Below are 139,908 nucleotides of genomic sequence, written 5' to 3'. Positions count from 1 at the left end.
GATGTGTTCAAGAAACAGGAAGAAGAGGGGCATGTGTATGCTTTAAACCACTTATCTAATAAAATCTTCTGCTGATTTTGGAGTGGGAAGATTGAGAAATAAACAAGTTATTTTTCTCTCCCAAACACGTACTGTTAACTTGTCTTCTGGTATACATTTTCCCTCTTCCCCTAGCCCATCCTACCGTCACCTCAGCATAAGCTTCTTTTCCATGGGTGCGTAAGTCATGATAGGGCATATTGTCTTGCCATGATGAGGAAGTCCAGTTTGGCCAGATATTGGTCTATGCATTATCTGCTCTGTGAAATCAGCCTCTAGCAGAAAAACAACAGCCAAAGCTCAACAGTGGCCTTGCTGTCCAGGCTGTGAATATAAAAATTCCAAGCCATGGCTCAGATATGGAAGTGGAGATCTGCAGCCAACTTGCTGCAGAGCAAATAGCATAAGGCCTGAGAAGGCAGAGTTTTTATTCTGGATGGTTTCTTCTAGTTTTCCTCACTCAAACCACTCTGATTCTTCTGCTGTCCTGACAAACAACAGCTATGCGGACACAGCAGATTTAAAACTGGTGGATTATTCCAGACCTTTGCCAACATACTGCTCCTCACCAACCTCTGCTGCCTTTCTACAGACTTCTGCAATCACTTAGCTCAGTTTAAAGGTCCAAACTGGAGGCCACACTTCCTTGTTGAGGGCTGCTGGGCTGCTCCCCCAGAGCCCTCTGGTGGCAATGAGGTAGATCCAAGTGAAAGCCTTTACCTCCCTGAAAGATGAGGATGTGGGGAGGTGCTCGGGGTAGGTTTTGCCATCCCACAACAGCACAGTAAGGGCTGAACTCGGAGCTGTCCTCACAGCAGACACATCTCTGCTTGGCCAAAGCAGAAATGTTTACAACACAGGTTAGCTGATGCGAAGACTTCGAACAATCTTCTGTTCTATTTGTTGCTGTCCTTTGCTTGGTTTGCCAAGGAAGAAGTTCTAGCAGATGCTGCCAATGTCTTTTCATGCTTCACATCAGACAAAAGGGGAGCAATACAGTAACTTTGAATGGGTTGGGAGCTGAAAAAGGCTCATAAATTTTAACAGAAACGCATTTCTGTTCAGTTAGCATGAAGGTTTGCACAGGATAGAAATTCCTGCGGGAAGACCAGAATCTTAGTTGGTGCTGAACGTAAGGACTGTTTGGTCTTGACTTGTCTGCTGGACAAAGTGCCCTTCGAACTGTATCGGTATGCTGTTCCCGTGACTAATTAATTATCTGTGCTGCCGAAGATGCAGGTTTACATTTATTTGTACTGTGCAAACTATTTACTTCATAAGAGTTCTTGGGATTTTATTTCCCAGGATTGCGGAGATGTGAGGACACCTTTAGTTTACTTAGTCTGACCTCCATTAGCCAAAGAAAATCCATCATCCTCTGATCTTGGGAGGAGGGAAACTTCATATTCAATGGAGATGAGAGGATGAATTTTCCAGACAGCATATTACATTTTTCCTCCTGAATCCCAGGTTCTTTGTCTTTTTCCTCCTCAGGAACACTAATTAGAAGACAGGCAACAATGCTTTTAGTGCATCTCTGAGCACACGGACAGCTCACATTTGGTCTGTGTTCTTCTACATCCCCAGATGCTTTCCTGAAGAGCTGCTCAGACAGTTACTTTCCATTCATAAAAAAAACATAGCTCACACGCTCACAAGGCCTTTCATTCCATCCAGCTGGTGTGGCGTTGGGAATTTAACTTCTCCTGAAGTGCGAAGTGCTACACCTGTCTTTTATCAAATTTTACCTCATGGATTTCAGAGCTTCTCTCCAATTCAACAGATCATGCTGCGCTTCTAATCCCTGCTGTCAAAGTTCCTGTGATCTGGCCCCACAAATTAAATAGCAAGTCCCTCGGTCCTTTGTCCAACTTATTAACAGAAATCTGAAATGTCAACTAGACTGTGATTTATCCCTTATATCCTGTAAAGCCCTTCCAGTTTGACGGTTAACAGCAAACTGCAGGAAACTACTCTTTTCCTTCTTTCTTTAGTAAGGGTGATTATGGAAGGCACGTCCAATGGTGAGCAGCTGAGGACTTTGGGTTTGCCTAGTTCGGAGAAAAGGAGGCTGAGGGGTGACTCCATTGTTCTCTGCAGCTTCCTGAGGAGGGGAAGTGGAGAGAGAGGTGCTGGTCTCTTCTCCTTGGTATCCAGTGACAGGATGCATGGCAATGGCTCAAAGCTGCATCAGGGGATTTTTAAACTTGATATTGGGAAGTGTTTCTTTACCAAGAAGGTGGTCAAACACTGAAACAGGCTTCCTCAAGTGGTGGTCAATGCGGCAAGCCTGTCAGCTGTAGAATCGTTTAAGTTGGAACAAACCCTTAAGATCACCGAGTCCAAGCATTAACCTGGCCCTGCCAAGTCCACCACTAAACTGTGTTCCTAAGTGTCACATCTACATGTCTCCAGGCTAGGCAAACACAGTTCCCCCAGCTGTTCCTCACGAGACTTGTGCTCTAGACACTTCACCATCTTTGTTGCTCTTCTTTGGACAGACTCCAGCACCTCAATGTCTTTCTTGTAGTGAGGGGCCCAGAACTGAGCACAGTATGCAAGGTACGGCCTCACCAGTGCCAAATACAGGGGGACAATCACTCCCCTAGTTCTGCTGGCCACACTGTTTCTGATACAGGCCAGGATGCTGTTGGCCTTCTTGGCCACCTGGGCACACTGCTGGCTCACATTCAGTTGGCTGTTGATCGACACCCTCAGGTCCTTTTCCACTGAGAAGCTTCCCAGCCACTATTCCCCAGGCCTGCAGTGTTGCATGGAGTTGTTGTGGCCCAAATGCAGGACACAGAACTTCACCTTGTTGAATCTCATACAATTGTCTTTGGTTCGTTGGTCCAGCCTATCCGAGCCCTCAGTAAAGCCTTTATTCCCTCTAGCAGATCACACCAACCCAACTTGGTGTTGTCTGCAGACTTATCGAGAGTGCACCCAATCACCTCATCCAGATGGTAAATAAAGATGTTAAACAGAACTGGCCCCAGTACGGAACCCTGGGGAGTACCACTTGTGACCAGCCACTAACTCCAGTTTAAAAGGCATTCGGACAATGCCTCTTAACATGCTTTAACTTATGGTCAACCCCAAATTGGCCAGGCATTTTGACTAGATGACCATTGCTGGTCCCTTCAAACTGACGTATTCTGTTTTGATCTGTTCTGTTCTATGCCATTCTATATTTTTAACAAAAGTCTAACTTGTGCTATAATTCCTGACTTGATCTTGAGACTGTCACCTGGGGCAATCTCAAAACATCTTCTGTCAAGGTATATCGTGCTTATGACCTGCCCTGATTTCAAGGCTAACTGTCTTACCATATCAGAAAATTAGGTTAACTTGATATAATCTACCCTACCAGCCACAAATGTATTGGCGGCACTGAAGTGTTTCCACAGAGTTTTGTTTTTGTGCAACATCTGCTGTTAATGGCTCTTGGTAATCAGGCTGCTTTTCAGTAACTGCTTTGGTTACTGAACCAAAATCAAGCACAGGTCTTGCTTATGACCATGTCCAGTTTATAGGTGCATTAAATGGTAGAACAGAGCCAGAGGAAATCCAATTATGCATTTTGGTCGCCAACATGGAGTCCACTGCTTCTTGCTTTCCATCCCAGAAGCCATCAAAAACGATGTCCCTTCAGCAAAGTGCACGGCTCTCCTTTACAACATCTATGGTTCCTACAGGCCAGCAATAAGCATAAGGCTTTCTATCACAGCATTCTTTAACTTCACATCAAAACCCACAAGAAAATATGCCTGAAAAAAAATACAAGCTTGGGTATTTTCTTTCCCATTACAAGTGGAGATAATTCGTATGTTTCCATCTGTCAGTGAGTGATACTGCCCCAGTAATGCACAAACCCACTCAAAGACAGAGGAATCAATCACACTGAGAAGAACTTATCAAGAAATAAAATCTAAAAGTGTTTTCTATGCTTTATTTTAATTAATTCATGGGCTGAAGTGGTATCTAGACCTGTTCTGTGAACTAGCTTTTCACATTTTCTGCTATATTCGGGCAGGTTTGGGAAGCTGTTAGCATGCAGATAACTAAAAGGGAAGTAATTCCAACTTGACTCAATCTAATGCCCGTGTCTCAATGAGAAGGAAGAAGTCATAAAGCACAGGGAGCTACCTGAACAATTCCTTTGTCTTTTGCTGCTTAGACTTTGGGTTGCCATTTTTCCTGCCAGCTACCCACCTACACTGAAATCTTCATGGCAACTGACTCAGCTGTTTGCAAGAGCAAAGCCAAGGACAAATCAAGCCATTGGCCCTTGTTACAGCACTCTAGTCTCTTCTTTGAAACTTTCAGCTACCCACAAGATTATACTTTCATCCACCACATAATGTGCATCTGCCCCAGCTCATGGCAGTGTTTGTTGACAGGGGAAGGTTTGCCCACCAAACCTGCACAGCAGCTAAGAGAAGAAAAGTTAATCTGGGCACTTGCATGCTGAGGTCTCCCAGCAGTTTGTACATCCACTGAGTTTTGGGGTTTTTTTCACCAACTCCCAGAGCGACTGCAAATTGCAGCAAAAACCTTGGAAGCTTTGAATTTTTGCATTTGGGGCAATTTTTTCCCCAGCTTTCAGAAGCCACTGAACTTCTTTTGACTGAAAAAAATCAGCCCAAAGCAGAGGGTGACACTGAGAATTTCACTTCTGACATTCTAAGTTAGATGCAACCAAAATAGGTTCTTAGGAGAAGCATCAGGCAATCATAACAAGAGGCATTGCAACCAGTGCAGCCTATGACACAACCCTAACACAATCAGTTCCCATACAGTTTGCTCTTGCAGAGTGATTGCTCAGCCATTATCTTATCAGCTCACTAGTAAGTCAGAGCCACAGCCCACATCTAGCTAGAACCACTTTTAGCATTTAAACAAAAGAAATCAGCATAGGGTTGTGCTGCACCATCTGATCTAAAGAACAACTACAACATACAAAATACAGACAGGAATGATTTCCTACGCTCCAAAAGCAGTCCTGTCTCTCCATGGAGATGTAGGAGTTCTTCTCCAACCAGCACCTTTCTGTGAAAGAAGGAGGTCTGCTCCACCTTTGTGGCCTTCAGCTGGTCTCTAAAGCACTTTGCCACTGTTATTTGATGCTCTGATTCAAATCCCTTGCATGCCTAACATGGGACATGGCCTTGAGTAGTAGTCTTCTGCTTCTCAGCAGTCTCATGTTTCTCTCGAGTCATTTCCATTAGCAGTAATGCTGGGCTGGGTTTGGTGAAACCCAAATTCAGCCAGAACGCCAGTGCACAGAACCTTTTAGGCAACAACTCAGGCTAGGGTTCAGTTATTGGAATTTCTTTTTAAACAAAGTGAGACCTCACCTGGAGTATTGTGTGCAGTTCTGGTGTCCTCAACATAAAAAGGACATGGAACTGCTGGAACAAGTCCAGAGGAGGGCCACGAGGATGATCAGGGGGCTGGAGCACCTCCCGTATGAAGACAGGCTGAGGAAGTTGGGGCTGTTCAGCCTGGAGAAGAGAAGGCTGCGTGGGGACCTCATAGCAGCCTTCCAGTACCTGAAGGGGGGCTATAGGGATGCTGGGGAGGGACTCTTCATCAGGGACTGTAGTGACAGGACAAGGGGTAATGGGTTAAAACTTAAACAGGGGAAGTTTAGATTGGATATAAGGAGGAAATCCTTTCCTGTTAGGGTGGTGAGGCACTGGAATGGGTTGCCCAGGGAGGCTGTGAGTGCTCCATCCCTGGCAGTGTTCAAGGCCAGGTTGGATGAAGCCTTGTGTTGGATGGTTTAGTGTGAGGTGTCCCTGCCCATGGCAGGGGGGTTGGAACTGGATGATCTTGAGGTCCTTTCCAACCCTAACTATTCTATGATTCTATGACTTCCAGAAATACCCTTTAGTTGTGTTGGAACTAAAATACCTCCCTCACAATCTCTCCTGAACATACATGTATCAGAAAGCTGAGCACTCGTTGGACTAGCTGGTGTCTTTTCAGCTTAGCCACTAACGCCTTCCTTCCCCTGTGTGCTGACACAGCTCTCAGTGGGAAGATTTCTCCCCACACAGGCAGTCAGGAGGGATGAGAAGATCTCAAGCAGAGGTCAGGAAGGAAGGGGTTTGCAGCACACAAAGATGTTCATAAGCAGATTAGAGCAGGTTTTACATAGAGGCCAAGTCACAGGGACAGTAACTGATCACACCTTGGCTACAGAAGGCTGCATGGCTGGAGGAGGACCTGTGCTCACAGGAAGCTCTGCATTCGGAGTGAACCCTGGGGGTAGCAGACACTGAAAGGGTCTCTGGTGCTGCTACCTAAAGATCACTTTATCCTGATGTCAGAGTTCCTAAGGCAATGGGAAAACTGAGTCATCACAATGGTAAAAGGAGTGGGGCTGGTATTGAATGCATCTCCATATAAGCTTATATGAAGTATCCAGCTCATACTGATGCCTTCCATACCCTTGCCATGCACTTCAGGTGATCAGAAGGATTTCAGCTCTTGCCACCAACTTTTAGGGGGTTTTGTATTTCATATTTTAGCAAGAACTCTCTCTGGGGGTATTGGTCATAAAGTATTTTTCCAGTCATTTGTTCTCACTTTTTCCAAAGTTTAGTGAGTTTAGTAAGAAGGAATTCAAGAAGCAGTCCAACTCCCAGTGACCAAGGATGGCTGCATGACCCCCACACTGCATTTGAATTTCATGGCCGCCACTGCTCTCCTCAAAGGACCACAGAGCTTGTAGAACACCATAGGGACGTTCCCTGTTTACTCCTGTTTACTCTGCACAATGTCAGCAAGATCTAATCCACTTGATTTGGGAAAGAGTTGCCAAAAGTCTGTCTTCAGTCACAGCCAGCAGGTGCCCAGTGTCCCATCTGCTCGTGGGGCTCAGTCTGCCTTCAGATGCACTACTTTTTCATCACCTGCTCTTTCAACGTTGTCATTTCCATCAGCAATTTTCAGCCTTCCTGGGGGAGCTATTGGGTCTGTTTGCCATCTGTCTTTCTCCTTCCCCAGAGAACATTTGGACATCTGTCATCCTCCTTCCCCTGAGAACATTTGGACAACATTTCATTTAGTAGTGGTGGTTTTTTAAGTAAGTTCAACATATTTTGATAATAAATTGCTCTTGATATCCCTTAGAGGCACTTCCATCTCCTTTGGTGACATCTTGCTCTTTCTGTGCATTACTATGGCTTAATGTTCATCTGCACTCTTGCCATTTCATTGGTTTGCATTTGACGACAGAACAACCCCTGAGTCATGATCCTATTACTCTTCTGGAGAGTGCTTACTATTACCCGAGATTACTTTTCCCCTTAGCACCTTAGCATTACTCTTCTCTGATTTGCATTCTAATTTTTGTGTGTTCTCCATTTTATTCCTTGATTTTCACTTCAGATCTTTACTTCTGGCAATCCCCCTTCTTTTGCCCTTGAGAAATGAAGTTAATAAAACCTACCACAGCCTTTTAGAGAAGGGTTTTTTTCTAACTAACTTGTTATTGGTTTTCTTTGAGCGAATAAAAAGGATTTGTGTATACCGAACACAGAAATGGACAAATACAAATAAAACCAAAGGTTCATCTAGGTTAAATAATTGGAAGAGGTGAACAAGATTATATTGAAGGTGATGCACAGAGAAGGACAGAAGGACAGCAAATGAGAGCAAACTATGGGAGCGTTTTCACTTAGCCAACTTCTACAGACAAAATAGTTAAATTCTTCTAATCTGATAAAAGTATAGAATTGGACAAACATATTACTTCATCTAAGACTCAGTTTGGCCTCTCCATCTTTTCCATGTTGGGATTGGCAGGATTTTTCAAATTTACTTTAAAATATTATTTAACAACAACAACAAGAAGACAGCTGAGATTTCCTCCATCACATGCCTGCGAAAGCTGAAGCTTGACATAAGAATGTCTGAGCTGTCTGCTCAGCTTCCATGGTTTCTTTGAATGACACCAAAGAGAGATGCCTCTTCCTTCTATGTCTTATCTCTTTTTATTGTTTCTTCTTCTGTCACCAGTCCTTCTTAGAGCAGTGAGGGGCCCTCCATAGACAGATACTGCCAGAGCATGGAGCCTTATACACCATGGTCCTCTGCTATCAGCTCTTCTCTTCCAGGCAATTTATTCCCCATACCAGGACACGGTGTGGGGTCCGCTTGATGTTTCAGTGCTTTGAAGCAAGAAGTCACAACAGACTCATAAAAATATTTAGGTGGCTGGATGTGAAAATCATCCCTTGGACACTGTTACTTCAGTTACAGGAGGGCTGTTGGGCTTCCATTGCCTAAATGTGCTGATTCAATGCATCAAAGAAGTCAGACCAGTGGCACTGCAGGAGACAGCTTTCTCTGATGATCCAGGGGCTCTAAATCAGTGTTTGATACCCTGTGGCTCTTCTGTGCTTCAGATACTTAAGATGTATGGTGTGGTCTAGCCATGGTATGTGTTATAGCTTTTGTTGAAGTGTGGGTGCTGTACCTGCCCAAGAACTTGCAGGTTCTTTCTGCAGTCCTGTCCTTTCTAGCAGGCAGTCTGGGAGAGAAATGCATTGCTAGTAGAGGAACTCCTGAAAATGGGATGGTCTCCACTCTGCTACATCTTACAGAGAAGCCCTGCGAAGAACACATCTCTTACCCTCCCAGCGCTGCTGTCACAGTACACAAACACGAACTGTTCTCCTGAGAATCCTAAAGTCATCCACACCAACAGAGCCAAAACTGTTCCCCAGCTACCACATTTCAGTAGAGAATCACAATTGTACCTTACATTTTTTGTTTGGGATTGTGAGGGATTTTTTTCCAGGGAGAGAGAATACATCCTCTAATCGTGTATTAGTGTTCAAGCACCAAACTGGTGAACTCCTTTTGGCTCAGGTGAGTGACAGAGAGAAATTCTGACTCATTTGCAACAAGGAAGGAAGCAGAGTATACTGTGTGCTCAGATTTAGGGGCAGCAGGCAAGATTACAGCTGGAAAGGCTGCCTGCTGAGAGCACAGTGTATTTAGAAGCATCTAAAATTATTTGTGTGACTCAATACTGTTTTCCTAACACAGAGAGCAGCATACGGTAACTCTCCCCCTTAGGATGCTCTTTTTATCCTCCTTGATTTCTTTACTTGTAGATATGGAGGAAGAAAAACAAAGAAGAGGGGGATTTTCTCTGCTGTTTACTCTAAAACAAACACCACTTTGCACTTCTGCAGCAATTCAAGGTGTTTTGCAGATGGGCTTGGCGGTGTTGGACTTGGACATGGGCTGGTACCACATGGTCTCTGCACTGTGTGGTTATCTCTAAGCAGTTCCGACTGAGCTGAAGAGTTTGTTTGTCCTGGAGCAAAACGTTTTCTTTCTGTGAAAGACAATTTTACACAGCCAAAGCCATGGCAACATGTGGGCACCATTATCAGACCTGGAGTGTCTAATGCAGCAATTTTGGGAGCCAGGAGGACCCAATAGCAGCAGCACTACAAAATATTATGGTCAGAGGGTAAGGACTCTACTACCATTTATTCGCCTTCATATTACAGAGACCTTTGGTGATCCAGGATTATCAAATAGTGTTTCATTTTCTTCCACTTTCTGTCAGCTGCCGAAACCCCGTTCTCCCCTCACTCGGAACAGTGTGCCCCTTCTGACAAATCTCATCTGACGGGATCATCTAGAAAGTGACACCTGCTCTCAGTGCATAGAATTCAGGCAAACTACTGGATGAGCTGCCCCAGGATTTAATCTTTCCCAGGTAATAAGGGTAGGTACATCCTGTCTGTTCTTAACCTGCTTCACATCTGGTTCCAGCCGTTGCATTAGCTTCTGTCTACTGAATGAAGCAGGGGTTGTCAGGAATGCTCTGAGGGTTCCCAGTGGTTGGAGCTACCTCTTTGCCAGCTCTTTGGAGCCCAGAGCTTGCTGAGAAGCTTAAAGGAAAGACAGTTTTGTAGAATCATGGAACGGTTTGGGTTGGAAAGGACCTTAAAGCTCATCCAGTTCCAACCCCCCTGCCATGGGCAGGGACACCTTCCACTAGACCAGGTTGCTCAAATCCCTGTGCAACGTGGCCTTGAACACTGTGAGTGGGCACCGACACTGCTGTGCAGTCATGATGATAACATGGCAGTGCCTGAGCCAGCTCTTCCCTTCAGTGATTCATTATTTCCCCTTTTATCTCCTTCTTTAACCAGCTTGGCTGACAAAATTAGCTGCTACCTGCTGTATGCTTAGTGCTACCATTCACCGCACAGAAGAAAATATTAATTCATCATAAATGGAAGCAAATGGACTCACATTAAGCAGGAAGCAGCTTATACTGCATTATTGCATCAAAGTGGGTGGTATGCTTTGACTCATCTAATAGAGGCCATCACAGAGAAGATCCTGCTAGGAAGAACAGAGGAAGTCCAGATCTGGATGAGAAAGTATCTAGTGACACCAGGAACCATCTCTAAATCTGTATGAGTATCAACCACAGTGTGTTTCTTTCTTCAGATCACCTTGCACATCATGTAGCTATCTGTAGCGGAGCTCCTCCTGATCCACCCAAGCCACAGAAAAAGGCAAATGGGCCCACAGCAAGAGGCATCGTAGCCTTCCCCATCTCCACAACCACCTGCAGTGCCCCGCACTGGTACTCTGAAAACTAAAACTGCAGAGAGGAGGAAAATCCAACTGAGGAGGAGCATGGATGAATGTAAAACTCATGTAGCTGGATAGCCTCCCTGAGTTTTGGATTTTGCCTGGGTACTTATCATCTACCCAGGATCTAGTGGTGGAAAGTATCTACTTTCCATTCATGGAAATGACTCACTAGCCCTAAAGGAAAGGCATCAAAATGAGAGCTATCTGCAAGCAAAGGATTGGAGGCTGTTAATGTGTGCATCTGACTGCTACCTGCCTGCAGCCCAAACATTTGCACAGAGATCATCACACCAATTAGTGAGGCTTTCATCAGGTTCTTTTCCAGGTGTCTTTCAGTCATACTGAGGAGGATACAAGGAGTCACAGAAATGCTCTTCTTTAGGGGCAGTCAGTACATTGACAAAACAATTGTTCCACCTCCCAGACATTGCTTCGACCCTGCCTTCTTCCCCTAAGTTGCTTTCCCCATAATTAGAACCCCAACAGAATCATATTTCAGCCCACAGAGTAAAAGCTCCAGATGTGGCTTTTCCTTCTTGCTCATTCAAGGTCAGCCCTCGTCCTCAGGCACCAGCTTACTTTTTCCAGCAGCGTTACAAAACCATGGTAATGGGATCGACCTTTGCCTGCAAGCTGCTAATGACTTCCTGGGAGAGCACCCAGGGAATGGATCCACTCTGGTCTGCGTGCCGCTGGGGGAATTCATTCACTGGAAGAGCATTGCTTCACTGACTTACAGCACTTCCATGGAAAAAAGGACTCAGCAATGGCTGGGTGAAACCCACAGCTTGCCACGGGGGCCGGCTCTTGTCAGATGTTGTTATATCTCACAGCCTGCACAGCCACTGCTTGCCCCTAGCAGACAGGGTGTTTTCATTCAATAGTTATTTGGGAGCAAATTACCTTAGGCAAGCATTATTATTAACTCTGGTTATTCACCACTGGTTTTGCTATTACTCTGCACCTAAGAGAGGGCACAGTGACTCAGATCCCAGGAGGCCAGTGAAGGAATGCACAGACCACAATACAAACAGGCAGGAGCTCACAGGCAGGAGCAGCAAGGTAGGTATGGTCCAAAGACCTTGCATGCTGCCTGCAGTCCAGAGCTGGCCATAGAACCTTCCTAGGACATATGGCATGCAGGAGGAGGCTGCATTCCTCATTTTGTGTGATCCAGATGAGGAAAAGAAAAGGAAGGGAAGAGGTTTTCCTGAGAACATCAGTCACAAATTAGACTAAGCCAGACTTGGGTGTTAAGCTGCATTATGAGTAAGGTCTAGCAATTGAATTGGCTCTTTTGAAAAATAAATAAACCAAAAGCATGCTGAAATCAGCCTGTTCCTGTTGACGTCTCGGACCCAGCTCCTTTCTGAGCTCTGACTTTCAGAGCTATTCCATAAGTCCAGAGGATGGAAGAGATGGACTTCTCTACTTTGAATTGTTCTGATCAACCTGATCTAGCAATTAGGGTGACCCTGCAAAGGGCAGAGTTTAGAGACAACTCTCCAGAGGTTCCTTCCCACCTAAACCTCTTTATGATGCTATGGTATTTCCTACTGAAAACTGTATGAAGGGAAAAGAACAATGCTTTTAGTTTCGGCAGGTTTCCTCTTTGTGTGCAAGTCTTTTTACCCTCTAACAGCTAGCACAGGCCTCTCAGGAAGTGTACTCTCCTCTCCAAAGGAACAGGCATATTCACCAACTCTTCCAGTACTGCTCATTAGCACCTTTTCAGTGTCCTGTATTCTGTGCAATTACTGGGTAAGCAAAACGTCAATAACAGTTTCTCTTGTCCTTCCGCTGAACCTGCAGAAGGACCAGTTTACCCTGGAATGACTCAACTGGATTGCAGCCATCCAACTGACTGTGGATGCACAGGGACCTACAAAGAAGGTGCAACTTGAATAGTGCAAGTCCATAAACATGGGAAATCAGTGCACTTGTTTTTCAAGTTGCCTGGTTTATTAACTCAACAGTATGGTCCAGTTGCCCAAGAAGAGGGCTGCAGGCCAAGTCTCCTGACTTGTCAGGGCCCTGAGTGCACATAAACATACTCCATATGCATAGAAACATACTCCTCCATAAACCGTGGCTCCATTTAAGCCCAGCCCTGGTCTTCAGTTCCTGTTAGAGCTGTGCTCTGGTTTTGCTCAGCCACTGCCATGCCTGAGCCTCATCACAGACCCTATTGGTTGGGGCTTTCATCTGCAGGCTGGCTTCCTGACTTGCCCTAGGACATGTCTTGACACCGTGAACTTGCCTGATGATCTTCATTCTTGGCTGGACCTGGCTGCCATCTAAGCCTGACTAACTGGGTACTGTGAATTGGGCCCCGGTTTGCAAAGCCTTGCTGCCTGTGTCCATGCTTGGCTCCTGTCCTTTAGGGATGACCTAAGGCTGGCCCATGCAGCTCCTGGACACTAACTCTGCTATTGAGATCCTTGATGCCCTTGGGGAAATTGTTCCCATCCTGCTTGCTTTAGCACTGGGGCTTTTCAATGCAGCAGTTGATGGATGGGGACTGCAGCTGAAGCCAAGTCCAAGTCACCAGAGAAGCCACCCTAGTATGTGGTTTTCCTCCCCCATGTGGCTGCCTTCAATTTAGCATTAGTTTAGATTCTTACTCAGGATTAGCCCTAGACATAGCTATTGTTCACGTAGCGCAGAAAATGGTCTTGTGGCATCTTGTCTCATCAGTAGAGGGGAGAACTGGGGGCATCAGAATAAGGCTGAGCATTGTGAGCTGAGCACACAGCACCAGGAGCATGTCAGGAGCTGAGAGGTCCTTCATGGTGGCACAAAGGTGGGCACGGGCTGAAGTGAGACTTTGATTTTACTGTCTATCTTTCTCCGTGGTTTGAAGGTAAACAAGCAATTATTTTAGCTTTGTGAATGTGCACCAAATATGTGTCTTTCTCTTAAGAAAAAGGATCACCTTTATCAAGATCACAAACCTGGTTCTAATACTGCTTCAGCTTTCAAGCTCACTTACAACCCCTTTTCTCTATGGTGCTATTCTTGCTACTTGTCCTTTCATTGAGGTCTCCCTGTGCTGGCAGACTTCTACCTGGGCTAAGAGCTCCTTTCATATTTCCCCCATCTATGAAACTCACATTTACAGCTAGTGGAGTCTTCAAAGCCAGAAACAAAATAGGAAAACCAAAGCCTAGACTACTATGCCAGTGTGACAACTATAAGCCTGTAACATTAGATTTGCTTATGAACCCTTTCCCTTGTGTCTGATGGATCACCTGACGTGCAGACATCCAAACTGAGTGAGCTGGTGCAGTTATTTGCAGATGGGCTTCATCTCATCCTAGGGTAGGTGTATAAGCTGAGCAGATGATTCACTCTCTGCACTTATTAGTCTTTACAGTCCTACCATAGACTTCAGAAATGATGCTTTGTTTTTTATCAGCACCTGCTTAAAAGAAGCAAGCGTGAAAACAGTAAAATTGATGACATTGCAGCAAACCTCATGAAATTTGGAGCTGAGCATCTAACGGCAGAGAACTGTCGGTGTGCTACACTGCCTTCCTTCTGCCACTCAGAAAGTGGGTGAACAAATGAAATTTTAATGCTATTGTAAATGGGATAAAACCTGCACTGGCAGGAAGGGGTTAAGTTCCAGTGGAGTCACCCAAAAAGCAAGACCATGGGAGCTTTTCAAACCTTTGTTTTTCTTTCCATCTTCTTTCCCCAAATCTTTCTCGGAGTGGCAGTCTCTTTTTCTTCACTCCCACAATAATCTTTTTACTTGACCAAGGAAATAATAGGTGCTTACAAAAGCAAAGAACTACCTTAAATTGCTTGGGCAGCAGGAGTGGTTCAATTAATTGCCTTAATTTAGCAGAAACATCAGACATGCTGTTTACATCCTGTGAGATGCAGGCTTCCATTAGGAATGGAGTAAAGAAGAAGAATGAAAATCTGCAAAGGCTCAGCTGCAGACTTCAGCAAGAGTAAGATCTTCAGCCTGTCGCGATTGAAACCACTCTGCCAAATGCATCTGCTCAGTCAGAATTTCAGATTAACACGGCTTTCAGGTGCTTACAGGAGCTTTGATCTTAGGAATGGCAGCAAATGGGGATGATAAAAAGAATTTAATTATCGTCATTATTATTATTGCTTCAGGTAGACTTAGATTGCCTGAAACTCGAAAGTGTTCCTGGACTTCATCCAGATATGTTTCAGCAAGGACACAAGGACCAGAGATAACATGGTGCAAACTGAAGCAGAGGCTGGAGCATTCATCCAAACTCTGATTGATGGAATGCTCCAGTGAAGGTGGCTGGGTGGCTCAGAGACCCCATCCTGACTCACAGCACATAAGCTGGCTCTCCTTTCTTGGAGTCAGTTGTAAAACACTCGTTTTCCCCAAGGCTCTGGCTGGTGAAGACCTGGGCCAGAATAAAGAAAGTGAATCCAAAAGTGGTACAGACACAGTGGGAGCCATTCCCAAACCTCCTGATGGGTTAAAATTCTTCACGCTCAATACATCAAGAGGGCAAGTTGTGGGGTCCAGGAAATCTTTCCCATGTTTAACAAACACGAAGTGGCAGGGAGGGAGCAGATCTAAAAAAAATAACTTATTTACCAGTGCAGGGACCAGTTCCTTCTGTCTTTCTCTCTGTGTCTAGCTTTGCTATTCTCTCGAGCAGCCCACCAGCACAGAGCAAGAGCTGTGCAGAGTGGGTGGGTTGGTATGGGTCACCTCATACATCATCTGCAGCTAACTGCTGTGGCTGTATGGAGCTTACAGGCTGCAGGAGGTTTAATTAAGAGATGTATGTTGCACTGGGGACAAGGCCCTTGCCTTGGCATGCTGTGTTTCTATTGCATGCTTTTGACACTGAACATAAATGAATTTCTTTCTTCCTACCATCAATTCTTGTTCCAATAAAACCAACGCCTGATGGGCCCTGTGAGAGCACAAGTCCCTTAGTACGGTGGGGAAGCCACTTTGAGACCTTCAGCTCCACTTGTCCCTTCTTGCTTGACAGCAAGGATGTTTTTTAGCCCACACCATTCTGGAGCCTGCTTCAGGACAAAGCAGCAGGGACACGGCAAAGCTTCCTGAGGCGTGGAGCCCTGATGGGATGCCCAGAACAGCTCCAGCTTACTGGGTCACAGCCGCCACTTGAAAGCTACCCTTCTGGGAAGCATCTGCTTCCCCAAGTTTCAACGTGCTGCCACACAGGAACATTCATCATGTGCAGGCAGCAATGCTGAGCTACCATTAGAAAGAATAATTTCCGATAGACTAATAAATTGAGGGTGTCTTTTGCAGGACCTTCCCCTGTGCAGGTCAGGAGGTCTTTTGGCTTTAATTTAGGCATGACATACCAGTCATCTCATCTTGTGCCTTCCCTGATGTTTTCCAGCTCTGCCTTCTCTATCTTTCAGACACTTCAGCCTCCTTCTTTCATTGTTGTTAAAGCCTAATTAACAACAATTTCAGTCCTCTTTCTCGAGGAGGCAGCTCATGTACACAGCTACCTGATCCAGCTGCTGTAAATGGATATGCAGAAAAAAGGGTTGTTCTGCAGTGAATCAGGGGTAATGATACACTGGGAGGACTGCGCTGACACTGAACACTGAGGCCACGGCATACACTGCTGGAGAGCATTAGCAGAGCGCGTTCAGAGGTTTGCCTCTCTCACTGTTTATTGATGGTATGCTGTTTTCCAAGCTCCCCTCTGAACTGAGGAGAGATCTCTTAATTTTGAAATGACGGATCGCTTCAATGCCTCTCACTTCTGACCTTCCGAAGGAGCAGAGAGGAAGCCACAGTGAGTGCCGCTTTGAAGGCTGCATTGGCCACCACATTAAGGTATATCTTTCTCAGGAGTGACCTCTCATTCCCTGAGTGGACAGAGATCTTCCACTGCCTGGAGTTTATTCTCAATGCCATTTTTAATGCATTCTGTGCTAAGCTAGGGTATGACAGCCATCAGCCTGAATTCAGACACTGTGAGTAATGCTTCACATCACCACAATTAGAGATCTCTCAACAATCTTGGTCCTGTCATGTTCCCATGGCCATCATGTTCCTCACTCGTAGCTTTAACTTCTCAGCTCCCACAGAGCAGCCGTCTGGAAAGCAGTCAGTACTGCCAGCTCCTGCATTTAATAGCAGCCAAGAGGAAAACCTCAAGTAAGACTTGAGACCTCTGACAGTTCTTTCTGACTGTTTAGCCCTATGCTGCCTCAGTGCCAGAGACTGTAACGGGTCTGTAGCCTGCTCTCCAAAAGGCCAGATCCCAGAAACCTGTCCTCTTCATGTGCAGGACCTTTGCTGCAGACAGGCTGCAGTGTTGAGTCTCACAGCCGCCGCCTCATACGCCAGGGTGGCAGGGACTTTTCTCACCTGATTTCAGCCATCTCCTTCAAGCTCAGTATTGAGAAGTCCCTGGAAAGAGACAGGCACCTCCAGCTGTGGAATCTTGTCCCCTACCCGATAGGTAGGAGGAAAGAACTAAACACATCTAAGAGATGAGGTAATTGGATTAAAAAGTCTGTCCACATGCTTCTCTTCTAAGATACAGACTCCATCTCCTCTGGAAGTGACCCGGCTGTAGTCAGTCCCCCCTTTCCACAGTCATCTTCTGGCAGTAGCATAATAGATGAACTTTTCTTGGGTTCCCTCAGGTTTTCTCCAGGATAAGGCTGGGCTCTGGGACTATGTCAGGCACCAGCTCCTCACAGACAGGACACTAGGGGACCAGACAAAGCTCCACCACTGGTGGCAGTCCCAACCCCATCCCAACTCTTTGGCCTCAGTGACCCCAGGCAGTGCTGAACTTTTGCCTCAGCCTACTTCCCAGTGGTGTATACACATCCCCACGTGTATCCCAATTGGACTAATCTAGTTACGGAAAACATCTTGGTAGGCACCCCTCGGCACCAGCTATGACCTCTTTAACACATTCTCGTCAACCTAAAAGCACAAGCCAGAAATAGACTGTGTCAGTGACTCAGAAAGGGAAAGAAAAAGAGAAGAGTCATTCTGACTCAAATACCGAGGTGGGCCTCCGGAGGATGGCACATGGGACTCTGCACCAGCGCTCACAGCTCTCCATGTCTCAGCTGCCAAAGCTCCCTCCCCCAAATCTGCAGCATGCTGGCAATGTTGCTGCTTCTCTCTAGCTGGAGGTGACGCTGTGCTGACTCTGCAGTGTGACTCAATGGCATCACTTCTCCAATAGGTCTTGACCACGAGCTGAAGTCTCAGTAGCCTCAGGCTGGTAAATAATGTGGGCCAAGGCCCACTGTCTGTCCTAGAGAACAAGCAGCTCAACAGAGCTCACATCTCTACAACTAAACTATCTTCTATACACATCCTGGGAGGATTCCCTGTCCTCTTGTTTAACCTGAACTATGTCTAGGTACTGCTGCAAGATGGGACAGTTGGAGCTACAACAGAGCCTTGGATGGTCTCACAATTGAGCTTGCAACCCAGATCTAATTAGGAAAGCCAAGGTAAAGGACACTCATGTTTAACTGCTTTTCTAAGTAGGTCTGACTCTTGTTAGCACCCATCTGACAGCTAACAAGCACCTTCTCCCCACAGACGTGTGTGGATGACCCCACTGCTCCACTTGCTGAAGGCGCAACTGAATGGGAGGCTTTTCCATGGGAAAGAGGAGATAATTTACAAAAAGATAAACAGACACAGAGACAGCAGGTCCACAGGGGATGCAAACACATCCCCACCTCTTACACAAACACGGTCCACTTTCCATGCTTCCCTCACCATCTGAAGGGGAAGTCCACGGGAGTGTTAGTTCATCTGGCTGGTTATGAAAGATCAACAGAGCTCAGTCCAGGGGTGGCTCACCTCATCTATTTAAATGTCCTTCTTTTTACCATCTGGGGACCACGGCCGAGGAAGCATCTGCCTCAGCCATCACCTACCTTCAGCAGAAGTCAGGAGAAAATTGCTCCTTTGAACTAGTTAGGGATATTCTGAGACCAGTTTCATGTCCGTGACCACAGCCCCTTCCACATTCAAAATCAAGACATGCGGTTGTCTGTGACTGTGTCTGAGCTGAGCAGAGGATTTACCTGTTTTCAGACTCCATCCCAGTGCTTGATGTTTTACAGCCAGAGGTTTTGACTCAAAACAACTATAACTTTGATCAATGCAACCTCTAGCTAGAGATAGGGAAGCCTGGAATGGAACTGGAATCCTTCTACCAAATACCACATTCTGCTTCAAAGCAGGAAGGGTCTGGAAGATGTCCGAGTATTTTTAATGCATCATTTTCCCTTATCACCTTCTGGGAAACTGACAACACACCTCAGCTGCACCTTTCCTAAAAAGTTAAGCCTGGGCCAGGCAGGCACCAAGAGCATTGTTGCTTGAGCAAGTAAGGTTTTGCCTAGAGATCAACCCCATCTTTTAAACGAAAACATCAAGGAGATCTCTATGCACCCTTCTGTACCTGGACCAGTACAGCTCATTCAGGGAAGGAAGCCAAACTGCTGCCCATCTCATTAGTGCTGCGCAGAACCACAGTATAAAACTTCCCCAGCTGGCAGTTCACATCCATGCAGGCAGTGTGCAGCCACTGTAATTGCTCTCTCATGCTTGCTTTTCCTGGCTTTTCAGAAGTGAGCAGCATCTAATGTATCTCAAGGGTCAGGTCCTCTGAGTTAAAAAAAACCCGACTAGTACCGCTGCTTCTTAATTTAAACAGCCATTTAGTGTCTGATCATAACAAATGGGGCCATATTTTCAAGGTCCTGCTGAGTAACAGCTGAAACAATGATACTTGAAATAGAGGCATATCACTTTTCTCAGGAAATCAGAGAGATTCTTGGAATTTGTTTAATGCAGCAATTTTGGAGCTTCTGGCAGTATTCCTGGTCATACAGGTGATAGGTATGTGCGTGCAAAGGTGCATTCCTCTGACCTGTTTCTGACCTTGATTATGCTGCAGCTATCCAAGTGAGCCCATTGCTAGCCAGGAGGTGCTTCAAACTGATGCTGAGATGGCAAGTGTTTCCTCTGAGAAGCTTATCATCATGTAAGCAGCACAGAGCAAAACCAAGCACATCAACTTACTGCAGTGTGCATCTGTCGCCCCTTCTTGTGACATCCCAGTTGTTGGTATGAGCCCTCATCATGAGCAGTTCCTTGAGATGGACATATAATTGCTTTTGTTATTGCCATCTGCGGCTTAACCACAGCTGACTCTTAACGTTCTTCACTGTCCACAAAGGAACTATAGCTTCTGCAGTCTGAAAGTGTGTCACAAAGGTTTGTTGCTAAATGGAAACTAAGCTGGTCACAAGGCTCTCAGTGCCAGAGCACGCATGTCGCTCCTTCTCCTTACTCTCCCACTGGGGTGGCTTATAATTAGCACAACCCAACCAACAAAGCAGCGTCAGACTGGAATCACGCTTCCAGAAGTTATTTACTGGCAGGAGCAAGCACATTTTGTGTAAACTTGCATTGTGGTCTGGCAGGTTACCCCTGCTTGCATCTGCTTTGGGATGGACAAATTGTGTCCTTTGGTGAGTACTTTTTCCCATCTCAGTGCAGAACTGCAGCCTTCCTACCTTCCTACTATTCCCTTCACATTTTGGCCAGGCAAGAGAGTGAAGAACAGAGAGGATTGTCTAACTAACTGCTCTTCCTTCACTCAGACTGATGTGAACTTCACTTACCCCATGCCATTTTGCATTTCAGCAGACGGGTGCAAAGACATGTTTGTTACCTTAGCAAGATGCTAGAAAGAGAGGGAGATAGAAAGAAATACACCTATTTTTGCTGGGTGTCCAGAGACACAACAGCAAGAGCTGTCACTTAAGCCAGCATGGGAGGGAGGGCTGAAGACCCTCTGTATCACCTCTCACAATCTGGTGTAGGACTTACATGAGGATGGTCATTTTACCTGGGAAAGCACATCTTCCCCAGTCATCGCTCAAGCCTGACCCGGAAAGCAAAGGAACAGAAGTTCCACGTTAACATCAGGAAGAACTTCTTTACTGTAAGAGTGACAGAGCACTGGAACAGGTTGCCCAGGGGGGTTGTGGAGTCTCCTACACTGGAGATATTCAAGGCCCGCCTGGACAAGTTCCTGTGTGATGTACTGTAGGTTACCCTGCTCTTGCAGGGGGGTTGGACTAGATGATCTTTTTAGGTCCCTTCCAACCCTTGGGATTCTGTGATTCTGTGATTCTGTGACTCCAGGGCAGCACGTTGGCTAGGGGAAGAACCAACCCTTTGGCTATTTTTGATCTCTTCCAAGGTTTAGGCAGCAGCTGACCACGATGGTTGAAGGTCTGCCTTATGGCATTTTTTTGGTGTCCAGGGAGATCACATTGCCTGTGTCCTAACCTCCCTCTTTAGGCCCCTGCCAGGTAGGAAACACTATAAGGAGAGGCAGGGGAAGGACATTAAGGTGCTGAGCTCCTACAGTAAGTGGGGCCATGCCCATAACTCAGGAAAGCAACCTCCAAACCTCTCATGTCTGAGGAACATCCCTGAGACCTATTTATTTGCTCCTCACCCCATCCGTTTCTGGCTGAGGCCCATGCAGCTTGACCCATCATGTGGAAAACATGTCCCAGGGCAGGAGAGAGATGGTGGCACTGAAATATGTCCTGGCTGAGACCCTGGCATTTCATCCCTTTTCCTGACATGGAAGTGGATATACATGTGGTGTTGAACCATCATGAACCACCAGCCTGACCTGATACGTTCATGTCCCTGCGCATCCCAGACACCTGACAGAAGATTGCACCTGCAAGGACCACAGGTCTTACTTGCTCTGGAAAAGCTGGCTAATTCAGTTTGTTTGGTTTGAAATAACATTTCCGACTCTTTACTAAAGGAAAGACCTAAAACAAATTATCTAAAAGAAATCAAAGGCTGAAATGTCTTCTATCTCACTGCCCATATTGCAAGCTGGAAGATGTGTTTAATAGGGTTTTAATATATCAGAAAAGGAAAAGCCATAGGGCTTGTATTATTAAAGGCAGCAAATCCATCCTAATAAAGACAACAGATTTAATCTGGTTCTAACATTTCTGATTAGCTTTTCTCCTTATGAACACTCTGATGGTTTGAACCTTGCTCTTTTACTTACTGATTTTTAATGCAATTAATACCCATTTCAACATTGCCACAGAGAGCATCTTTTCATTTGCTTTTACAAACAGAAAGCTGAGGTCTGCACTCAAGACATGTAAAATACAGTACCACAATGTGCATTACAATGATCAATTGATAAATTACATCAGCTAATCTTTCCCAGGAAGGATTTATTACTGATGTAAGAGGAGCAAATGGTTACAGCAAGGAATGATTTGTTTTTCTTGCTGATCTATGCAAAAGCTCTGCTCCACCACTCACTTAAATGAAAACATTAAGGGAAGACTACACTGTCATATGAATTCGTATAGAGAAAAGATGTGCAGCTTATAGACAAAGAGAAGCTCACAATGCTCTCTTCATCATTTGGTCCAGTTAGTTGTTTGCACCAGAAACAGAAGTTGGATTGTTAAATGTGTAGGGATATGAAAGGAATAAAATCTAATTATAATTATAATAATAATAAAAAAAGAAATATGAAAGATGTTTTAAAAGCAAAGGAAAAAAGAGCAGATTTAAAGTTACTGTAACAAACTTCCATCACGTCAAGACATTTTTCACTTTGTTGTCTCAGGAGATTCTTCAAGACCTTTTAACTTTCATTCTGATCAAGCTGCAAGAAAACACCAAAACCTGGAGACTCTTCGCCTGATTTCCTCCCCTGCCATTGCCATTCTCAACAAAGGCTTGAACAAGAGCACCGATAGATTTTGTTTACAGCCTTTAATCCAACTATGGACTCCCAGAAGAAATCCAGTCTCTCCATCAGCTGCTTTGCATATGCAGATAGTACTTTAAGGCAGTACCTGTTGTTAGATGTGTCTGCATGGACTACAACATACAGACTGTCATACACAGTAGCTAGGACGTCATGACCACAAATGTGGCAGGAAATTAACATCTTGAAGGGATCACACCTACCCATAACTTCGGCTGGGGAGCAGCAAAAATCCATTCTTATTAGGCTCAATAGGAGAACTGCCACATGCGGAAGGGAAAACTAGCATATAACTCCTGCTCCATCTTGAGTCTTTCTGTGCCTTTCCAAGCCAACCTGGCTATATTTTTGTAGTGTATATAACTCATCATTTTCTAAATACCGGGCTGGGCATTTGCCTAGGAAGCAGTTCCTGGCTCCCTGCCATTATTTTGCAGTAATGAGCTCTTGCACAGGAAGTCAGCTCACCCCCAGGCTGGGGTCTCTCCTGGCGCAGCTTCTGCCTGTCTCTTTGATGGCATCAATCATTCATAGCCTTGTCCTGCTCAGAGCATCTGCTTCCCATTCTCTTCCTTAGTTTCCTCCTGACTAATTGATGAAATAGTTGAGTGCGGTTGCCTGAGACACTGCCCTTTCCTTAAGTAGTTTTGGCCCCCTTTGTGGGAGAAAGCAGGAAATCTTCACAGAACCCCTGAAGGGACAGAGAGGTTGAACAGGACCCACCTTTCACCAGGACAACAGAGGCTAAGACAACAAAATAAAGCCAGACTGTTCCCAGGCTGTCACGGTGTCTAAGGGCAGAGGTGAGAGCACAGGGAAAGGAAAGACTGTGTTTTTCCTATCATACTCAGCATTCAAGTGACAAATAAGCCACTCTCCAGGCAGTTTTCCCTCAGGCAACTTCTACAATGGCTTTCAAACTCCTACTATCATATGGCTAACATGGACCTTGGAGCAAGGCAGAAGTGGGCCACCTTTCACTACCACTGCCTGCCCTCTCCCATCTCTGCTGTTCAGCAACTAAAACCCCTGGGTGCATGATCATGATGGTCCTGGACAGCTTGAGGTGACCAGCACCTCAGCCAGGGAAAGGCACCACCAGGAAACATGCAGCTGATGTGAACACAAAAACACAGCAACTTCTCTAGAAGCCTATGGCAACCCTTCCTCAACCAAACTAGCCCCAGGGCCAGCACAGTAATGGTTTGCAAAGAGGAGCTGAGGGCAGGGACAACAGTGATATTAAAGGTCATTTTTTAGCTGCAAAGCTAGGAAAGAGGCCCTGAGAGCCTGAGCCTCCGGTCTGCGGTGGTTTACTCCCTCTCTATTGCCCACACATCGTGCCTGCTGCTAGGTCCACAGAGGCTGCAGTGTGAGTCAAATCCTGCCTCCCAGGGCTGCCAAGGGAATAGTCACAAACATCCTTTGCAAAGGCACCAGTCATGCCTACCCTGTGCTGAAGAATGAGTGCATGATGAGATAAGGGACAACACTGCAGCGCTATCATAAGACTTGATTTACGGGAAAGACTCAATAAGAGACAGCAATTGAGACGTGGTGAAGACAGCTGCCTTGTGGCATGATTTTGCAACTCATGAGAAGCCTCTGGTGGACCAAACTATCTTTCCTGGGTGCACTCTGGCTTCACTCCTACATGGAATGGTAAACAGTGTTGGGAACACCTTAGGGTGGGTGCAAGATGAGGGCTACCTTCTTTAGCACAAGAGGGAGGAGCTTTGATTTCAGTCTGTTCATCTCACTACCACTATTGAAAGCTATTAATACTGGTGCTTTTTTGCCATCATTCTAGTTCAGATAGCTGAAAGTGCTCATGGTTCTGCTTTTCTTAGGCCGACTCTCTCTGCTTTTATTTGGCTGAAGTAGAGAGCAATCTGCTGTAAGCACAGAGATGCTTACAGTCCCACCAGTTGTCACTCACAGCAGCAGAATAATCCCGTAAAATGGGACTTGCATTCTACTTAAAAAGGAAGTAGTACAACCACTGGAGGCTGATGAGAGATGATGCAAGACAGCAAAAACACTGAATTTGGTATTATCCAGCAGAGATGTTGCAAATGTCCCTCAGTAACTTTTCTTTCTCAAACATGCACACAAAGTGCTGCATGCACTGGTCCAACCATGGGAGACCAATGAATGGATCCCAACAGGCACAAACACCAATAAGTGAGATGCTTTCTGACCTGCCATGGCTGTGGTTGGGAGATGGCTCATATCTGGGGCAAATTCAGCTATTAGAGCTCCCAATAGCTTTGAGTATTCCATGCTCTAGGCTGGATCCCAGAACAGATGAAATCAGTGTGTGGGATGGTTTATGCCCCTTTCAAGGGAAGTTAAATCCAGCTGCCTGGTTTACGCAGAAGGAGTCCTGGATTGAGAACCAGGAGTTCAGATTTCTAGCTTTGCCATTCACCTTGGTAGTCTTGGTGTCTTCTCCCAGTCTCTCCCCTGACCACACAACCTTTGGGCAGGGAATGCTTCCCACTCTGAGTATTCACAATCCCTAGTGTTCTGAACACTGAGCCACTAGAGCACACCGTGGACTAAAAACAAATAGGAAAACCCAAGTCTTTGACTTTGTCTCTCCAGAGCTTTTGGATTATATTCACCATTTTTCTGAGACAAACAAGCTTTCGCATCCAGTTACATCAATAAAAGAAGAAAGGACCAGCCCATCACTGTCCCCTCATTCCCAGAGGCTGTCACCTCTGCTTTCCCATTTATATCCCAGCTTCCACCACTACATAAACAGGGGCTTGCAAGCAGAGCACTGCACTGGCATTCCAAAAGGAACGAAAAGGGGGAGAAAAACAGGGCTGGTGTGTATAGGCTGGAGCTTCCCTAACGCCCACAGAGGCAGTGGGTGCCCAGCATAGGGGACAGAGGCGTGCTTTGGGAAAGAAGAACCTGTTTGGTACAGGCAGAAAACTATAAGAAAGTTTCAATGAGGATTTCAGTGGGTACAAATTGTTTCCTGAGCAATGCCTAATGACAGCTAATAGGGATCCCAGAAACAGCACGGCAGCACCTTCTTATTTTCTGTTGCCTGTAATCACAGTGTCCAGCTGTTATTTTCATCCTCCCAGTAGTATAATGAACAGTTGCATTCACATTTCTATCCCTTTACTTTGCCAGAGATGTCACCATTCCTCTTTTTTCTATAAACACAGAAATGCAATTCTTACCCTTCCCTCTGATTCAGTTCTCAACTAATGTAAGGAGGCAGAAGCCAGTAAAAAGTTTATTAGCAGACCTCTCCAGAGAATCAGTTTAACATAGTTATGTGTAATACAGCTTTATTTCTTTTATTTTTTCCTTAAATTAAAGGAAAAGATAAAAAAGAGAGTTGTTTAAATTTATGAGCTGATGAGACAGTGAGTAATGGTGAATCACTCTTTAATATTTCAGTCAACCATCTGCAAGGTGAGCTGTACTCCCTTTCATATTGCTCCTGCTAAGAAGTCACCTCAAGTTTCATGAATAGAATTAGTCTTGCATCAACCTGAAAGGCTGTATTCAGCACAAAAAGCAATCATCGTCCACCCGGAGATCTCAAACACACAACCTTTGAATGCAGGAGAAAACAAGCACAACTGTAAGCTGGGGTGGGGGGTGAATAACAAAAGCTGCAAGGATGAAGGTGGCTTTTTTGTTAGCTCTCAGTGATTCTGCAGGCAGTTACAGGAGAGAGCAGGCTTCTGGCTGTGCATGGAGGACGGTGCTTACAGTTGTCTATGTGCTGGCTTGTGATCACCTCATCTTCCTGTGCTTCCAAGACAGTTACTAGCACTCCAGTGGCACTAAACCTCAGGCCAGCCTGGGATTTTCCAGCCAGTTTCCCAGAGGAAGGAGACACAAGCTTCTCTCTCCTGTTTGTTTTTCCTCCAGACCAGTGATATGTGCGGAATACCTCTGTGTCTCAGTGTCACAGCTACCCAGAGGAAAGGACAGCAGTGCTGGCAAGGGAGGAGGATGCAGCAAAGGAGGTTTGTCCTGTGCAAAGGGGGTTTGTCGGCAGTCTGGCACCTACAGATCCACAATGCCAGGGGACACACACACTGTGCAGACTGGTCACCCGCCCCACCTGCAGGGACAGCGTCCGAGCAGAGAAGGTGCAGAGCCAGCTGTATCCCTTCCAGTCTTCATGTGGTACCTCTCCCACTGGGAACAACCAAAGACTAAAACCCCAGGTGGCTCAGGAAAGCCTCCATTAGACCTCTTGTTTCCATATTTCCCCTTCCTCCTCTTCCCAGTGCTGAAATCCTCATCAGCCTCGTGGTCTTAGCTGCTTTCATGAGAGCATAGTTTCTTCCAGACTGGCTATCTAACCATCTCTTGCCCACCGCTCATACCCACCTCCTCTGCTGCCATTGACAAGAGCTGTCTTTAAGATGTGTTACCAGCAAAACACAGGCTCTAGGCTCAGCCTCTCTGTCTTTCTTCAAGGGTATTTTTGAGTTCCTTTCCTTGATTAATGTGTGTTAAAAGTGACTAATTTCATACCTTCCTTCTCTTTAGCTGCTTTACAACGGGGAAAAATGTAATTTCCTCTCGCTTGTCAGGTGTCACAAGAGTTTTGTGAACCATGACAATATACATTGCTTACTGCTGCACACATCCCATCACCCCCCTGAAATCTAATGGGATATGAATAGCAGTTTTGCAATAAATGTGAGTTATGAAATTACTATAGAGAGCCAGTGCTACAGAGAAGGGTACCGAGACTGTGTGACACAGCAGAAATATGGCTTTCTGTGCAGCACAGGCTACACCAAAGGAAACTACATCAGTTGCTCTGGGGCTGACTTTAATGGAGTGAGGAAAACCTTCATGACTTTTTATGCATCTTTTAAGTCTGGAGGACGACCCCGCACATCCATTATCTTTACACTGCTACAAATGACAGAAAAACTCCTGGTGCATCCAGTTCCTTCCCAGTGTTTGATTTATACACACACGAACAAGCAGCTTAGTCTCCACGTTGGTTTGCAGACACTTCTTCCGTGGCAAGTGCTTCAGCCATGATGCAGTGAACTCTAATGTCAGCACTAAGTCAACAATCGTTCCTTGTCTCCCTGAAAATAACCTGTTTCAAACTGTGTAATAGGAATTTCGTGAAGCTCAGGTGAGCTGATTTGGACCAGGAACATGCCTCCCTCTCTTTTCACACTCACCAGTTAAATAGCACACAAACTTTATTTGCCATAGCTATTTCTCAATATCCTTTTTTTATGGGACCCTACGAAGTGAAGGAGCCTTCTGGCATGTGGTGTCCTATCTCTATCGAAATATGGAGGCACGGTGTTCAGGTCACCTCCTGGACTTCTCACTTAATTGAACAGATTTGGCACTAATTTAGTGGTAAAGAAGTTCCTGATATTATCAAGTATTCCTGCTGTGGAGATATTATCTGGCATACAGAAAAGTGTAGATTTGTTTTCTGAATGCTCTGTGTTCCTCCGTAAAAACTCACAAAGGTTGCTCACAGCTTGAAGGACGTACCTTGAGGGACAGCGACAGAACAAAACCGAACGTTCAAAGCAGTACTTCCTTTTGTCTTTTCCAGGTCTTCCAAGTGAAGCAAAATAAGGAACAAGAGATCTTTTCACCCTCTCAATTTCTCTGACATCAGAAGAGATCTCCAAGAAAATATTCCCTGGGTTTTGAGGGGAAAGAAGCAAGAGAAGAAGTTGGAAGAGAAAGAGAAAAATCTTCCTATCTCCATAATATTTAAAGAAGGAAAATTTTCTGTGTTTTTAAAAATCAACATGAAGTTCTGTCATTTTGATCCCTCCCCCAAGCTCTATGTGCCTTGATGTACTCAGGAACTCCTTTTCAGAGTCCTCTCTTGAGCCACCCTTTATTCTCCACGCATTCACCCACTCTGTGGTGCAGTAAGCATGACCTGGGTGACAGTGACCATGTGGTGAGATGAGGGCCTCCATCTTCCTGCCACACCAGCCCCCTTTTCTCCCTGGATCCACCACAAGAGAGGGTGAATGCACTACCATAGTGCTGCAGTTCTGGCAGGGGAGACCAGTGTGAGAGTGGGAAAAGACACCCTCCTACCAGCACGTACGGTCGTTTTGCTTTCCTGCATTTGTCTGAATCTCTTATTGTTCCCCTTTCTGCACTCACGCCTCGTACCACACAGAGCTGTGATCTGACAGCCTTGTGTGTATTCATCAGTGCTTCAGAGCAGATGATTCACCTACTCCTCTTTATGATTTTATCTCCCATCAGCTGAGAAGTCAAAGTCTGCATAATGCACCATTGTTGTGCTCAGGAGCGGGCCTGTCACTGTGGTACAAATGATACCATGAAAAAGGTGCGATTTTAATTGAAACAGAAGGTTGGCAGGTAGCATCCGAACGCTCCGGAGCTCGCAGATTAAAAATAACTACAATGAAATCATGTCTTCTAACAAGAGAGCGAAAATAGCAATAATAAATACAATAGCCCTGGCAGGGGCACTGCGTGGGAAGGCGAAGGTGAGAAGGTGTATTGTCCACCCTGGGCAGAAAGTAAACAGTGCCGCTTGTTTTACATCCTTTACAACTCACTGTATCTACATCCAAGCTCTGACTCCTGCCTGGCTCCCACCCTGTGTCTGGGAAAGCTGTACTGAGCTCCAAGAGAGGAGCTCTGAAGGAATCATCTGCCAGTGGGCCAGCAGCTGCCCAGCTGCAGTAGCCACCCTTGGCTGGCACGCAGGTATTGAGGAGAACAGGGACAGAGAGTGCATCTACAGCAGATCCAGCTCAGGCGCTACCATGGATAGAGCCATGGTAGAAGGGCGTCAGGTAGCCATGCAGAAGAACGGATTAGCCCTTCCAGCAGGGAAATCTGACATAGCTCTGTGAGACACCCTAGGGACTGATGCTTCCTGCATAATCAGCAAATGACAGGGAGGTTTGCTCCACAGCAAAGTGCTTTCATGCCATAGATGGATCAGAAGCAGCCTGGGTCACGTATCAACACCACCTTAATAGCTCTTTCAAGCTGAGCCATGCTCTCCCAAGCATCACTGTTCTTTCTATGAACACATATGCCACCTTCCATAGAAATGTCACGTTCTGGGAGCTCTAGGCTGGTCCTTGAAAGACACAGCCTCCAAGCTGTGCCCTCAGTTCTCTCAACATCCAAGCACCAGATCCCAGAACAGCTGTTGCCCTCTAACCCTCAATCTGTAAGCCTGCTTCTCCCACCAATTGCATTGGTATTATACCTAAAGCCAGTGAAGTTTCATTGATAAACCCACCCCAGGTACCCACTTCTGCCACATGTGAAAAGCCATGTTTCTCACCCATCCACTGGACAGCATCTGAGTTGCTTCCTCAGATAAACCACAGTAAATGTAATTTTAGCAGCAGAACTTTTCATGGAAGGCAAGTCAGTTCCAGTCCATTCCCAGTCCTCTGAGGATAATGTTGTTAATGAAGATGACACACAGATCCCTAGATGTTACTACACAAGGCCTGGAGAGGAGCCCCCCACTATTCAGGTCTTCCTGCTCAGAGAGCAGCTCTTTATAAGGATGCCCCTCTGCTGCCCCAGCCAACAGGCCGTGAAACACCCCAACACCATGAGGGACATCTTGTGATCCAGCTGGCTTAACATGGAGCTTATGGCTGTGCCAGTTGCAATGCCTGGGAAAAGATGGAGTGACAGAAACCAGTGGTTCTTGCCAGCTGCTGGGCTAGAGTGCCCTGACCTGAGAGTACATCCAACCATCCCAGAGTGTCCAGATGATGAAATGTGTGTTTGTTTCCCTGTTGAAAGTGTTGTCACTCTCCATTCTGCTGACTGAATGGTGGGGATGGAGTCCTGAAAGCAGATGAATATCCTCATCTCCACTAAATTCTGACAGAGACAGTTTCTTAGTTGAGACAGAGTTTATTCATTCTTGCAGAAGATGCATTCACTCATTGTGCTCATGCTATTGATGCTAGGTAGGTTGTAAAGCTGCATAAGACATGCCAGAACCTCAAGGGACTCACAACACCAGCTTTTAATGTGATGCCGGTGTACAGCAATTGCTACCCTTGGCTAAGCACAGACTGAGGATCCTCAAGTATGCCCATCTTTCACTATGACCCTTCTTCATTTTCATGGCAATGGTTGAGGCAGCATCTTTCCCTCCATCCATCCAACTCGTCTCATCATCTTGTAATGTTTCTAGATGCAAGGCCTGACTCAACTAATGGCTTCTTTGGACAATGATGGGCAGAGCCCTGAAACATCTGGTCCTGTGCACCATTTTCATTGAATCAACCCTCAAGTTTGCTGGATCAGGCACAGAGCAGGATCAGGGAAGTGATACTGCTGGTGAGGGAGGGAAATAGAAAAAAACATTTTGTTTTAAGGGGAATCAGCTCCCCAGACAAGGGTTTGATTCAGGGAGATGGAGGGAAACAGTAGGACATATTCATGGGAAGAAGAAATCTGTGACATTTCAGGTGGCAAGATTTATCAAACTATTCCCTAAGTTAGAAAGTGGACCCTCCGCTCCAGAAATGGTCCTCCTCCAGAAAGGAGGAGAAAAGAATGCATAACAGCTCCCAACCACCCTCTCTGGAGGCAACATATGATAAACATCTTAAAAAGACAGAGGTGGTTCAAATATCCTTCTACACTGGCAAGAGATCTTTCACTGCTTCAAGCTGTGGTTCCACTCAGGCTGGATTGATCCTTCAGTTGCATTACCACCACCACAGCTTTTAATCACCTCTAGTATACAGAAGCCTGCAGTGACTACAGATCCTCAGCAGCTCCTCTGGGCAGCTGCATCACATCCCCCCAGCCGCTCCATGGCATGGAAGAGATAGTAACCTGAAAAGCAGTGACTCAATAACCACCTGGTGTTCTTGGAAAAAGCAAGCTTCGGAACAGAAATTGGCGGAGAAACAAGCATCCCACAAGGACATCCAAGAATTGGCATGCTCCTACATGAGGCAGTCAGGATAATATAACAGCACGCTGTCCTTCTGAACACAGACCAAAATTCATCCCAAGAACTATTCAAATAAAACAAGCTCTCAAAGCAGTGTTGCTATATGGCATATATATGGTATAACTACGGCTGCAATACAACCTTCAGAACAGTTGTCTTCTGGTTTCCTGTGTCCATAAGGATCACATATTACCTACCCACTGATCAACAGAGCAATGCAGTGAGGTATGTGTCATGTAGACCTTGCCAAGAGAGATCTGAAACAGGCCGGGTGTATGTCCATCCACTGGAGAGTGATCATTGCTTGCTCTCCACAAAGACCGCACACCCAAGAAATCACATCCACGCCCATTTCCTAATGAAAGCCATCCTGAAAGGCAAATCAGAGCACAACACATCTTTTACTACAGTCCTTCCTCCTTAAAAAAATTGCTTCCTTTGCCTTGAAACCAGCAGCAGACTCCATCTTACTCTTTGGTTGGTAAAGCCACTATTCATTGGTCAGAAGACACTATGGCTAAAAGCCATCTTACACTTCATCACCAGAACAAAGCATCTCACACCACCACCATTCCAATGGGCAGCCCAGCATGGTCCCCAGTGTTCCCCTATCTTCTGGGAGGAGTCTTTGTGGCTTGGGAATCCTCCGGTATGGATGGATCTGATTCGGTCCTTGCGGTTGATGGATGTGGCACCAGCTGCAGCAGTTCAGCTGCAGCAAGAGTCTACACTATTTTTGGAAACACGGTCTGCTTGGAGAAGGTAAAGGGGTTAATTTTTCTGAAGAAGACCTCACCAGAAGCTGAGGACTTGCCTTGCTTCACTGTCCACTACTTCACTGCAGGTGCACAGGAAGCTCAGGTAAGAGCCAGCATGAGTAAGGGGTATATGCAGGGTTTCCAAATGATGCCACAGAGCCTCGTGATAACTACAGAGCTGGTCTGAAAACATAAGGATTTTGCAGTTACTGAGTGAGCAGGTCAAAGCAGACCCCATCTGTGCTCCATTTTCTGCAGAGAAGCACACGTACCTCTGAAACAGTGCTACTAGGTCTTAAACCTTCTCCATCTGCTGCCTGCAATGGTTGCCTGGACCGTAACGAACGTGTTGCCATTTTCAGCACCCAGCAGTGATTGATGCTGTGTAAGAGGACACCAGTGGTTCCGGTCTATTTACATTTCCAAGGAGCTTGGCTGGGTTTTGTGCTGTCATTTTCTTTTGGTATACCAGCTGTGGGAGACCAAAGGGTACAAAAATTACTGTGATGCTCAAGCGAGGAAATGCTACTGTTGAGAAAACATCCTATTTATGCCACATTTTAAAAGGAACCCATCTTTAAGAGTTCTAAAGAGCTGCTACTAGCAACAAATGAGGCTGCTAATTTGGCCTGGCAAGCCGCATTTGCTAAACACTATTTCAGGTTTTAATTCATCACATGTAGATTTGGAATTGGAATTCTACTAGCAAAACCGTCATCAGTGAGGTTTTGCAATCCCAGCTCCCTTCCTTTTCACATCAAGCCTGTCTCCCCCTCTCCCTCTGTCTTCCACAGCTGTCAGCTGTCATCAGCCAGGAAGGCAGATGAGCCAGTCCCAGCCTTGCAGATCTGACCCAATCTCCTGCAAAACAGATGCCCAGGCCCCAGGTCCTCTTTGCTGCCCAGCCCCTTGTTTGGCTGCAGGAACTGCAATGTGCTACTTGCCTCATGCAAAGGAAGGAAGAACAATTACTTCCTGGAAAGCAGACAACGAATAAAATGCTTTGTGCATTAGCTCACATTGAGAACTGACATCCAATAAGCCTGCTCGTGCCACTATGGGTAGCGAGGAACAACCGCTGTATCCCTTCTTCCACCTGAGTTGTCACTCAGCAGCTTCCACAGAGAGCTCTCCTCTTTCCTCTCAGTTCCACTGCTGCCATGAGGTTGCTCAGAGAAGGATGCTATTTATGGTAGCTTGACCCTGGCCATGCCAAAGTGATGGCAATTTGTGGGGAAAACCTTGAGGATCTGATCGCCCTGCTAGCTTTCCCTGATCTGCCCTCTTAGCACTCACAAGACAGATGCAGTGATGACCTCTGGCTAGGAACTAGGTAAAGGACTCTTAATTCACCTGAACAAAAAGGGCCATCCAACGTGCCATGCTGCCAGCACCCTGCTTCCATAGCAGCCAGGAGTGCATCTGTGTATACAGAGCCTGCAATGGGGCAAGCACAGAGCCACCTCTTCCCTGGCGTGTCTTGCTAGGTACCTTAGGGACATCCTGGGACAGAATTAGTATGTTTAAAGCAGGGAGCTCTATTTACAGAGCACCATTCTCCAATCTTCATATGCTGGAAACCAAACGTTCAACAGGAAAGAACTGAACCAGAAATCTCTTGCTTCATGTTTCTGGTATTTTGATATCTATTTATTAACTATTTCACATGTCTTGCTGCCATAGAGCACTGGAGATGGACATCACATTGGACTAACTTCCAAAAACCAGCCTCCAGCTTTTTTGCAATTGGGCTTTTGAGAATTAAGTGTAGACTAAGGGCTGGGGGTGCCTGTGTCAAGAGACCTAAGCTGGTGGCCAGGTAAGACAGCCAGGCAGGAGGAGGGCAGGCTTCCCCCCCGCCTTTGCTGGTCATTCCCAGGGAAAGGAGCTGTCTTGAAAACTGAATCAGCAGAGGCATCTCCCAAGGAACTGGAGCCTGCCAGAAGGAAGAGCAGACAGTTCTGTTGGTTTCATCCCTTCAGCTGTTGAGGTTGATTGATTATTCACCATCTTGAGGTACATCACCAGCCTTGGGAAGCCATTGTTTGAGCAGAACACATCTTGACTTTTCTCTTTCCGTGGAAGTTTTCCAGCCTGCCCTGATGCTGTTTTGTCAGAGCAGGGCTGTGACAGCAAGGTCTGGAGGAGAAAACAGAGCAGGCCAACACGTTGTCCTGTAGGCCTGGCCTACAGATGGTTTGCCCTTCCAAGCAGGCAAAGCTGCAGCCACTAATGTCATCTTCATCAAAAGGGCACAATGAACCCTCTCTTCCTTCTGAGATACCACACCCCACACCCCACACCCCCTCCTTCCACTTCTCTGGTCCCTCCTCTATTTCACAGCTACCAAATACTTTTTCTTTCAGAGGTGACCTCGCTGGTACACACCTAATTCAATACTTAGCAGCTCGGATTTACCTTCAAGTCTGCTGCTTCTATTTCAGACCTGAGGCAGGACGAAACCTGTGTCCTTTAGCCAGTGACAGACATCACTCTCTAAAGGATATGCTCTCTCTTGCCTTGAGAGAGGTACCCTAACTACGTCAAGGTGACTGACATAGTTAAAATTACTTCTGAGGGATACAGTAAATGCTTCAGCTCTTCAAGTTCAGACTCATTCAGGTTAAAAACGTTTTTGGAAGAGATGATAGAGCCAGAACATACTCTTCTCTGTGCTATTCCTTCATACTGGCTATGCAGAACTGACACCATCAAAGGGCTGGTATCTCTTATCTCCGCCATGGCACGGGGATACAAGGACTAACTTCCTAACCTCTGTCACATCCTGGCCTGGCTGTCATTCTCTGAGCAGTTTTGAGCCCATAGCTATGCCAAGCACAAAGCCACAGTGAAAGGCAGTTTATGAATAGCTGGGGCAGGATGTATTGTGTTTGCACAGGCCAGGGGTACACATAACAAATTTGGCTATGAGATCTATGAGATGATCCAAGCCTGACATTCTCCTGGCTCTTATGATAACAAAAGTGAGAAATAAAGCTCTGCTTTATACACTCATGAAAAAAAAATACCAAACCTATAAACTGGCTGGTCCCAGGATATAAACTGGATTTTCTCCCTCAGCCTGGGTACAGCGACTGGGTCTCCTGGAACACAAATACTTAGAAGCAACACTAATACTCCATGCATTCACCAGCATTAGCCTGGAGCAGGCAGCAGCCAGGAGAAACAGCATCTCCACAGTATATGTTACCACAAGGCAAAGTATAAGCTCTTGATGAGCCCAAAATCTAAAAATCATACCCCTCACCCAATATCTAAAGCCTTAGACACAGCCAGAGATTTTTATTTCAATCTTCCCCACCACCTCTTCTTCTCCCATTGCAAACCAAGTCAATTGCTAGCCTCTCTCTTTTCACAAAAAGGATGGATAATTCTTCATCCTGCATCCTTATCCCTCTAAATGCTTGATTGATTAGCATAATTATGTTGAACCTAGAGTAATTGCTCCTGACCTGCCTCTGCTTGGAAGGAGCAGCTTTCATTCCCAACCTGGGAATGGACTTGTGTGCTGGCAAAAATGCCTGCCCCCTCCCTGATGTATGTGTCAGCCTGGTAAATGCTATGAGCTCTTCCTCCAGACCATGTTCCACTGGCTTCCTAAGGCAGGACACTAGGCTGCTTTTCGTAACCCCTTTGCCATGAATAAGTATACATCACTAAGAAACAGCTTGATAGTCAAATGGTCAGAACAGCAATATATGAAAATCAGCATCTGGCTGCACTGGGCTAGGATTAGCTCCATCAGATGAAGCACAATTAATGCTAATTCGCTGCTGCTGCAGCCAGCTTTCCTGCTTGTGATGTCCTATGGGAGCAGGGATTACCATTGAGCTAGTAGGATTGTCCCAAAACAGTTGTGATACATTCCTGGAACCAAGTTTTACACCCAATTCTTTATAGTCCAGTGCCTTTTTTAGTGATTTCCTAAAGCCGAGCAGAATCACTGTGATCCCTTATTCTGAGCTACGTAACGCAAGGCCAGGTAATTTTCGCCAGCAATTTCTGCACTGGCTTTGCTTACAGTCACTTTGGAAAGCCATCCAGTACCACGTTATTCCCTGCAAATGACCCTTTTTCTACACAGATCAATTACCGGGGTGTCAAATGCTCTGTGCTATCACACTCGGGGGTTCTGAATTTGTATTCAGACCACTTTATTTTAGTGTGGAAAACCAGCTGAAGCTGTACTTTATCCACAAATCCCAGCTCCCGGGGCTCAAGGCACCTGCAGCAAACAAGCACCAGAAACAATAGATAGGCTAGAAATATCCAAATCCATTCAATCAGAAGGCTCCCGTGTGCCTTTTACAAGTTAGCATGCAGTAGGAGCTCAGAGGCAACGTCTCTAAAAACCCCAGCTAATGCATCCTGTGGGCCACAGAAGAGGGTTCAGGGTGCACTGGTGTCTCTCAGAGGTCTTTTGTGGGTGGGTTTTTTTTCAGTCTCTCCTTCCTGTGATAACCTTTCACCCCACGCTTTCTGCTCTTTGTGTGTTTATCAGCAAAGCACATCCAGATGCCCTTCAAGGGAGAAATGACTCATACCTGACTCACAATCCCTCAAGCAAAGCTGCAACCTTTAGTTCATTTCCTGGGAGAAGCATCTGTTAGATTCATCTTGGAAGATTAAGCATTTCTCACTGTCATTTTACAGATGGAGGCATTTGTGACTTGCTGAGGAAGGGTCAACAGATTCTCTGCAATGGATGGAAAACAAACTTCTTTGGGCAGCTGAAGCGAGGCACTGAGGACTGGGAAGATGCTCTTCAGCAAGTGCAGTCAGCCCCCTCCCTGCACACAGCTCTTTCCTTGTAGAAGGACCTCTAGTTTCACAGTAAGCTTTCAAAAAGAAATCACCCTTCCTATGAGAAGCAGGCAGCCAGCAAGCTCCCTGCCCACATTATCCCTGTGCTGCTGGGATGAACTGCCACGCAATGCAAATCACCCTCCAGTCCCTGCTCCCCTCACTGTAGTCACAGCCCTTCAGTTGCCTATCTGGCAAAAGACACACTGGGAAGCTGCTGCAGAAACCACCTTGTTTCACATAGATGGCAACTTTTCACCCCAAAAGGTTTCCCAGCTGGTTTTGCACAGCCAAGGGGCCTCTTCCTAATGTGACCTTTCATTCCCAGAGGACGAAAACAAACAGATCCACAAAGCACATCAAATAAGGGCAGTGCTGGAAATCCTGGCATTTTTTCTCCTATCTTCCCTCAAAGAAGCCTTAGCTCCTCTCAGGTTAACTCCCCATATACAGAATTTGCTTCACATAACTTTAGAACTCTAAAAGATCTACGCTGTATCCTTTCGGTTTGTTCTGGTTTTTAGAAATAGGCTTAGCAAGGCCAGTGCCCCATCCTTTGGATACCCAGAGAAAGATCACCTGTTCCTCTCCATGGGGACTTGATCACATAGATGTTTATATACAGACATCCCAATAAGACCAGCCCTGACATGGTGTATGGCTTTGCTTTCCTACTTATGCTTCCCAATAGTATGGAAATGCTAATAATGATGTGTAGCCCTTGGTGTGCACATTCCACTGCTTACCACAGTCTCCCTTCTTGGCTGAATAATCACAGATAATTCACTTGTCTGAATATGACTCAGAGCTACTTTATTTCACACAAAGCAATTTCTAATTGCATGTTGTATGTCTGTGTTACGAAACCCAGCGCTAACTGTTATTATAAAATTAGTGCAGACAACTCAAGGGGAAGGAAAACCACAGTGAGAAACCAAGTAAGAACCCACAGAGGCACAGGCTGAAACTGTGTCAGGTTTCCCATCTCCAGAACAAGAAGCCTTTCCACACAGAGCCAAGTATTTCCTAACTGCTCACACAGTGACTTAGAGGCAATGAGACAGCTGGGGTCACTCTTCCTTTACCCACAGATGGGCTGAAAGTATTTTGGGGCCAGAATACAATGGGTCTGGCTCTGCTTGTCCTTGTATCTGTGCTCAATAAGCTTTACAGCAACAGCAATGCAGAGCCCCGCATGGCAGCTGTGAGCTACCAGGGAGGCAGGTCCTGTTCCTTGCCATGTGTCCCATTTCCATGGCACTCTCACAGTTCCATGCACCTCCAAAAGGGCAGGCATCATGGCTGGAGAAAACACCGCTGATGCCATAGACCTGACAGTTTTTCACACTTCTGGGTAGGGACAATTGAGGAAGATGTAGCTTTTCAGTGTTACTCAGCTCCTGGCTCCCTCTGCTCCAGTGACCTCCTTCGGGGCATCACCACTGCCAGACACTTCAGACAAAGTTGGGTGAAGCCCAGTAGCAGGCAGACAAGGGATTATCCATTCCATGGGCTAAATTTTATCCCTACTTGCAATGTCCAGATTGTTAAATAAAACAGAGCCATGGAAAAAGAGGATCTTCAGAAGCTGATTGTGCAAACTACCTAACAACTCATACACAGAACGCTGCTCAAAGGACAGCACACATCAGTGACTACCCCCAGCAGGTCAGTCTGGGCTCTGTGACCCTGTGTGTTTCTCTGACACTGTCCCAGCAGGCTGTACTTCCTCTCAGTCCTGCATATCACACGCTCTCAATTTTGGGCTATGAAAACCTTGTTCTTGGGTACTGAAACACATCCATGTCGTTACTTTGACTACTTTGAACTTGAGAAACACTACAAAATGAATTCAGGCATGTCTTGCTATCCACTGAGGATGTATTTCTTCTCTGAATATCTACAGCGAGACGTGGGCAGAATGATGAGCTCAGGACAAATCATCAACCATCCATCTGCATCTATGGGGATTAGAAAGGATCCCAATTCCGTGTGAAGAAGGGAGCTGCTAGATGCAATGAGGAAGCACCCACAGGCAAAGACTATGAAAAGGAAAAGTAATGCCAAATAAGACTCACCATGCATGCTGGGGAGGCAGATTCTTAGCAGCGAGGGGTGCTTAAACACCTGGACAGATTGCCACAGGGCACAGTGTTTTCCATCACTACCAATATTTGTACAAAGATGAGACATCTTCTGACAAGGAAATCAGCTTAGCCAGAAGCTTTCACGCACAAAGCAGTAAGCATTGGGTGGGAGTCAGCGATCTGTGCTATGCAGGTGGCCAACCTAGAAGAGCTAATGGCCCTTTCTGGCTTCAGAGCCAGAGGAAATATTGTGATTTAATCAAGCACAGAAACCCCACATGGGCAAAGGCTCAGCTCTGGAAGACTGCCAGCCCTCCACAGTTGGGCTGCGAATGAAGTGCCCTGTCCTTCACTTGCACCGCTGGCAATCAGAGCAGCTGGTCCCAGGACCACAGAGTAACACAGGTGCTCGGGATCTGAGCTGTAAGCAACCAGTGAAAACAAATAGATGGATGTGAGGCAGACTTTGTGTACCTGAGGAAAGCAAACACAGGGACAGGGATGAGTGATCATTCACACCCACAAGCGGACAGGCATGGTGGGGAAACAGGCATCATCTTTCTTCAAGTGCTTCCTCGCCTAGCCCCGTGATCCCCTCTGGCTTCATTCATGTAAAACACAAGAATATGAATGAGAAACCCTGTGAAGCGGAGAGGAGGAGGGGGAGAGGAGAAGAAAGGATTTCATGCTACCAGGGCAACTGTCACCATGGCAACTATTTAATTAATGAGCTGCTGATGAGCCCTACCAATATGGTTCTAGTGAAGTCATGCTGTAGTAATTACCAGAGTTTCATTCATCCTGTCCTGGCAGGGGCTGCACAGGCAAGCTCCGACAGACGGCAGAAAACAGCTTGCTGAATCAATGGAAGGAGAGCGCGTGCCTGGGAGCGTGCTCCATTGCTCCTCCGAGCCAGCTCCCCAGGCACTCGAGCATGGAGACCGCATGCCGTCCAATCCATCTTACAGTCCCACACTGCCAAAGGGCAACCCAGCTGGCCTCCTGCCACCCACCGACACAGGCAGCATTCACAAGCAGCCTGCAGAGCCAGCTCTCTCCCTCCCTGCTATATGCCTTCAACCTCTCAGAAGATGAAATGGAAAGTAAGCAAATGAGCTGCCGATTTGCCTTCTCTGGCTGAAGGATTTCTCTTTTCACCCAGCAGCGTAACAGCTGCACGGGTATCCCACGTGGAAAAGGAGCTCCTAATAAACACAGTGAGGTATTGAGGGGTGTGTATGTATCAAGAACTCTGAGGAGATGAGGGCTATTAAGTAAGGAAAGAGGATAAATAAAACACCACAGATGAGCTACATAAAGCAAAAAAAATATTACTGAAGGGGAGCAGCAGGTCAGCTAATTTACCTGTTCTCATGAAATGAGAAGATGCTCCGTAATACTTCAAGTGCTGAAAACACATCACACCACTACCCTGCATCATTACTTGCTCCGCAAAAATCCTCAGGCTTTGTAGGACATGGACATGATTTACACCAATCACAAAGACAGGACATCTTACAGTTGTATTGGGTTGAAAGATGTGGAAGTGTACAAACTCAGAAGCTGCAGGACATACCCGGTTTTAGCGCTTCCTGTCAACAAGCCCATTTTAGAAAACACAAATTAGCCAGCCAAATGTTTTCATCACAACTGAGAGAAATCACAAGGATACACACCCAATTTACCTAAATCTCCGCCCACAGGATTAGCTTTGCACCCTGGAACCACCACCACAGTAAGAATAGCCATACATTGTAGAGAATTCACCGTACACCACTCTCACCATCCTGGAGATCAAAGATGAGGGGCAGAAGTGGTGGGGTTTATTTTTGTAGCCTTTAAACAAGCACACCTACATCTGAGTTGATCATCTAGACTCCCTTTATAATCAACAGAGACAAATAAGCCCCTATTATTAGTAGTTTCAGGTGTCTATCCATGGATAATTTCCTTCTAGAAGCACTCAGGTCTCCTCCCAAAGGACACAACATCTACCAAATCAGTGAGTATGGATGGAAACATGATGGACCTTTGTACCTGGAGGACCCTGTTCTTACACAGCACCCTCGTTCCTATTCTCCACATGAGCACTGGGTTGGCCTGAAACAGCAGTTAAATATAGGAGCATGGTTAAGTATATGCCAGGAAACAGTTCTTGTGCTCATACGAAATACCAGCATCATCCAGGCTGAGTTGTCTCTGAGATCATATTGGCTGATTTTCAGTTGTGTGGTACTTCAGGCGCACAGCGGTAGAGAGGAGGAGGAGTAGTCTAGATCACAACCACCTTCTGGAGTATCACATCCTGTCTGTACCCTGAAAGAACACATTTATATCATAGCCTGTCTGTGCGAGACCAGACGCACACCTGAAAACAAGGTGCTCTTCTAGACGATGTGCTGGAAGATGTGAGCAGAGAAGAGCCCTAGAAGTCTCTCTTCCAGGGTGCCTTTCTCCTGTTAATATTGCAAAGTGATGGTGCTTACACGAGATTCTGTTTGCAACGTTGTTCAAATCCCATAAAGTCTAAATTCAGTTTCCTTTACACTTCATTATGGGGCTCTAAATGCAAACAACTCGGTCACTCTGATCCTGTTCTGGCACCACAGAATCAGTCTTTATTTCTCTGAAGAAAAAAAATGAATCAGGAGAAACCTTTGTGCAGCTTCCAGCCTTATTCTTTACAACATTTAAAACTGAGAGCAGCAGCAGCCTCATCATTTTCTCTTAGAAGTAAACTTTATTTATTCATTTATTTACTTATTTTTTATAGACAAAGAAAACTTTCTCACCCATGCCAGTACTAAAATATCGATGGCAAATCAGTTCTAAAGCAAGAGCCACCAGGACCCCACAGCACGTACAGGGTCTGCAATGGAGGTCTGCCATTTTTTCCCCTAAAAGCTCTTCTATTTATACTCATCTTGGCAGGCTTAAAAGTACCTGCCAGATGGACAGATAACTGACATCCGGAAAAGGCACTCCACCAGCTGCTGCTAGCAGGGGTTGGGAAGCGTGGGGGCTGGTTAATAAGAAACCACTTACTTCCTCAGGGCTGCTAGCTGCCCGCTCCCTTCCTAGGGCTTAATGGAATTTGGAGAGAGTATTTCAAGTCAGACCATCTGTCAGCACACATATATATCAGAGCACCTTGTTTGCAAAGCACAAGTTTTGCTTCTTCACAGGAATCTTTGTTGGTGTACTCTCCCTCGTCTCTCTGACTTCCACAGTGACTCCCACAGGGGAGGGTTTGACCTGGATGGTGCTTAGTGCTGATGAGATGGTGAGCTGAAACCCACGCCAATGGACAGAGGGCTCCTTGGATAGCTGTTGGCTGCAAGTCAAGAGGTAGCCGTGCCCAGCAGAGGGGTAAGAGAAGAGAGCTAGCTTTCACACCATTTGGAAGCTGTCAGCCAACAGGCAGTCCTGGGTGGAAAGGCCCTGGGAGTGATGCTAGAAGCCAAGCTGAAGGACCTGGCAGAGCACTTGCTTTGAAAACAGGGCAAACCGCATCCCGGTCTACATTGGATGGGTGGTCAGCAGAGCAAGAGGAGTTGCTAAAAAATCATGTCATCTCTCACCCACTGCAAGAATCACAGGGGTTTTCTAAACGCACCCATATTTGGGACTATTCTAACAATATTCCTGATTTTATGCTCTTTATCACTTACTTCTTAGCTTTGCTAAGATTTTCCCACGAGGCAACGTACCAATGGTGTTTATTAACATCCTGAAAGAAGATTTCTTATACCTTTCTGTGTTTAGCTTTTCCTCTGTGATTTCAAAAACCAAACACACTCTTTTCCTTTCATTGCAAGCAGGGAGCCTGGCATAATCATGGGACTCCAGAAACAGGGGCTTTAAATTGACTGCAACTTGTGTGAGCCCTGAAATGCACAGGCATTTCCCCCACATTTCTCCGAAACAGTGTTGTGTTTTATTCTCCTTTTTAACATAAACCAATGAGTAGGCTCCCATGACAGGTAGCAGCTGAGCCCATGTGGGCAAAGCTGAACAACCGGGCAAAAAGCTATAAGCATTTTTGCAGTCTGTTGATCAAGAGAACCGCTGGAATAAAGCCACATACTCCTTTACACTGCATCAGTATCTGTAGTTGGCTAAATCCCCTCAGTTCTCCCTCTGCCTTCACAGCCCCATTTGTAATACAGCAGTGTGATGCCATCCTCCATTCATGAGCATGATTTATAAGAGCAAGGGACTCTTATCCTTCTGCTTAGAGGGAAAGACCACCGCCTGCACACTGAACATGAAGTGAGTTTGACTGAGAAGCATGATTTATAAGAGCAAGGGACTCTTATCCTTCTGCTTAGAGGGAAAGACCACCGCCTGCACACAGAACATTGAAGTGAGTTTGACTGATGGATTAGTTTGCAGCTGGTTTTGTTCTCAGAAAACCTAGACATAGGGGCAAGTACTCTACTCTGATGTGTTAATATGGCACATGTATTTCTACCTTATTAGAACATTTGCCTGCAGAAGAACAATAAATTGAAACAATTGTTTGGATCTTTCTTCTTCTGGGCCATGTTATGTCAGAGATCTGCCTCATACTAATAAGATATATGTGACAAACACTACAGCTCCTCTGTGTCTATGGTCTCATTTATAACTAGAATAATCTTCACTATGCTGAAATTAAAGGAGATACTTATAATTTAAGGGCTGGTGCTCAGATCAGCATCCACCTAATGCAATACCAGCTACAGATTCCACCTCTCCCCGACAGTTTTGCAGACACATGCAATTTCACCCAAGAGTGCCATTTTCCTTAAAACATCAGATCTTGGAGCCTTAACTCGCTTTTTTGTTCTCCTTTCTTTTTGTTTTCCTTTTTGGGGTTCGTTTTTATTTTAACCCTTTTCAGTATGTTGCTGTCCAACAATATGTTGCTGCCTGCTTCCTGGGGAAGTTGTAGTAATACGTGGGTGATCATCAGCAATGACTGCATGATGTTCTAGAGGTAGAAGTCAGGTGAATGAAATGGGAAAAGGCAAATCCTGCCTCCCACAGAGCTGCAGGGATGGTCTCAAATGGGGATGGTAGCACAAGCCTCAGTTGCACTGATGTCACAAGCAGAATCACAGAATCACAGAATCCCAAGGGTTGGAAGGGACCTAAAAAGATCATCTAGTCCAACCCCCCTGCAAGAGCAGGGTAACCTACAGTACATCACACAGGAACTTGTCCAGGCGGGCCTTGAATATCTCCAGTGTAGGAGACTCCACAACCCCCCTGGGCAACCTGTTCCAGTGCTCTGTCACTCTTACAGTAAAGAAGTTCTTCCTGATGTTAACGTGGAACTTCCTATGCTCCAGTTTACACCCATTGCCCCTTGTCCTATCACTGGATATCACTGAAAAAAGCCTAGCTCCATCATCCTGACACCTACCCTTTACATATTTGTAAACATTGATGAGGTCACCCCTCAGTCTCCTCTTCTCCAAGCTAAAGAGACCCAGCTCCCTCAGCCTCTCCTCATAAGGGAGATGTTCCACTCCCTTAATCATCTTTGTGGCTCTGCGCTGGACTCCTTCAAGCAATTCCCTGTCCTTCTTGAACAGAGGGGCCCAGAACTGGACGCAATATTCCAGATGCGGCCTCACCAAGGCTGAGTAGAGGGGGAGGAGAACCTCTCTTGACCTACTAACCACTCCCTTTCTAATGCACCCTAAGATGCCATTTGCCTTCTTGGCCACAAGAGCACATTGCTGGCTCATGGTCATCCTCCTATCCACCAGGACCCCCAGGTCCCTTTCCCCTTCACTACTTTCCAGCAGGTCAACCCCCAACCTGTACTGGTACATGGGGTTGTAGGATGAGGGGGTCATTAAGAACAGCCAACATGGTTTTATGAGGGGGAAGTCATGTATGACCAACCTTATAGCCTTCTATGAGGAAGTGACTAGGTGGAGGGATGATGGTAGAGCGGTAGATGTAGTTTTTCTTGATTTCAGTAAGGCATTTGATACTGTCTCCCACAGCATCCTCATAGATAAGCTAAGGAAGTGTGGGCTTGACGATCAAGTAGTGAGGTGGATCGAGAACTGGTTGAAAGGAAGAAGGCAGAGAGTTGTGGTCAATGGCGCAGAATCTAGCTGGAGGTCTGTGACTAGTGGAGTTCCTCAGGGGTCGGTGCTGGGACCGGTGCTGTTTAATATTTTCATCAATGACCTGGATGAGGGAACTGAGTGCACCCTCAGCAAGTTTGCTGATGACACAAAACTGGGAGGAGTGGCTGACACACCAGAGGACTGTGCTGCCATTCAGCAAGACCTGGACAGGCTGGAGAGTTGGGCGGGGAGAAACTTGATGAAATTTAACAAGGGCAAGTGTAGAGTCTTGCATCTGGGGAAGAACAACCCCATGTACCAGTACAGGTTGGGGGAGGAACTGTGTGAGGCAGACAGAAACAGCTCGGGAGGAGGTCAGGGCTTTTTCCATGACAGCATTCAGATATCTTAGCTGAAAAAGTCAGGAAATAGCTGCTTTTTTACTGGGACAATTTGGGGTTTTTAATGGGACAAAAATCATGGGTTTGTTTTTGCATTCTTCTCATGCTTCACAGCTGTCAGCACCACAAAGGCACGCTCCCAACCCCTCAGTCCTATTGCCAACAGCCAGGGCAGTGGCAGGCTTCCACTGTAGTGTCTGTCTGGGAATGATGAAGCAAGAGCAGTAGGTTGTCACTAGGAGTAGGACATAACTATTAAAAGTTGCCAGCTCATGTAAGTACTCCATTGTCACTCATTTCAGCATGAAATTTGCTGTAAGGGCACAACTCGAGTGTTCTGGAACAATAATCTATGGTATTGCAATTCTTGAAGACCTCTTAATGAAGAGAAACACTTAAAATTAATACTTGGCTACTAGAGGAATTGGCTGATTCATCAGGACTTTATTACTGTTAACATCTTTCCCATGTGAAGTTTAATTAATGCCATGGGAGAATACAGAGTGACACAAGAAGTAGAAAGCCCAGAAATGTCAGAAGGGGCAGCAAGTCACCCCAGACTGGTCCTGGACAGGGACAGCTCATAGAAGGCAATGCCACAGATAGAGTGAAATAGCTAAAGGTAATTTTAACCTATTTTTAAAATGATTGGAATCTCATAGACAATGTCCTTTACATCAAGAGTTAACGTTTCAAAATAGCCCGGTAGAAACTAGGCCACATTGAAGATATTGAGAGATTAGATACCAGTTCTGGAAGATCTGTTCGTTTTCAGTAGATGGATAGTGGATGGAGTGAAAAAAGATCTGGAAACCTCTGAGTTCAGGATTTGGGCATTCTGGTGAATTCCAGTCTTCTTGAACTCCCTAAACTTCTGGAATTCAAAGTGGAAGGATGTTCAACAGCCAAAATTTTTTGTAGCAGTTGCTAATTTATTTATTAAGGGATTTTTTGCATTATTCTATTTTTTTTTTTTTTGGCTAGTTTGGCAGTTTTGTTATATATTGTTGAACATTTTAATACTAGATCTGTATGTGTTCAATACACTTAATTTCATCACAGAGTACACAAGTTTCTTTAAAATTCTGCTCGTAATTATGTGTCCTGGGCTCAGCAGCAGCAGCCATTTTTCTCCCTCTTAGTAGCTGGTGCAGTACTGTGGCTTTGACTTTCAGCCTGAGAACAACGCTGATAACACCGATGGTTTTAGTTGCTGCTCACTAATGTTCACTCTGACCAAGGGCTTTCTGAGTCTCGTGCTCTGCCAGGGAGGAGGAGAAGCCGGGAGGAAGCAGAGACAGGACACCTGACCCAAACTAGCCAAAGAGGTATTCCATACCACAGCACGTCATGCCCACTATATAAACTGGGGGCAGTTACCTGGAAGGGCTAGATCACTGCTCTGGTCAGGCTGGGTATCAGTTGGTGGGTGGTGAGCGGTTGTGTTCTCTTCCCTTGTTATTTCCCTTGTTACTATTATAGGTGGTAGCAGAAGTGGTTTGTGTTATACCTTAGTTACTGGACTGCTCTTATCTCAACCTATGGGAGTTACATTCTTTCTATTCTCCTCCCCATTGTCGGGAGCAGGGGGGAAGAATGGGGGAGAGTGAGAGAGTGGCTGGATGGTTCTGAGTTATGGCTGAGCTCAAACCACGACATTGTGAAGCAAGCAACATTTCCTAACAGTCTCCCAGAAAGAGCTTCACATTCAAAATGATTTGTTTCTGCAGCAACACTTGAAGCTGCGAGGGAACCCCTCAATATTTCTTTACCTTTGTTTTGAGAAAAGGACCCTGGCAGGTCCAATTTCTTCTTCTTGAGTATGTTCTTCTCCCAGTTTGTCAGTAGATGTTGGTGATCAAAAGAGAACACTGCTTACAACTACCGTTCCATTTGATTTGGTTACTGCCCCTCTACTCTGCTCTTGTGAGACCTCACCTGGAGTATTGTGTGCAGTTCTGGTGTCCTCAACATAAAAAGGACATGGAACTGCTGGAACAAGTCCAGAGGAGGGCCACGAGGATGATCAGGGGACTGGAGCACCTCCCGTATGAAGACAGGCTGAGGAAGTTGGGGCTGTTCAGCCTGGAGAAGAGAAGGCTGCATAGAGACCTCATAGCAGCCTTCCAGTACCTGAAGGGGGCCTACAGGGATGCTGGGGAGGGACTCTTCGTCAGGGACTGTAGTGACAGGACAAGGGGTAACGGGTTAAAGCTTAAACAGGGGAAGTTTAGATTGGATATAAGGAGGAAATTCTTTCCTGTTAGGGTGGTGAGGCACTGGAATGGGTTGCCCAGGGAGGTTGTGAGTGCTCCATCCCTGGTGGTGTTCAAGGCCAGGTTGGATGAAGCCTTGTGTGGGATGGTTTAGTGTGAGGTGTCCCTGCCCATGGCAGGGGGGTTGGAACTGGATGATCTTATGGTCCTTTCCAACCCTAACTATTCTATGATTCTATGATTCTATGAAGAAAGTGAAAGGGCTCTTTCATATTTGCATAGAGCCATAAAAGGGAAATAAGGACCAAGATAAAACCATGTATGCACAGAGATATGGCAGGACAGCATGTTAAATGGAACTGCTCTGGACAGTTGTGTGCTTCCTTCCTGAGCACTGCACTGAGCAACAACACTTGGTGAGGGGTTATGAGCAGAGCTGATGCCTAGATCCTACAGAGACTTCAGCCTACGATGGATCAAGTTCTCAAGTTCTCCCAGTCAATGCACCAATCTACAAGGAAATGAGTTGTACGCTGTGTTCAAATAAAACCGAGTCTCCTTTATCTTCCCCTGAACAGGATTGACACAAAAAGTAATTCTTTCTGATGACAAACTCTTAATTTGGTTCAATTACTTGCTGTATTAAATTGCTGAATCCAGTGATTTATTGATTTAGTCTTAATTGTGACCTTATTTTCATCCTTGTCTTGTTCCTCTTTAATTAGTTTCATGAAACTGTAATAAATTAGCCTAATAATGTGCTTGATAAGCACATACTCGCTCACTTTTTTCTTTTAGTAAAATCCATAAAGAGCATATGGGGCTGGTCTATCCCTTCAAGTCATATGAACATTTGATTCTGCCTAAGATCTAAAGCCCAGGTTCACAGAGGCAAGTAGGAGCCTAAAGCCCATGTTACTAGAACCTGCTCTCATTTTGTTATTATTTATTTTAATGAATTGGTGCCTTTTGCAGCCTTCCCTGCACAATCGAGGGGCCTTTTCTTGCTGAAGGTCCAGTGAGCCCAGCATGAAAAAATCAGTGCTGCTTTATTCGACACAGGACTTGGGCTTGTAGGTTACTTGTGTTGGCACTTGGTTGGCTCCCAGGCACCGCACAGTGCCACCACACAGAAAATAATGTCCACGGCTATTGCGTGCTCTCCGCAATCACACGCTACTCTAGGAAAGGTGCAAGTTCTGTGGGGAAACAGTCTAAGCACTCATGCCAGAAACAAGTCTGAACTTTATAGATGGGCTCATTATCAGAGCAAACCAAACTGCTCAGTCTGAAAGGTCTCTAATCCCTAATCTGTAAGAGCCCATTCCTATGTCTATGCTGCATTTCTGCACCAAATCAGAATGACTCCCAGTAAGCAGGGTTCATGAATAGCTCGTCTTCTTTCCACTTTACCGCTATTCACCAAAAAGGTTGGCTCCACTGCCTCTTGCCTAATACCTTATCACTGTATTGCACAAGCACTACATACCAAGACTCTGCATACAAAAGGCTGGGGACTGACTAGGACTTGCACTGTGTACTCCCAGAAGGCACTGGGACCTTCAAAGACAGCCTGGAACAGCAAAGCCCTGAAAACATCCTGTGCCTCCTGCCACCTGAAACCCACACTTCCTATTCTGCACGAAGGAGAGAATGCAAACAGATGTCTGTGCAGACATGCAGCCTAAATCCAGGTGCACACAAAGAAATGCTAAGTGAAGAGCAGTGCCCATAAGCATCCTTTATTCTTTGACTGCGTTAGCCTCTGACATGGGCTGTTTTCTGTGTCCAGAACAAACAAACTAAATCCATTAAAAGAAAGAAGGGAAGAAGAAAAATAGGAGAGAATAAGGTTCTTAAAGAGCTTCTTGAAAGAGAAATCTATGAATTGCTGCCAGAAAAGCTGTGTTATCATAGCAATGTGTATCTAACTGTGGAGTTTCAGTCATATTTCAAAAAGGGAGGGTGTTCATTAGCTTTTGTTCCAATTTGTTGTTTTCTAGTCCCTGGAGGAACCTTGTGTCAGACATCAATGCCAGAAATAAAACCAGAGAGTCAATGTCCCATCTTTTTCTATTAGTGTAATTCCACCGCCATGTGCTCCTCAGGCTAAATTCCAGCAAGATCTTCCTCTTCCCCCACCCCAAATGAGCCCTTAGCCTCACTCAGTTCTCTCTCCGTCTGACTGCCCAGTGAAAGACCAATTACTAGCAGAATGACCCTCAAATGCGTACTGAACAGGAAACCTAGCCGATCAACCAAGGCAGAAAACTGTCCAAACTACAGCCAGGGTTTTCTGCTCACTTAGAATTCTGCCTGGCACTGCTGAGAGCAGCCCAAACACATTCACATCACCCTGGTGCAGGAAGCACCTCTGCTTAGCAGAAGACAGTAGAAGAGGGTCAAACAGTGGGAAGTTGATCCCTGATGCAGGCACAAAATAAGAGACATGTTTGTGACAGTCTGCAAATGCACAGGTGGATCCGTACAGCCTGAGAACCAGCACTTGGAGGTTTTAAATCCAGACTGAGCCAGCACACACCCCTTAGGAGAACACCAGATGAGGAAGTCTCATGGTCCAGACCACTGCAGTCGTCTCAGTCCTTCCAGTCTCTGTCTATACAGCCCTCACAAAGCACCATGGCCATTTTTCTTCTTTTGAAAACTCTGTTTCTCATCTACATGGTATTCCTTTGTGATGAGAGAACTCCTGAGGTCCCTGGGCAGTGGCCACAGCCAGCCCTGGGAACTGGATGCAAAGGCTCGGCCACAGTCAGGAGTTTTGCCTTCCAGGCAGACAGTCACGGACAATTTAGCCCTTTATTACCATAAGCAAATGGTCATCTCCAGCAACAGAATGATCATGCTAAACACCATATTCAATTTGTGAGCCTCCCCAACAAACAAATCAATTACCACTCCTAGCTGGGATCATTACACAGCCTCGTTCCCTTCTGCATTGTTTGCTCAGTAATATTGCTCTGTGTCTTCATTGAACAGCAGTGATTTGGAAAGAAACAACCATAATTCATATTTCGAAAGTCGTCCTCCCATGTACCCATTCATTCACCATTCCTAATTAAGTTCATGAAAGATTAATTCCTTAATGATTATGATTTGTAATGTTAATTAATTAGCTGCTTTTCCATTAAGCATTCAGAGGTTTCCAGCATTACACTGATTCCTTAATGGCCTGTGGCAAAAAAAAAAGTGAGTAGTGTGCTTCATTCTCTTTGTCCCTGAGGCAAATTATCTGCTGCTTGGTCTTCCAGTCCATCTCCTTTCTCATTCCATGCAGAAATCTTTTCCTCTACTGCTGCAAATGTACCTGCTTTGCTCACTCATCTTTGTAAGAGGATAACATAGCCCAGGAACAGGTGCGGTTGACTCACTAAGGAAGGTGAGTCAACTACTTCCCTGGGGAGAAAGTACTTTGATATGAACCCCGGCTCTCTTCATGCTCCCCAAAGTGAGTAGACCTGCAACTGAAGAGCTGCCTAGCATCCTGCTACGCCAGAATGTCCCTTTCTAACATCCAGCTTGAGATGAGAATCCCCATGAGGGCTGAGATCTGCCTGATGCCACTGTCAGGGATGGTATCTATATTGCAATTCCAGTTAGTCTGCCAGGAGCTCCCTGCGACTTCAGCATCCTCGCAGTATCCAAGGCAGCTTCTTTTGCTCCTGGTGTTGACAGGCTTTGGAGGGTGCCCACAGCTGGTTTGCAAGCTCAGCCCGTCCTCTCTGCCCTGATGGCAGTGATAGAAGCTCCATTAGACACGAGGTTGAGGCTGCACTTTAAAGTGAAAGTTTCAATTTCTCCAAAACTTCTGGGCAAAGCTCTAGTTCTCAGCAATGGTCTTGGTTGGGTGCATGCTCCAGATGCGGCACCAAATGAGCACAGAGCACTGGGATTCCCCTTCTAGCCCTTACTGCATTTTGGGAGACTGAAACCAATGCCTAAGCTGCTCTGAGCAGTAGTCCCAGGCCCGAATACCTGCTGCATTATCTGTTCCACATCTGGTCGCTAGCTGTCTGTGGAATAAGCTTGCTGATATCTCCTAGAGACTGCAGAGGTTTCCATGTGTCCTTGTCAAGGATGGTCACCATGTGAATGGGCATGCAGAACACAGACACAGAAGGGAGTGAAGAGACAACTGAAACAGAGCATCAGTTCACATTTGAGGACTGCTGCACATCCAGTTCACCCACAAAGATTACCCTGAGATGCACAGAGAAGAGACCTTCCTTTCCTACACCATCCTGGAAGTATAGCAGAGTTTGGGACTTCTGTCCAGCCCTTCTTGGCCCCCTTCATGTGGCATGTGAGACTTTGCAGGTACTGGTCACCATCTGACCAGACTCAGAGCTGGGAGTAACAAAAGAAAGTCAGAGTTGAGTGGTTCAGCTATATCCCTGATGCTTTTCAATTGTCACTTTTAGAGGTACCCCTAAGCCACATTTCTTTCATACCACCATTCCCAAAACACAACACTTGGAGGGAATATCAGTAACTTTGGCCACCCCAAATGCAGCACACCTGACCCAAGGTTGAAGGGCCTTTGAAGAGGTCAGAACATATAGCCATGGAAGGGTGCAGTCTAGAGACCTTGGCTTCATCTCCACACTACTGCACACCGCTACTCATCATTCACATGATGGATGTACCCAAGGGTGCTGCTGCACAGGCCAGTTCACTCCTTGTCTCTCTACAGGCAGTATAGCAGCAGCCCTCAGGGCAACCTCAGCATTAGCCACCAGTTTGCTTCCAGAGCCTGATATATAAACCTAATAATGTGCAAGGAGTTATTGGGAATCACAGTAAAACAGAGTCCTCCTGGACCAATGCAAGTGTGTGAGGAGCTTGCATAGTACCACTTACCAGCAGGAAAAGCTCCATGCTAAAATAGTAGCAAATACATTAGTAAGAAGACACAACTTCTTTGTCCTTTGTACATGGAACGACTGCCATCAGCAGTTGTAGCTCCTCCCAAAGCACCATACTGTTATTATCCCGTCATTAGTTACTGCACTACACTTGGTTCCTACAACAAATCCATCTGATAACTTCAAGCCCTCCACCTGAAGCGCAAAGCTATCTGTACCAAGCAAAGGGTCCCCCCTGTGCGATAAGCTAAAAAGGAAACTCACCAGCTCAGATTCAGTTCTCCAAATAATATAAATGCATGTTTAAGAAACATGCTGTGAGACCAACATCTATTTTCCCCCTGCCTGTCTTTTCTGCAGGTTTTTCCACCATGCTCATTATCACAGGGTTAGTGCCTGCAAGCAACAGTGTCCCTAAATGTAGGAGAACTGGGGTTTACAGGACCCTGGGGTAATGGTAATGTGCCCACAGGGTACCATTCCCCAGTGTGGCACATATCAGAAGCACAACAAACATAGAAGGAACAGAGCTCTCTCATTTAGGCCACCTGGCCAGCATTTATTGCAGAGGGAAAACACCAGCAGTAATCTTGCATTTGCCAAAATGCAGCTTATGAAATATTTCCTACCTAATTACTGTCCTATACATGCATCTCTGATCACAAACACCAGCGAAAGCCAAAATCAAGGGGATAAAACAATACCACAAACCACACACATTGTTTCTGATGGTGCTCAGTGAAGAGCAAACCAGTTGCAGCACACTGCAATCCCTATGCAGGCACTTTTATTACAGCAGTAAGTGCTTCCCAGTTTAAACATGAGGTGTTTGGATGATTCCTAGTAAAGCTAGCCTGTACTGAAGCATGCGTGCCTCAGGACAGCCACATCAGCCTGGTGAGATTCTTGGTGGCTAGGGAAGCTGACAGGCAGAAAGTTCTCCTGTCAACATCATATGCATCTGCCAGGAATTCTGCACATCGGCTGGTGGCAGGGACACACGAGGAGCTGAGCTGAGCCACCTCTCCAGATCACCTCAGGTGACCTTTCAGTTTAGATGCTCCCTGTCACTCCAAGTGAACCTTGCCCCTGTGCCTGGTTCCTATCAGGAAAAGCTGAACAACTCAAAGCATTTATGTTCTTCTCTTCCTACCGTCATTACTGCCTGGTGACTCACTCCCAAGTATGCCCACAACCTGCTAAGCCACTGCTGCTGGAAAGCCCTGCCAAACACAACACTGCAGCTCAATCAAAATAAATACCACCTGTCTCCTTCCTCCCCTCGAGCACCAGCACAGGCAAACCTGTGAGCAGGAGGGATCCCAGCCCTCCAAAACAGAGCTTAGAATGAGACGGAGCAGACAAATCCTGTATGAATCAGCAGGGGAAAAGAGAAGGGAGTCAGCTAGGAATGGCCCTTGCTGCCCGCTACCAGTCCTTGCTCACAGGGATCTGAAAGGCTGAGTGAGGTCTCGCATGCTCTTGACATCCTCACGTCCTCATTCCTGTGCAGCCCTGTCACTCAAGAGGCACTGACAATGTATGTTGGAGCGCCCAGCCCAGTGGAATGGGCAGATTCATACTGACTTATAGCTGTCTCCAGCATGGCAAGTAAAGGAAGCAGTTGTACGTTGCTGATGCTGCAGGGATGAACACACTACATTGCAGTACAGTATCATCCAGCTGACGGTATATATGGTCCATTCATCCTAATGGGTGAATGGTGTGAACACAAAATGTTGCAGACAAAACCAGTCATTCGAGCAGGGAACACAGAGCGCATACTGTGAGCAAGGCTGCCACCGCATGGTACAAGGACAAGCTTGTAGATTCCTTGAGCCAGAGCACCATCCTCACACCTCCAACCAGCCCTTACCTCATTAACCAGCTATGGCCAAATCTTGATGTCTTAGCTGGACCAATTCATTTGGGCAGGAACTGTCTCTCTTGCACCTTTGTCTCCCCCACAAGTCATTAAAATCTCTTGAGAAGAAACCACCAGAGCGTGCAAAGGAGGGATTCCCTAAGGCACTAATGAGATCTGGCCGTTCTCACTAAGGAATTAAGTGAACCAGGTCAAAAGTACCCCACAGATCAGAAAAGTCCAGGCTCAGCTGAGCCTGAGAGCACCAATAGACAAAAATATATCAGGCTCTTGCAGTTCCTGAACTCATATTTGCTTGTGAGCATGGAACTAACCCAAAAGTATGATACTTCCAATAACAGCTGGGGAGCCTCGGCTTCTCATGTTGAAGCTTAGAGCAGGTCATGTAACTGTGATTCTGCTCTGCAGTAACAGGACCATCTGCAAAAGGGAGAAAATAGTATTTCTTCATTCTTCAGCCCTTCAAAATATCCCCCAAACACACAGGGGAGAGAGGAGCTGAAAATCCAGAGGAAAACTGAGATTTTTCTATTACACATGAGAATTGCCTTTGTTGTTGGAAAAGAGATCATGCAGCTAAAAACCACTATTTCTAACACTACTTAAAAACAAGCTTTGTCTAGAATGCAGGCCTAACAACACAAATCCCGTATGTAGGATACTGCTCCAAACGTAGAGACAATAACAGCTAAAGAAATCACAGCTTTGTGATGGAGGAGTATGGGCCAGGTCAAGCTGTAAGAGGGTAAGGAGAAAACAAAGCTGAGATTTACCTGCATCACCCTCAAGTACAGGCAGCATTTTGGGCACTCCTGCCTTTTGCAGGTCTTCCATCCAGCAGCATCACTCAGAAATGCCTCCAACAAGTCCAAGGCTTTGCCACCTCCTCCTCCTCTTTTTGCTGTTCTCCCTTGACCAGTGGCAGGTTTCTAGTGAAAATACAGACCCCACAGCAGCAGCTGGCGGTGGTGCAGGCAGTAAGATGCACACACACACTGTGAGAGACAGGTGGACATTAAAGAAGATACCTCTGACTTTTCAAAGTGCCTTTCCATACAGAAATAAGACAAGTACCGCTAGTATTAGTATTGGACCAACTCAATTTGAAGCACTGTGACAATTAAGTAGCAGCTTTCCTTCCATCCCCGTGGACAATTTCACAGCTGAAAACAGTTCTTGCTACCCACCAGCCTGGCTGTTGCTCTATAGCTGCAGATCATCTACAGGGTTTAGCCTTAGCACGCAGAAAAAGGTGAGCAGCATTCTGGGCAGGTTCTCTTAACCCTGTCTCCTTCTGCAGCTTAAGCAGTTAAAAGACGTTTTCACAGCCTTGAGAGTCAGTCTTGAGAGTTTCTGCTCTTGACAAAGCTTCTGACACAAGAAATGCCCCTGGAACCAGCCACCTCCCACCAAAGTGGCTATGGTCCCAGGGCAAATCACTAAGACAAAGTAATCCTCTCTAGCAGGATGTGTGGCCCTGCTCTGCAATGCATCATTAGAACTAGCACACACAGACAGCAGAAGTCAAAGTCAGCACCTGCAAATCTGTCTACGACAGATTGAGTAGATAGATGTGCTTAACCGAGCTCAAAATTACAGCAGAAAATAAACACTTTGGGAGGAGGGAGAAAAGGAAAACTCTGTTGGCATCTGCCCATCAGGACACCCCTTCAGGAGTTTTCTGGAGGTTCCAGGGGCTACAAGAGCCCTTGTTCAAGACTCAGGTATCACAGCAAGCCACATACCTTTCTCTGCCAGGCAGAAGGCAGAGAGATGGAGAGACATGGATTTGATGGATGGACTAACCGGTGGATAAGGAATGGGCTGGATGGTCACACTCAGAGAGTTGTGATCAGCAGTGAGATGTCCAAATGGAAACCAGTGACAAGCGACGTTCCTCAGCGGTCAGTACTGGGACTGGTGCAGTTCCACATCTTTGACCTGGACAGTGGGATTGAGTGCACCCTCAGCAAGTTTGTCAGCCACACCAAGCTGTGTGGTGCAGTTGACACACTGGAGTGAAGGGATACCATCCAGAGGGGCTTTGACCAGGTGGAGAGATGGGCCCATGCAACCATCAGCTGCAACAAAATTCAACAAGGCCAAGTGCAAGGATCAGGGCAATCCCAAGCACAAATACAGGCTGGGCAGAGAATGGACTGAGAGCAAGACTGAGCTTTGAGCAACCTGGGCTAGTGGGAGGTGTCTCTGCCTGTAGCAGGGGGTTGGGACTGGATGAGCTTTAAGGTCCCTTCCAACACAAACCATTCTATGAAGGATGTTGCTTTGTTCTGTGATAATGACTGACAGCATGAGCAGATCCTCCAGAAGCATACAGGCAACTCACAACAGCCTTTTCCCCACTTTTAGGGGTTGCGCTCCCTAAAGGTCAGCAACACTCCTTAGGGCCATAGTATGCTGCAACACGTGCAGCCACTATGAGAAGCTCACCCTCCCCTCCAGAGAGCACCCCCCATGTTACACACAGATGGGAGGGAGCCAGGGGGATGTAAAGTGGGCAGTTGGCCAGCCAGTAAATTCATTTCAAAGGCAGGCAGGTGATAGATGGGGCTCATGTAGGAAACAGGCAAGGATAAATTGCCCATCTGTGACTGATACAGCAGAGAACAGCACAGGATGGAGCAAAATGAATGGATGCGGAGGGATCAAGGAAAGAAAGACCGAGCTGTGTGTACATAATTGAATCCCCGAGGCCTGGATCCTGTCTTTTGGGCTACGTGGGATTGCAAATGTATGAGCACAGCTCGGCTGAATGATTCATGGGCTGCGTGTGACAGATAGGACCCCCTGAGCAATCTCTTATTGCTGTGGGGGTGGGATTGCCACTGACAGGATGGCGAGGGAGTATGATGAGATGAGGAGCTTCCTCCACATCTTTCTGTGCACATTTGAACCCAGCCTTTACAAAAACAGCCTGGAGGAGTCTACCAAAATTAGAGGTGATGCCACAGCTCAGTGCCTGGGACTTGGCCAGGGCTGCAGCTTGCCGACGGGAAGCAAGCTCCCCTGCATAACAAACCCAGACTTAAACCAACAGCTTATTAACCTGCTTGGTGCTCACTTCTTCCCCCGTTGCTACAGAGACTAAAATGGTAGGAAACCCAGCTCTTTGCCCTCTGTTCTTCTCTGCCCTGCTGCTGTACCAGGTTCAAGTTGGCAGAAATGGCTAATTAGCAAGCGCCAGCCATTTCTAGGGCATTCCCAGTCTCACCAGAAGCAGGAGCCCTCCAGTGCCTTAGGAAAGAATCTCAGTGGTGGTGTACTGAAAAGCACCTCAGAAGCACTTTTGATTGTCCCCTGCTATGTTCCTTCAAGGGTGTTGCTTGCTTTTACCCCAGTAATTACTCAGGTGGAAAGACAAGCTCCAATACTTACGGCAAGAGATTCACACGTATGGCACGAGTACAGGTGGGATGTGCCAGTCACCATGCCCTGCCAGACAGCCTGAAGCAACACAGGCAAGCTACTGCTTCCTTCAGTGGATGCAAACATCCTCCCCATATGACTAGGGGACTGCAGGATGTGCATGCCTGTAGCATCCTTCTCACCGGCCTCTGCTCTCCAAGAGTTATGGCCAAGAGAAAACTAGAGCAAATGCATAACCAGACTTCTCCTGTGCCACCTTCCTGCCTGCAGCAGCCTGCAGGAACCTATTCAAGTGGGAATTTTCATGCTCTGAAACTCTATTTTTTTTTTCTTTTGCTTTAAAACTTTCAGCATCCATCACAACCTGCGGCAAAGTGGATCTTCCACTGCTGAATCCTCCAGTTTAAGGTAGCAAGCAATCCAGTCCCTTAGCCCCAACCTTCCTGGCACCTGGACCTTTCCCTATATCTGCTTTAAGCAGCTGAGGTGATAGATCAGCTTTCTTTTGAGGCTGTAAACTAAATTTATACCGAGAACTGATGTCTCTCTGCTTCTTCCCAACTTGCCTTGCCACCTAAGCCCCTGGTGCTCTTGTGCTTGAGCAAAGCTATCCGCAGCCTGACTCCCTCTTGGCAAAGAGACTCCATTTCACTTAATGGTGAAAAATAGCTCTCCCCTTGTCCCATCTTCATGAAATAATGCGGGTTTTTATTAGGCTCGGTGGCCTTACTCTCTGAGGTGCTGGGAGAGGCCCAAAGTAGATGTTAATCCACTACTGCAAATGTTTTCCATGAATCAGAGAATGACAGAGAATACTGCTAAGGTTTATAACGCACATCCCCACCCAATTTTTCCAGAAGGTAGAAGAGGAAGGAACATATTGAAGCCCTTCCTACTGCAATGTGGGCATTTCTGTGCTCCCAGAAATTGCCTCTTAGATGTTCCTGAGGACCCAGCAAATAACAAACTATTGTCCCTTCAGCTTTGGCATACCCATCCTGGCAGAGGTGTGCCAGCCAATCCCTTTTTCCCAACCTTTAATACCTGTGTTAAGGTGTTTTGTTGGTATTGACATGTTGCAAAATGATAGTAGCAAAAGCTCCTGGGCTGTCTTTCACTTGAAGCCTTCATCCTTCCAGTGCCTGATACCCACTGATTTCAGGAGGATAGGCAGCATAAGTAAATGTGATATGAATCAGCAGGTGAAAGCTCTTGAATGTATTTCATGGACATGGACACAGAGTTATAGCAGTGATGGCTGGAAGATAATTCTGTGTCTCCGGCCCAGGAAAAGGACCACAGCCAGCAGCAGATCACCCAAGTTGTAACGTTGTCTAGCTGAGTCTTGGAAATTCCCAAAGACAAAGATGTCAGAGTCCACATTTTCTTTCCAAGTCTTGGACACATTTTCTTTCCAAGAAACACCAAGAGTGGGGCAAATTCCGTTTTCACAAGGGGACTCAATCGCTTAAAATGAACATCAGAGGGGGATGAAGGGATTGAGAGCAGCCCTGAGGAGAAGGGGTACTGGTGAATGAAACGCCGAACATGAACCAGCAACATGTGCTCACAGCCCAGAAAGCCAACTGTATGCCAATTGCAGCTCTGGAGTCCTCAGCACAGGAAAGACATGGACCTGTTGGAGCAGGTCCAGAGGAGGGCCACAGAGATGATCAGAGGGCTGGAGCACCTCTCCTATGAGGAAAGGCTGAGAGAGTTGGGCTTGTTCAGCCTGGAGAAGGCTCCAGGAACACCTTATTGCAGCCTTTCAACCCTTACAGGGGGCTTATAAGAAAGATGGGGATAAGCTTTTTAATAGGGCCTCTTAGAATAGGACGAAGGGCAACAGTTTTAAACTAAAAGAGGGTAGATTCAGACTAGATATAAGGAAGGAATTTTTTACAGCGAGGGTGGTGAGACACTGGCACAGGCTCCCCAGAGACATGGTAAATATCCCATCCCTGGAAATATTCAAGGTCAGGTTGGATGGGGCTCTGAGCAATCTGGTCTCGCTGAAGATGCCCCTGCCCACTGCAGGGGGCTTGGACTAGATGACCTTTAAACGTCCCTTCCAACCCAAGCCATTCTATGACTATGCAATGGCATTTATCATTCTTTGCCTAAAAGCTTTTCATAGAACCATAGAATCATAAAATGGGGACTGCAGTTCCAACAAATTACAGCTTCCAAGCACAGAAGGTTATTCCACTAAGCACAAGGCAGAAACGGATCTTCTCTGTAGGGATGTAACCTCTAATTATATATTGCTCCCTGCAGCCTATACACCAGGATCATTATTATTTTCCATGTTTGTTAATCAACTACCTGATGTTAACAAGAAGATAACTTCTAGGAGATATGCAAATAATGCTGCAATTTTCCTTCCCAGTGACTCAGCATTCATATCAGAAATGTGTCAACAGGATACAAACGCTATTAAGAAGACCTCTGCGTAATTGTCTTCTTCCTCGCCTCCAGTTCTTAATAATTCATGGAAGAAAATGTGCATTTTCTAATAGCTATTCCATCTTGCCAGAAGAAAAGTTCTTTAAGTTATCTTTTAGTCTGTTTCAAATACCATTTCCTTCATTTTCCCCTCTCTAAAGACCTGTCTCTATTTTATTCAAATCAAATAAGGCAAAGTTAAACGCTCTCAGTGGAAAGAACTCAAACAAATGAAACTAAATGCTTTCAGCACTGAGGAGGTCGGACTGGCACCAAGATACGAGTGTCATGCTGAGAGTTAATAAAGCACCTGCAGATTACTTTTCCATATTTTCTCTGCAGTATCAAGGGGAAGCATCCAGGACAGAACACAGGGCTGAGAATGAGTTCCTGTTACTGCCATGGAGTAACAACTGAAGCGATGTTAAACCAAAGTGGTCCCATACACCCTGTTTGCCTGGGATCAAGTGCAACGAATCGAAAAGCATGTAATTAGCTCATTGGAAAATTCATCAGTGTGGAGAACGTTTTATTAGGGAGGCAGCCATTCTCAGGTGACATGGTGACAGTTCACATCCATCTTGTGCTTGCTGTGTTGGAGCTGCTCAGGAGAAAGCTTGTCCGGGCTACCAACAGCTGGGGCATTGAGCTTTTCCTTGGCTCGTTGTGGTTGGGTTTTTTTCTCCTGTGCAAACACAGCTTTAAGCAAGAGCTTTGCACTTAGCTGTTTAGTAAAATGAACTTAAGAAACAAACAACTTAAGAGATAACTCCTACCCTTGGTTTTGCTTTCCTCACCTTCAGCTGGCACCTTTTCCTTTGAACATCACACCTTCAAGAAGCAAGGAAATCCACCCATCTAATTCTCCAGTATTTAACCCCTGATGCTCCTTCCTGCTTGGAAAACTCCCTGGGAGATAAAGGTCTCCCAAGGATGGCAAACCCATCAAGCTCCCCACCAATAACAAGGTAACAGAAAAGTGGCCTTAACAGGCAAAGCTAGGGAAGGAGATCAAGCAGAGAGAAATGCCTCTCTACGTGCTTCACCAGCCACAACACATTCTGACTGGGCATCTTGTTTAAAACAGCCAAGCCAGAGGCTTTTGCTTGAAACATCTCTTGTGGTGGGTAGCAGTTTCAAAGGTGGGCTCTGAATGGGAATCTAGCACTGCAATCCATTCGCAGAGGTTACCTGGGGGAATAAGAACATATTCAGCAGATAACACAATAACCTCCCTATGATGCCGTGCAGGCAGGGCATGCTCAGAAACACACAGAAGAAGGACATGCCAGGTTGGATAGGACTTTGAGGAAGCTGGTCTGGCGGAAGTTGTCCCTGCCCATGGCAGGGGAGTTGAAACTGGATGATCTGTGAGGTCCCTTCCAACTCAAGCCATTCTGTGATTCTGTGATGACTTGGAGGCTGACACAGAGGCGAGAAGGATGTGTGATGCCTGCACAGGTACCTACACAGAACATATCAAAACACTTGATGGGTCCAAACCCCAGCCCACACGCACAAGCGTAAGCTATTTTACAAGAAACCCAGACCCTAGATTTTAGGAAACTGCATCAAAACAATTCCAAAACCAGTCTCTGTACAAAGCTAACCACTCTTATTAGGGACTAACCGATGAGATGCTCTGGAAAGGGCAGTGCAACCGAGACACCCAGCCATGCCGGCAGGACAGCATGCTGAGCCATTCCAGCCCCCACTGGCCTGGATTCCCATGACTCCGGATGAAGGCAGGTTGGCGTTATTACTGGGGCCATATCAACTCTTCTTCTTGATCAAAAGCACTCACAGCTCAGCACAAGCCATCCCATGTCACTTTACAAGACAGGGGCTATGACCTTAACAGCCACATGGCACTGCACAAGCATATCCAACTTCCCCATGTTGCCCATGACACCCTGCAATCAGCACTCAGCTCTAATGAGGTGAAGTCAACCAAGAAAGCCTAGGGAATGCTGGAATCCCAGCCTTTTCACCCAGTGAGCGTGGTCCCAGCAAGGTTTCTGCGCTGCTCTGTGCATCGCAGCAGCAGGGCTTGGTAAGTTGCTAACTACTGGTTATTTTGGGGGTTCGCCATGGAAATGACAGGGACAAGCAACGCCGTGGGGACCCACTAGCAGGGCAGGCACGGACTTCTTGCAGAGGACAGCATTCGGGCACCTTAACCCGCATCCCCAACCCAAAACAGAGGGTCCTCATCCCTTCTCCTCCCCGCTGGTGGCGCCTGTGCCCTCCACAGCCCCACCGCTGGGACCACGGCCCATCCCAGCCCCACGGTACCCGCTCTCCATCCTCAGCCCCAGCGCCCGGTGCTCCCGTGCTCCGCCGCGGCCGTTGCTCCCCGCGGCCCCGCCCACTGCCGTTAGTCCGTCCGCTGCCATGGAGGTGCCGGTGCCGCTCCTGGTGCTGCTGCCCACCCTCCTCGCCGGTACAGGGCGCACGGCGCCGGGCTGGGGTTGGCGGGGGGGAGCCGGTGCTGGGGAAGGGGGCTTGTTCTGTGCCCCGTCAAGGCGAAGGGGAAACTTAGTCCGGTACCGGGCACCAACCGGTGTGGGGGCGCAGCAACGGAACCTAAGCGGGTATCAGCCATCGGGGCAGGGCGGAGACCCGGCGCAGGACGGTGCTGGGCACTGGCCGGTCGGGGACGGGACCGCTGGCTGATACCGGCTGGCCCCGGGGGAGGTCGGGGGTAACGCGGGAGGGACCAGAAGCCGTTAACGCCGTTCTCTCCCCGCAGGGCTCCTGTTGTGTCCCGGCGCCGCCGCCAGCGTCCCGGTGAGTGCAGTCCCCGGGCAGGGCGGCCGTTGCCCAGAGCCCCGGGCTAGGACCGCGGAGCCGGCGCCCGCCTGCCCTAGAGAGCCCCATCCCCTATCAGCCCCACCTGCGGCTGCCGCCCGGGACGGTTCCTCGCCGCCCGTGTGTCCCGCTGCCTCCCGTGAAGCGCCGGTGTTTCTCAGAAGCCCTCAGATCAGGCGCGGACGGGTGACCTGTTTCAAATGGTGTTTCAAATGGTTTCTTAATCTTCTTACGTACCTGTCTTCCCTAGCCTGACTGCAAAAAGTACGGCGTGATTGGATGCCCAAGGCACTACAATCCTGTTTGTGGGACCGATGGAGAAACCTACTCAAACGAGTGTGTGCTCTGCTTTTCCAACAGGTAGCCACCTAATTGACACCCTAACCTGGCCTAACATAACCTTCCCTTCCCTCTATGTGAGCCACATGCTCACATTATCCACCTGACAGCCAGTTAACTGGTAGATTGCTGACATTAGCTGTGCCTCCTCAATGGCTGATCCCTTGCACCAGCTTTTACCCTGATACCTGTAAATGCCTTATATTGGATTCAGTTAGCTGGGAGTACTCAGCATTCACTTCTGTAGGTCCTAAGGAGGAGCATTTCGGAGGGTGTTTGTGGTGTTCGTACAGTGCCACTGTGTGAACCATTAAATATAAGGCCGGACTATTCCACACCCTCCACCAAAACCCATGAAAGATCCCACCCAAAAGGCAGCTTTTACCACAAAAATGTTTATGTTCCAATCTCCTGTACTTCCTTTCACATGTCAAATGTTAGGAGAAAATACTACTTTGCTACTCAGATTGCCTAAAAATGAAGAGAAATCATAGAATCATAGAATAGCTAGGGTTGGAAAGGACCTCCAGATCATCCAGTTCCAACCCCCCTGCCATGGGCAGGGACACCTCACACTAAACCAACCCACACAAGGCTTTATCCAACCTGGCCTTGAACACCGCCAGGGATGGAGCACTCACGATCTCCCTGGGCAAATCTCACCTGTTATTTGACAGAGGGTATTTTATTCTTTAATAATTCAATAATTTTTTAAAAAATTGAAAAAATGCAGCTTTGAAAGGGTGTTCATAGTTATAAGCAATGGTCATTTCATTTCAGGGATTCTAAGGTACATTCCATCACACTCCTTAGGAGGGGAGAACAAAGAGATCATGCTGCTCTTCTATACAGGCTGCATGACCAGTAGTTGCTGAGATAGTGTCATGTGGTGATGCAGGAACAGATGTAGGGACAGATAGTGAATTATAACACAGTCATTTCTAGTTAAACTTAGGTGATTCTTAACAGTCAACTTGCAGGTCACTTCCAGCCATGTTTAAACCCGTTAAAGGACTTTTTAGAAGGCATTATGGCCATCATTCAATGATGACCAAGAGAGGACTGTCCATGGGCTCTGTTAGCCTTGCAAGACCATGCGAGCACCTGGAGAGCCCCACATGCATCCACAGTACTGCAGGAGAGGTCACTGTGGCTGATCTGTGATAACATGAGACACCTGAAGCAAAGGTGCAGCACAAACCTTGCCCATCCTGGTTCTCAGTGCACCCTGTAAGACCAAAGCTGGTTTTCCTCTCTGCCTTTTGGGGTGGTTTTTTTTGAAGCTTAGATATAATCCATCCTGAAGTGAGTGCTCAATTGCAAATCCCAGGTCTCTTCCATACTTAGTGTCCAGTAGCAGTGAGAACAACTGACCTTAATTTAAGCCTAGCCTGGCAGCACCACAAGCTCATTGGAAACAGACACAGCAGCTTGAGCGCTGAACCTCTGCAGGGTTTAGTGCAAGGGCTGTCCTTCAGACAAGACTTTCCCTGACATCTTTAAGTGTGTTTTACATCTGCTGGGCTTGGTTTTTCCTTTCATATTCCCAATTCACTCCACTGCCTTCTGGTAAAAAGATTCCTGATACAACTATTAGTACAGCTTCTGGGTAATCATAAGCCTCTTGAATTTCATGAGGAATAAACCAGCTTGATCCTATTAAGACAGGGAAGTGAACTGGAGATCTAGGGCAGTTTGCATTCCATCGCTTTCTTTTTGTATCTGCACTTGCCTGGTAAACTGAGATTTGCAAATGGAGCACCCCAAAGTATCGTGTACAGAACTTCAAACATGAACAAAATCTAGCTAAAACTAAAGAAAGCTTGGCCAAAATTTCCTTAAGGACTCCAGCATTCAGAGAAACACACATTCAAATGTTAGTGAAGCCTGGGATTCCAGGGGGAAAATTTGCAAGCATTAGAACTGGTTCCTACTTCAGGGACTGGGAACTTTGACTTGCTTTAGTGCTTTGTAACAGAGACCTTACTCCTCATGGCGAGATTTGTCTTGTGGTTTGAACCTTCTGATTTGCAGATGGCTTTATCAGGTTTTTATAGGTAACAAAATCTGAAGTGAGTCTGTTTCTGGTAAGTTACTCACTCCGTGTGTGTGTGACGCATAGATCATTGCAATTCGGTTACTTTGTGGTGATGTTTGCAATACGTGATGCAATTAAATGCATCATTGCATTTAATTGAACACATAGAAAAACATAAGAGGTTTGCTCTATAAAATGCCTGTGGACATTCAAGTGTAGTCCTTCTCTTCTAAAATGTTTTTTCTTCTACTTGCAGAGAAAATAAAAAGGATGTCCACATTTCCAAGAAAGGAAATTGCTGATCTGGCAGGTGGCCACTCTTCAAGAAAATGAGGACACAGTCCTCAGTGCTTTGAGGAAACAATGCTTTAAATGTACTTTCCGTGTAGCCTGTCTGAATAAATAATCTTGCCTGTTAAAAGTACTGTTACTGTATTAAAACCAGTGTTGACAAGCACAGCCATAGTACACTAGTAACCTGAAGCCCAATTTATTTTCCCATGCAAGGCAGACCATAGGGTAAGAAAGAGACGTGCTGTCTGTATACCAGCAGCTCACTTGTCTGGAGAAGGAAATGGATGGGTACCCAGCGCCATTCCCACAGCACCACCAAGGAGGTCGCAGCACCTCTGTCACAGGCAGTGCTGGCAGCAGCCATTGCTCTTTGTTTCTGGGAGGCTCTGAGCGCTCAGGTGCCAGTGACCCCAGGGAAGCCACTGGAGGGGTTTCATGTGGTGGCTACCAAACTGGTGACAGCAACTCTGCCCCGGGCTCCCTACTGGCAGAGGGCAGTGATCAGGGCACCTTCTGCCACAAGTAAGGGCTGTTTCAGAGTGCCCAACCCTCTGGGCTCTGCTCCCTGGGGCACCGGTGTCACCACCCTGGGCTGGCATCCAAGAGCTACTTCCCATGGCAAACATTAGAGCAAAACCTGAAAAGACTCATGCAAAAGGGTGCACCCCAGAGCAGGTCTGGTGGGCCTTCTCCAAGGCGGGTGTGTGAGCACTGGGGTCTGGTTCTTTCTTAGCACTTGTGCACATGGGCACATAGCTTTCCTTATGTTTGTTCCCTTCTGTTCTGCTAAACATGTGTTTTCTGCATGTTGCTTGAAATGAATTTTATTTGGGTTGTCTTACCGTGTGTTAGTAATACACAGATGGCTTCTATCTTTGACTGAAGCCAAATGGCACCTGCTGTAGCCCTGACCACAGACAAATGCCTTTGTCAGGCTTTGCTGGGCAGCAGCAGCTCAGGCAGAGATGTACGGCACACTTCATAGCTGATCAACATTCACAGGTCAGTGACTTTGGGTCTGAAAAAAAAACAGTGCTTTTGGTTTCTAGATCCTCTAAGGGGTTGAAGCTATCCTTATGTTCCAGCACATGGCTGCTTTCATTTCCTTCATGCAAAGACTAATCATTGACAGAGAGATGTCCTGTGTGGCACAACTGGAGGGCTGGAAGTTTAGGGTAAAGCAGTAGCGTGAAGACATGAATATGAGGATGGAAAAGAAAGATGACCAGTGCCTCCCAACAAGGTATCAGTTGTGGATAGAAAACTCAACTTCTCTATTGGTGGCAAATCCATTGGAGAAAGTTGCTGTGTGCTCCCAGCTATCGTTTACACATCCAGATATGGAAATCTTTGCCTTTTCAAATAGCACCGGATGCCACAGCAGTTGTGTGCTATGCTATGAGTTAACAACTGGATGGAAACAATAAGCTGTTTCTTTTATTTCTATGTTGATAACTAATCGTGCTACAATGAAAATTAAACAACTCCAGTTGTAGAAATGTTCTTTCCGTATTTGACAAAAGCATGCATTTTACTTTCTTTCAAAACTCAGGAAAAAATATCTGGTTTTGTAAACACCACTATATGAAACAAAACCAAATCAAAAATAGCATGTAGGACAGTTATAATCACATTATTCCTAGCATATGAACGCTTAAGATATACCTTAGGGCTGGCTTTAAAATCTTTCTGGGTTTATGCATATTAGAAATGTGGTGAATTCAGTACCGTGTGTACTCACCAAAACTGCCCCAACATTTTTGGTTCATTTTCTATACATTAAAAAATTCAGGCAATTCCCACAGATAAATATTGACAGCAAGATTTGTGAAGAAATGCAGGTGTATGCGTGTCACAGACCCTACTTCTTTCTAGTCTTACCCCAAACAAGATACCTCTCAATCAGCAGAGTCACTGCGTTCTGGAGGTGTGCTGCTTGGAGGGAAAGGTGATCAGGCAGGCTCAGAGCCTGCCAAAGCACCCAAGCCATAGCCATAGCAAGCAATGCTGCTATGGCCACATTGCACTGGGTCTAACAACCCTCCCAGTCATGGTACCCAGAGCTCCTTGGGGCAGGTGGCGTTAACTTTTCCATTAAACCAAGGTAGAAGTATTTCTTTTCACTTGAGGTTATTTCTCTTTTAACCCTTTTACATTGCTCTTCTTACAACAATAAATAAAATCACCAAAAGCAGGACTTGCCCAGAATCTCCTTGTTTTTGTAAGCCTCTTTCAACCTGACTTCTGTTTTTATGTATGTTACTGTTACTCGCCTACCAGGCAAACTGTTTTTTGGGTGGAACAATGCTGAAATTTGTTGCAACTGCTGTGGCTATGTTGCCCAACTTCCCTTTTGCTCTCTGTTGTCACATTTTAAATGGTTCTTTATAATAAGTACTTTCTTAACTGACTAAATTCCCTACCCTCCCACACATGGAAATATAAAAAGAAATCTGTCCGGGAAATGTACCTAAACAAGATGTTCCCTGGGCTGCACGCACCGCTGCTCAGCAGAGACTGCAGGGGGGTGCTGGGGCAGCTGGGCTCCAGCTCCCAGCTTAGCTGTGGGTAGTTTGGGAGTGCTCAGCCCCTTTGCTTCATAGAATCATAGAATAGTTAGGGTTGGAAAGGACCATCTAGTTCCAACCCCCCTGCCATGTGCAGGGACACCTCACACTAAACCATCCCACCCAAGGCTCTGTCCAACCTGGCCTTGAACACCACCAGGGATGTAGCACTCACAACCTCCCTGGGCAACCCATTCCAGTGCCTCACCACCCTAACAGGAAAGAATTTCCTCCTTGTATCCAATCTAAACTTCCCCTGTTTAAGTTTTAACCCGTTACCCCTTGTCCTGTCACTACAGTCCCTGATGAAGAGTCCCTCCCTAGCATCCCTGTAGGCCCCCTTCAGGTACTGGAAAGCAGTCTTTTGAGGGTTTGCAGAGGTGGTAATACACTTTGGTTTGAACAAGGAGGAAAGCATCTCTCTATGAATTGCTGGCAGAGTCTTTCAGGGCTGGGGATCCACAAGTTCTCTTGGGTTTGATAAAAAACATATCAAACCCATCATGTTTCCACTGAACATTTAAGGCTCAGAATATATTGCTAGCTGTTGAAAACCCTTGTCTATAGGAGAACACCTATCCAAAGGTGTTGGCTATTAATGGTTACAGAGGACAGACTTCTCTCTTCCTCTTAGGTACCAGTGTAGTGTTAGCCTGTACTCGTATACAGCCCCTCCGTTTGTCCTGGGTGGCACAGAGCCATGAGCAAGAGCATTAGGGAGAGAGCGGTCTAACTGGGGGAGCCATGGTCTGAATCCTGTGGCAGGTAAGCCCGAACAGTTTGAACTTGTGAATTCCCATCTTGCTCCCTAGGCGGCAGCATTTATTCTCTTTTAAACCACATTTTATCCCGTGTTCTCACAAGTGCAGGAACGACTTTTTATCACTAATTTGTACGCATAAACGTTCTGTTAGGAGCTGTTTCTTTTCATCTGTGTTATTAGTGTCATTGATACAGGATCTCATGGAATTGGCAAAGTTAACTTTCTTCTTCCTGATCATTGAACCCACCTATGTTTGCTAAAAGAGACTCTGCAGTACACCATGTTGTAAAAACTATTCAACAGGCAGATGCCTCTTAGGCGAACCTGTGGCATTCATTGCCACGCACAGGGTTGCACTGGGTTCTGTCTTAGCTTTGTGATTTTCTAGCTGGTCATGTAGCAGCTGCTCCATTTTCTAAACCCTGAACATTTACAGAAGCAGCAGAGCATTCTGCACAGAGCATTCATAGCTCAGGGGAAAAAAAGGGAATATTCCTCTGCGAGTGGGTCTTATCTTTGCATCGAGGAAAAATTAACCCCTTTTAAGTGCTTTATTTTTGTCAGTTGGTGAGATATTACATAAGATTTTGATATGCTTGTTTTATTTTACCTTTTAAGAAGATCTGAATTCTTCTTCCTAACAGTAGTTGCAAAAGCATTTAGAGTTGACCTAGAACTGTTCCTGCTTAAGCTAGTTTGTTCCAGCTTCCCCAGTGACAGAGGCAAAGGGGCTGAAAAGTCCTGCTGTGGAGCAGAGAATATGGCTGGGACTGAGGTGTTGAACTCATCTAGTAACAGGCCAGTGTCAATATAGGTTCTGTGGGATATTGCAGCAAGCCTCAAACTGCTGCCCTGGAATGGCCTGAGTTTCCTGGAAGTCCTTTTTCTTATCTGCCGGTCCCTTCTAATTGTTTTGGATGCCCAGCAAGCTGCAGATGTCTGTAAATGGACACCTGAAGTGAGCTCTCTGTCTTCATCTCTGTTGGAAAAGTATCTGTCAAAGCGAGGAGTGGATCCTTTAGCAATCTATCTGCATCCACCTCAATTATTCTGTAATTTATAATACAAGAGGGCAGTGCATTTGCAACGGGCACTTACACTATCCAAAGCTGGGTGTTATCACAACCACCAGAACAACCCTGACAGGCCTGACTACCTATGGGAGAGCACCTAAGTCATCTGGAGTGTTGTGTGTAGGTACACAGCAGAGAAATGTCTCTGAACTTACTGCTTTATTTCCCATCTCTTGGATCCAAGTTCCTTTGGTGCAAACTTCATAAAATTAATGCTTGGGTTCACAGCCAGCCAGCCAGCAGGAGTGATAAAATCACGTTCCTCGGAAGAAATAGCACAGTCTTCGAGGACAGCCCCCAGCTTTTCAGAATGGCAGGCCTGAGCTGCAGCTGACAGAAGCCAGCACACTGTGAATAGTCCTTGGCTGACACCGGGTCTCTCCAGGCAGGGTACATAGTCACCTGTATGTTCCCACGTCCAGGTAACCCAGATTCCCAGTGCAACAGCAGACTTGGCATGGAGAGCAGAGCTGGCACTTCATGTATTGTGTGCTCCCCATGGCTCATATTTGCAATGATCAGGTTCAGTGGCATTCCTGCTCACTCACCTGAGCTGTGGGAATGCTGCTGAGCCCATGGCAGCCCCTAGATATATCCTGAGCCCTGATCCGTTGTGGTGCTCAGTAACATGGGATACGTCGGGGTTGGGTGGTGAGGCTGAAAGCAGACGCTGGCTAGAAGCGGTGCTGGTGCAAAGGGTACATCACCCAGCCAAGCTGACACCCTGCTGCAGAGCTAGTGATCTAACTCGGCAATTACACATCATAACAAAGAAGAGAGAACACTCTCAGCTCAGTAACGAGCAGGCACACATGAGCTACTTGTACCCATCCTGTTCCTTTTGCTTACAGTATTACTGTAACATCCAGTCCCTGTAATGCAGTTGTGTCTGTAGAGGTGGGGTCACTCTGGGACTCCATTGCTTCATCTGAAGTCACCAGGTTTCTGTCCTGCCTGTTTGTAAAATCCAGACACTTCAACACATTCCTTCTGGAATTTGAGTCTTGCTTCAGTGAAGACCTCTTTTTCTGTTTTTCAGCAAATGAGATGCAGGTGGCAAGGGAAGATGATTTATGAGGAGGTGGCACATGCAGAATACTCCCCAGGGGCTGAATCCAGAAAGGCAGCTCAAGTGGGCTGCTGGTTGAGCGTCTCACCTAGACAAACATTTCCCTGCTTCTTCCTCTTCCCAGGAGAGTTAATGCCAAGAGGTGCATTATTATTATTCCAATAATAATAATGCCAAGAAGTGCTGACAGTATGGGCAGTGGCTGGGAGCACCTGGGAAAGAGTCAGTGTGTTGTCAGGCCTGTGGATGACGAGCTCCCAAAAACCAGGGGAGCTTGCAAAGCAGAGAGAGCAGGTCCCTGTGCTCTGCTGTGTCAATTTATGGCCTGTGTATAAAGCACAGCAGTGACCCCAGCAGAAGGGTTCTCCTCTGTCCTTGTCATCTCTCCATGGGGCACACGGGCTGGATCGGTGAGAAGGCAGCTTCCCTTTGGCTTTCAAACAGGAGGGAGGATGACTGCAATCTCCCCCTGGCAGGTGAAGAGTTCAGCTCCAAAGTCCAGGGTTGTTCAGCATGGAATATGGGGATGCACATCTTCAGTGAGTTCCTCCAGGCCTGCAGCAGACTGGTAAGAACAGAGCATGAAGCTTTGGGCTTCCCTCTGTGCCCTGGGAGCTCCTGCAGTTATCCCTGCAAATGCGGAGCTACAGGCACCAGGGCTGTGTATCAGGAGAATATCAACAGTGCTCAATTGCACACGTTCCCCTGGTAAGACCCTGGTTATCCCAAGGAATAATGTGCCTGGGAAGAGTGGCACAACTCTTCCTCAGGCATGCAGGGTTGCTCTCTATATGTGCAATTACTTTCTGAGTCTCAGGAGGATCCAGAAGTATGTTGCTATAAACACCAGGATGAGTGTGGCCAAGCTCCAAACCTCTGCACCAGGGTGAGGTATACAAGCTGCAGGGACCTCCTTCCGTGGCACTAAGGGAGACAGCATGGAGTGACAAGCTAAGGAGAGTGCAATCCAGTGTTGGAATAGATGCAGCTTGAGCTGCTGCCTTCAGGGAAACATCCAAAACAAAACGAATTCTGGGGTTTATACCCTTACATTCTATGCACCCAACCATCACAACACTGCGCACGTGCCTCTTGGTCCAATGGTGAATTTTGGTCTGGGGTCTCCTCATCCATCATTAGGTTCTTTTGTTGTCTGGAGGTGGCTGGAAATTTCTTATCACTCCAGTTGTTTCTCCTTGCTAATTCCTTTATCTGCCAATTTGCATTGGTCTCCAGGCTTTCATTTACATAACTAAGCACAGGTTGTAAATTAAGTTCATCTTTCTCCACTTGTGGCCTTAGGCTCCAACAACTGCAGCTACCCATGCTAAGTGACTACTCATGCTAAACAAAACCACTCAGTCAAAAGAACACAGTTAAAGGAATCCAGCTAATTAAACTTAATTCACAGCAACAGCATAGCAGTAAGATGCCTTGGATAAATCCTGCCACCCTGGCTGGTGCAAGCTTTTCCCTTCACTTTTGGCAGACTTTTTCCCAGTACCACAACCCAATAAGGGGGTAGAAGGTGGGAGAGAAATCAAGTTAGTAAAACTCAAGACTACCTTTCCCTGACTTAAAACCAGCTTAGTCTCACAAGTCAGTGAAGCATGTCTATGGGCAGCAGAGGCTAGAATTAGTGTCTTGCTAAAACCCCCATGTGCTAAATGAAGTGTACTTCGAGGGAAGCCGGCTCTGGAAAGCCCTGGCAGCCTGGTCCAGTGCTGTCTTCCACGCAGACAGGCCAGAGATGGACATCAGGAGCAGCACAATGGTGGGTACACAGCTCTCCAGTGGGCTCTCTCAGCCCACCCCACTGAGCAGGATTCCCTGTGTCCAGGCCATAGACTTAAGAAACAGAAGAGACACAGCCCTACACCAAGCCCTCTCTGGAAAAGATCTCACTAGCCAAGACTAGGTCTGAGCCAAGAAACAGTCTTTAAAGACAGGAAAACGCACTTAGGGAAGCCAGACTCAGGCTGTATGTAGCACCAGCTGGCCAAGAGGCAGGCAGACAGGCACTCAGAACATGAAGGCAATCCCACACCAGTACCAGAAGCCCTCCTTCTGGTCCAAACAGCCTCAGTTTGGCAGTGAGCCCCCCAGACCTCACCTCGCTGCTGGTGGGAACTGGCACCACCGGCCACTTGTGTCCCCCAAACCACTTCCCTGCAGCAGGACCAGGAGCCACAGACAGGAGTGGGACTTCCTTAAGCAGTGGTGCAGGTACAGCTTCTTTAGCTCAGGTCTGTTGGGGCATTTGTGCTTGTTTGAGCCCGCTGGGCTCCCCCATGGCTTGAGCACTCTCCAGCTGCTTGCCCGTGCAGCACAGCACCTTGCTGCCACGACTCCTCCCTGGAAAGCACCCCCATCCACAAGCGTGGTCACTGCATCCCTGGGAGAGTCTGCAAGGAGCATCCTCCTCCAGCCTGGATCCTGTCTGCCAGACATGCTGGACACAGTTGACCCTCTGACAGCACAGTGCTAGAGCCCCAAAAGCTGGAGCAAGGGAAGCTGCCAGAACAATGAGGAAGCCAAACGTGTATCCCTATGGTGCTCACCCAGCTGTCCCCATAACCAGCCACACAAAGACTGCTGGCAGCTAGTACCCAGGTAGCTGCAGCACCTTTGTCATTGTCAACTTTCCAAGAGCAGCAAAACCCGGGCTTCTGAAGTGAAAAACACTCTGGTTGCACAGGGTCCCTGGGGCAGCGCCCCGACACCAGGCAGGCAGAGCGGAGGGACTATCTCCACTACATCCCTTCCCTGTTCGCTGTCACTCTGCAAGCCATCTTGATCACGTGCCAGTGCCACAGGGGCCTCATGGAGGCCCCAAAGGCCTCCCCAGGCACCCACCATGGCCCTGCGCCGCCCACCCAAACTGGTCGGACAGAAACCACAGGGATCGCTGCCAGCCTCATGCCACCACTGCTTCAGGGCAGGCACAGGGACCAGGCACCTCCCTGCCCCTCACAGTGAGCAGCACCCATGGGCTGCCCAGCCTGGGACAGCACAGGGGACAGCATGGTCCTTGTCCCTCATGGAGAAGGTTGAGGAATAGCACAGATACAGGCTGTTCTGCACCCATGCCCAGCCCACTGAGGCCACCCATTCTCCCTAGGGTAGGGCTTTGGGACAGCATGCTGCAGCTGGGACGGCTATCTATGTTAGTGGCATGAAAGTGGTTGGGCAGAGCTCATCCCTGCTCCCGGGAGGGATAAAGTCCTTTCATTGACCTGTGTATGAGGTTTTGAGTCAGGACTTCCAAAAGCAGGCAGCTTCAGCCTAGAGGGTCAGACCAGGACAGATGCTCTCCAGCCTCCTGGCTCCCTGACTTACTCACTAGAAAATGCATGGCTACCCGAATCTCTGGAGGGGCACTTGCTCCTCTTCGCATCCCTGTGACACTCCAGGAGCAGAGAGCAGATTCACCCATCTCCTCTAGCCTCCTCCCTGCCTCTGACCAGTGCAGGAGCCCAGTACAACCCCTGTGCTGTGCCCAGTGTGATGCCCTGCTGGCTCTCTGCATGCTAGGGCACGTTCTGCCTACAATGGCAGCACACTGCTGAAAAGCCTCCTGGCAAGGAACTGCATGTATCATCGCCTGGTTTAGTCACTTCAAAACAATCTGGTTAGTAAGAGGGAGAGGAGGGAGGAAGACTGTACCCCAGGCAGAGATTGCATATGGAAATACCGATGAGATGACACTGTTCTCTGAGAAGTTTTGGAACAACTGGAGGAACAATAAAACATTGCCGTTTCCATCCACACGGCTCTATCCCATGGATAAAGCAAAGCAGGAATCTTACTGGAAGTCACATCTGATTCCTATCTGTCTATCCCAGATCAGTTCTGGTGCTGAGGAGAGACAGGCTGAACCCTGCCCGCTAGAACAAAAGCAGAATGCACGAAGCAGAGTGCAGCCAAGGCAGTTGCTGAACCCCAGTGGGCAGCGGGCAGCCCTGCTCCAGCAAGGAGCTGCCTGTGCCGATGTCCTCCTCTTCCCCCTGCCCAGGTTATGATGTGAGCGAGCACTGCGTGCTGCTGGCTCTTGGGCTGCAGCTGGTGTTACTGCTCTCCCAAGGAAAACCTGATCAAAGGACCAATGATCCAGTAAGGTTCTTGTGTTTTGGAGTATTTGAAAAGGCAGTTCTTCGCTGTACCGTGCGGAGCAGCCGGTCTCTTACACTATTCTGAGGCAAGTGAGTTTTGCAAGTAGAAATCTCATCTAATTAGTTGCAAGAGTTGGACTCTGAGTCAGTACTGGCTGGTTAGGAAACTCTCCTCTAACTGAATGGAAGCCAAAAATTTCTGTAAAGCCTCGTTTCCAGCCACATTTTTGGGGTTAGTAGCCAGAAAACCCAAGCACATCAGGAAAAGCCCTCTAGAAGACAAAACAGAAGACGGCATTTGTGGTTTTCCTTTGCACTTCTGTGCTCAGGGGGAGAAAGGAAGTTTTGCTCTAACATTTGCTGGGGGGGATGTCTCTGGAAAGCACACGTTTTTAAACTCACATACTTAGAAAAAGAAAGAATGTCTGCTTAATTCTCAGAGCAGAGGTGCTGGTACTAAGACTCATTTGCAGGAAGGAACACATGGCAAAATTGAGGAGAGACATGTGGGCAAAGAAAGCAGTATGAACGAGCCAGAAAACCTGAATTATATCCTATTGTCTCATGATGGATTGACAAGCTGCTTCCCACCTCTCCTCTTCAGTTGTTTCCCATCCTGTCTCCATGCAGCATTAAAAAGACAATACTTGGCCCAGGATGGCCATGAGCTATGTGTCCAGTGCCCCCCACAAAGTGACTGCAGCCAGCATGTTGCCACAGCGCAAGCACTGGATGATGTTCCAGACTCTGTGAGAGGGGTGCGGAGGAGTGGGATGCTGAACACAGGTCACTGCAATGCCAGAGTGTCATGGAAAATTGTCATATGCACATCACAACAGCTGTATTTCTTCTCCTGTCAGGAAGAGAACTCTGGGATGGGCCTGGATGCACCCTGTGTTCTGGTTCTATTTAGTCTACCTCCCCTGGCAAAGGGACATCATCTGGGGCTAGGGGAAGTGTAACTCCAGCAGTACTACGACCCTCTCCCAGGAAGTGAAATGGGATTAAAGATTTCAGGGTCAGGAAAGCATTAGCATTTGCCAGCCAAACACGGGCAGATTCGTGACGTGACTTTCGCACTGTCACTGCAGGGCGCCCGGCACCTCTGAAGCCATTTCTGTGGCGTGTCTCAACCTGAAACACGTCGCTGCCAGCACTCTCAGTGCAAGTCCGGACTGGGTTCACAGGCTAAGGGAAAGGGCTTTTTCCACATTAAAGACCTTCTCCCTGTTGACAGTAATAAACAAGGGAAGAGAGGAGCCAATCCTGTTCCTGCGGGCCAGGTTACTCACATTATGCAGTGCTTGGGGCACACGCATGGGAGAAAATAGTAGACAGCATACAAATACAAGAAAATGTTTCTGTGCCAGAATACCTCCCCATCTATCCTGTCTCCAAGGGTGGCCAAGAGCAGGTGCCAGAGCAGAGCACAGGCATGGGGTAGGTAAGTAGCAGTACTCACCAGAGCCTCACCAAGCACATAGAGCAGGGCCTCTGCCTGGACCTCCAGCACTGGTTGGACAGGGCTGTGTCCTGCTGCAGGGATCTGCTCCAGCCCCATTGTATGCACCCTGATCCCTCCAGCCACTGCTGCTGGAGCCATCCCATCAGACACGTCTTCCAACTTGCTTGCCCGCACCCATTGCTACCCATGCTTCAGTCGCTAAGCACCAGTGATAAACAGGACGTATTCCTTTGGCCAGGTGCCTGCCCAAGGCATGCAGGATCAAGTCTTCTCCTGAAAACCTCCTCTGGCAGCCGCTGAGCAGCACCACTTGGTTTATCATGCAGTGAGGCTTATCCCTGTGAAGAAAAGCACTCTCGCTTGATCAGCGTCATCCTCCAAGGAAAATTGGCACAGGTCTGCCTGCCCTTTGGTGCAGATCTCTTCACAGTCCCCTTGGCTAGGCCCTTATTTCCCCCACACCACATTACAAAACCACTAAATCTTGAGGACAGCTTTGGCTCATTGCTAAACATATGGTAGGTTTTTGCTTGGGTTAGTCCAGCCACTTCTCCCCAGGGACTGGGCTCCCTGCCCCTGGCTCCAGCCAGCTTTGCAGCTCTTTACATCCAGTTTGCCTTTTTCTCTGGCAGATAACCTCAGACACTGCAATCCATACTCAGTTTCTCATGAACCCTTTCTGCAGCCCCTCTGATTTTTCCAACATCCCCTTCCAGCTATCTGTGAGCTGAGAGAAAATGAGCTCCTCCCCACTGCACCCCACCCCACAAGATTCTTCCTTTTAAGCTGCTATCTAATGCTCCCAGCCCACCCCACTGGAAACTGCAAGCATCGGGGCACTTAAATTGAGGAGAGTATAGGACTTTGGCAGAAGAGGATGCCCTGCCCTCCTCCCCATCTCCTGCCCTGTGTATCTGAAGGCGCCTGGGATGCAGCAGCAGGTTGGATCCGGGGCCCGGTCCTGCTCCCTTCACCTGGCCTCACAGGACCATAGTGCTGAGTAAAGTGACAGCAGGGTCAGGAGAGTTAAACCTGGGGAAGTCCTTTGCAGGGGAGTAAAGTGAGGTGAGAAGCCAGCCCTGCACAGCAGTGACTGTCGCCGGGCTTCATCAGGGGTCTCCACAGCAGAGGGGCTGGTGGCAGCCCTGCCAAGGGGGCATCAGTGGGGCAGACGGCCCGCAGAGGGGCAGGCAGGCTCTGCTGGCACGCAGATAAAGGGCTGAGCACAGTTTCCGCCGCACCCTGCCTTCACCCTTCCTGTACCCCTGCAGGAAACAGCCCCACAGCAGCTCCCACCCGGGGCCGGCAGGACAGCGTCCACCAGCCCAGAGCGTGGTGGGACGAGCCCCGACGGCTCCCTGTGCCACCCGTCCGCGGAGCTCCGCGGCACGTACAACCATGCGTTGAGCCCTGCCAAGGAGAGTGGATGCCAAACCTGAATTACCAGCCCAGAGAGTGGCTGTGGAACCCGGGAGCTCCTGTGATTTGCGGCAGGTTTTTCAGGTCCCCGCCTGTCACACACACTCGCAGATACTTAAGCAGTCACCCAAGGACCTGCAGGGTTCTTGTTTTACTCACTTCTGGTCCCTGACAGCTCCAGGTAAGCACAGGCTTTGAGCTGGGGGAGCTGGGGTGGACTCGCAGGTGCGGATGTTGGGGGGGATGCAGGGAGGAGCTGACTTGATCTTGGTGATGCTGGGGAGGTTGGAGCAGCATCCAGCCAGGCGGTCGTGGTGGGAAAGCTTCATGCCTAGGGAAGGGAGAGAGGCACACAGGCAGGCAGAGACCCCAGGCTGCGGGTACTATGGGGACTTGCCTCTGCTTCAGCAGCTGCTGTGCTCTTGTTTGCTTTGTTCCTGTCGGATATTATCTTCTAAGAGGCTGAACGGGTAGTTTACAGGATGCATGACAGGTGGTTTTTCCTTATTTATGGCAGGGTCTGTTTTATTATTAAAGCCTCCGTCCCACCTTATCCTGTGCGCCATGCCGGCTGATGTTATCCACAGCCACCCCACAGCAGGAGCCCGAGCAAAACGAGGGACAGGACACGGCTCTGCAGCAGAGCAAGGGAGGGCAGGAGGGCTCGTTTGCATTGAGAACTGCTATTTTGATTTCCTGCCAGTGTCAGGAAATAGCTGCAAGCAAAAACCAGGAGCAGATGATGCCTCCAGTTGCATCCCAGCCCTGACAGCGGAGAGAGCAGTGGGGTCAAGAAACCCAGGAGGGTCTATAGGGCCCCTTTATCTGGGCAGGAGCTGCTCAGATTGTTTTCCAGGGTCTTCGGTGCAGTAAATCCTTAGAAAGCTGCACAGCCAGCTAGCTATTGTGTCTGCTGTTCAAAAAGCAAAGCTGAGCAAACAGAGATCATGTCTTTTCTGGAAAAGTGTCTGCTTTCTGCCAGGACAGTAAATGCTGACTGCGCTAGCAGCGCTGGGCAGGCTTGCTGGGAGACAGTGGAATGTCCTCTCCCATCTCAGGCCAGAGCTAGGAGCCCTGCTAGTAACCCCAGGGTGTCCTTGGGGAGCAGGGACACGGGCAGAGGGAGGTCTCTCTCCACACCACTGATCCTAGCTCACATCTAGGTCAGGTCACTCAGGGCCTTGTCCAGCTGAGTTTTAGGGGTCACCAAGAACAGAGGTGCCCCCACCCCTCTGGTCCCTATCTCCACATTGGTACCCACGTACAAAACTTGTTTCCCAATATCCACTAAGAATTTCTCTTGCTGCAACTCGTGCCTATCAGCCACTGCCTTTTGTCTGCTCCCTTTAAAATGGCCCTGGAGGTGCATTTAAACACCCCATCAGCCACACTAAGAGCACTAAGTTGTGCACAGCAATGCTGGCTGGAGCCAAGCAACCAATGAACCCCTTGCATGCTTCAGCTGGTGGCTGCTTTCACACTGCTCCACCTAAAACCAAGACAGACAGAGCCAAGTGTAAATTCCTCGGGGCTTTTTAGCTTGATGTGTAGGACAGAGCAAGTGTCACCAGTGCTGTGGTTTCACAGTGATAGCGCATCTGGCATTGTCATTTCTACCAGGGTGAGTAGCTCCCTGCTACCCAACTCTCATCCTTGTGCCACCCAGGGGTGAAAGCAGTGGACATGGGACTGCTCACAGGGGTAGATGATGACCACAGCCCCCCCCCCTCCTTTCTGAAAGCTGAACAGATGGTTTAGATAACTTGCATTGGAAAAGCCTTTTTTTTGTTTCACCATCCTGCAAAAGTTTAGGCAGAAAAAAGGCAGTGAGCAGTGGTGCTTTCCAGCAGCTGAGCAGAGCAGCTATGATTCTCTGTATTTCTGCCAGGCCTAAAGAAGCATAAGCAAGAAAGTCACCTCTCATGTTCAGGGAAGAGGTCCTGTGTAGCCTGGGCTTAAGTAGGGCTCCATTTAAATAGGAGCTAGGTGAGCAGTGGTCCAGGTACAGGCAGTCAGGACATTTAGGGACTCGTAGCGCCCTCAGGTCCTGTCATTTACCCACAGTTTTTAGCACCAAGAGCTGCCAAGTGCTGGGTGCCAAATGCTGCATAGGGTCACATGGCTCCTGAAGATCTCCAGGACCTCATGGAGTGATGTGGAGCTCCAGGGACACCCAGGCTTTTGAGCTTTTCCTGAAAGCCATCTCACAGCCTTGAGAGGTGGGAGCAGGAGCAGAGTGGAGACAAGGAAAAACTGTTGAGCATCGCATCCTGTGTGCTGGGGCACCCTGAGCTGCCAGCAGGTAGAAGATACTGTGTCCTACAGGGAAGTGCCTCAGGAACCTGGAGATTATCAGAAATGAACAGCTGTGTAGATGAAACATGAAAGTTGAAGCACGCGTTCCCTGTGCAAATCAATGCACACACATTAATGTATGTTAATGCAGCAGTCTGCAAATGATGCTTTATGAACCGCCAGGACATGTTGCTGCTGGTGGCCCAGACTAGGTGCATGATCCAAAGGTGATGAGGAGCCCCGTGGTGACTGGGCTTCCTAGAAGAAGGGCAGACGGCTCAGTGGGGTGCTGGTCAAGGAGGAGAGGCAGGTCTCGTGGCCTGAGCTTGGCCTCATCTGCACTTTGGCCTCATGGGGAGTCTGGCAGCCACAGTGCTGAGAGCAGCAGCTAAAGTCCAGGGGATCCCCTTCTGCCCCTGTGTCTTTTCCAGAGGTCTCCAAATGCCCTAGGCAGGTGAGTAGCATTCACCTGGCCCCCACCAGCTCACACACACAAAGGAATGAACTTTGTTGTTGTGCCTCTTCTGATACGGATGTCTCTGAACTGAGCTGACCCCAGGAAAACTCAGGCAGCTGCTGCCACAAACCTGTGCTGCAACACTCTGCTGACAAGGCCAGCTCAGTTTGCAGCCCCTGGGGTTAAAGGTGGTCTTTCCCCAGTCCATCCCGGAGTGGCGGATTATGCCCTCTACCAGCCTGCTCCATCCCACTCAGAGGTGCTCTGGCCTTTCGTAACCACTGTGTTACAATTGGTATTTACCAAGTGACTCAAACAGACTGGGCTGTTTCACAACCAGCCCTGGTCTATTTATAAGCCCCTACTCAAATGCCAAAGGATCCTTTTATTAGACAAAGTACATTAGTCAAAGCACCTCCTGCAGACAAGGCTCAGTGGGACCTTTGCTTTTTGAGGTAAAGCTGAAAGAAGAGGAGCTCTCCAGCCTCTCATGAATAGCAGAGCTGGCTCTCTGCAAGCTGCAAGGCAGTTTTGGAGCTGAGCCCCAGCAGCAGCAGTGCTGTCAGCAAGTGAGACCCTTGAGGCATTCACTACACCCCAGGGTACCGAATGGGCAAAGGTCAGTTATCTGTCAACCAGAAAACAGTTGGGTTTAAAGCCACACAGTAGGGTGGTGCAGCATGCTGGAGGTGCCTGTAGTTCCATCCCAGAGCCAAAGGGAAGGGGAAGCTGGACTACAAGGCGGAGACAAGGCAGGTCTGCAGCAAACAGCCCAGAGGAGTTCCAAGGTGGCCAAGAACCACCTTGGCAGCATAGGAGAGGCACAACACAGCCTGACAGAGACATCCCAGGCAACTCGGGTAGCAGGACAGCAGATCAAGAAAGGCCACATTTTTGCATCCAGCTCCTATCTGCCAACACCCCACAGCTTGGTTTCGGAAACACCAAAATGATTCAGCACCAGGGACTTTTGCAGGCTTTGTGGGGACAACGCCTCGTGGTGTACTTGACCGAATTGGCAGGCTCGACCCCTGCCATGCAGGGGCAAACTTGGAGCCCTGCAGAAGAGAGGTGTGGGATTTACCCAAGGCATACCATCTTGTTTTGCTTGTGCTTTTGTGCCAAGTCTGCCAAAGATATGTGCAAAGCACAAGTGGGACAAACGTTACTTGGAAGGAGAATGTGGGCTCCTCGCTTGAGTGTCTGGGCAACAGATGTGCATGAGATACCATCCTCCAAGGACTAACCCTCCTTCACTTACACACCAAAACCAAACAAACAGTTCAGTGGTGCTCAGGAACAACATCACTGTTTATCCCCATGCGTTAAATACCATTAAATATTAGCAACATTACATAGATAGATAGATAAACACTAAATATTAACATAGATAACATTAAATATTAGTAAAAACAAAGCAGCTCACCTACTCATCGCCAGCTTCATGTGGTCTGGCCATGCTGCTAGAAGGAGGACCAGGACACTGCTCAGGAGGGAAAATGGGGTGATTGTTGGGTCCAAACCCACACTCCCAAAGATCTTCTGGTTTGTGATTCCCTTGCACAAACTTGCCTGGTCACTGGGAAGAAGGGAAAAAAGAACAGAAATAAACTAGGCTGGATACCAGGCACTGTCCCCTCACCCAGAGCATAAGTAGTGCTTTTTTCAATTAACGTCTTTAAATTAACCCCTTCGACATGCCCATTGCTGTGACATCACTCCCAAGCGACGCCCAGGCCTAAATACGGTCGTAAACAGGAATCGTCCCCACGGGAGTCACACTGGCTATAAATACAGCAAGAGAGGAGCGCTGAGCAGAGGACGGGCTGCAGTTCCCCGCCAGCTAAGGATGGTGAGACGGCTCAGCTGGGCACTGGTGGTGTGTGGTCACCACGGTGGGGAAATTGTGTGTGCGTCCCAGGAGGTGCTGGGGGCCTGGAGCTCCCGGCTGAGCTCCCTGGCATGCCTTTGGGAAGGGAGTTGTGCCCTGCCACGGCAAGCAGGGAGACAGTGGGGATAGGGATGGCAAACCTGGGGCTCAGCAAGTGAGCTTGGTGTCAGCTTGGGCAATGACACTGGCCCCTCTCCGCAGCGCCTGGCCCCATAGCCCTACCCAAGGAGGAGATGGCCACAGAGAAGCCAGTGACTCCCACTGAGGAGCAGCTGGAGATCCTGGAGTACAACTTCTGCAAGGTGAACAAACACCCCGACCCCACCACACTGTGCCTCATTGCGGCTGAGACTGGGCTCTCCGAGGAGCAGACCCTGGTGAGTGTGTGCGCCTTGCCCCTACTTTGGGGGGCTGGACTAGATGATCTTTTGAGGTCCCTTCCAACCCTTGGGATTCTGTGATTCTGTGATTCTACTTTGGCACCAGCTCTGCTCCCCCTGCATGCCTCTGTGTCCCACAGACTCCTGCTTGTCCTATCTCCAGCTCTCTGTCATACTCCCCGCACCCTTCTGTTCACCTACATGCTTCTTACTGCACTTCCTGCACCTCTCATGCTTCCAAACTCTCCTGCATTCCTCTGTGCCCCATATGTGCCCTACTTGCAGTCCCTGCACCAGTCTGCACCTTGCATACTCCTTACTGCACCCCACACCACACCCACAAGTCTTCTCTGCATTTCTGCAACCTCCAGTGCACCCCTAACCCCATGCTGCACCCACAGAACTCTACTGTACCACCACCTCTCCCTGCACCCCATATGTTCCTGCCCCTGCATCCCCAAAGCCCCTTCCCCTGTAATCACAGCCCCTTTGTTCCCAGCCATGGCATCCCACTGGGATCGTGGTGCTCCCCTCACACACCCAGGAGCACCATCCCCATCCTGGGCTTGGATACCATGCTAGAGATTCCCACAGCCAGAACAAGGGCACACCCTGAGGGTCACTGGCTGGCTGTGAACCCCTGAATATACAAGGCATATGTGCTGTCCTTTCCTTTCAACCTATTTCTAATAGTCTTGGATACCCAAACCACTGCTGGCTTTGCGGTCTGAAGAAAATAGTTATTTTACAACAGATCGAAGCAACGGCTGCAGGATGCACTGAGGGACATGCTCAGGCTGTGCACACTCCCCCTCACTGCAGTTTGCTACTTTAGCGTTCCCAAGCCTGCATGTCAGGCAAGTCTGTCAACCTTTTGAGGAGACACAGAGGCTTCCAAATGTCCCTTCACAGGGACAGGCTGCCACTGCCTCAGACTTACACTGAGTTCTGTGCTCCATCTGACTACCTGCAGGCTATCCTGGGCTTCAGAAACAAATGGCTCCTACACAGTTCCTTCAGGCTGCAGTGCAGCCAGTTTAAATGCAGGTATTTTATAAGCTACTAGACCCATAGCAGCATTGATGGGTATAGAAAGGAAATACAACTCACTGAAAAGCTAGCAGCAGAGAGCTGCCAAGCCTGGCTCTAACTGGGCAAAGACAAAGGGATATGAGAGCTGAGCAGGCAATGCCAGTACTTAGCCTGTCCCAGGGAAGAATGCTGGTATAACATGCATTGCCCATGATAGCCCTTGGCTGGAGTGGAAAAGGAGACCCCTCCTTTACTGTGCTTTAATGACAGGCAGGTACCACTGCTTGTTTGAGGCCGCACCCTTGAAATACCTTTTCCTCCTTAGAAATGGCACTGCTCCCCTTCTCTTTTTCCTAAAGCAAGTTGCAAACACAGGCCAGATATGCCCAGGACACATCTGGAGAAGTCTTAAAAATCTTCCCTGATAGCCATCTTTTTCCACAAATCCAGGGTGCTCCTAGGGATCTGGAGATGAAGGACATATTAAGGACAGGATCAAGACTGGGATGGTGAGCTGTGAAGTGCTTGCATTGCATATAACACAGAGAATTATCACTGTTGACATCTGGAGTGCTTTACTGGCTAGATATAGCAGCCATTTTAATAAAAAAATCAGTAAAAATGAGATGCAAAGAGGTGGTGAGTCAACGGGAGATGATGGTTGAGGGCAGGAAGTGAAATTTTTGGGAGGAGGCGAGGCAATCATCTGACTGGATGAGGTCCAAGGCAGTGCTGGTGCGAGAGCCACTTTGTAGAGAGCATCGTGGTTGTGTCATTACGAACCACAATAGCTTCAGAAATAGCCATGAACAAATATAGCAACAGAGTGAACAGCAACAAAGCAAATCACAGGCACATTCCCAAACAAAAGACTGAGCTGTGCTTCCGGGACATGAGTTATCTCTCTCTTCTTACGCAGGTAGTGTGGCTTTATCCAGCCGCATTTTAGCTAACATTCGAAATTGCAGCTGTGTTCAAGTGGTGTCAGCAGCTCTGGGACTTGGCCTAGGGATGCTAAGCTACTGCACAGTAACATAGCCATGCATATTGCTTGAAGACTAAGATCACTGTAACACATTTTTCAAATTTATTTGATCTTCGATTTGCTGAGAGCCACTGCGTTGTCACTGTCATCCTTTCTGAAGCAGGTCAGCTTGTGATTCCTGTCTGTTTTGGACCTGCAGTGATTGTTTCATTGCTCCAGCCATTTAAGCAGATGCCATCCAGCAGCTCCTTAGCCACTTTCTTGCTCTGTTTGCAAGAAAAACTTGGACTCACAGAAATAAAACAAGAACTTACCCATGCTGTCAAGGTCTGAAGTGAGCAAGAGAAATGAGTTTGAAAGAGGTGAACATATCAATAACAAGACCATTCATTCACTCAGAAGCAGCTCTCCTGATGCCTGTACTGCCTAGAAACAGTGCAGCACCTTGCTTCAGATAGCAGAACCACGAGTTTCCCTCACCTGGTCCCATGTGCTGACCACATCTGCACCTTTAGCAAGGTTATTTAGAGCTTCACTCAGCCCAGTGCACTCAATCTCTTTCTCTTTTCTTTCATCCAGAAATGGTTCAAGCAGCGCCTGGCGGAGTGGAGGAAGTCTGAAGGGCTGCCGTCACAAAGCGGATCTGTCAGGGACTAGAGGATGCTGCTCCAATCCCCAGGGCTGCTGATAATGATGGTGAAGCTCTTCAGAGTGGGTTTCCTTGGGGTTCTTCTGTTGCAATAGGTTTTGAGATACGAAGTAATACCCTTCTATTTAACATAAGTTTTATTTAAAGTGTACATAACCAGGAAAAAAATATTATATATATATGCGTATACAGCTTCTGATGGCTGCATAACCTATCTAGTGATTCCCATCCATTCATAATGCCCTTGTCCCAGGCTTACAGAAAAGCTGCCATGAAAGGTTCAAACATAGAAGGGGAGGGAAAGATTTATTTTGCTTATGCTCCCCAAAGGAAAAGTATACATTCTAGCTTTAATATACACACCATTCAGAGAGGAGGGGGCACGTGGAAAACAGATGTGTTGCTCAGATGATCTTAGTTAGCTCAAGATGCTGAGTCAGCTCTGGATATCAGCAAACTTAGTGCCTACACAGTCATCAGACCAAGGCAAGCCTCCCTTGAATGTATTTCTTACATTGCTGTTAAAGGTCATCAAAAGGAAAGAATTGGCGTTTTGTTTTTTTGGGTGTTTTTTTTCCAATACATTAATAAAAAAACAGAGTTTTTTGATGAGAGGATCTGTGTTAGGTCCCTGCTTGTGCTCCTTGCCCCAGTGGCAGGAGACAGACTTCTTTCTCTGGGAAAGCAACACTTCTCCGAAGAGCCTCAGTGGGCATCATGGGGTATCCCTCTTGCCACAGGGATAGGACACAGACATGGGTAACCTCCATGGGTCCATCCATGGCAGCCCACACAGCCTCATCCCTGAGGTGGCAGAGGCTGGTAGCACTGGGGTTCCCCCACAGGTGGGGACATCAGACTTCACCTTCCATCTGGCCATTCTTAAGCTTAAGGGATGTAGTTGCACTCAGGCTTTTGCACAGAACCCAAACTCTGGTACATTGACCTGGTACAGGACAATGCATGGGATAAAAAATAACCAGCACAGTTGCTCAGTGACCTTACCTTGTTCAAAAGGGTTCAAAAATCCTCTGCTTAGTGGATTACTGAATCAATTACTGGATCCTCTGATTAATCCTCTTGTGGTTTGTGGTGACCTGCCTCTATTCCTTTGGAAGGAGAATCGGCTTAACACAGGGAAGATCAAGATACACTGGCAGTGGAACTGCCACATGCTTTCTTTTATAACTTTTGTCCCTCCATTATTCTGCCTAGGGTTACACAACCGAGTATCTGAACCGCAGACATATAAACCCACCTGTGTAACTTGCACCAAAGATGCATGCAAAGCAAAAGGCTGCTTGCCCATTCTCTGCCCATTCTCCTGGCATTTGAGAGAAGGGGCCCCAAACTGAAGCCAACTCAAGGTACATGCCACCCCAGCATTTCCAAAGTCTGTACTAAAGCTGCATGCCTTATCAAATCCAGCCCTGGATCTGGAATTTTGCAGCCTTTTGTGTATCTATTTCCGTCACAAGCACAAAACTTTGAGCACCACTGAGAAGATCTCTAAACTTCAGCAAAAATTTTAAAAACCCAAGGTCAGGAGTTGCATTGCATCAACATGCTGTGTGCCATTGGCTGTGGTTTGCCACACTTACTTATGTGATAAAACAGTTCCTGTGCTGGCTTCCCCCAGCAGGTGTTTCATCACTTCTTTAACTATTATAGCTAAAAAATAAGAAGAGATATAAAATCCAGACATAACTCATCCTAGGAAGAAAGGCTTCCCACATTAGGTCAAATCCTGCTTTTTTCGCCTGGTGACTATTTTTGTGCTTATGGAATGACTGTTTTATTTAACTCCCCAGATTAGCCCAGTAAAAGTGGCAGCTCGTAAGAAGTGTTCCTGGTGGGTGCTGCTGTGTTCAAGTAGGTTTTCCAGTCACAGCACAGCCCGAACAGAGTGATGTTCCAAGGGGGACAGCTGGCACGAGCAGAGGGCTGTGCTTCTGAGGGAGCTCAGCGCTTAATCGGACAAGCCAGTTCCTTGATTCGAGCAGAACAAATTGCCTTCTTAGCCGACTCCTTCACAGTGAAGGCATTTGGGTTGAATTGAGTCAAGTTCATAGGAAGCCTGGGGGAGTGAGGACAGAGCCAGTCAATTCCAACTGGAGAAGAACCAGCTGTCAAAGCTGCCTGACAGTTGACACACCTCCACCTGTGCCCTGCCCTGTCCTGGGAGGATAAAAGCAGCCATGCCTCGGCTGCTGTCACCAGGACACTAGTGAGAGTGGATGCCCCATCTCTCACTGCAGCCACCACAGCCACTACCACCAGGTATTCCCTCCCTCTCTGTGAAACACCATGCCCAGCACTTCCTGCAACCCAGGCTGAGGCCAGCTGTATCATGCTGGGCAGCATGAATTTGCCACACTGCGCCATGTGTCAGCTGATTGCTTTTTATAATTGCAACTAATAATTACAAAGTCCCAGCCAGTAGTTCCTACTGGAATTAGAAAGCTCCTATTTCTCCTCTTTTGATTCTCCATCCACCTCAAAAATGCTGTTTAAACCGCAGTCCATGTAGCAGTAACACATCCAGACATACAAAACTCACAGATTTTGGAAGTGAAAAAGCAGTGGCTTAATCACACTGCATAAATCCAAATCAACAAGGTACCATGGCCTGCATGAAATGAGCTGACAGCTGATCATTTCTGCATAGCAGGGAAGCAGCACCTACCTTTTGCAAGGCTGGGCCAGTTCCACAAGCCTTGGCGTAGCCACTGCCTGCTTTGCAGCCTTTGTCACAGACCATGCAGCATCCCGCATAGGCATATAATCAGGATGCAATCTTTTTGCCATAGCCAGCTCCAAGGTCCGAGGGCTAGCAATTGCCTTCTGAGCAAATTTGGAAACCTGTGGAAGAATGGGGAAGAAGGTCCCTACAGATATGTTCCTGGCATTTGATGGTGACCAGCCTGCAGCTCAGTGTACCCAGGTTCACAGCCACTGACCACGCACAGGTGGAACATGATCCTGTCCATGCTCTGGACGGAGGACAAGTCCTGCTCTCCAGCCCCGGAAGCAGCTACCCCAGCGCCACAGACAGCAGCACATCCAGAAGAGGATGTGACAATGAAGAGAGCCCCCAGTGACTGAGCCCCTGTACTCTCCCCTCTGCCCAGCATCCCTGCCATGCACAGGCCCAGGTGATGCTGCCTTACCGGGCGAATGGCAGATTCAAAAGGGCCGTACTCGTAGCAGCAGGTCACTTTCTTGACCCAGGGCTCTGCCAGCTGCTGTATCCGTGAGGATGCTCTGGCCAAGGCCGCAGCATTTGTAACCTGTGTTGGCACCTGCATGGATTCAGAATGGGGGAGGGATGTGCAGACACAGAGCTTGTCCACAGCAGCTCAGAGGGACACACTCCCTTCTCCAAAGGGATAAGCACCCAGCACTCTTCCTCTGGCAGACATGGTTATAAGAAGAAGCACTCTCACTTTCTCAACATGCATTAGTTTTCTTTCACCTGAGCTAGAAGCTAATTTTGGCACTACCGGGATTTGCATGTCTTAGCCAGTACTACTTTTTTCCCCAGCTGTCACCCACTCGTAGGCAGGAAAGGAGTGTCTGTAACCAGAGCCTGTGCAGCCAGGTGAGAGTGCAGAGAAGTTTCTTCCAGAGTAATGTTTTTCATATTTGTCTTCCTGGCTGAATCAAATAATTTCCCCTCCTAAGGAGAAACATTCAGATTTCAGGGTAAAAATGCTGGTGCAGTTAACTGCATTCCTACAGCAAAAGTGATCACTGCTCCAGCATGACATCTTCCCCTATTTTTCACAGGGTTACTGATGCCAAGTCCTGCTCCAGCACAGCCCCCCTTACGTCCCAGCCCAGAGACTGCATCCAGAAAACTTAGCCTTTGCCATGGAATGAGTGTAATCTGAGATTGCTCTTTAACCCCTGCCAAAGCAATGACTCTCCTAAAATGAGCAAGTTCAGAAATATGTCTCTAAATCAGGCTAATCTGGTAAAACACTGTTAAAATCTATATATTGTTTGTAGGCTCATGCCCCCTATATACACAGCACAGCTGCCCAACTGAAAACACAACTGTATTCCCTAGGAGCTGAACAGGCCGTTCCCATCAGGTTTCTCCACTTTCCCAGGCTGCTTTATCACTCAGGGGATATGCAGCCCAGATGCCTCCCTTGGCACTCCTACTATTCTAGGCTGCTCCAGCCTGGCTTTTCTCTGTCCCTCAGCAGGAAGATTTTCACAGACAGTATCTCATTCCAAAAAGGCAATTTCTCTCAGTATCACAAACCCCAGCAGAACCAGACAGTTTCTCCCCGCCATTGCACATGCTGGGCACATCCAGGGGCAGGATACAGGGTTTAAAAACTCAGGACAGTTTGCTGCATCACTGTCCCGTCCAATCTCACTCAACCAGCTCCTCACCTTTTTGGCCGGCAGGAACTCTGGGTGTAGCACCTTTGGCTGGGCAAGCTCCACAATCCGTGGGGAGGCCTTACAGCTCAGTGCCGCTGGTGACACAGGCCATTCAGGGGACGTGCGAGGTCTAGAAGCAGAGAGTCACAGCACCACCACTCATGGATACTACTCCACACTGGTTAAACCAGGCAGCAGCAGGGATGTTTAAGTCTCACATTTGCTGCAGTAGAAGGAAGCTTTGTCTTGTGGCTATTTCCAGTGCAGAACCCACACATACCATGACAAAGACCAGATATCCTAATCCCAGCAGAGTCCCTGCTCTGCATTTTGCCCTCTGTTGTACCCATCCTCTGTTCCTGTATTTGTTACTTTAAAGCTGGACTAATGCTGTAAGACCCAAGGGCCTTCCTATAGAACCCTACAGGCTTTCTGGCCTCTCACCTTTGCAGCAGGTAAGCAGCCTGGTATTGTTTAGGTTCAGCCAACTTCACCAGCCGATCAGAAGGGAAGCGAAAATCCACTAGTGAGGGATGCTCCCAGATTGTTGATTCCCGTCCACAGCTGTACAAGTAGAGGGGCCTGAAGGAACAGCACAGAAAAGTTAGTAAAGGGCGACTGGTAGAGAACTTGGTTCTGGTAGATGGTATCCTAAGTTTGGTTAAACAACTATGCCTGTTACATGTACAAAAGCTGGCACCAGTGCACATGGTAAAGACATGAACAAACGGATGTTTACACTTGAGATTTCCTGGTAAATGCTGTTTGCATATGCAGAGTCCTCTTTTAAGCATCCTCAGTGCATCTGAGCATCAGATTTGAGTGCATCAAAGTCTAGGCCTTTCCCCAGCCCATTACTCCACAACACAAACCCAGCAGCATCTCTTGCTCAGCTCTGACAATTTAGAAACCACTTTGTTGCAATGGGCTAATAGCCATTGCAGCTCCTTTCATTTTGGGATCTCCCCACACTTGCCTAGTGCATGCTCATCCAACTTTCCATCAGCCACAACCACTGGAAGATGCCTGTCATCCCCAGGGAAGAGGTGAGCAGAAAGGCAGGAAAGGCTGTCAGGCAGACACCATTAGTCAGAGGCAGAACCTCTCAGGAGGATGAAAGTCCTTGAACTAATGACAGTGGCAGAGGAGAGAATGATACAGACATGCATGTCTTGACATCACTCCAGGTAGAGGAAAGCCAGGAGTACAACACAGTTTAATATGCATTCTCATTGCTCAGTCTTCTTACAGACTAGCAACCACCATCCTGTCTCCAAAAGAGCTTCATTCCCTCCAGCCGAGCTACAGAAGATACAGATTAGTGACTTCAAGTAATGCAGCATCACCCAGCACCACTGAAGCTTACATTTCCCACATTGTTCTTCACTCCTATACCCAAACACGGATTAGTTTTTTACCATGTAGTGACAGCAGAGGTTCAACTCAAGGCAAGAGACCTGGATTTCTACTAGCCAGCAGGATGCTGCAAGATTTCTCTGTTCACAGCACTTCCTAACCTTTAGCCTCAAGATTTAGGCCAAGTTCCAAGAGGATGCAGGGGATCACTAATTGTGTCCAGGTGCCTGGCTGGGCTGCATCAGCCCCAGTACAGACAGGGAACCCTCTAGGGGCAGATAGTCCCTCTGTACACACAGGTGTGACACACATGTTTCCATTGAAGCATGCATACACGCACATGATGTCTCTGCTTCCACGCCAAAGCAGAGCTGTTGACTGGGGTTTTTGTTACAGCAGAGGAATATGTTCCCAAGTGCTTGGAAACTGAGATCAAGGCTGGCTCTTATGGCAGTTGATCCAAACCCAGAGCAGCCACCGCATGTTGGAGAGGCCCTTTTCACAGCCAGGAAGCAGGTACAAGGAAACAAAAGAGCACCAAAACTCAGCACCCCCCAGTTCTTCCTCATTTTGGAAGTCAAGCGCTCAGGGTGACTATACTTCCATAGCGCTTTCTTCCCTGCTACAGATGGCCCCTGTTCCAAGCACCAGGACAGCCTGGTGGGTCTTAGCGGCATGTAAATCCCTGTGGGGCAGCAATGGCAGGAAAGGAGATGGCATCTCCCTTTCCCTGGACCCACTAAGTTCCTTTGCTTAGTCAGCACCTTCTGAGCTGCCTCCTTCCCCAGGATGTGCTACCACATTACTGACCTGTACAGGTTCTTGCCAAAATCTTGCTTGGGCTTGGCCAATTCCAGTATCCTTGCAGATGGTCTAGCTGTCATAGCACGCCGTGACATGGTCCATATTGTCTCTTGGTTTCCCCAAACAAGCCTAGCAAGAACAGCAAGGGTGTGAAATTTTAGGAATATGCCCAAGTGTGAACTATGTTTGCTAGGGTTATCCTTCCCTGCCTGGGATGGGACACACATATGGTCCCTATGGCTACCCCCACCTGTAAAGTGCTGCTGGTATTTCCTGAGCACTCACTTTCTCTGGCACACTGTCCAGAGTTAGGAAATGTTACCGACTCAAAAAGAAAAGAGCCTTCAAGGGATGAGTCTGGTTTTACAACTACCAGTGGATGTGCAGAAAGGGTCATTTCATTACATCTCTGAAACCCCTGGGGGAGTTTCATGATTCCATTTTTCTTGCCTCACTGTTACCACCTAGCTATACCACAAGTATGACAGTAAAAATAATAATAATGTTATGGTCAGGGTGTGCCATGGAAAGTGGGTGAGGTTTTGCAGCATGTTAGTGGTTATTCTCCTGTGCCCAGGGCAAATCTGGAGTTGCTCATTCCCCATTGAGAGAGAGGCCATGATGGGAGAGGGTACCAGGGTAGTCAGGACAGGGAACAGCTGGGCAGTGGGTTTGTGGAACCTTTTCCAAGCACAGTGACACCCATAGAGAGTGGAGAAGAGACGTTATCAAGAGACTGTTGCCCTGGCTTGTCAAGCCATAGCTTGACCACATAATGCTGACAGCAGCTCTGCTTCTAAAGCTGGACTGTGTTCTCCAGGATGCAGCAGCCTGTGACTCCAATGAGGTCCAATCTCCTTGCACCACTACGCCATGCTATCCCGCAACATCTCAGTGCAGCAACTCAGGACAGCAAAGGCAAGACTGGATCAAGCCCAGTTTTTTGACTGAAAGGAAGAAAGAGCAAGTCAAAGAGAGACCCTCATGCACTGAACATCTCTACCTGGATTTTTGGAGCCACTCCTGCTCTTAAGAAGGAAGCAGTAGCAAGACAAAAGCAAAGGGTCTGCACTGGCTGAGGTCCCATCAATCCCCAGCCCTTGAGCAGGGCTGCATTACCTCCTTACCTGAGGTCATTTGCACAAGCTGCTTTCTTGGGTTCTGCAAGTTCCCATATCCTGTCAAAATTGCAGAAAAGGACAAACATGCCATTTATCATACAGTTGAACCAACAAAGCACAAAGAAGCTACTGCTGTACTCAAAACCACATAACACATTCTCAAACTCCTCTGCCTTTTCCTCCATCTCTTGCAAGAGTGTGTTTAAGGGATCTCTCTCTTCTAGTAGCTTTCCATCCATTTAATCTGGTGAACTCACCAACACATGGATTTTTGTGCTATTTCTTGGATTGCAGAGACACAAATTTGCAATTCTGTCCTCCTTGCAGGGAGAAGGGGAAGGTATTTTTCTGGTTAATAACACACCATGCAACCCAAGCAGGTAGGAAGGAGATGGATGATGTCTTCAGCCTACAGGAGCCCAGATGAACAGAAACACTTGTGGTTTGCTCAAAGTCACCATGGAGACTTCCCACAGGGCTTCAGGAGCACAGGTGAAGCCATGTTTTTCTTTATCATTTTATTTCAGTCTGTTTAGCACAAGGGTCTTAGATGCTACAGAGACTCAGGAACATCATGGTCTGTGCCCTAGCAGTACTGAAAATCATAGAGTCATCAAATAGTTTGGGTTGGAAGGGGCCTTCAAAGGTCACCCAGTCCAAACCCCCTGCAATGAGCAGGGACATCTTCAACTAGGTTAGGTTGCCCAGAACTACATCCAGCCTGGCCCTGAATGCCAGCTATGGAAGTGCCTCACCATGGAAAAAGCACAGAAAGTGAAAGCCTGGGGAATCGCTTCCCGTGCTTAGTACCATCTGGCAATAAGGCAGCATAGCCCTAGAGAGGAGTGGCGACACAGAGAGAAGTGTTTGCTGACAGAAAACAGTCTGTATTGTAGGGACTCATCTGTGGTTCCTCTGATGGGGCTTATACTCCTTCCTGAGATGCCAAGCCCCAGCAAACACTTGCCAGAGACCTCAGCACTACAGAGACCCTTGCAATGGCAGGCTGCTGTTAGAGCATCAGATGCCTGCTGATTTATCTCCCTGTCATGCCTAACCACCGGTCACAGCACTGCAAACAAGAGATCCCACAGAGAGAACTGCCTGTAGGACTTTGGCCCCTTGCCGCCGGTTCAAGACAGGACACGCTCAGGACAGCAGCCCTCATGTCAGGAGCCAAAAACTAGTTTCAGCTGTTCATTCCCAAGCAGCTCCCCAGAGTCTTTTCCATGCAGAGGTGCGAGGGGGTGAAGGATTACCACACAGGGTTTTCCCCCAAGCCTAGCTACATTGCAGAGCTGGCACTATCCCTGCAGGCAGGCTCCTCTTCTCCTCCAGCAATGGCACAGACCCACCACATAGGCACAGCCAAGCCCAGCACAAAGTGACATGGCCTTACTGACCCATATGACAGTGCTGTGCAAAGCTTGCATTATGACTCAGCCAAGGAACAAGTCACACGTACATCCAGACCAGGTCTCTCGATTCACTTGGCAACTGTCAAGTAGTATATTGTTTTTTTCCAATTACAAAAAAGCTATTATTTTCTACTCTTTTATCATGGCAAAAGCTCTGGACACACAGGCGCCCTCGCACAGGATGCACCTGCAGCAGTTCTACAACTTGGCTGATAAGGGGACTGCCCTTGCTGTTTGATCCTACTCCTGCTTCCCAGCAGGTAAAAGGAGGCCTTGCTGCAGCCAGGCACAGAAACACCTCCCCTCCATGCCTGAGCTCGCATGGACTAACTGCTCAGCCATCAGACTCATCAGACCTGACTTCTCGGGTCATGAGAAGCAGGCAGAACAGCAAACCCAAGCATCGCTTCCTCTGTGTATTTATCACAGTGTCATCTGATACATTGACTCGCTGCCCGGCGTAAATCCCCGACCCAGCCCTCCCTGGGTTTGGCCTCGATGCCCAGCCAGGAGATCAGGTCTGGGGGGTTCTTACCTGTCATGGGAGCATGCAGACAGGTAGCAAGGAACTGCAAAGACAAGAAGAGGTGAATTTAAAAGCTTGGTAACACCCGCAGCTTGGGCTGCCTGCTCTTCAACGTTAAACAACTGCGGGGCGGGTGGACTCTGTGCATCTTCTCAGGACAGGACTGCCTGGCAGCTGGCTGTAAGGCTTTCCCTTGGTACCTTCCTGGGGCAGCTGCCCAGCGATGCATTTGCACACGAAGCGTTCCTCACCCAGCGGAGGGGGAGTCTGGGGGCACCACGTCCCCTCATCAGCATCCTCCTCTTGGGATGAGCACCAGGTTCCGCTCACCCCGCGAGCCGTCCCCAGCTCACCCCTTACTACTGCCCTCAGCCTGGGGGCCTCGGTGGGCAGCGGCTGTATCAAACCGGGACTCTGCAGCAGCACCGGACAAGCCGCCATGCTTTGAAAGCGGGGACGGGAAAACCACAGTACGCGGTGGGGAAGCCAGGCTGCCAGGTGGCGGCCATGGCCGGGCGGGCACCGCGCTGCCGACCAGACGCTCCGGGGGCGCTGTGGTGCCGGGGCCCCGCCGCGCCCGCCCTCCCTGCCGCCATGCCGCGCCGCGCCCGGGCATCCCCCGAGCCCCGCGGAGGCCGGCTGAGGGCCCGGGGCACAGGGTCTCCCGGCCCGACCGGGAGGGGCTACCCCTCGCCCCCCCACACGGCCCCGTCCCCACACACCGGCGCGCGGCCCGGCCGGCGCCATGGTGCGCGCTCCCGTCGCCACGGCAACGGGTGCTGAGGGAAGCGCTCCTGAGGAGAGATCCCTTCCTCCGGCGGGCCCCGGGAACGGGAACCCAGCCGGCAGCGGAGGGCTGCGAGGGTCCGTCCTGCCGGAGGCTGCCCTCCAGGGTCTCCAGCCTCACGCCCTGCCCGGGTAAATGAGGCCCGGACCGCTGGTTTGGGTGAAGTTTTCTGCTTTATGCATCTTGTTTCAAAGGGTGAAACTACACAACGTTCATCCGGTAAATGTGGCCGCAGAACAGGCCCGTTACAGAACTTGCTCCTGGATCGCATTCCTGGAGTGTAATTCCGAGGACAATGGGAGAGTGACACTCACCAGGTACCCTTTCTCTCCCGCTGTGTAACACAAATCACTTTCAAAACCCAACAGGTTTTTCACAGGTAAAACTGCTTGCTTGAGGACAACCCCGAGTAAACTGAAACAAGCCACTCAGCCCGATGGAGGAGTCTCCCACTTTTGGTGCCAATTTAACTTAAATGCTTCCAGTTACCACCTTAAATTACACCATTCTGGTTTTTCCCTGTAGGCAAAGAAACACTTAATGTCTTACTGCGATTGTCTTCTTGTTCTTACCTACTAAAGAAACAATAACCAACTCTATTTCCAGAGATTACTAATCTACCACTCCCTTAAAGGCTGGCTCCAACACAGCAGCAACAAAAACTGTCAAAAATACTAACCGCAGCACTTCAGATTTCTAACAGTGTCAAGAAGTGAGGTCTGGCTTTCAACAGAACAACACCAGTAACAGGGTTCTGTAAATCCTGAGGAGTACACATGTTTCAGCTTAAACCTGAGACATCAAGCCAGCTAAATTCACTGGATGCAACCTTGTTCCACTGGAGTGGATGCTTGATTCCCACCTGGCAAGAAGCCAGCTCAGCCCACCTAAGCTACAAATCCTCTTAACTCTGCTATCTGAGAGACTAATTTTCCCCTACAAATACACTAAATATTAGACTTACTTCTCAAATGTATTTTCAAACCACTACAAATTAATTTTGTTACCAACTAGACACCATTTTCAGGGGAATCCCATACTCAGAAGGAAAAGATACCTGTACATTTCAGTTGCCACATGACAAACTGACCATACACTAACACTCTGTCTCCCTCAGCTGCACAGATCACATTGTAGGAAAAGAGCTGTCACTGTGCTTCCAAAACCAGCTGCGCTATCAGCTCCTTGGCATCCTTCATGTTGGAGGAGATCTCGGAGCCATCTTCTGCCACATGGGTACCAATCAAGAACATCTTCCTGTTGTCCCCAATATCAGACAGTGCCAGAGCATCGTGGATATCGGTGATGCAATATGCGCCTTCAAGGTCCTGATACACAAAACAATAATGAGACCATTAGTTGCAAGAGGTAGCAGCACTATTCCCACATTGCTGTTCTGTTTCTAGTCATTCCAGTGTTAATGACACCAGTGTAACACTACCCATATGAGCCAGACAAAAATCTTGCCGCCCAAAGTGCTCAGCAAAGAGCTACAAGAACAGGGCAAACAAGCCCTGCATGCCTTCTCAGCTACCAGCGCGGGACTGTGGGACCTAGAGTAACAGCAGTAGCACCTGTGTTTGATGAAGCCAAAGCACTCAAGAGTAACACAACTACTAGTAACACGCCCAAGTTACCAGAAATTTAGGAGGTAACAAGGTAGAGTGAACTGAGCGCACAGCCCTCATAAGAGAAAATCTGGGCTTAAAATCCCTGGGCTGTTCTGCCATCTGACATTGTACCACAGGCACAATCCTGCCCCAGGTACAGCACCAGTCTTGGGAGAAAGCACTGCCTTGTGAGGAAAGCTGCTCTTCTCTCATGCTTCAGCAGCAGCCTTAGGAGCAACCAACCTGACAATCTGAATGCTAACAACAGTGCTTCACTTTTTGGCTCCTGCTAGGTAAAGTGGTACTTCTAGACAGACATTCAGAACAGAAACCTAACTCCAGGTCTGACTATAGTCTCTCCTGCAGCTCTCAAACCTTGCAACTCTACAGCAGTTTCTACCACGATTTCCATCCACAGTTCTGACTGCACCATCTCCAAGCACAGGACCTGCATTTTGTAGATCCAAAAATCAACCTCAGACTATTTTCTTTTGCAGTCAGTAGATGTCCCAGAAAGACCCCCAGCTCTCAGCCATAAGGCCTCCTTTGAAAGGCTCTGTTGCTCTTTGCAGAGCTGCTGCGAGCCCAAGCTCAGCTAGCAGCAGGGAACTCTTACCTGCTTGTTGGCCAGAACCACCACCGGCAGGGTGGAGTTGTTCTGGATCAGTTGATGAAGCAGCTGTTTTGCCACAGGCAGTCGGGCATGATCAGCCGAGTCCACGACATAGATTAGCAACAGCACTTTGGGCAAGTACATCTTCCAGTATGAACGCAGAGATTCACTGCCCCCGACTGGAAGAGAAGATGGCAGCACAGGGTTCACCAAGTAATCCAAGCAGCACTGCTCCCAGAGCTGCAGATAGCAGGCTCTGGGCTGAAAACCCAAGGTGTCTGGGTTACCAAAAACTCAAAGTATTTGAGCTACTATATATATGACTGGAAATAGCTTTGTCTTCCCCAGTCAAGTTACATGCAGACATACGTGTACATTCTGGGAACAGAAACCAAAATCATTTTAAGCTCTTATTGTGAGAGGATTCTGGGTTCAGTTTCTTATGCTTGCTTCCTGCCTTGTTGCTTCTTGCTCTCATGCAAGTAGGAAGAGTAGAAAGAGGTCCATAAACACCATGGGAGAATGTCCCCACATAACCCACCTACACATGCCCACCTCATCTTCAGACAAAGCAGGCCTACAATTTCCAAAGAAGAAATTTAGCTCTGAGGCAGGGAGGGCTTTCATCGGGTTTGTATGACACTGGGGACTAGTTCAAAACTCCCATAGCTTTCATACTGCCAATAACCAGAGGTGCTTAGGAGGTGAGGAAACTCAAGCCCCAGCAAACCCTTCAGGCAATCCTTGGGAGAAATCTTTGTACCGGTTACATTTTTACATGAGCTCTTCTCTGCTGGATACAGAGGAAAACTGTCCACCTTCAAAAGCAATTGCTTTTGCACATACAGCAAGTTGCTCGAGATTGTTATTCCCATCTGGGGACAAAAAGAGTTTGGTGAGATTAGTAGGAGCAGGAGCAGCTAACAGTATATTAAACATTTCAGATGTGTTTTCCACTCTTCAGGTCTTCTCCCATGTACACTGCAGAACCACGCCTTCAAGAGTACTGAGGTGCAAAAAAGGTCTAGGTGACTCTCTCAAAGGTAGTTTTCAGAACAATACAACTGCAGTTCCCTATAATGTTCTGCTGCCTTACATGGGAGCTCTTTTCAAAACTGACTTGCTAGTCAGCTGTCTTTTACTGCCCTTTTGCTGCAACTTTTTCTGTGACTTTTTTCAGTTTCAAAGCAATTTTACTTTCACTAAAGTAAAAATGATCCAGTAGCTTCAAGAACATAGAAAGGGAAACATCATTTCCTGCTAGGGCATGCCTGCCTCTTCCTTCAAGAGCCTCAGCATATCTGCAGGCAGTATTGCGAGTTTGTTGCTGTGGAAAGGAACCAAAGGGCTGTGACTGATGCATCACACTTGGGACAGATGTCTCTGACTCTGTACTGTGATGTTGTGGGGCTCACGACCGCTCCCTTTGTTAAGTGCATTCATGCATAGCATAACCCAGGGGTCAGCAACCTCACAGAGAACACTTTTTTTCCCCTCAAACAAGTAGGAACCCAGCAGAAGCCAGAGGCAAGATACCACCCACTCTTCTGTATGATGGTACAAATAAAAAGATAGAATGTTGATTTTCTATCTGTCTAAGCCAGCAAAATAAAACCCCTGCTGTCTGCTGATCACCTTGTGCCATGTGATCACAGCACAGGCTGCTAACCCCTGGACTAGGCGATGGTATAGACTGGATAAGTAACCAGATTAAAGAGCCATGCACGGATTTACCTGGCTGAAACTGGCCTGAGATATTTCACTTCCCATGGGTCAAATCGCAGACAGCACATCTCAGTGACTACCAACCTGGACCAGAGAGGGAAGGACGACTCAGAAACAACAGGTTCTGCCGTGGGGTACATGGCTCTGGGCTCAGGCCATCCCCGGGCAGGAGCAGAGATACTGTAGGTTCCCCTGGGCTCAGCTAGACAAAACACCTCCCAGTAGGAGACAAAAGTGTCTCAGACCTACTATGACAGGGGCACAGAATACATGTGTTTCTGGAAAGGCTGTTTCCCCAAGACACCACAGACACTCCTGTGGTAGTACTACTTGGAATGAAACTGCCTTAGTGGCCTCATCCTCACATCCCAGAAACTTACTTGGGAATAGCACAACCCCTTTAGACCTGCTGACAAAGGTACAGAGGCATCTATGGGCTAGCTGCCAACTGAGCCAGTTGAGCACTGATACAGTACAGTGCAGAAGCAGAAGGAAGCAAAGGGCAGCTTTTGCCTCCACAGAAGGCAGGCACTCTTTGTAGCAGGGACCGACCTGAATCCAGGGCCTCCACCTTCCCCCTCAGCTAGCTGCACCTAGAACAGCTCTGACACCCCAAAAAGCATCACAGGAGATGTTCTCTGCAGGCACAGACAACACCCAAAAATCAGTGCTAAGGACAACACAAAGCTTAGTGCAAACCTACAGACATTTAAAAGTCATTAAAGATTAGAAAACACCACTTAAGAGTCTTTTGAACAAAAAGGTACAAAGCTTTTCTACCTCTCTTCTTTCAACTTATTATTTATTCCTCTTTGTCTCTTGCCCTTTGCCAGGCATGAGCACCAAGGAGAACCTGTACAACACACAATGGCTATGAATCACAACACAGGCCTTACTGGGGACACCTCTGCTCTGGGCTGGTTTCATACCATTAGGCTTGTTATCCTTTCTCTCTCTGGGAGCCGAACTCCCTGGAGGACAGGGCTGAATGAACAGACCTCCTCTAACTCCAGTGCATCATTTCCTTCAAGGAATGGGGTGGGAAAGCAGAATCTCCAGGGAGAAAATAATCACAACTTCATGTTATCAGAGCAGGCACAAGGGAACCCGATCCCTAGGGCACAGGATAGGAACTTATTTTACACCCAGTACTAAAACACGTTCACTCACTCTCCAGGAACTCCATCTGTAACTCTTCGGTGTTGACGCAGATGGCGTTGAAGCCCTCGGTGGGAGCCACGCTGCGCTTGACATGGTTAGTTGCCAGGGAGTGGAGAACACTGGTCTTCCCAGCCCCATCCAGGCCCAGCACCAGTATCTGCTTACCGTGTCCTGTACCCTGCGAAGCGAGTGGCAGCACGCTTAGCCAGGCACCCCGGGCATGTGCAACGTTCAGCAGGCCTGGGGGAATAAGGGAGCTTAACAAGGGGTCGGGGGAGAGAACAGCAAACGCCGGTTCACAGCGGAGACGGTGCCGGGCTCCTGCGGCACAAGTACAGGGCCGCAGCGCCCACGCCGGCGACATCCCCCGGCCCGCCCGCTGCCTGGGGTGGAAAGCGGGGAGCGCGGCTCCGGCCCGGTCCAGGCTCCGCCGCGCTGCTGAGGAAGACGCCAGGGCCAAGCGGGCCGGTGTCGCATCCCCGCCGAGAGGCTCCGTGGGGCCCCGTTAGCGCTGCCCGGCCCGGCGGCCTCACCCGCTGCCCCAACCCGGCCTCGGTACCTGATCGGCGGCGGCTGTGGCGGCAACAGGGCAGTCGGGAGCCGGCGCTGCCCGGCTCCGCAAGCGGACCCAGACCCAGGTCGCCACGGCAGCGCCCGCGGTCGCGGCCAGCGCCGCCCCCCACAGCGCAGCGGGCCGCAGACGGGCGCCCATGGCCGCCCCGCTCCAGGCACGGACAGGCGCAGGGACGCACAGCGCTCCCCCTGCAGCCCTGCGTGCGCACGGTTCCCCCTGCAGCCCTGAACGCACGGCCTCTTCCCATCTCCCGTCAGCCGGGCAGTCAGGCTGAGAACTTACCCGTGTCGATAAAGCCAAGAGCGAACGGTGTCACTGGCGGCCTTCTGCTGTCAGAGGAAGGCAGGCGTGCCCCACAGCTGCTGCCGCCCTCGACCCCCCACAACAGGATTTGCTTCTGGGGCACCCATCTCCGGGGGAGGCCCATATAGAGCACGGTCCAAGCAGCCCGGACAGGGCTCCAGCAGTGCCACGGGGCTGCGTTTCTATCTGGTTGGTTACAGCCAGGTTTGAACAGAGAAAATACCTGGAGAACACAGAGTTGCATTCTCCTCCACCATCTCCTCTCCCCAGATCACATCCTATCACTGCAGGGTAGCACTCGCTCTCCGGTAGCTACCAGCTGCTGGCTAGGAGGACGCACAGGACTCAGACAAGTCACTTAATCCAAGTGGCTGATAGTCATTCAGAAAGCTGTTTTCTGTTCTCTGTTCTTCCTTCTCACTTAGAGAACCACACATTTAGCCCCCTTTCCCGATGCTCCCAGTGTACAGTCAAGGCAGTAAAAACTGTTTCCTATTCAGTAGATTTTTACTCCACAGGGACTCAGGGTTAGTTTTTTAAGCCACAGTTAACATTTTCCTTGCTCTCCCCCTCTTCAGGCCTTTGCTTTAAATTCTTTCAGAGACAGAAGCCTTTGCCTTTTGGGCTGACGTAAGACAACACTCCCACTGAAAGTCCATGTATGGGAAAATGGTTTTGCTACATTCAGACCAAACCAGAAGTTTACAGGGGCATGGGGGCTGCCTGTAGGGTGCTAGAGCAGACACACCTTCCACCTGACCACCAGATTCCACTTGAGAAGCACGCCTCTTCCACTTAGCCCACCACCACCAGCCACATCAGTTTAACTCACTCGTTTTGCCGAGCCTGCTAGAGGAACAGTTGCAGAAGAGGGACACTGACTCAGCTGCCACACACTTCGCCATGCTTTCTCTTAACAGCCCTGTTCTCCCCCTTCACATTATTTTCTGTATCATGTAGCTAGATGTTGTTTCCCAAAACCCTTTGTGCCTGTGCTCTTTGGTGATCAGACTGACTGCAATGAGACACATTGCATTACGTAGTCGGACACACTGTCAAATAAATTTGCTAAAGGCCTTATCATATACAGGAGGAGCACAAAACTACATTTCAAGAAGTTCTCGATTATTCCACATCTTTTAAATTTTTGGCAACATGGACAGATTTCTTCCTAGAGGCTGCATTTCAGTTTAATGGCAACACGAAGTCACAGTGGGAGCAAGCGTGATGAAGGTGACTGTGAGCAGACCAACCCACCTGAGTGCCTATCCCAGCCCATCTCCCCCCAGACTCCCCATAGACAGGACAGAGATCCAGATGCCAAGTGTCTTTCTCCAGCACTTGCTTTTGACCTTTATTCTGCAGCCAGCATCACCTACTGAAGGAGGGAGGTTACATGTCCTGCTTTTTACCACCCTCCTTTAGACCCTTTCTTTTTCTTCTGCTGCTGTTTCTTCTTGGTAGCCGGAGCACCAGCGGGTTTTTGGTGCCTGGGAGGGATGACATTACTTGTGGCCGACACAGCTGTACCGCTGCCAGGCCGAGGGGAGGTAGGTGGGCTGCTGGCAGTCCTACTGGCGTCCCTGCAGGGAAATGAGAGAAAGAGACACCACGTGGGTTCACAGCCACCCACAAGATGTAGCACTACTGCAGGAAGCTGACAGCAAAACACAGCAGCTGCCCAGTAAGGTATGGGAGGGCACTCATGCAAGGAGATCTTAAATAAGCTTCAACATGTATCGAAGGGCTGGATGATGGGAACGCATCTCAAAAGGCAGGCAATCACCTTCTAACTGATGTTTACTACATAGTGTAAGTCCTCAACAATGAAAGCAAGGCTAACTTTTGAACAGATGTGTGACAGCTCACACAACATGAGAAGCTTTTCAGCCCCCCACGCTTAGGCAGAGCAAATCCAACACCCTTTCTCTCTCGTTAAGCACAAAGGCACCTTTGTGCCAGCCCTCCTCACAAACACTGCTCAAGCCAACCCTGCCACAAAAGGCTTCTCATGCTTCTGTTCGGAGACAGCTCTATAAAGAGAAACTATCAGACAGCACTGGACCTTGCAATGCTATTATTTTAGAAGTACTCCCTTCTCTCAGATGCTAGTAAGTCACCATCTTCCTGTCAGGCCTCATACACACTGGGAAACCCTGATTCCAGCTCAAATAATCAGCATCAACTTAGAAGGAAGTGTAGTGTTTTCCCAGATCATGACTAATGGGTACTTACAGTTCAGAGGAGCCAGCTGTAGTTGAACCCTGAGTCCCCTTGCCAACCTGATCCTTCTTCTTGCCCTTCTTTCGGCCACGATAATAGGAACGCTCTCGCATTGGAAGCCACCTCTCAGGGTCAGGAGTCACCTTGGGGTCATAGTTCTTAGGCAGCTTTCCTGCACAACACAGTGCCAGGAAATGAGACTGGGGTCAACACACTAGAGAGGCATCACCAAGGGATACATATAGCAGTCAGTAGCCAAGAAGTGTAAAGAGCCCAGCAACCCACGTCATCCTATCAGAGTGCTGCTCTCACTTCAGTGGAAAAATGCCTCATCCAAACAAGCTGTCAGAAAGATCTGAGCTCACAGGAACCCAGTCCTAGCAAAGAGCTCCAGCTCCTGGGGAGCTCAAAGCTTTTTGAAGAAACAATCTGGTGAGCTCCATGGAGCTGTGTTGTGTCAACAGCTAGCAACTTACCCTTCTTTTTTTTCTTCTTCTTCTTCACATCCCCTTGTCTGAAAAGCAAGAAGAGAAACAGCTGCTGTGACACAGCACGGACACAGCAGACAAGCCAACTGAAAACTAGCCATGGATAAAGCTGAACCATCCCAGCTCTCTCAAAACTTGCTCTGCTGCTACCTCAAACTCCTTGCAGTTAGACATCGGGCTCCCTTTCCACCAGCCTGCTTTCCACAGCAATGCCCCTACCACACTAGGAGTGGTTCCTGTGCCACACCAAAGGATGATTGCACCAGAGGTACAGCAGACCGCTTTACCCTTGCTCTTTCTGCTGGTTGTCTCCAGTGAGCTTCCCAGCTTTCTTCCGAATGTAGGTTGCTCCATGGGAGTTCTCCAGCGCATCGACATCTACTTTCAGTGACAGGGTATCCGAGGAAGGCAAGTGTTTGCTAAGACTGCAAGGGAAGAGTTCAGGGATGCTAACTGGCAAGCAAGAAGATAAACACCCAGGTTTGGCCAGATAGCAACAGGCAGCATCAGCTTAACAAATTCAGCCTGTTAGCAATGCAGACACCAGACAGGCTCATGGGGCTAGTTCCAGCTCTCTCACCAGTTTCCTACACAAGCTGGGATGAGCTGCTTAATCACCACCTGCCTCACTTTTCTTTATTACGGGGAAAGAAGCAGCAACTTCCTTTAAAAGCTGCTCAGGATGGCAAGAGCAGTATGTGATCCTGTATTTTGGGTCGCTGACAGCTTAGCCACATTTTAGAGGGCACAGTCCAGCATTACAACCACAGGTTTCAGATTCCAACAGAAAATACAGAGGAGCTCCTATTTTTGGTTCCATTATCAATTCTCAGAGAGAAGGCAGCCAAAGGTAAAAGGGTCCTGGAACCCACAGTAATCAAACCAACTAAGGAAATAACAGAGCTCCAGACAGCTTGACCAGGATACATAGCTGTTCTGGAGACATTGCCTGCCTTCAGGTGAGAATGGGACTGAATTCTCCACACAGCTGAAACAGAAGGGACCAATGCTCAAATGCCCCTTTTCTCTGATACCACCTCAAAAGGATACACTTTAGCTTTTTCGGGGTCCACCAGGGAGTAGGCAGAGATTAGCTGTGCCAGAGTATGCACATCTTTTGGGTTTTGCCTTTGTAAGGGGAAAAAAAAAGACCAAGTTACCAAGGTACACATTCATCCCAAAGACCAGCATCATCATGCAGTGCTTCCTGCTGCAGCATAGTTGCTGTCTGTGCAGATAGGCATGTCAGTCTGTGGTCTCCTCCAGAGCACATCACCAAACATCACTTGTGTGGACAAAGGGAGGTGCTCACTTCTCCACAGTATCATGAAGCAGGCAAAGAAAGGCAAAAATCCCTCAGGTCCCAGAAGCAAAATAAGTTAACAGTTTGCTATCCCCCCAGTCCCATCAAGTGCATAATAAACATTAAAACTGAGACATCCATGGTTTATATAGCACTAGAAAAACTGATGCATCCCCATCCCCAAAGCAATCTTCGCTGCACGCAAGAGGCTTCTGGGACAGGTCAACCAGGTTTTCAAGTGAATATCAGCTTTGATCAAATGAATTATCCCTCCTCCTTCCAAAGCGTGGCTTTGCATTGGAGCCCCTGTGTGACAGCAACTCTAAAGCATGGCTACCAGTCAACCAATGGTGTCAGGTGCTGCCTGGCACAGGGCAGATTGCAGATGTCTCTGGTTGGAGATCTCCTGTTCAGCAACCACCCAACTCACTTCCAGAGCTCCTCCAAGTCACTGATTGCTTCCTTCTTCCTGCCATGTTTTAGTTTAAAGTTGGCAGCTTCCCTTATCAACGACAAATGGACAGGAGACTTTGGCTGAAAGACACAGCAGCCATGATTAGTTCCTCATTATCACAGCACAGTGCCCAGCTCTAGCTGGCTTTAATGCCCCTGAGACCTGGCCCCAGGGAACTGAGCTAGCACCCTGTCATCACACAGAAAGCAGGCCACCTTTGCACACCACAGTGTGAGGCAGAACTGCATGGGACAAGGCAGCTTGGTGGTCCACAATGTGTTCTAATCAGGGAGAAGAACTGATTGCTACATTTGGGCACCCACTGCCACCACTCTCATAATATGACTGGAGCTTCCCGTTTGCAATACATCTAAAATAATGAAATTGTGATAAAACAAATGCTCACAAAACAGCCCACTGGTCTCCAAAACCCTGACTGGATGAGCTGCTGGGGCTATGCATCAACAGGAAAAGCTAAGCTGGACTAGCTAGAAAAGCTAGAAAAACCTAGAAAAGACTAGCTCCTCTGGTTCCGACTTACCTGGAATTGCTGATACCACTGGATAGCCTGTGTGAAAACTTCAATTGCACTGTCAATGTCCTCTTCATGACTGTACATTGTCACCAGTGCAGACACCTGCAAACAAATATCCAAGAGCAGCTTACAGCACTTCTTCAAACAAGCTGTATAGCCAGAGAGTCAGAAGTTAAATGATGGTATTTCCTAAAACCAGCACCAGTGTGAGCTTTCTGCTCCATCCTTAAAAGCCAGCTGTGGCAACTGACAGGATATCCAGGCAAGACCTTCCTACCTAGGTTCCTCCCAAAGAAATGTCCCCACCAGTCTCTCTCTTACAGTACAAGCTCAAGACTGCATTCACAGAAAGAACTTCCTTGTCTGAGCACTTTCTTTGCTTGCACTGGACACAGTTTCATTAGAAACCCTTTTTCTTCCCCCATGCTCTATCCCAATAGCCATAAAAAAAGTAAATCAGTACTGAAGAGATGATACAGACACCACCTGTGTGTCTGCACCCCAGCTGTAACTAGAGATGAGGCAGGGCAAGGAGCTGGTAATGCTGAACTGCCCCTATAAATTACTTTGATAGTTAGCACTTGCAATTGGAACAGCCCCGTAACTGTCAGCCTCTGCTCAAGATGCTTACGCTGTACACTTGAGCATTTTCAAGGTCAAAAAGCTTTTTGGAATGCCAGATGGGGACATGCATGCAGAGCAGGGTGATGCTGTGGGGTTGGAACATGTGGCACTTTCTTCCCTAACGCCTGTCATGCTAGAGCTGCTTCAGAAACTTCCCAACAGTACATACCAGGGAAGCAGCTGCTCCAGTCATGTTACGCAAGTAAATCCAGGCAACACGCAAGTCTGAGCGATTACGAGAGAGTAGGAATATAGGCAGAGAGAATCTCTGCTGACAGGCAGAGTACTTCTGTGGCTAAATTCACACCACCTGATGCAAATTATAATCCCACCTTTGTCCAAGACAAGGAAGATGGGCTCAAAATCACTGCAGACACTCAGGTCAAATGAAAACCACAGCGAAGAGGCAACAAGGAGCAGGCAGCACAAAGCTGTGCTACCTGAGAAAAACCTCACACAGTTCAGGCTGAGTTTTGCTTACCATACCAGGCTTGTGCTGAAGTTCATCTATGCTCCTCAGGATCATGCAGGCTTTGGTAACACTGCCTACAAGACACACAGGGAGGAACAAGTTCTGAAAGACATAGTAACACTTCAACCAGCCCGTGAACTTCCAGCCAAAGGTAAACAATGGGAACATAACAATTCTCCTCTTGGAACACCTCCCCTATTTCCAGGAATAAAGGACAAGCCTCCACACAAAAAAACCCTTTCTGCTCTTGCCACATCCTGCAAGGATTCAGGAGTAAGCTTTTGCAAGCAGGGTCTTCTCTTCCAGGAGGAACTCTAGACTGCCTGACTATATACAGGAATGGCACCACCAGGGAGCCACATACTACTTCCAAGACCCTCCTGCCCAGAACAGATTCAGCCCTATTACAAAGGCTGTGGGCATCTCTACCAGGAGCCTCTGAAGCCTGGACATCCAGACATTAAGCTGTAAGCATTATCCTGCTATAGCCATATATATAGAATACCCAACTGGAAGTATCTCTGCTCTCGACCCGTCACAACAGTGACTGCAGCAAAGACTGCCCTAAAATCTGTTTTTATCACGCCTCGTACCATTATCATGTGCAGACACTTCCCAACAAAGTAGGACACTGGATACCTTGTGCAATTTTTAGCTGGGCCATCGTCAGCTTGATCTCAGCTGCATTGGCAGGGTGCTGGTCTGCAAAGTCCTGAGAGTCAGAAGAAAGAACAATTCAACATGTATGTGGGGACCAGGCTGCTGCTCGTGCGCAGTCACAGCAAGCTGGCAAGAGCCAAAGGAAGCCTTTCAGGCCAGGCAGGCTTCAGCACAAAGCTGAGGAGGGCCCCAAAATGTGCTAGAGGCCCATCACCCTCTCAGATTTCTGTCCCAGGCTACTTGCTCTCCCCAGAAAGCTGTTGCAAACTGCTTGCAAGCAGAGCAGGACAGCAGCAGAGCTCACTGCTTACCCTACGTGTCTACTACAGCTTCCGAAGCATAAAAATCAGAGGTGCAAGAGAATGACTCCCATCTAAAAGCAGCATCATTCAGCTGCATGTAAATGCTTTCCAGTAGCATTAAACCAAACCAAAATAAGTATAGTCAGACACCCTTGGGAATTTAACACAGACAAAATGAACCAAGTGGAACAGCACAAGAGAACACAAAGCACAAGTTTAAATGGAGCTTGTCCAACTTTTTCTTAACCTACCTGCAGAAGCCCTACAGCCTTTGCATGTTGCTTCTCACGACACAGTTGGGCAGCCTGGATCAGCACAGGGAGAAGATGCTCAGGGCTCTGCGACTGCAGGCTTGCTGACAGCTTGCGGCACTGATCTGCCTGAGGAATGGGAAGAGAGAACACACTTTTCTCAACCTCTGTAAGCACCTAATACAGGGCTAACATACCAGTTGTATCTGAGAAGTGATGGTTTCCCTGAAGTGGGACACAGAACCAAGAAGAAGGCCTCTTAGGAGCACTTCAGATGCAGCTAAGAACCCCACACACCCCTTCTGTCTTCTAATAATTTCCAACCATCCTTCCTACAGCCACACTCAGGTCACTACATAACTGTCTGTTCTTTTAGGGACCTAAACGAAGTGGTCTTATCTTTCGCCACAGAACAGCTACGTATCCATTTTTGCCTAGTTAAACTCCTGTGGAGTAAATCTGCAGCTGCTTACCTGGTTGGTGTACATTGCCAGCAAAGCTTTATTGAATTCAATCGCCTGGAGCTGTTTCTTGGAGAGTTTGTGTTCAACACCTTCTGCATTGGTCAGCTTCACCTTTTTCTTTGAGTCAAAGACATTTTGGTCCTGGGGAAATCACACATCATGAGAAGATTTCACTACGTTCCTTGAAGATGAAAAAGTCTCTGAGCCTGTGATTTAACTACTGTTTAGGAAGAAGTCTTTCCTGGTTATTGCCCTTCTCTCCACAGAAGTAGAGATGCAGGCTCAGTAACTACATTGAAAGCAAGTTAATTCTATACCTTGTTAATTGTGATGATATTATTTGCAATGACAGCAAGGAGTCCTACATCTGTTGGCCTGCAGATACGAAAAGTAGAAAGCACATTATTAAACAGTGGTCTCTCTACAGATGGAAGACTGAGCATTTGTTCTAGAAAAAACCTCACTTCAACTTGATTATTTGATTGTAGAGCTGTAGAGCATCCTCTGTACGACCCTGTAGTTGCATGATATAAGCCATCTGACCATGAATAATGGCTAGTTCAGCTTCAATGTCTTCCTCTGTCACATCCTGAAGGAAAATCAAGGCAAAAAGAAAAAAAGCTGCCATCTCACTTCTCTTTCCCTGGCTTCAGCATTCGGCTAGCAAATGTCTGTAAGCTGTTTTGGGCAGCAAAGTACCCCAGCTATTACAGACGAAGGTTGTAGCCACAGCACAAATACAAGTACAATATACAAGTACATCTGGGTTAAACCACAGGGAAAGAAAGCTTCACCTTCTTCTGCAAGAATCTGAAGATACCCTTAACTCGTGCCCTGAATCAGCCCCTCAGCTCGAAGTGACAGTGATTACAAATCTCCCGTTTCCCACAACCCACTCAGCATGTCCACCCATAGTAGAGTGGATCTCAGAGTGGTTACACACAACCTTTACCCATTTTGCCTGCACCAGCACAGGCAACTGCACAGAGTACAGCAGCAAACAGCTGACAGTATTAGCTACCCTTCTGCAACAACTATGACGGCTGCCCCAACCTCACAGCAGGTACCAGCAACAGCAGCAAGCTGTGCTGGGTAATGCTGCACAGCAGCTTTGGCCATCCTCTGCTACCTGCAGTACACTTTATGACTGCACCCCTGTTCACACTGGTGCAAAGCACTTTCCAGAACATTAAGAACTTACAGAGTCTTCCGACAGCGACTGGCGGCACAGCTCTAGAAGGAAAAGCAAAATGAAGAATAGAATTTAGAAGGCTTTAGGGACAAAAAAAATCACCTAGAAGTATGGGGGAACATATCATTTTTTCATGTATCCTTGAAACTTCTGCAGTGTTACAAGGGCACATCAGACAGGTCTGATGATGGATGGGAATAAGCATGAGGGAGAAGACTACATGATATGGAAGAAATATCAAATGCACAAGAGATACTGTCCCTCCCAGAGCTGCCTTCTGAGAGCAGAGTCACATACTCATTTTCTCTCCTATTTCCTTAAACATAGATCCTGATCTTTTACGTAGGGATCACTCAGCTGCAACTGCTCACCATCTTGGGAGTTATTTTAGAGCGCTGCAAGCCTGCAATATTCAGACTACATCTCCCTTTATGGGGAACAATTCCATCAGTTTTCAATACACATACCAGTCACTTCTTAATGTTCTCATACACCTCACCACAACACCACTTGCTTTGCTCTCCAAAGGACTATGATCACACTACATAAGCCTAAATTACACATACTTAATAAATCAGTTGTATGAAAGAGCTGCTATTGTACCATCAAAATTGGGACAGAACTGACCTATTTATCTGCAAAAGCAATCAGACCAGACAGAAGCTAAGTCTTCCTAAGGCTCCCCCCTCCAACCTGCTTTTTCTGTTTTCAAACACACACAAACCCCACTTCTAGTCCATATAAAAAATCCTCTTTGCAAAAAAGCTCATTTATTGGCTTACACTAATTTGATACCTAATTCGGACTACTAGGTATTTTTATTTTTTAAAGTGTATGTTTATATATATATACATATATCTAACAAAACCAGCAGTTAAGAGTATATTAAATATCATGCTTATGAGAAGAGATTACACTCCTGACTACTTCCTACTTCAAAAAAAGGCACTGCACACCAATCAAGGCTGTAAGAGACCCAGGAGACGGTACATGCCACGTAGCTCTGGAAAAGAGTTGCAGAGCAATGTGTCTACAGAAACACCAGTTCTGTAAGGAACCAGCAAAAACTTACAGTTCCTGCTGATGGTCAGTTTGTAAGTTTTGAAAACCTCTTTCTGACTGTGTCTATAGAGAGCAAGCAACTACTTCTATCACATAAAGCTTCCCTCTCACCTCACCATGTTTTTACCTTCCGCTCTCTGTAGTTTTTTCATTGCTTCATTCAGCTTTCCTTGCCCAATCAATGCACATGCACTGTTATAACACAGCTCATAGGTAGCTTCTCGAAGGCCCAAATCCTCCTAGCATGAAAAGCAAAACACAAAAAGCAAAATTGCATTAACCAACCAAGCTATACAGTTTTGACAGATAATGGACACAAACTATAGTTTTTATGCACATTCAAACTATTCCTCACAAAGTAAATTCAGAGGCAGTTTTAAAAGTGCAAATAAGTCAGTGCAAAGGATCTTCCCTCACACTGCACGACCAAGTCAGAGGCAACTGACAGGGCAGCAATGAAACTCTAGCCTGAGTTTAGGGAGTGCTTAGGCTACTGAAAGAGGGCAGGTTACGAACCACTACTCTAGAGAACCGGAAAGCTTATCCACAGCGCTGAACACAACGCTGAGCACGCTGTGCACACCTCCAAGGACAAAGATCTCTGAAGAAATGAGAACGCTACAATCTGCACTTGATCATGAACCAAAATATTCCCAACCATGGCTAGGTGATCTAGGCAGTTAGCTTTAACCTGAGCAAGAGGGTGAAGAGACACAGGGAAGTGCTAGTCACAAGTGTTCTGCCTAATGCAAGCTCAGAGAAATGTACTTCCTGCTCAGTTGTGACATCTACTAACATGAGTTTCCTAGAGATCAAAGGTGACGTACAACTCGTGAACAATAACAGCGTTATTCCCTCCATACAGGGAAAACTGCTAGGTGATCTTCAATGCACTCAGAAGTCGTTAAGAGACAGGAACACATTTCTACCCTGTTAAATACCTACAATTCCATACCCTATACTCCTTGGATCTCACTCTTACACAGACACATGCACACACTTACTTACTGGCATCACCTTCTCCCACGTGCTTTGCGCTGCCACAACAGCAGAGAGGTTGGTTTTTCTCTCTTCCTCATACTCATCCTGGGAGTTGCGGATGAGATCCCTGTATGCAGCCAGACAATCGTCGTAACGCTCCAGCCTGTACAGCTGAGAAGTGGAAGAGATTAGCCTTCAGGACAGTATTTCCCTGTATGCCAGTGACTACAGTCTCCTCCCTTCCTCCCCATTGGCTGTGGGCTGCAGAGCATCATACATTTTAAAATTACTAATATTTGCATCTACCTTTAAGGGCAAACTCTATAGATTAGACTTGCAGGGACTCAAGCAATGACACCAGATACCTGTGCACAAACAGCACAGTTCTTACTCCTAAAACAGCTTCTTTAAAAGCAGCAGTTTACACAGTTTTGTCAAACAGCCCTTTTCTAGCTTAGATAACCTCTCTATTTTTATTTTTTCTCAAGGAAAGGTTAAATGGTGTTTCATGCAGCTGAGAGAAGACAGCCAATTCTTCTCAAAACTGTTCTGATCTACCAGGGAGAAACTAGAGCAGATACACAACTTCTTTTTCGCTTTTTTTCTAATGCCTGAGATGGCAGCCCCTGCAAACCATTCCTGGACAGGTATCCAACGCAAGCAGGGGGCTCAGCCTCAAATAAACCTCACAGCTCTCTTCCATCCTCCATCCCCTCAGCCAGATGGCTATTACCAGGCCAGACCCAAGGACAGCAAGTTACAAATGTATTGCTTTGGCTCAGTGGCAATAAGGTGACAATTCTGCCTTCAGCAACAAGAGTCTGAAGTGCCACAGAAGCTGGAGCAGTTGGGAACTGTACTTCTCCTTACTTTACAGACAGAGAAGGAAACTCTGTCCCCATACATGCCCCACATTAGAGGGACAAGGTATCTAGCATACAAAAATCCCACCAGGAAGAAAAGCTCGTAATTACCACTTGTCCATAAAGCTCCTTCAGTTTGTCTGTCTGCTGATTGGCACTCTGAATGGTCTTGAGAGCATTTTCAATACGGTTGAGCCTGTATTCGCAGTAGGCCTTCTCAAAGGCAATAACATCACTGCAAGAACAAGACAAAGGTTGACAGCACGCACTGCAGTCTTCATTCAACAGCGTCCACCCACCTGAACACACTTGTTTAAGCAGCCCTAATTAGTCACAGACTGCTCCATAATCAAAGAGCCAAACACCAGAGGTGAGCACATGATCCCAGGTTACTGAATTATGTATCTATTGAGCACTGAAAATACCTTAAACCTACTTAGTGTTCAAAAGAGAAGGAATATCAAAGCTCCACCTAAATAGGAGGTTCTTTCTTTCCGGTGTTTCCAGACACATGGCATTTCAAAACCCTGTTTCATACTGATTATGAGAATCAAATGCTGAAAGGTAAAATGATACCAAACTTCATTATGTGACTCCTTCTTAAGGAGAAAGCATATCATTACAGCAAAAGATTGCTTCTGTAAAGTTTCAAAGACCATCTACTAAGAGAAATGAAATGGTATGAAATACAGTCCCTCTTACAGCCTGATACTAAGCCAACGGTAACATTAACCTGCTTTGAAATATCAGCCCAGCAGAACTGCAGCAAAAGGGTTTGCTGATGCTAAGATAAAATTGGCTTCAAAGGAAGCTCACACCAGCAGGGAAACACTATCAAACAAGCAGAGCCTTGAATGCTCTGTGCCACTTATCCCCGAGTTACCACTTAAGCCAAAAGAAAATTAATCAGTGATTCCCTTAGTCCATAGGAGTTACCAGCTATTCCTTTGCCTATTTAAAACTATCTGTCTAGCTGAGTATTCAGGGAGTCTGAAAATGAACAATTAAGAATTAAAACAAAGCACTGGGCCAGTCTCACTGCAGGACAGGACAACTTTAAGACAGAGCAAGAATCACCACTTCCCCTGCTCTACAGGATGCAAAGACAGACACACACTAGAGCCAAGCTAAAGAAATTAGAGGGAAAACTCTGAAGCCAGTTGAATTTAGAGAAATTACTCCTCCTTCTCCTCACCATATACTAAAAAGACAAGTTAAAAAAAATATGTATCGATATATACAAATAATCCCCTTCCATTCCAGGAAAAATGGAATTAATGAATAAGGTAATTAAGTTTTATCCAGATGTGAACACAAACATGTGGATGTTTCATTGCACTAATATTACAATGCACTTTTCTGGAAGTATCTGAAATACAGATGTTGTATTTCAGGAATAAACTAGCTGTATTACAGAGCATTATCTGAAATACAAAAAGTTTGCTGCCAGGCAGTTCTGGGGTAGCAATTTTTACCCTAGCTCTTTATCAGGAAAGATAAATATATGTCTGCTTAATGACACAAATTGAAATCTTGGCTTATTCTCAAACAGAAGTTGTCCTCAAGGTCCTGACTTGAGAACATGTACAAAGGGCTTGCCACCACCACAAAAGCTGAAGCATCACCTTCTGGCTGGCAAAGAAAAGGACCCCAGGGAGCAGTATGAAGAGATGGCCAAGCAAAGCCAACAGCTAGCTGCCACTAGCAAGGGTTTTTCCTTTCTCTCTTCACTCCCCATAAGATCTGTCCTCTCCCCTTGTACCACCTACGGTGCACAACATCAACAAGCAGAATTAGCTCGTGAAGATGACTGGAAACTAGATTAGGGACAATCCCTTCAACAGCAAGATGTTAGACTGTCTTAAACTTAATCAGACCACCTCTGACACCCAGAACAAATCAGTGCTTCACTGAGAAGCCCAATCCCAACAACTCTAAGCACCTCCCACCCTTTATTTTGTTGCCTATTAGTCCCCCCCACAAAAGCTGCAGTAGGTTCTCAAGCACATGTGGTTTCGTATTTGTAGAGTACAGCAAGACACAACTCACTTGGTTAACACTTTCGTATGGGTGTTGATTACACTGAGGGCTTCCTTGAAGTTCCCGTTCTGGATAAGACACACTACTTTACACTGAAGTGCAGTCACATCATCTTTGCTGATCTGCAGTACTGGAGAGGAAAACAGTTTCAAGACAGCAATCTAACTCATTATCACACACACTAAGGCTTTGCAAAAGCCAAATGCTGTTACAGCTACAAAACCCCATCATTGAGAGCAGTTATGCCAATTTAAACAGGTCCTGGCACGGCTCGCCTTGGCTCAGACCGTGAAACAAATCCTATCAGGATAAAGGATCCAGTATAAATACTGAACTTACCTAAAGTGACTGTTGTGCTTCGGAACGCAGCTGCACCGAAGGAGCTGTACACACCTGGACAAACCTTTCATTGGCACTTCACTACCAGGCAGAGAACACAGTGCCAACACCTGCGTGCCACGTAAAGCGTACGCAGGAAGAAAGAGGCCTGACATACAAGTATGACATAGCCCGACACAGGCGGTCATTTTACATGCTAATACTTTCTGCCAAAGGAGGCAGTGAGGGAGAACTAGGAGAGAGAAACTTGGCCACAGCGTGCTTTATACTGCAATCCCACTCCGGATAGCAAACTACCACAACGAGAGCAGACTGACTCCCCCAGACAAGTTACCACTTCGAGTGAGCCGGTCCCTGCTCACACCACCGCCCCCCCTGCTCCCGGGGGAAATCCCTCCTTTCTCCCGCAGCGACACCGAAGGACAGCCCGCCGGTAACCCCGAGGGCTCGGCACACCGCAGGGGCTGCATCACGCTACCGCCGCTGCCGGGGCCCGGGCGGCTGCCCCACTCACTCACCTCCCCCGGCCCGGTAAGAGCTCCTGGGAGCGGAGCGCCGCTTAGCCCGCAGCCCGGCAGGCGGAAGCAGCCCGTTCCGCACCGCGGCCGCGCCCCCACCACACCGACCCTTGCGAAGGGCCAAGCGCACCGCGGGGAGCGACACCGGCCTGGAGAGCCGTGAGGCGGGGTACGGGAGCGGCTCCGCGCCCGGCGACAGGCAGTCCCGCCGCGCACGCACTGCCTCACTCACTCTTGTTAACGGACTTGAGCGCGCGGGCGAAGTCGCCGTTCTGCCCGCAGCGGTTCACCTCGCTCCACAGCGCCGCCGCGGCCCCCGAGCCGCCCGCCGCCGCCGCCATCTTGGAACCGGGAGGAGAAACACGTCGTGAGGGGGCGGCACCGGCGGCTGCCCCGGAAGCGGAAGGACGCCGCTGGGCTCCTCCCACAGCCCAGTCCCTCACCGTGCCGTCGGGCTCTCTCTGTCGGCGGCTCTCCGGTGGGTCCGGCCCCTCACGGCGCCGTCAGCCGCCTTTCTCCGCACAGGGACCCGACAGCGCACTTGTGCATGCGACGTTGTGAGAGTGGTGCGCAGCTGTGGCGCCTCGGTTACTGCCACATAACTCAGCTCAGCTCCCCTTCCCGTGTTGTAACTGAACAGCTTTTCTTTTTTAATGCTTTAATCAACTTTCCCCCCCCTCTAAGAATAAACTGAAGAAAAAAGTCGACCACCGTGACCTGAGAGAGAGCATGGGGGAGGGTGAAGGAGGTGATTGCCCTCCTCAAGGGATTTTCCACCATTTCCCATCACTTTCTTCTGCTGAGACTCCCGTCAGTCTTCAAATTTCAGGAATTACTAATATTAAAGGCTTGTTTTTTCCTAATAAAAAATTAGGACGTTCTCAATACATGAGAAGGTGAAGGTGCCTACCTACCACTTCATGTAACACCACCAACAAACCAGAATAATTCAAACAAGATAAAGTGCAGATGTGGAAAACAACCAGCAAAGCCAGCTCAGTGCAACTACTGCAGCACAAGGCACTCAGGCTTCTTTATACACTCTATAGAGTAGTCCAAGTTAAATGACATGAATACTCACCCAGAAGAACTACAGAGTTACCTGACATTAAAGAAAGAAAAAAGCAATTGGTACTTTAAACAAAATACTCATTTATTAGAGTATTTTTGATGAAACATACAGAACTCAAGATTGCTATTTAAAACTTTGATCAAAGTTTTTCCCTATAAAGGATGGTAACGCCATCTCAGTGCATTTTATACGGAAGCATTGTACCTCTCAAGTGTCTAGCTCTTAAACCAAAGCAACACTGCACATACACAGTGTGCAAGCAAAAGAAGGTAATGCTGTAATGCGCTTAACATACAAAAAATGCATGGCCAATACATACAGTGTCAGCTCTATGGCCAGTGATCTGAAGAGTAGCATTACGTGGAGAAGTCCGCTTAGCAGTACAAGAATGAGAAAGAAAACACAGTTCCTGACCACAGAAAAGGTCACAGATTCAATTTATACAAATCCTGTGCATTCCTTCTTCACAAGGACTGCAAATGTAGCCACTGGTTTGGAAGATTTTCGAAGCGCCCATTCTGGTGGGGGCAGGGATGCAGAAGTCTCACTGGAAAAGGTGACGGAATGAGTGATTCTGCAGCCCTCCAAACGTCACCATCACAAGCACCCTGGTGAAGCGCTTATATGTGGCAGAGAGACCACCTGCTACAGACTGGCTCCTACACTAGTTTCTTGGCACCTATTTGTTCCTCTACCAGCACAAACTGAGCTCTTATACACAGGACACTACCAAAGCAGAACGTGTAGGTAGCTACACCCCTGCTGCCCTACCTGCTGGTTTCAGTTTCTTAAGTGTATCATCTAAGTGACTATCTTACTATCAGACTTCAAACAGCCAAGCTTTACATTTCATTTACATCCGCATACAAATAACTACACCTAAAACCTGTGCCTTTTCATACTGCTCAGTTGTTAAACTAAGCCATAGCAATCGTCAGCTTTTAATTATGCAAAGTAAGTTTTGTAGATGTTTTAAGAACTGAACAAATATATACTTTAGAAGTAGGTTTGGTCAATTGTATCCCTGCATGTGGTACAATAAAACCTGATTACCTGGCACTCATCAACTATCTTGTCATGGAATGTCTAATGGAAGATTTTTTTCAAATGAAAAATCCAGACAGTTTGAGAGGTATGCAGAAAACTTGTCTTAAATATTTGAAGCTACATGTGCAATCTTACAGAACACAAGCTAGTTACACACATAACATTAAATCTTACTAACCAATAGTGCAGAAGAACTTAAAAACAGTCAGTGAACTCACAGTTCAGACAGCGACTTCCAAAAAAGTCATGTCTCAGATGCACTGTGTGAAAGGAAATAAAATTTAAAGGGAAAATTATTCTTAGGCAAGTTAACACAAAGTTTTAATCTACATTTGAAAAGCTGTTTTATTATATATATATATATATATACTATGTATAAAATAAATTAGAAAGGGCAAGGAGGAAATAGCCTTGTATATGCTTCAAATTGACACAGACCAGTAGTTCCATAAATGAACACTTTACCATCTTTGTGGTAAAAAGTTGACATAAAAGTTCAAAACCATACAATACTTATAAATAGAAAGAGTTCAAAAGATATTTTTTTAAAAAAATGGAATTTAAACGTCATTTTCCCTTCCCCTACAATACACTTTAGTTTTGTATGTCATAGCATCAATATATTTAGAGAGGATGTGAGTATCACATCCCCTCAAGAACTGATAACGAAGCAGGTAAAAGTGCTAGCGGTGTTAAAATTGAGGACTTCTCCCGAAGAACTCCACCTGCTCCTCAGCCTTCTCCTGAAATGAAGGCTATCAACATTCATCATCCAGTCTGAGGTATGGGCTGAAGAAAAACCTGCAACTGGCACTCCTCACCCCGCCTTGCCTCTGCTAAAACATGGCAAAGATCTGTTGATCTGGCAATTGACAACAGTGGTGCACAATCTCTTACCTCCATTCAGCTTGGATATAATTTAATCACAATATAAAAAAAGTTATTTTGAAACACAGTATTAATGCTTAATTTCTTAAAGAAAAAAAAAAAAACAAAACACCACCACCAAAACAAAAATCAACCAAGCAACTTTAAATCCTCTTTGAAACCATGTTTAAATGTTCTTGTTCCAGATTTAAAGCTTCATATAAACACCAGAGAGAAGGATGACAATTTTAAACCAAGAGAGCACCTAAAAACATACCATAGGTAAAAATAAAATCAATTTTCTCTCCACTTCATGAAAAATGTAGGAACCCTGTCAGCAACAGTAGTACACTCAGAACGCACAAGGTGAAAAGGAGCATCTAGAATACTCAAGAGGCTTGCTACGCTACTTCTCTTTATTGCCCATTCTCTCATTTGTATGGATGGCCACTGCATGACAAGATGCCTGTGATAGTTCTCTCATCTTCCTTTCACCACTGCTGCCAGCTGAAGTCGTCATTGCTGCCAAAGACCAAGAAAAATCCTAGGATGGTGGCAAAGATGACTGTATTCCCCGTAAGAACAAGTGCACATGCACCCCAGTAGATCTGTGAACAAGGGGAATTTTGTTAGACATGTTTTGAACTGAACACTGACAAGAAAAAAGTAATGTTTTAGTGTCATGTTCTAGACAAAGTTCAGCAACAGGTCCATGATGCAAGAAGGTGGTATCTCTCATTATATGGGGTTACAGAAAAAAGGCTGAGTTCATCCAGAATGACTCAACCAATTCACAGCTAGCCAAGCAGCACTGCACAGTTCTTTTAGCCATGCTCAAAGTGCTGGCTAGCAGGCACAGCTGTTTCGCTGCAGCATCCAAAAATAGTAAAGTAAGGCTACGCAGCAGCATCAAACACATCTGCAGCCCAGCTAGACTTGCTGACCATGCTGTAAGACTTTTTTTAAACCTGCAAATATCATAGAATCACAGAATCAGACAAATGTTTGGGTTGGAAGGGACCTTCAAAAGCTCATCCAGTTCCAACCCCCTGCCACAGGCAGGGACACCTTCCACTAGACCAGGTCTCTCACAGCCCCATCCAGTCTGGCCCTTGAACGCTTATATAATATCCCAGTAACAAAACAGGAGGCGACTGTTTTCCAAAGACAATAAGAGATTACTCAAAGGCATTCAAACTGACCCTCTGAGCTGTTCTTGCCTGAAGAGATTTTGTGAGAGAGCACTCCACAATTTTTGGACTTAGTAGTGCTCTCTGAAATTCACACAAACGAGGTCATCTTTTAAAGGATTTCAGTGAAAAGACATACATTGGGAAAGATGTCATGACAACTCAGAAGTTTAAAAAAAAACAAAACAACATCAATATAATGTACAGTGAGTGCAAAAAGGCATTGTTTAGTCATGCTTCTTTAGCTCAACTGTTCCACAAACTGCCTTAAAAGTACTCTATACACTTTCCTGTTTCTTTACTTGCCTGTTAAGTTTCCACTCTATTTTCTAGCCCCTTTTATCTGCACTGCATACAGGCTGTTAGGGTTTATTCAACAGCCACGTGAAGCTATTGGCAATCATGACATTCTGCTGTGCTTCCATTTTAGTTTTTGCTTGCAGGGAAGAAATCCTGTTCTGTTTCCACAACAGGCATCTTAACTATGTATTTATAAGAATTGCTTAGTGCATGAGAGCATTACCTTCAGTAATAAACAAACAGAACAAAGTTTTCTAGCAAAAACAAAAAAAAAAAAAGAATAGATTGAAATATTACTAACCAGTTCTGCTCTGGCAAACACTATTGGTAGCCCAAATGCTGAGACAACAATGCCTGTTGTAAGAAATATTGCTAGCTCCTTGCAGGCATTGCTTGTAGCATCTGTGTCATCTACTAATCTTCTTGCTATGCAGTATGGAATAGGAGACAGGATGTAAAAAAACAGAACAAACAGTGGCCAGTACTGACTGAAAAAGAAAGGAGAAGAAAAGTTAAGATTAACTTGATTTACTTCACATTCTTCCTAAAAATCAGTGCAAGACATTTTCCCTATCCAGCACCCACATTCAGAACAGGCAGGCACATGTCCAGAGAAAGCAAATCCTCTTTGGAACCAGCTGACATTAACCAGTTTGTGAGCAGCTTCAGCTGACCTCAGCAGCAGAGAGCTCACTAACAGGATATTCATGAAGCATGACTTCACTAAGCAAGACTACATCTAACGCCACATCACAACACAAGCTGAGCTCTGAAGTTTAACCTGTTAGCTTTCAGTGCACATCCAAGGAACTGTTCTCAGCCCCAACACTGAGCTGCCACGGGGCACCAAGGCTTTTCTTTAATCTGAATGTAACCAATAATAACCTACAAAAATTGCACCATCAAATTTGGCAACATTTTCTTTCACTGCTTGCAGCTCACCATACTAGATTTCTCAGACACAGTAATGCAGCTGCTCATTGTTTCAATAAAACCTTATGGCATTGTTTGGAGTGTGGCTGCATAGCTGCATAATGATCTCCTTACTAGGGGGCTGTGTCACTAGCCCTGGCTTTGCAGCATAAGCAAGCTGGTGTAAGAAAGTGAGTCATGTGTAAAGAACTGTGATGCACAGCCATTAACAGGGCCAGGAACATAATATTTAACATTAAGTGAGTCAATTTAAAAGATTTTCTGTTAAAGTCAGCATTCACTTGCAAAGGGTCAGAGCCATAGGCCTAACTTCCTCAACTTCTGGTCTACTACTTTATATCCTGGCAAGAGGGAGACAGAAATGAGCAGACCAAAAGCAAACACAGTTATTGCAGATACTGCAATAGAAAGCATGGTGCAGTGCCCAGCCGATAGTCACTGACAGTCCAGCTACCACCAAGTAGGCAGAGAAAAGGCACACTTCCCCAGTAATACACACTGTCTACGTTGGGAGAAGCCGTCTGCCTGTCAATACCAGACGGACAACGCTGGGGACATGTTAGGGCAGTGCATTCTTTAGCAGTTTGCAACCAACCTGATAAAACTTAACTTCTGTTGCATTCATTTTTACAATTAATTAATCCTGGTTGGCCTGGGGCTGGGGGTTGAGACCAAAACCACCCTAAATCTCTCCCACACACAAATAACTTATCAGTCCACCATTACAACAGCAAGACTATTCCACAGTGACAGCCATGGAAAAAAAACCCCGAGGAATAGGAAGAGAGCACGCATTACTTGTACTGAGGAAGGGCACATCCGAGCATCAGGAACATCAGTCCGACCGCTCCCCCGAAGGACAGGCTAATCAAGGCTACAGCGGGAACACAAACCGACACAGGTGAAGGGTCCCACAAGCCGCAGAAACCACCGACCACCACCGCCAGGTAAACGCGACCGCGGCCCTGCCGCAGGCAGAGCCCCGCTGTAGCCCGGGCAGCCCTGGGAGAACCCCGTTCCCCTCCCGGGGCAGAGGCCCCCTACGGCCACCGGGCCTCCGCGGGGGTGCGGCCCCAGCGCCGGTGGCCGCAGGCCCACCCACCCCTCCCCAGCTCGCCGCAGGGCCTCGGGCACCGCACGGGGCACCGTGGGGACGGGGTGGGGATGCCCGCTCCGCCGAGCCACGCGCACCTTTGATGCCGGCCATGGCGCCACCCGTGCCGAGAGCCGCACCGGCCGAGGGCCCCGCGCCGGTGAACCGGAACTGGGGCTGCCGGGAGAGGAGCGCGCATGCGCTGAGCAGAGCCCCGCCCCCGTGTCCTCGCCCGTTCCGGCCACGTGACGCGCGTTACGTGACGCGCGCGTGAACAGCCACGGCATCAGCTCCGCCCCGCCTGCGCAGCGCGGGAAGCCGGTGCCGCGCCGCCACCGGAGCACGCCCGCGGGGCTCCGCCCTTCCGTCGCCCACTGGGCCTGGCTCCACCGGGACGGTGCTTCGGGGTGGTGCCCAGTGCGCATGCGCAAGTTCTTGCCTCGCCCCTTCCCGTAGCATCAGCCAATGACGGGTGCCGTCCGCGGAGGAGAGGGTTGACTCACCTTAGAGCTGTTATGGCGGCTGCCGGGACGGCTGCGGCTGGGGCCCGGTCCCTCTCTCTGCTCTTCCTGCTCCTCCTCTGCGCTGCCGCGGGCCCCGCGTGGGGCTGGAGCCAGCACGGTGAGAGCCGTGGGGCTGGCTGCGTCTCTGTGAGGCCCTTAGTTGCTTCTTGCGTCTCTTCCGTCGGTATGGCGGCGGGGCGGGTGCTGCCGGTTAGCGGCGGCCTGGTACGGGAAGGGGGAAGCTCTGGGCCTGTACTAGGAGGGCTTCTTGGTTTTGGCTCGCTTTCAATCGTCTTGTGGCGCATAATAATCCCCCTTTGCGATCCTTCGTGGTTGTACATGCTTGGAGAAATATCCCAGATCTCCTCCCAAGGGACAGGGAACTCTGCTGTGTTCCCCTCTGTGCCCTTGGTGCTTCTGAAGGCTTCGTCTCTTTAAGGAAGCACGCCGTTGTGTCCTTTGTATCGTCAGCCTTGTCCTGGAAGGAGGCCCCTCTGTCATCTGCACAAATGTTGACCTTTGTACCACCTGTTGCAGGGAGGGTTCTGCTGCGGGAGGTGCAGGCGCTCACTCTCCACAGAGGGCAGTACACGACAGCCCGGCGGACAGCTGCAGTCCCTCAGTTACAGTGCACAGGAGGCACTGCTGGATGCTCCCACATCCCGGAGGTTGTTCAGTGCTACAACAAAGGTTGGGATGGTTATGATGTACAGGTAACTGTCTAAAACTGGTTAAACGTTTAATGAAATTATTTCCCCCAGACTTGGCAACTTACAAAGTAACAGTGCAACAGAGTCAGTTCAGTTTGCCTCTTGCTAGAGGAGCTTTAACAACTAAAACTTAACCTACATATTTCTTGGACTTGGGTTTTTCATGCTGTAGGTATAGCTTTGAAATATTCCCCAGGTCTTTAATGTAAAAACGCTGCGTAGCAAACCTTCATTAGTTCTAATTAAAATGTTTGAGTTTAAAAAAATCAAAGTCTTGCGAACCCCAGAGGATGCTCTTGCTTTGATTTTGCTGCATGGTTTTCCAATTTTTGTTAGAGTAGAAGGGGTTATGAATATTTGCATCACTTCAGCTCTACATTTTAAAAGCTAAATTTCAGACTTACATGCATGACTTCTTCTTGCATGTTAGTTTGTCTGTACTAGTTGGTAAATAGTCAGGTATTTCTGTTAGCTACAGCCTAGGCTTCTGCCAATAGATTAACCAGGAATCAAGGCTGAAGATAATTAAAACTGACACAGTATTGCAAAAGTACAGTCAAACTTGAATTAGCAGTTGGTATTGGTATCCTGATTTATTAATTTAGAAACTACTTTTTTTGGAGGGCGGGTTGTCTCCCCAAAAAAATGTGTTACTTGCAGTTGGAGGTGATAGTTAAGTTCAGCTATGTCAAGGAAATACGAGACAGAGGGACTGGCATATATTCAACTGCATAAACTGCAGTCTGATTGTTAAAGTGTTGCATGTGGATGTCTAATGATGCCTGTCCCACTTCTTTTGATTTCTGTGTGGACGCAAATGTCATCAGGTCCGTTGGATTTCACACTTCCATATTGTGTTTTTGCAGCTGCCATCCAGTTCACGTGGGACAGGCATTTATTAAGTAACTGTTGCATGGACTACAAGTTATTTTTAGAAGTATTCCTGGGCCTGAAGAAGGGATACTTGAAAAACCTGTTCAGTGGATCTTCCAGAGTTGTAACTCTTCTGTGTTTTGAAAGATTGGATATTTTTTTAATTTCCAGGATTTTAAAAGACAGTCTTGGTTAACTTCAAATTCCGTGTCCTTTTCAAAATAAGAATGCTCAGAAATTTTTTACCCTGTGGCCTTTTAGATGGTTTGTTAGCAAATGCAGCTTTATTTCGGAGCGCATCTTGGGGAGCAGACAGGTATTTTCATCCTTGGAGCAGGAGGTTTTACTTTGTGTTTATTGTTTTCAGTGGCAGTGCAAAGCAGACCTGAAAAATACCCACCGGTTTGGACGGATCGAAGTGAGCTGTGAAGGCTATGATTACCCGGATGATCCTTACATCTTAAAGGGCTCCTGTAGTTTGCTGTTCAGGCTAGAGCTGACTGAGGAAGGTGAAAGGAAAGTGAAGAACCCTGGAAGCTTTAGCTATTATGAGTCAAGGAAGGATTCTTCTGATTCTGGTGCTGGAGCAATTCTTGTAGTTGTTCTCCTGGCTCTTGCTTTTGGAGTATACAAGTTCTTCCTCAGCAACCAGCAGCCTGAGCAGAGTTCTGGTGACAGTGATGGATTCACTAGGCCTTCGTGGCAGAGTCATCAGGCACCTCCTCCTCCTGGTTTTAAGTCCAGCTTCACAGGTAGGGCTATAAGACATTTACAGCTCTCAAAATAGTAAGTAGGATGGTCCTGTTTTATTTGCAGCAAGTGCAGGTGGGATGGACTTAAACATGGGCAGTGCATTGGCATGGGACATGGCAGTGGGATGGACAGTGCATCGGCAGTTGCCTCTGTGAACTGACTGCACAGCCTGCAGCCAGCGGTGCATTCTCTTCTTCATTCAAAAGTGAAAATAACAACTTCATTTACCACAGGCTTTCAGGGCCAGCTGTCCTTTGGAAATCCATCTCCCTGTGCTCTGCAAGTGTTCTTTTCTGCCCTGAGAAACAGGAGGATTGTGACAGAATAATTTTCATAAAAAAATCTGGAAAAGAGAATGGCCTCACACAGGCAGAAACAAGCTCATGCCAAAGAAACACTTGGAAGCTTTGCAGAAGGGTCTTCCAGCCATTGGGCTGCTGACCCCTGATTTCATTCACAAAGCAACTGATGGAATTAACTGTCATGTACCGGTCCTGTTTAACAGATGCTTCAGTATAGTCCAAGTGATTGAAAGATTTGGCTCCCAGAGCATAAAACAGTGTCTGAAGCTCATGTGGTACCTTTCATCTGAAGTTGGAAATTCCATGTGCAGAGACAAGACTGCTGTAAGGAAAAGATACACAGTTTTTTTTTCCCAGAAAACGGATTACTTTTGTCACTTAATAAATGGTCTGCCTTAGAAGGTCACAGTGTCCAAGGGAAATAAACATGATTCATCTGGTGTGTGACCAACTTGTCTATTAACCCTGTGAACATGTGAGATGCTCACAGCATTGGAACTCAGATTATGTTCTGACAAGTTGTTTGGTTTGGTTTATTTTGTGAGATAGAGAAGGGGTTCTATCAAGTAAACAAACAGCAAGGATTAAGTTTACTAAAACATAACCTTTTGATGAAGTAATGCTTGTCAGTGCTTTCCTCTAGGTTGGCTCAAGCCATTTGGCCAACAGAGGGTGCCAGTATAACTCTTTTGGGTACCCCTGTGCAGGGCATGTGCAGCACTTTCAGATGTACCTGCAGCAGAAAATTAAAGGGATTCTGCCTCTGTATTATTAGTGACTTTGCAAATTGGTTTCTGTGTAGTTATTTCAGACCTCAGACAGTCTGTCTATGCTGCGTGTGCATCTGTGGCTTAGTGTGGACATGTCACTTGCCACTGGCATTATTGTATTAGTTTCTAAAAGCTCTGGTCATAAGACAGGATGCTGTCATACTGGGCACAGGCAGAACAGAACAAGGAGTTACTTTTTTTTCTTTCCTGGCCTGTTTCTTGTCAGTTAATTGCACCAGTGCATTTTTCATTGCAGGAGTCTGAAATCTAGCAAAGGTAGGACCTTGAAAGTACATTTTCTTGATGACTATTGAAAATTGAGACACTTAAAGTGCAGATTGGGAGCAATATGAGGCTTAACTTACAGCATTTTTAGTAACTACTGTCAATGATTTTTTGTTGGATTTCAAACAGAATGAGGAGGAAAACCTATTGAATGTGGGGCCAGCTTAAAAACATTGTATGTCTTGCTACTTCATTAATCCAGTGTCTGCCTTAGAGTTTGGCAGTGGAGCAGAAGCACATCTCTGAGTGCATATGCCCATGTGTTCCAGGAATGTAATAGTCTTTGAAAATCCAGATGGTAGTGAAAAGCAATGTGGTTCGCTTATTGCTGTTGGTATTTAATTTGCTTCATTTAAAATCCCCTTAACATTCAGGATGTGTTCTGTGAAACTTGTTTAGCTGGCCTATCTCAAGTTCCACCTTTTCTCTTAGTGGTTTGACATGATCCTTGATGTTTACTGTAGATACTTCAATAAGAAATGACTGTTTTCTGAGTCAACATTCAGCCACGGTGCTTTTGAACAAATGAGTTAGTTCATCTTCCTGATTAATAATGTTTTACAGTAAATTAGGTGCTTTTTTTGCTGTTGTTATTCCAAATCATCTTAGTTTTATGGTTATCATCCCACTGAGTTTCTTTCTTCCAATCCATTTGAATTGAAAGTCAACATCATATCCAGTGTATGCTTAAACTGATATTTTTGTTTGTTTAATCTTTCATAATTTGAAACAATCCATCCCAGTTTGAAGATAAACAAGGCCTCATATAACTTTGACATACAAAATCTGTTTCACTTACTTAGGTGGGCATTCTTCAGGAAGACCCTGGTGTCACCTTCAGTCCTTGCCTTTTACACTTCCTCATGTGTTAAAATGATGGTTGAGCTTATTCTTGCACCTGTGTTTTTCTCTAGACCAGAAAATTATTCTACTTTGATTTTGTGCTTTTTCTTTTAATTTCTGAGTGGAAGAAGACATTCGGTTCTGAGTCAGAACCTCATGTTATGCAGGTCACATGTAAAAAATCTGTGACTCTCCTTCCCCCATAACCCACTTGATACGCTTGCAGTTTCATTGCAGTATTTGTCAAGCTTGGTGACTCATGCATAATGAGAACTTTGCAATGTGACTGCAGTTAGGGTGTCTTTTGGTAACAAATACCAGACTAGGAGTACCAGAAACAATACAAAGTAATAGCCATTAGACTGAGCCACTGAAAATGTGCAGCTGTTCTGAGTGAGATTAGAAGCTGTGTGTCTTAGTTCACTGTTCGGTCTTAACTACTTGATTTCTGTTCCTGTGTCTGCTTCTGTCCTGCTCTGTGACCTTGAGTAGATTACTCTTTCTTCATTTTCTTTCTATTTTTAATCTAACTTGTCTGTTTATAGATCTGCAGGCAGGGACTCTTTGCCATGTTTTGCAAACATCAGGGCTGTGAGATTGAGTGGAAGATATTTTTTAACATAAAGCTCCTTACATTAGTATTTGTTTCTGTGTTTTTTTTCCTGCATTCCAAACTGTGGGGCTTTTAAATTTAAGCTTTGTCAAGAATCTACTGAAATTGGAGCAAGTTTATTTAATTTTCCATTATTTTTAATAGGGGAGAATGTTGTTGCAACAGCTGGCCTGAGGATTAGGTGCCACTAACTGATCTGTTTCTCATTTTCATTTTACTTAAGATGACAACAGCTTTGGGGCTCATTCCTATCATGGAACCAATTCAGGACCAGGATTTTGGACTGGATTAGGAGCAGGAGGCTTGCTAGGCTACTTGGCTGGCAGTCACAGGTAAAATATTCATGCTACCAGATTTTATGTATTTAAGCTTTTAGGGGCTATGCTGTATACTGCATTTGCATTGTTTCTAAGCTTCCAGGCCTGTATGTTCAAGCCATAAAATCCTACTGCCAGGACAATTTTGAGAGGCAATCTGTAGCTCCAGCAGCAAAGATATTTTAAGCATGTTTCTGGATAAGAAGAGTTGGGAAGACTGAGGTATTTTGTTCTGCTTTAGCTGATTATTCTGACCTGGCACGATGGCCTGAGCATTTAAACAACCCATCCTCAGGCTGCCTTAAATAATAAGCATAAAACCACCTAAAGATGGGTTTCTTGTATCAGTGTCATCTCTTCTAAAGTCAGTCTGGATGGCAGCTGCTCTTCTGCAATACTCAGTATGGTCAAATTTAACAGCCTTTTAATCTACAGGCTCCTAATGGGCTATGTGTGGAAATCCAAGAGGTGTGGTTTTCCAGAGAACTTGTAGGTCATGTGCAAGTTGCATCTTGGAAAAAAAGTAACGGTATTGAAAAGTGGCTTCAGTGCTGGAGTAAACATCTGCTGCTCATGTTTGCTAAACACTTTTAAACATTTAAAATGCATCCTTTTTTAGATAAACAGTGTAAAGGGAGCAATTGCTGCCATTTTAGGCTTCACTAGAGAAAATACGTGCTCCTGCAGGGAATCGTCGGAGCTCAACAAGGTTCCTCTGTTTATCAAATAACTGCATGTGTATCAAGTCTAATTCTGTAGGAATGCAGTAATAGATTAAATATAGCCACATACATATTTCTATATTGAAACCTTTTGTTAAAGCCTCTGTCTCCACTGTAAAGTTTGGGGGGTTTTGGTAATGACAGAAGCATTATCAGGACTGCCTGTTTATTAAGGAAGTAAAACCTTTGGAGGTAAGAGAATTTCTAAAGTGCCTAATATGCAGTCTTGATCTCATGGAGTCAGGTAAGATGGAACTGAGATGATGATGCCATCGACAGTAGAAATTGTCTATAAAATCACTTTAGAGTTGTAGAGGTTAAAAGGTTGTATCTTGGATTAATGATCTTGGAGGTCTTTTTCAACCAAAAAGATTGTATGATTCTATGATCTCATTATATTAACTGTGCTAAGAATGATGAAAGTTACTATGTCCCAAAGGTTTTGTTCACTTGATGTTTCTTAAGTCTTAAATATGTCCCTTGTGTTTAAGCATTGTATTTATGTATTATCTACATACAGGCTGGTTCCTTGATTTCCACACACATGCCCCATTTCAGTAGCCTTCTCTTACTGTTCAAGACTAGGGGCTGAAGTGAATATTTTAAGTCCAAGCATATGAACAAGCTTTCTAACTTGGGCTTCTTTTATTTTAAAATAGTTAATTTATTTTATAACTTTTCTCAGTAATTTGAAACAATGTGCCTGAAACTGCTGGTCAGAATGTGTGAGAGAGAGACTTGTAAACTTCAATGGCAGGAAATTCCATATCCATAGAAGCAAGTAATGTGATTCAGTGAGTCAAAGGTCATGTTGTTAGTCTTAATGATACAACATTTTCAAAGTAGTTAAAAGAGCAAAACAGAGGGATGTTTTCTTTTTTGTCTTAAGGTGGCTGGGATGTAGCTGTATTTGTCCAAGTGTATTTAAACTTCAGGAAGTGTATTTAAACTTCAGGTGTCAAATCTATTTTCTTGTCGGACACAATCTAAAGTCAGGATTTCAGAGGGAAATATTTCCTAATTTTCAATTGTTAGAATTATTCTGAAGAATGAGGTTTAGTTTCCTTTTGGAAATCTACAGATGTTATTGTGACAACACCGGATATTCTTGTTCTCAACATGTTAATGCATTAAATGGGGAGATTTCCAGCTTTGAAACAACTGCCTGCTTACAGTTTTCCCTCAGATGCAGTCCCCTTGTTTGGAATGGTAACTACTTAATTTTTCATAATGTCACCAATGAAACCTTCTTTCTCCTCTGTCTCTCATCAGAGCACAGTCACATTCCCCATACTACAATATGTGGACAGATCACACAGCTTCACCTCCAATGAATGGGCAGCCAAGCAATGCCACACACGATAGTTCAGGAACAAGAACTGCTTCTGGTAAGGCAAAAGACCCTTTAATCTCATGAAGCTAGAGAGACTTGAAGCTATTAAAAATACACTGATGTTAGCTGAGGTTCAGGAAGCATCCTGTGTTTTATTTTACCAGTTGGTACAGGCGGACAGGTAATTGTGTCCCTTATTTCTGTTTCCTGTTCAACTAGGGCAGCACTGTGGGGCATGAAGCTCCCCACCGGCCTACAGCAGCCATGGTACCACCAATGTCAGGCTTATCTTTGCCTGCAAGGTGCATTAGTTTAAGGCTTTCCCCTTTGGCGTGCACTACCCATGCCCTTCTCTAGCAAACATGTATAAGCATGTTCTTTGTAGAAAGCAGGTTGTCTAAACTGCAAGAATGGAATATTTCTCAGGCTGTTCAGCCCACAGTTGCTTGCTGTTGTACTTTATGCGATTATGTTTAACTCATCTCACTTGCCACCTTTATCCTTTTCAGAGCTACAGAGCTCTGTGGAAAGGCTATGGTGGAGCTGACAATTGTTATTTTCTTGTCTTTGCAGGGTTTGGGGGCACAAAACGAAGATGAAGTCCTTGACATTATTACATCTGAGTGATTGAACTAATCTCCCTGTGTACTAGTACTTCTTTATTAGTAGTAGGCTTCAGAAGTGGATATGAAAAAAGGTGTGAAGGACTAGAGTTCTAAGAATTCCTTACTTCCCCTGTGGAAATGTTTAGGGTATCACAGGTGTACAGTGCCTGTACATGAGGGGTTGTGGCACTGGTAGCCTTGCCAGATCCACACAGCTAAGCAGCTTACTCATGTTCTGGTCTTAAATTCATTTAATCCAGAATTTCTGAGGTTTTTTTCTCTTTCTTAGTAGTCCAGCATTTGAAAGCCTAGTGTGTGATGCGCCTGATATCTGAGGGGTGCTGCTCTCTGAAACTACTCGTTTGTCAAATTGTGAACATTACTGTACATGCAGTCAGATACTCAGATGAGTGTCAGGTGTTTACCTTCGTGGACAAAAGCAAAACTATAGAGACAGAAACTAACATTAATGTTTGTATCTGTGCTATGTGACTGTTGGAGCCAAAGTTTCAGATTTGACGATGCTCGATGTTGTAGGGTTCACCCAAGTGGCTCTGCAGACCTGGAGGGTTTTGTGTTTAAATTACGAAGAAAAATTAAACATGAAATGGGACAAGATGGTCCTTCTTTAAATTGGACCTTTTTCTGGAAGACTTGAGGTCATTTAAACTCGGGGGCTACAGCCACTTTGCCCACATTGAGGCTCCAGACTTTTCTTTTTACAGTGGGTGTTAGCAGTGCTTTGAAAACCTAATGTGAACAGTCTGTCCTGGACACTGTAAACCAAAGGTGCCGATTGCAGAAGGGAAGGAGCATTCTTAATCCAAAGGTAGTACTATCTTGAGAACACATAGCAGGCCTTGAGACTAAGCAGAGAAAGGAAATGGAGTGTCTAATGGGATGGAAACTTTCCCAAATGTACCTTTTAAAAACAAAGGGCTGTCAACGAGTGGGAAGCAGAGAGGCCTTGCTTTGTTCTGTGATGATGGTTTGGGGCTCTGAGAAGCGTCATATGGTTCTCGTGTGATTGACAGTGCCCTGGAGAGGCAGTGCTGAAAAGAAACAGAGAAATCTCTCAGGGCTGGGAGGCGAGAGAAGAGTGAAAAATGGGCTGCTTGACCACTAGGTCTTCTCCGGAGGCAATCCTAACGCAGCTTAGAAGTGTGTGTGTGCGCGTGTGTGTGTGTGTGTGCGTGCACACACAGCTTTTCTACACTGGCAGCAACCTAAGAAGCATATCCCGTCCTTGGGGAAAATACAGTGTCTGGGATTTGATGGAACCTGCTGCAGCAAAAGCAGAGCACTGTTCTGCTGATACAAACTGCATATCCGGGAGGAGATTCAGCAGGTACGGTTCGTCCAGGAAAGTGGCTTCAGCGTTACTCATCAAAAAGCAACTATGTCTGTTAATGAGAACAGAAATGATTGTCTCAAATGAGAATGCCCGAGTTCAGTGTTTGTCTTAAGCAACAACAGCAGCAAAAGAAAATCTTTAAGAAGTCATCAGAAGCTATGACAAAGTGTAGAGCTTGCACTGAAAACGTGGAGATCGTGATAAAATTGATAACTTGAGGATAAAATAGTGGTTTGCTTCTCAGAGCAGAGCTGCTTGTGGATTGGGAGAAAATATCTTCATTAAGAGCCTGCTCAGTCAACATAGGAGGCCTGTTAGAAAGTTTAACCTTTTATGAGGAAAAGTATATGACAAATTTCTATCTTTTTGACCAAATATAGCAAAATAATGTATTTTAAATGTGAAGGTCTTATGTCTAAGTGTATTCCAGTTGAAACTTGTCACAGTCAATACTCTTTGCCAACTAATTACCTAACAATGAAACTGGATTTCTGCTACCTGGGTAGTTTGAAGCTGAAGTTTGCTCTGAAGTTATGGTGTGTTACAGAATGTTTTAAACAGTGTTTTCATTTGTATTTATAGCTTCTGCCTGAAATGTGATTTGATGCATAAACCTGATAAATAAATTACTGTTGTTTCTGAATCTGTTTGTAGGATACTTTTGCCCTTCCCTTTGATAAAGCAGTAAGTGAACAAGGAGTATTTTTGTCTTTAAAGCACTGTCTTGAGGTCTTCAGGGATGGCACAGTTTGGTTTTCTGGGTTACCTATCTCTCACCATCCACTTCCTGGATGGTGTAATAACATCCCTTACCCCCTGACACAGAGCTCGTAATCTGTGTATTGTTTCAACAAAATAAATCAATACCAGGAATAGCACTGTTTGATTGATTGGATTTTCAGTAACAAAATACTGAACCAGGCAAGGAAACAAAGGATTTCTTGTAAATCGGGGTTTCACGTCTCAGTCTGCAGAAAAGCGCTGTGATGTTGGCAAGTTCCTGGTTTTGCAAGAACATTATCTGAACCTTTCAAAAGTTATGATCCCTGCTGCTGTTCCAGTTGTGGATATAGCAGAACTCTACCCAGAGACAGCCGCTGATGGATCTGTTTCTTACACTGAGAATGTGTCGCGGCTGAACAGAGACATGGCCTATATAGGTAGAGTCAGTTCAGCCTCTTGGCTGTAGTAAAGTAGGGTTAAACAATTCTGATAGAAGAGTTTGCTTGATTCAGGATGTTGAGGCTCCTAGATCAAAAGCACTTGTTGGGAGACCTCACTCCCTGAACACCTGGACTGGAAGGCCCTAGTCTTCCTTCTGCTCCTGGACAGGGTTTTGGCAGCGGCTTCACAGGAACTCCATAGTTGCAAGGCATATGTAAATGCTTAAACTGTTAAATGCTGTTGCAGGATAATTGCAGCTCTACTTGGCACCTGGGACTACTCGTACTCTGACATGGCTTGCATCCTCGCACAAAGCTAAAGCTCATTACAGGAGCAAAACTCCTGGTTTTACAGCTGGCTTCCCCTGAAGCATGTGATGAAAGAAAAAAAGATGCAGAGAGATAAGCTTTCTCTATGCCCCTATCTTGTGACTCAACTCCCAGGTCAGATCTTGGCTAGTTCTGCAGACTTTCATGCCTATGCAACTTGTTCTTTTTGCTGGGTGCAAAGTGTGCATTAGACTCATCTGCAAGGAGAGACGGTATGTTGTGTTAGGCTTGCTTTTTACATACAAATCTTCTGTGATCATCACTTTACATCCCTGAGTTCCAAAAGGGGAGTTAAACCAGGTAGCATGACTTCCAGCACTAGGAGTTGTTGCACAAAGAAATTGCAGGCAGAAAGTAACAAGCAATGCCTGCCTACACAGCTATCTAAAAGCTGAAAATGCAGTATTTGTTCACAGGCTGTTGTCTACTCACCACTAATTACAAGTAGTGTATTTTTCCCTCATTAGTAATAGCAGATTAGTGTTAGTATTTTAAGAGTACCTATCAACCAGTGATTGCTCAGCTGCCTTCAAACTGAAATACATAAGCGAAAACCAGAAGTAAAAAAGACTCAGCCTCAGAGGTGCAGTCTGTACCTGAAGACAACGCTGCTGTCCCCTGTTGTGTGTAATGAAATGTATTATCACGTCCCTTGTTCTCCTTCCATGCGCTGGGGCAGTTGAGGGTTAAGTGCTGCGTGGGAGAGGCTCTGAATCCCTCAGGATATTTTGCTGCACCCTTCCTCTGCAGCTGACAGTAGTCTTCACTTTCTGACATTGGTTCTATGCAGCTGTGTTTTGTCGGTGCTAATGAAAATAATCAGGAGGCTCCCTTTATGTAGCCTGTATTCATCTCCCACTGTCTTCCTTCTTACAGTTGCCTCTGTTCTCACTGAGTGTCAATGTTTCTTTGCTAAGGAAGTGACAAGCACTTGCAAAAAGTACATTGAGCTGGAAATAGCTGGTGTAGATTGAGATGAAGTCAAAGAAGCAAGCTGTCAGGCTGCGAACTGACCCTTGTGGGCAGTGTGCCTCTGAAAGGAACTTTTCAGCTTTCTGTCAGAGAAGCATTTTGTCAAGGGTACCATATGGGCAGCTGGTGGCTGGAGCAGCTGGAGGACTAGTGAACTGCCAGCATGGGGAAGACCTGAAAATATCCCCTCCAACCTACCTTAGGAATGACTAAGACCTGTATAACCAGGAAGCTGGCCTAGGATGTGCTAACTCAGCCTCTCCACAGGCATGCCATTGCAAGTCTTTTAGGTAGATGTCTGTTTAAAGTTATCAGATGCTTCTGAAAATGCCACGATGCACAAGAAAGGGGACTTGGCCCTGCATCCGTGTTTCTTTCCCACGGTAGTGTGTCTTGGAATGAGCTGAGAAGGCCAGAACTGGAAAGAGGAGCAAGCAGCTTGATGAAGGGTAGCAAGTTTACACCTGTACTAGCCAAAGCCAGGCTTGCAGGAGGAGCCTTGGTCCTGCTATGTCCTGTTTGCTTTTCTCATACAACAGCAATAAATACAAGGCAGCTCTAATAGCAGTTGTATCAGGATTATTTTACTGGGCTTGAAAGTTTCATCCTGCATCCCTAAGCAAGTCCTAAGGACAATTGTCAGCGATATGTATTGGCACTTTTTGCTCTGAGGACCATCTGAGCCATAGCCCAATTCAGTCTCCAAATTATCCAGTGTGGAGTTTGGTGGAGATAATCACCATCTGGTGAAAGACCAGGTTCTCTTAGGTTACCACACAGGGAATTTCTGCTCACTTTCTGGATTTGTCTTGACTTTTCCTGGTGCTGGGACTCTTTTGCAGCCTTTGCTCTATGGCTGTATGTCCCGGGTTCAGCAGTAGCAATCATTTTTCTCCTTCCTAGTAGCTGGAGCAGCGCTGTGTTTTGACTTTTGGCCTCGGAACAGTGCTGATAACACCGATGTTTTTAGTTACCACTCAGATGTTTTAGTCTGACCAAGGACTTTGTGAGCCTCATGCTCTGCCAGGGAGGAGGGGAAGCCGGGAGGAAGCAGAGACAGGACACCTGACCCATACTAGCCAAAGAGGTATTCCATACCACAGCACGTCATGCCCGGGATGTAACGGAGAGTTACCTGGAAGGGCTAGCGCACTGCAGGGTTGGACGAGGTATCGGTCGGTGCTCGGCTGGGTGGGGTTGGGCGAGTTATCGGTCGGCTTGTGCTGAGGTGTTGTATTCTCTTCCCTTGTTATTTCCCTTATCATTATCATCATTGGTGGTAGCAGTAGTGATTTGTGTTATACCTTAGTTACTGGACTGCTCTTATCTCAGCCCATGGGAGTTGCATTCTTTTCAATTCTCCTTCCCATCCCTCCGGGAGCAGGGGGAGGGAAAGAAGGGGGGGAGCGAGTGAACGAGCAGTGTGGTTGGGTTTAAACCATGACAGTGTATTTGGATGTCATTGTACGGGGTCCTCTGAGGCTTGGCCTTGAGGTCATAGCTGTTAGATCATGGCCCCCTGTGCCCTGGTAGTCAGCATGAGGGTATGTCAGCACTGGAATTACTGGCAATCCAAAATACCTTTTGCTGCTGATGAGTCATAGGACTTACTCATCTCCCAGTCAACTCCTGTGGTCATTTTCCTGCCATTTAGCAGCTGTAAGTGCACCGCATCTGCTTTAACAGACAGAAAGAGTTATGGCTGAGGAGCAAAAGAAAGGCGTAATGAATGTAGATGAAATGTTGAGGTGGAACAGCTTTGCAGAGCTGACCTTCATGCTGGGAGTACTTTATCAACATTCTTTTTCTAGGAGGAAGAGGAGTACTTTCTTGCTGTGGATTTGAATAATACCCCCAGTGCTTTCTGCACTACTCCAGCAAGAGTGTGAGACTTAAAACTGTAACGGGTTCAGTGTTTAATAAAGTTAGACCTGTTTGGCACTCGGTGCAGTTTGATACACAGCTTGCAAGTAGTCGTTAGCAGTAACAAGTGAGGTTATATCAGTACAGAAATTCATGTGGTCGCAGCATAGACAAACAAACTAATGCTTGTGATGTCTGTGAAACTGAGGTAAAAATCAAGCTCAAAGTAGGCTGAAACAGCTCAGAAAGTTGTTCCTGTCTTGGCTTTCAAGTCGAGGATCCTGTTCAGCATGACATTGTCATCTGCTGTTGATATCTACTGTCAGCACTGAAGTGCTCTCTTCCTTATGTAGGCAAATCTTGCATCCTCATCCTGACTATGAGAAAACCAGCCAGGCCCCCCGGCTCACCGTGCAGTGTGATTATCCCTTGGCAAGCCTGGGTGGTTAATTCTACATGCTCTCCTCCATAGCAGGTGGAAAGATTTATTTCCTTTTTAACAAGGAGCTGGGGATTGGGCTGTAACTCAGTGAATGTGTATAGAGCTGACATAGTGCAAACATAAGTGATGAGAGGAAGCACGCTAGAATCAAGTAATCCAGTTTTACCCAAGGTACTAATACATTCCCTTTAGCTCAGCTGATGCAGCTTCTTAAGGGAAATTAGGGTTTGGACAGATACTGACTTTTACGTTGCAGAGTTGACAGAAACAGAACTTTCTGCAGCAGCTGAGAGAATTACACTGCAAGCCACCTCTAACAGCATTCAGCCTGAGAAGAGCAGCGGAGAGCAGCAAATCCCAGGCAGGAACCTATGAGTACTTCTGAACGTGCTACTGAGGCATCTGTTCTGCTCCAGTCTTTGTTTGCTCAAGCACCTGAGAGGCCTCATTGAGCAATGAGTGCTACCACTTAGCTTCAGCTTGGCAGATCTCCAAGCCAAGAGGCTGTGGGTGAGGGAAGATTGTATTTGATGACCTTTGGACAGCATGTCAGGAGAGGCCCATGAAGACAGCCGAGCTACAGGAATGTTCCATGTCCTGGAATGACAAATGAAGCAAGGGCAAGGAGCGGTCACCAACAGAGACCTTTGAAAAATGATGCAGGATGCTCTGGTGATGCCAGTCAACATATTATTGGAGGGTGTTCTGGTGTGCTAAAGGAGCTGCATCCCCCAGTCTGCAGATGGCTTATAAGGACACCATATACATTCCAGTGCAGGGTCAGGCCATCCCTGCTGTTCTCTTCCTCTCCTCCTAACCATACAGGTCTCCAAGCAGGCTGGCTGGCTGGCAAGAGGAGGCTTGCCAGGACTGGTATGCTTTTCCTATCCCGCAGTGGTGCCTCAGGGCCCCAGCACCGGCTGGGAGAGGAAACCTCTTACTGGGCACCAGTTAGACACAACTTGGGTCCTGCTGTGTCCCCAGACAAAAGGCAGGAGGCAGAGATCAGGCTGCAGGGAGAGATGGGTGGGATGAGGATTTTCCTGTTCCTTTCTTACCTTGTGGGCAGAGTTTTGTTAGTCCAAGATGAGCTGCAGAGATACTCAAAGAAAAGAGTGAAAAGGGAGACACTGGTAACTGGGGTTTGGGACTGAACTACCCATGTAGGTGAACTGGTGAAGCAAGTGGCAGCTGTTACCTAAAGCTATCAGCTTGGGGTTTGGTTTAGGGTTTCTTTTTCCGGCTTCCCTTTCAGGAAAAGGAAAGGACAATAGAAAAGTAACTAACTTCCTCTGCCCAGAGCACCAAATTTTCCCTGTTTAAAGAAAATGTTAGGCCTTGCTTAAATCTGGGCATTAGCCAGTATTGTACTGATGTGGCTGCACCAATGAAACCTCTCCTGAAACTGCTG

The 139,908-nt window shown here is 47.0% G+C and overlaps 7 protein-coding genes and 2 long non-coding RNA genes across 15 annotated transcripts; 3 read left to right on the top strand and 6 right to left on the bottom strand.

The window, feature by feature from the left end:
- Nucleotides 1-31,502: 31,502 nt before the first annotated feature.
- Nucleotides 31,503-39,319, bottom strand: LOC136020888 (uncharacterized). The gene is made up of 3 exons (XR_010615545.1): nucleotides 39,137-39,319; nucleotides 32,507-32,706; nucleotides 31,503-32,417 (listed from the first exon to the last, which is right to left on the bottom strand). It is a non-coding gene; the product is annotated as an uncharacterized LOC136020888 (long non-coding RNA).
- Nucleotides 39,320-60,960: 21,641 nt separating this feature from the next.
- Nucleotides 60,961-63,322, bottom strand: LOC136020882 (uncharacterized). Its single transcript, XR_010615538.1, has 3 exons — nucleotides 62,732-63,322; nucleotides 61,726-61,901; nucleotides 60,961-61,627 (listed from the first exon to the last, which is right to left on the bottom strand). It is a non-coding gene; the product is annotated as an uncharacterized LOC136020882 (long non-coding RNA).
- On the top strand, nucleotides 62,734-66,045 carry SPINK2 (serine peptidase inhibitor Kazal type 2). The gene is made up of 4 exons (XM_065692509.1): nucleotides 62,734-62,879; nucleotides 63,189-63,226; nucleotides 63,498-63,607; nucleotides 65,881-66,045. Exons 1-4 carry the CDS (start codon nucleotides 62,831-62,833, stop codon nucleotides 65,924-65,926), a joined length of 243 nt encoding a protein of 80 aa, XP_065548581.1. The 5' UTR covers nucleotides 62,734-62,830; the 3' UTR covers nucleotides 65,927-66,045.
- A 12,158-nt stretch (nucleotides 66,046-78,203) lies between these two features.
- On the top strand, nucleotides 78,204-86,689 carry HOPX (HOP homeobox). 2 transcript variants are annotated; one of them, XM_065692489.1, is made up of 3 exons: nucleotides 78,204-78,567; nucleotides 83,231-83,406; nucleotides 86,006-86,689. In XM_065692489.1, the coding sequence occupies exons 2-3, from the start codon at nucleotides 83,263-83,265 to the stop codon at nucleotides 86,081-86,083; spliced, it is 222 nt and encodes a 73-aa protein (XP_065548561.1). In that variant the 5' UTR covers nucleotides 78,204-78,567; nucleotides 83,231-83,262; the 3' UTR covers nucleotides 86,084-86,689. The 2 variants fall into 2 exon arrangements, with proteins under 2 accessions (XP_065548561.1, XP_065548569.1); XM_065692497.1 differs by lacking the exon at nucleotides 78,204-78,567 and adding an exon at nucleotides 82,676-82,990.
- SPMAP2L (sperm microtubule associated protein 2 like) lies at nucleotides 86,195-96,243 on the bottom strand. Its single transcript, XM_065692415.1, has 9 exons — nucleotides 95,899-96,243; nucleotides 95,708-95,741; nucleotides 93,761-93,811; nucleotides 92,640-92,762; nucleotides 90,918-91,055; nucleotides 90,483-90,603; nucleotides 89,246-89,377; nucleotides 88,762-88,937; nucleotides 86,195-88,152 (listed from the first exon to the last, which is right to left on the bottom strand). Exons 1-9 carry the CDS (start codon nucleotides 96,137-96,139, stop codon nucleotides 88,038-88,040), a joined length of 1,131 nt encoding a protein of 376 aa, XP_065548487.1. The 5' UTR covers nucleotides 96,140-96,243; the 3' UTR covers nucleotides 86,195-88,037.
- Nucleotides 96,244-96,639: 396 nt separating this feature from the next.
- Nucleotides 96,640-102,370, bottom strand: ARL9 (ADP ribosylation factor like GTPase 9). Of its 4 annotated transcripts, none has more exons than XM_065692430.1 (4): nucleotides 102,154-102,370; nucleotides 101,604-101,834; nucleotides 98,712-98,887; nucleotides 96,640-97,813 (listed from the first exon to the last, which is right to left on the bottom strand). In XM_065692430.1, the coding sequence occupies exons 2-4, from the start codon at nucleotides 101,617-101,619 to the stop codon at nucleotides 97,634-97,636; spliced, it is 372 nt and encodes a 123-aa protein (XP_065548502.1). In that variant the 5' UTR covers nucleotides 101,620-101,834; nucleotides 102,154-102,370; the 3' UTR covers nucleotides 96,640-97,633. The 4 variants fall into 4 exon arrangements, with proteins under 4 accessions (XP_065548502.1, XP_065548518.1, XP_065548525.1 ...); XM_065692446.1 differs by having other exon boundaries at nucleotides 101,604-101,772; nucleotides 102,154-102,360; XM_065692453.1 differs by lacking the exon at nucleotides 102,154-102,370 and adding an exon at nucleotides 100,443-100,517 and having other exon boundaries at nucleotides 101,604-101,691.
- Nucleotides 102,371-103,796: 1,426 nt separating this feature from the next.
- On the bottom strand, nucleotides 103,797-117,640 carry SRP72 (signal recognition particle 72). The gene is made up of 19 exons (XM_065692403.1): nucleotides 117,475-117,640; nucleotides 116,395-116,515; nucleotides 114,457-114,580; nucleotides 113,510-113,653; nucleotides 112,629-112,740; nucleotides 111,449-111,480; nucleotides 110,712-110,836; nucleotides 110,565-110,622; nucleotides 110,257-110,388; nucleotides 109,784-109,912; nucleotides 109,210-109,282; nucleotides 108,580-108,644; nucleotides 107,481-107,576; nucleotides 106,916-107,019; nucleotides 106,233-106,310; nucleotides 105,470-105,607; nucleotides 105,171-105,208; nucleotides 104,707-104,866; nucleotides 103,797-104,054 (listed from the first exon to the last, which is right to left on the bottom strand). The coding sequence occupies exons 1-19, from the start codon at nucleotides 117,581-117,583 to the stop codon at nucleotides 103,880-103,882; spliced, it is 2,013 nt and encodes a 670-aa protein (XP_065548475.1). The 5' UTR covers nucleotides 117,584-117,640; the 3' UTR covers nucleotides 103,797-103,879.
- A 734-nt stretch (nucleotides 117,641-118,374) lies between these two features.
- Nucleotides 118,375-123,952, bottom strand: LEPROTL1 (leptin receptor overlapping transcript like 1). Of its 3 annotated transcripts, XR_010615530.1 has the most exons (6): nucleotides 123,843-123,952; nucleotides 123,450-123,525; nucleotides 122,020-122,206; nucleotides 120,506-120,836; nucleotides 119,580-119,621; nucleotides 118,375-118,861 (listed from the first exon to the last, which is right to left on the bottom strand). XR_010615530.1 is itself a non-coding variant. In XM_065692480.1 (4 exons), exons 1-4 carry the CDS (start codon nucleotides 123,856-123,858, stop codon nucleotides 120,720-120,722), a joined length of 396 nt encoding a protein of 131 aa, XP_065548552.1. In that variant the 5' UTR covers nucleotides 123,859-123,952; the 3' UTR covers nucleotides 119,472-120,719. The 3 variants fall into 3 exon arrangements, 1 of the variants encoding a protein (XP_065548552.1); XR_010615529.1 differs by having other exon boundaries at nucleotides 119,580-120,836; XM_065692480.1 differs by lacking the exon at nucleotides 118,375-118,861 and having other exon boundaries at nucleotides 119,472-120,836.
- Nucleotides 123,953-124,060: 108 nt separating this feature from the next.
- Nucleotides 124,061-134,370, top strand: SARAF (store-operated calcium entry associated regulatory factor). The gene is made up of 6 exons (XM_065692467.1): nucleotides 124,061-124,365; nucleotides 124,785-124,960; nucleotides 126,198-126,582; nucleotides 129,620-129,728; nucleotides 131,708-131,823; nucleotides 132,342-134,370. The coding sequence occupies exons 1-6, from the start codon at nucleotides 124,260-124,262 to the stop codon at nucleotides 132,365-132,367; spliced, it is 918 nt and encodes a 305-aa protein (XP_065548539.1). The 5' UTR covers nucleotides 124,061-124,259; the 3' UTR covers nucleotides 132,368-134,370.
- Nucleotides 134,371-139,908: the final 5,538 nt, after the last annotated feature.

Source organism: Lathamus discolor, chromosome 1 (genome assembly GCF_037157495.1).
Source record: "Lathamus discolor isolate bLatDis1 chromosome 1, bLatDis1.hap1, whole genome shotgun sequence".
Lineage (NCBI taxonomy): Eukaryota > Metazoa > Chordata > Aves > Psittaciformes > Psittacidae > Lathamus > Lathamus discolor.
Note: the sequence above shows the minus strand (reverse complement) of the source record. Positions and strands in the feature narration are given on the sequence as shown.

Bases quoted from the DNA above. Each gene is read 5' to 3' on its own strand.
- SPINK2 (XM_065692509.1), top strand. From the start codon at position 62,831: ATGGAGGTGCCGGTGCCGCTCCTGGTGCTGCTGCCCACCCTCCTCGCC. The intron at 62,880-63,188 runs GTACAGGGCGCA...CTCTCCCCGCAG, and splicing joins GCTGCCCACCCTCCTCGCCG to GGCTCCTGTTGTGTCCCGGC. The intron at 63,608-65,880 runs GTAGCCACCTAA...TTCTACTTGCAG, and splicing joins GTGCTCTGCTTTTCCAACAG to AGAAAATAAAAAGGATGTCC.
- SPMAP2L (XM_065692415.1), bottom strand. From the start codon at position 96,139: ATGGCGGCTTGTCCGGTGCTGCTGCAGAGTCCCGGTTTGATACAGCCG. The intron at 91,056-92,639 runs GTCAGTAATGTG...CTGTTCCTTCAG, and splicing joins TTTGGCAAGAACCTGTACAG to GCCCCTCTACTTGTACAGCT. The intron at 88,153-88,761 runs GTAGGTGCTGCT...TCACTCCCCCAG, and splicing joins CTGGCCCAGCCTTGCAAAAG to GCTTCCTATGAACTTGACTC.
- SARAF (XM_065692467.1), top strand. From the start codon at position 124,260: ATGGCGGCTGCCGGGACGGCTGCGGCTGGGGCCCGGTCCCTCTCTCTG. The intron at 124,961-126,197 runs GTAACTGTCTAA...TATTGTTTTCAG, and splicing joins GGGATGGTTATGATGTACAG to TGGCAGTGCAAAGCAGACCT. The intron at 131,824-132,341 runs GTAAGGCAAAAG...TTGTCTTTGCAG, and splicing joins AGGAACAAGAACTGCTTCTG to GGTTTGGGGGCACAAAACGA.
- SRP72 (XM_065692403.1), bottom strand. From the start codon at position 117,583: ATGGCGGCGGCGGCGGGCGGCTCGGGGGCCGCGGCGGCGCTGTGGAGC. The intron at 116,516-117,474 runs GTGAGTGAGGCA...TTTCCTCTCCAG, and splicing joins GCTCAAGTCCGTTAACAAGA to TACTGCAGATCAGCAAAGAT. The intron at 113,654-114,456 runs GTAATTACGAGC...TCCACTTCTCAG, and splicing joins AGGAGCTTTATGGACAAGTG to CTGTACAGGCTGGAGCGTTA.
- LEPROTL1 (XM_065692480.1), bottom strand. The intron at 122,207-123,449 runs GTAATGCGTGCT...TTTCTTTTTCAG, and splicing joins TGTGCCCTTCCTCAGTACAA to TCAGTACTGGCCACTGTTTG. The intron at 120,837-122,019 runs GTTAGTAATATT...CCTTGTTCACAG, and splicing joins TGTTTGCCAGAGCAGAACTG to ATCTACTGGGGTGCATGTGC.
- ARL9 (XM_065692439.1), bottom strand. From the start codon at position 101,958: ATGTCGCCGGCGTGGGCGCTGCGGCCCTGTACTTGTGCCGCAGGAGCC. The intron at 98,888-101,603 runs GTGAGTGAACGT...CTTCTCTTCCAG, and splicing joins ACAGATGGAGTTCCTGGAGA to TCGGGGGCAGTGAATCTCTG. The intron at 97,814-98,711 runs GTAAGAGTTCCC...TTTGTGTATCAG, and splicing joins TGGTTCTGGCCAACAAGCAG to GACCTTGAAGGCGCATATTG.
- HOPX (XM_065692489.1), top strand. From the start codon at position 83,263: ATGGCCACAGAGAAGCCAGTGACTCCCACTGAGGAGCAGCTGGAGATC. The intron at 83,407-86,005 runs GTGAGTGTGTGC...TCTTTCATCCAG, and splicing joins TCTCCGAGGAGCAGACCCTG to AAATGGTTCAAGCAGCGCCT.